Consider the following 144,179-nt stretch of genomic DNA (forward strand, 5'->3'; position numbering starts at 1 on the left):
TTCTGAACTGATTTATGTTACAAGAGTAACTTTCCCTTATAATTAATTGATTGATTACTTAGTTAATTGCTTAGTGATGTGATCACTCAGGTCTGTTATGGCATCTGGTATGGTTGATAATGAACTCTTACTAAATAGCTTGTTCCTGCTGAGGTCTCTCCTCAAAACATGGAGTTTGCTTTTGTTTGGATGTGAAACAGAAGGAGGGTTTTCCCACACTCTGCTCTGATCCTTCATTTCATAACAAAATTCACATTTTGAAATCTTTTGGTAAGTTTTACCCATGATTCAGGAGAAAATGCTATATGCATAGATTGATGCTTGAAACATTTCATGAATTGCTGGGTTCTAGTGAAAAGACATTTATTTATACAGTTTATAATTAAAAAAAATGTATGTAATTACATCTCATTAATGGTTACAGTTCATGTTTTTTAGGAATAAAGAATATATGTGTTAAGGTTATTTTCTACTAAAATTATTTGGGTTTAGTTTTGCTTTTAGCTAGAGTTTCCTTCAGAAAACATAATTATAACAAATATCTAGTTCATTAAACTTCAGTATGAATGTTTGAAGGGAATTAATCATCTCTGGCCAGGTTATTTCTTGAATATTCATTTCTGATTACCATCAAAGCAAGTCATCTTCAGACAAGAATTTGCAAAAATAATGTTTTGACTTGAGCATTTAAACTTCTATAGCAAATAAAACTTTTTTTTTTCTAGTGAATATCATCTACATTTCTAAAAATTAATATACCCAAATTGAAATATCTATCCCTTAAAAAATGATATTTTTAATTTCCATTAAAACCTGGATTGCACTCAGCTGCATTTCATTTCATAAAAGCCACCCTAATGGATTTTACTTCAGAAGCCCATCTTTTGCCCTGTGCAATGAGTTTCAATTAAGTGTCATCTTTGTCTTTATTCCATGTCTGGCCCATGATGAGATTTAAAAAAAAATAAAATAATAATCCTACTGTAACATATCCCATTTTCCAAAGACTTATTTTATGGTTAATTTTTAATGAATTATAACAAATCCCTGAACCTTGTGGAGTTTGAAGCCAGCATCAAGTTTTTCAGGGCAGGCTTTCCCTTAATATGAGATTTTCTATTCACCTTTAACTAATCTCAACCCAGGATTATAAAGCAGAAGTACATGGAAAAAGTATCTGGTGAAAAAGTAAGGAAGCCGTGCTTGAGTACCAAGCAGGTTTGTTTCATGGTTGACTAGCTCTCGTTTTCATTTATAAAATTGAATACAAACTACTTGTATCTCCTTTCTTTCTAGCTGTAACTGACCTGCATTAACCTGGCTACTCAATACCACCGGTTTTATCTTTCCAATACAATAGACATAGAAGTCCTCTATTTTTCCCCCCTTTTCTCTTCCTTCTCCTCCTATTCAGCTTCAGCACCATTTGGGAGAATGGAAAAATTAATTGATTTTCCTTAATGATGTCTCATGGAGCAGATCAGGTTAACTGTGGGCAGCAGCTGCAGTTTAATTTGTGAGCGTGCAATTGAAAATTACGCACTCCTTGGATTACTGCACCTGACCATGAGGCTGGCATGCTGCCTGCTTAAAAAACGAAACTCCCGAAAAGTCTACAGAAATTCTAGTATCTGTGTGGAGGTATAGAAGGAATATTAAATAGCAGAAAGGGGAACATAGATCCATCCATATGTGTCTGGACAAATAATGAAGTTAGTAATTTTCTTAAAGAAATCCAAGAAAGTTGCTCTCGGGAGTTACTTTGATGTCATTTGGTGGTGTCAAACCCAACCTTGCTGTTCTGGAATTTTCTCAGTAACCAGAAGGTGAAAATGAGAAAAACTAAGCAAAAAGCATAAATGATAAGCCACTCAACACTGGTTAATAATCCAAAGTGCCAGGAAAGTATCAAAGTCTTATGATTTTGAGCATTTTCAATCATATTTGTAGTTTGTTTTGTTTAAAAAAGGCAGTTTCAACCTGAGAAGAATATTGATCAGTGTTATCTTAAAATTGGCAGTGTGTGTATTAAGTTGAAGCTTGGGGTTTTGGGTTTTTTGTTTTTCTAATACTTGGCATGTTTAAACTTAAGTCATTTCACTTCCAGAATATGCTTAGTTTCTCTTAGAAAACAACAAAAAAAATATTTTAGGTGTCCCTAAAATAGAAAAAGAAAAACCAGTGTTTGGACCATTAGATTTTTCCATTTGAAATCATTAATATTTTGCAATCTGGATGAAGCTGTGGATATTTGTACTCTGAAATGTCAGCCAGAATCTTACAATTTCACATACTTGTCACCATTTTACAGGCTTCAGGTTCATATTACAAATTGGTGGTAATATTTTTCAGGTCAGCTAAGTGTTCCCTTCTCCTGTCTCCCTTTCCCAAAATCTAGCATTTTAAAGAAAATCAAGACACAAATTGGAGTTCCAGACAAATACATCACCTAGATATCACAAAGGCAGCCCTCCTGCAAACCTTGGAGCAGGCTGGGCTCCTGCATGTCCAATACAGCTCTGTAACACCACGGGCAGTGGAAACATGAGAAAAGATGCCTACAGACTGCAAAGATGATGGCTGGGTAAAGGGACATAGGGGTGAGTAATGGTCTAAATTCTGGAACAAAGACTAACCAAGAAGCTGCTTCAGAAAAGGTGGGAAAAAGTCATACTTAGCTGTTACAAGATAGTCCACCAAAGAAAAATTCCCATCTCATCTCTGGAAACTTGAAACCACCCCCAGATTCTTCATTTTCCCTGCTTTTTGTCAATTCTTTTCTTTCAATGCATTCCCTTACATGTCACAGGGAATTCCTGTGCCAGCGCTCCAACAGCACAAGTGACATGCAATGCAAGACAAACTTCCACTTGCGCTCCTAACAAATGCACAAAGCACAAATGTATGAAGCACAGCTGCACTCGTACCCTCTAAATGTTTCAAAAGGGTTTGTCTTCCAGGAAACGTGGTCATTTGTCAGCTTCCTACACTGAAAGTGCTTTAAAGCAAATAGCACTGCAAAGGACAGCCCTGCAAACTACTACTTCCAATTAGAATTATTTATTTTTTCTGCAGTCCATATGAGAGGAGTGGAGGAAGAAAACTCACCCTATTCTACATCTTTGCAACAGGAGAGAGGGGCAAGCTAATGCAGTTCACCTGTTCTGCTCTTCTGGCAGGGTAAGTTTTTCTTCTATGCTTATATCTTGCCCAAGCCAACATAAAAGGTTTCTCTGTCCAAATACTAGTTCTTTTGCTGCTCTGAGCTCAGAAAATGGAGAGAATTTATCACTTACAATTTCGTATTGTCCTGGTTCAGAGGCGAGAGATGCAGTCTCGAGCCACTGTTGACATTCCTGGCATGTATGGATAGCACAGGCAGTTTACATTTACAAGCCAGAAACATAAAGAACAACCTTTCGTAAGCATTTGCTTTTATTGTGACATCTCAGCTGTGCAGCTGTGCTGTAATCTCCATGCCAAGGAGATGAAATCATTAACTTGTTTGAATTCTTGCTTTTATCAGAGCAGAGCAGCTATCATAATGGAAGGAGTAACTTCTCGCTAGGTTAAGTGGTTTTAATTTGTTCTTAGCAGGAGTCTTTTGACTCGACTGTCAGATGGCATTTATATAATGCCGATCCTCTTCAAAGCACTTCTGCAAGACCAATTATCTCAGAACACGCTCTTGCAAACTCATTGTTGCTGCCCTTCCTTTGTAGTGAGCGAGGGACCGAGACACCAAGAGCCTGCCGGCCTGGCTGCTCGGGGCCGGGGCTTGCACCTTGCATTGTCCCAGGCTGCCACAGGAGGAGATATCACGGAAAGGCTTAGGAGGAATCACAGGGATGAGGGTCCCCTCTGCACTCAGGAAAAAAAAAGTGAATTAAATGGAAAGCTAAATCCCCAGCGTCACCCAGAGCAGCCCCTGCCCTGCTGCCCAGGCTACTGATTTAAATGGAGAAAAATACTGCATACAAGGAGGATTTTAAAGGGAGTCTCAGGTTCAGGTATTCGGGATGAAATGTAACAGTTTTCTGCTCTTACCAAGAAGTTCATCTGGTGCCAGACAAAACATCAAGTCAGGAACATAGTGGATTTTCATGGAGGAGAGAGGAATATACGGCAGTGTTAGGAGCTGTGTTTTTTAAATGTGGAAGTATTTATTTAAAAAAATAAAAAAAAATAAAAAAATAAAAAAAACTTTGAAACTAAGAAGACTGCTTTCTTACGAGAAGTTCAGATCCTGTGTGCCAAAGTCACTTCTGAACTTGCAAATGTGGTGGATTTGGTAATTTGGTAGCATCTCCTGTGTTTTCACCTTTTGGATGAGGTCTGATGCTCTCTGCCTCCTCTGTTTGTGGCCTGTTTATCTCAGGTAATTCAGCAGTGAAGACAAAACCTCAAGGGCTTCTAGAATCAAGAAAGGTGGACGAAAGCTAACCACAAACACAAACAAAACATTCAGGAGCAGGCACCTTCGTGCTGGTAAAGCTGAGAGCAGGAAGATCCGGGATTACACTAAGGTGTCTGAGGTCAGACAGGTTAGAGTAAGGTCTAAGGTTCCTAGGTTTCAGAAGGACAAGTTGCCTTCTCCCATCCAAATTTTGTTGTAGACAGGCAATTTAAAATATTTGTAACAAAAAGAAATAAGGTATAAAATAGGATTTTGTTCATCCTAAACTCCTTCTGTGATTCCAGGTGTCCGATGCGCAAGGGACTGTGATTCTAAAGCAAACAGTGACCATGGCAGTCAGTGTGATCCCTGAGGGGCTGATGTGTGTTTATATCATTCCTCTAAGGTTCCAGATCTTCTGTGTAATGAGTAAAAGAAAAATATTCCCAGAGCGGGAGAGGTGTGTGGCTGAGCGAACACTTTGCTGAGGAAAGGAGACATCTCAGAGAAGGTGATGGGAGAAAACCATTCACGAAACTTATGGAAATCTCATGAAAACATGGACCTTTGTCTCCAATAATTCTGCACAGAATGTATTCTTCCTTGCACTCAAATTGTCCTCTCTATGAACATTAACAAATAGAAATAATATCTGTCAGGAATAAAACCTGTGAATATCCTGGACACAGCATCACTCCGTTCCAACTCGTACTTGAGGGAAATCAGGGTCCACATGCTTTCCTGTGCTGTCATTACAGCTTAGACAGGGCCCCTTTGTACCAGCTGTCTCAGGTTCTGAGAGCCTCTGCCACACAGCTTCCAAACCATAACTTTCTGCATTATGTTTCCTGCAAACTGTTCCTAGCCATTCCTTGCTCAATTGTATCAAACTCGAGCAGACTGGTGTTATTTCAGAAGAGCTCACAGACAACAAATAGCAGCATTTGCTGAATACATGACTGCCAGATTCTACGTGGAAGAGTAATAAAATGCAAAGTACATAACTCAGCTCCGCATAGCTTGGTCTGGCTGCTTGCCCTTTTGCCTCTGAATGGCTTTTTGAATCCCTGCCCTGCCCAATACAAGTGAAATTATTCTAATTATACAGTTTGAAAGAGTCCCTGGTGACATGCTGGATAGTGATCGTTTCCTAGTTCACTGCAAAACAATTTCGCATATAATACAGATTACACAAAGGGTCATGAGCTCATAGAAACTCTGAAACTGTCTTTCAAAGCTTTGTATTCGCTCCGAGTCTAGGTCACTTTTGGGTATGGATTAAAGAAAGATGATGAACCTTCTGATATTTTCAAGTAAGCTTGTAGACATTTTATTCTTCTTAATTTCAGACTTGCATCCTCTAAAGAAATAGAAATAGATCGGCCCTTTTCCTTATTCCATTTTCAGATGCATGATGAATTAAGCAGGTTGTGCTTGTCAGCTCTGTTTATTAAAATGGACCAAAACCAAGCCCCAGAACCCAAACAACATTCTAACCAACGGAAGTTCAAAGTAGGATCCATTTTTTTTTATTTTATTTTTTTTTTTTACCTGTTTTCCCCTTGTAAATGACCCAAACCCAAATTTTAAGGGCATTTTCATCAGGATTTGATATATGTGTAATCACTAAGAGGACCTGCAGAACAGTCAAAGTCTATAGTTCAGAAGATAAAATACAGATATAGAGATCTGACTGTTCTTCAAGAATCTTTTATCCAGGCTATGACACAAAATCTTTGCCCAGGAGGATGGATATAATACTTTCAGTTATCACGTTCTGCCTGTGCAGGTTTCCCTTCCCAACTCAGACAATGGCAGTCTTCTGCAGAAACGTTGTCCCAGTCTGTAGGAGCAGAAGTAGTAGGAATGGTTGTTGTTTTGTCTGATCGATGGTCTCATGCTCTAAGATGTGCCGCATCCCTTAATATGTGCTTACAACTACAAATCAGTGTAATTCGGGCCATAAAATTATATGGGCAAACATGTAAAATTACTATCGTTAGTCAGATTGATCACTCATAGGATAAAATGAGGACGCATGCATGCACTTTGCATATCCTGTGTCAAACATTTTCCAAGTTGTTGTATAATATTCTGTCTTGAATGTTGAATTTTAATCAAAAACTCAAAAACAGGAAATTGTCAGCAAGGCCCACCAACAGCTTTGGGCTTTCCACCACAGAAAATCCCCCGTGCTGAATCCTTAACCTGGTGCTTTGTCTGTGATACTGTGAGGTTATGGGCTTTGATTTCAGGCTGGTCATGAGTGGCATCAAAAATATGAGGTGAGAAAGAACTACACTGAAAAGAAATGAGGTCTCCCTCTCTCCCCTTTCCCTATTCCAAGCTTGATGTATTTCCAAGAGTCAAAAACAAAAGATGTGGTCTGCTGTTGTAATGACCTCACCTGCAAAACACTACGCAGAGCCATGCCAGCACAGATTTTTCATGCACATGTAATATGCAGCTATCCAGCACTGTTTTTCATATTATTTTTTTTTCCCTCAGTAGTTTCATCAACAGAAAAATAGCCATGCACCATGCAACATCAGGATGGCAGTGGGGAAATGCAAAGAAAGAACACCTGGATGCAAATTCAGTCCTTGTGTTTTTAGGAGTCTTGTTCCAGCCTCTTCACTCCTTTATTTCTTTTACTGTTTTGTTACTGTTCTTTATTTGATTTTCGTATCCAATGTAGCAATGGAGATAGAGAAATGCAGAGATCTGTCTGACGGTAACTTTTTGCTATCTGTAGGATGCACTGCCTCCCACATTTGAAGCAAAACTTAATGCTTTGGAAAGCCAGAAGTCAAGTTAGGTAATACCTAATTTTTTTGATGTTTTTAAAAAAGAAAGAAGAAGAAGAAAAGCTGAAATAAATCAAAGGAAGGGTGCTGCTATAGAATCAAATCCCAGCCTCATTGAAAAATAAAATAAAAATCAGATAGGTCCAGGGGCTCACCTGTGGTATTTTTAATCCCAAGAGCATAGGGTTGATGTGCTTCAAACTGTCACCCAAGGTGTATGTATTACCTGTATGGATGTTTAGCAGTTCAGAAGAGTCTCGGGTGTGATCCCAGCTGAGGGGATCCTCTGCCTCATATCCCTCCCTGCTGACTGGGTGTACCAGTGGCACATCCACAGGGGCCACACAGCACTGCGGGAGCAGTGGGAGGGCAGAGGCTTGTAGGCACCACACTGTGACATGCAGCCCCCTTACACTGCCTGCTGGACATCTGCAACCACTTCTAGAAGCTGCTTTTTTCCCCCCAAATGCTCCCTTTTCCCATTTTCTTCTTCAAGAGATAACTGTAAGGAGCACATCCTTTGTGGATAGGTGGTCCCTCCTCCTGCAGACAAGCTTTTAAAACAAGATGCATGAAATACCTGTTGGACCTGAAATCATTGCCCTAGTGGCTGAAGGGTGGCCCTGGGCCAACAAGGAGCTGAATTCCCACCTGAACTCCACTGCAGATATCTTGCTTTATCTCAGACTGAGATAGAACAATCCTTCCAGCACCATGCCCAGATGCCCATCTGGGGATGTTTCATTTGGCTCTTTCTGGACGCAGGAAACTATCTCCACCACTCGTGGTCTTTCCAGATGCAGTTACAAGTGGCTTGTTTTGGTGGGAAGAGCTCAAAGTTAACCTTTCAGATCTTCTGGAGTAGAATTAAAAGCAAAAATAACTTTGGATTGCAAAATCTGTAATCACAGTGCTTACACAGACAGCTTAAATCATCTCCCTCAAGCCCTTGAATCCACCACGCTCCTGCTTACGACTGCTAGCAAACTTGCGCAGGGGACTGAGATTTTTTTTTCTAAATTAAACTTGGACTGGATGTTTTGGTGAACTTGTCTCTTTTATAATAAATATTTTCCCCTACAATTATGGAATTGTCTGTTTCGTTTCAAACTGTTTCTTCACCCCAGGATTCAGAAAGAGCGATGTTTTTTTAATGTGGAAATTTCTTGCACAGGTCCTATTGTCCTGTGAGCCAAATCCCATTTTATGTTTCTTAAAGATTTATTTATTGATACTTTTTTGGCCCACCTGATTAGTTACACAACTACATATCACAGACGGGATGTAACCACCAGTTTAAAAACCTTTTTGAAATGTGACTTGAAGCAGCCAAAGAAGCTTTATCAGTATCACACTGATTTATTTAGCACATACAATGATTTACTACAGCAATTGGGTTTTGCTTGAAAGTTTTTTTTTCTTTTTCTTTTGGTCTCTTCTGAAAAGTTGACACATCTAACCACTATTGTTTTCTATTCTAATCTTTTCAAATTTTTAGGGTTTAAATCATCTCTAATAAATAAAAACTTTCAGTAGAAACATGAGAAGGAAACTTACTTTTCTTTCCAACTACTCCTGACCATATGGCAAGTTAAAGTTTTTTTTTTCTGTTTTCTGCTTCTGTTTGTTTTGTAATTAAGAATCTTCTTGAACGAGAGAAAAAATATATATCTTGCCGATCTTGGATCCTTCCTTACTTATAGAGCCAAACTTCTTTGAACTTTCTGACAAATCCCATTAATTTTTACCCTATTACATACTAAGGTTCCAATTCTTAGCTCAGGCTGGAAGTGCTGAAATGGCAGAAGCAGTTGGCATTGCAAATCCCAGGAGATTTCCAGTAAAATTTTGGCAGCCTGGAAGGCTAAGTTCAGGATATTTTGGAAAGGTATCTAAATTAATCTTTTCATACCGGTGCCATTCATCAGTGTGGATGGACTAGCTATTAAGCTTTATCATTCAGGAAGGCATTGCCCAGAATATAAGTGTGTATGCTTTTTAACATTCCTTCATTATTGCTGGAGAGCCAGCCCCACCGTGTCAAAAGCCCCACCGTGCACTGTAGATCCTTTGAATAAAGAGATGCCCCTTTGTCTCAAAGAGCTTACTTTGTAACTGCATTTGGTATTGCAGCTCTTCCTATTTTCACAAACCCTCTATAAGTGAAGGAAGTGGGGCCAGTCCTTATTTTAAGATGGGAGGTAGAAGCTCACAAGTGTAAATGATTTGTCAAAAACAATGACAAGTCAAAAATTAAAATGCAGAGCTTTTGACTTCTCCCCTATTGCCAAAACCACCACAGCATCATTCTCTCCCCTTTGTAAGGAAAAAGCTGCTGGTTCCTGAGGGAGATTTTTAAAGGCAGATACTATTGGGATTTTCAAAAATACGCAGTTGCGTGGGAGTCTGGTACCTAGGCGTGAAGCAACTACGTGCTTTTCCAAACACGTCCTTCTGCATCTTGGAAATCTGACCTTTTTTTCCTAGGTGTAGTCCATACTGTGAACATTCTAGATCTCTCTCAGAGATCCAGTTGTGGTTTTTGCCCTATTGCTAAAATGTTTTTAATGCCAGGCAGGGATTCAACAGTTTGCCGGGAAAGACTGTTCCAAGCTCTTCAAATGCAGTTCTAGTAATTTTTCCAACTGATAAATATACTGCGGAGGACTCCCAACCCTTCCTTTTCCAGAGACATAAACAAGCTACAGACCATTCTCGGTTTGAATCACATTCTGGGTTTTGAAGTTGCAAAGTCCTGAAATCCAGCACATTATCTCATGTTAAATACACTCCTGTTCTATATGATTAATATGCTTTCTACTTAATTGAAGCGTGACACACAAAGCAAAAAATGTTAATTGAATGTTAGAGCTCATGAAAGTTGCCAGGTTCTTGGGAGATAATTTTGCTGAGGGGATAACTTATCTTTTTGAGCTTTATTTCTTTTTGGTTTTGGAAGCATTGAAGAAGTATTAGCTTAGAGAGAAAACACATTTATTTATTGGCTTTCATTTCTTGCAAATAATGGCTATTTTATTTTTCAGAAAGCATGCCTAGCTTGGCTCTTAACTATAGGTTTTGAAAAAAACTCATAAAAGAAGAAAACCTGTTCACCAAACCTCTGAACTTGAGCCTTATCCTAGATATAATCTCTGTTTGAAATGAAGTCTGACTGCTGACCTTTTCCAGCTGAGTACCCCATCACCTGCCAGATTTCTCTTCTGAAAAATTACTTTTATGTTTCCTGGTAACTTAGGCTGCATATAATTTTATAGTAGACCCTTCTGGGAAAGACTGCTCAAGATTTGTGATTTGCTTTACATGACCAATTAAGACAAGAAAACAGACAATTAGAGTAATTGTGATAGTAATGACTGTTATAAACCATTATGCATTGATTTCAGTTGTTTAGAAGTCTGGGTGGTTTTCTGGATGTACGATTTTTTTTATACACTGAGTATTGTTCAACACATACAAATGAAGCTACCACTAAGGTAGTTGTTTCTTCTGCAAGTCAATGCAATATATTTAAAATTCATTAGCACTAAAACTATGATCCCCAGTGAATAAATTTGGCAGCTCAATAGAAACAAAGTGGTGATCAGATGTCCTAGAAAGTGGCAGAGTCCCCCCAAAATGGCATTAAAGACTTTTAAGATCTCTGGTACACAACAATCACAACTCGTAATATCCATCCTCAGCTTCATTTGTGCTAAAGCTACCGACTGGCAGATGACTGCATATCAAGCACATTGATACAGTCTGTGTTTTTAAACTACATTATCCTCATCCCCGTTATGAAGAAAGGCAACTCCTTGCAATCCCCACTACACTCCTGCATAACTGTGAACAATCTGCTGTAGTCTCTAGAGAGAGATCTGTGATTCTTAGAGTGCTTCTGACTAGGGTTTTAAAAAGCATTGCATTAAAGCCCACATACATTCCTTGTATTTTGTTCAGAAACCACAGTAATAGGCTTAAACAAGAAATACACTCCTTGTTGATGCAGATTTTTTTTTTTTCCATTTTTGGCTTTTTGTGTATTCCACAGAGGAAAAGGGAACAAGAAAAAGCACAAGAACACGTACATGTTGAGTGGAGAATTTGCAGAATAGCTGAAGACCTGATCTTCCTCGTTAATTTTTATTGAGAATAAGAACATATCAAGCATTAAACAAAAGTGTATTTTGATATATGACATAGCAAATTTCTATATTTTCTCAGATTCTGATCATGAAGTCTCTGGATATGATTTCATATAAAGGTTTGATAAGAAATCCCATGCTATGGATAGAAGTTTCACAGCACTAATTTGGGCACCTCATACATGACTCCTACTTTTGGATTAATGAATGCTTTTGACTGTGTGCTTGATAACCTGCTCCACTGAACAATTTTCTGGTGTACCATGCAAGTACAGAATGTACAATACTAATTAGCTGCTTTGCCCATCTACTTAAAACATTTTGCACATGCCAGCAAATGTAAATACACAATTAGGGCATATTTAGTTAAAAGACAAAGCAAAACAAAGTACAACTATTATTAGCCAGAAAACAAAACAAAACAAAACAAAAAAAAAAAACAACACCTTCACAATCTTCATCCATATTGAGGTCTAATTAAGTTGCAAAATGTGTAAATCAGCTCAGGTGGCTAGTTAAGGTTTGGGAAACAATCCCAGATTAGAAAGTACTGTGCTAAAAATTTAGATGCTGAGGGTGACTATGGCTTGATAACTATTGTTACTATTAGCTGTTGTTTGTCTACACACTCACTATAAAAATACTCATAAGCCAAGTGTGAAAGCAATTAGCATTAGGAAGTTGTGTTAATAGGAATTAGAAAAGTGGTCACAGGAGATCATTACAGATGAACAATATTAAATGTCAATTGTATCAGATGTTTTGGGTTGTTATATGCCTTTCCTACTTAAATGTAGGAAGTGAATAAAATTCAGCTCATTATCAGCTCAGTTTAATGACTAAAACAAGATTGAGGGGAAAGAAATGGATAAGCATGTTCTCACTCTTCTTGAGCTCTTGTCAATTCCATATCCAGAAATATTGCACTTTGCAGTGCTTGAGGTTGTCCAGCATTATAAAGTGCTTAAAGAGTTAGTGCCAGAGGAGATAAAACGAAACTTTCCTCCAGGGAAGAATTTGAAACATTCCTCAGTGCGGTGAATGCAGGATTTTCAGGTTAGAGGTAATTTCCCTCAATCTGAAACACGAGGTCTTGTATCTGAGCATTGCCCTGACACAAAGTAGTGCTTTGCAACAGCCTGACAGCTTCTTTTTTTTTTTTCTTTTTTTTTTTTTTTTCTTTCAGACTTACATAGGGAACTAATTAAAAGAGAGTTGCTTAATTTCCATTGTAGGGTGATTCAGCTTGTCTAAAGGCTGACTGAAGCATCCAATTCACTGCTTTGAAAATGAGTCCTTGCATGTCCAAGGCATGCAAGGTTCATACACACAGAAACAGCAGCGTCCTGTGGCAAGATCTGGATGCAGAACTCACAGCTTTTTAATGAAAGCTGGTCAAAGATCCAGTGGGTGACGCATGGCATGGTAATCATCACTCCATCTCTCACACAGTCCAGTGCCTCCCAGAATTTGTCCACCTGGGCTTGATTCCTACCTGTTTTCTGCATAGCAAAGTGGTTTCTTTCCCACACTGTGTCAAATCTGAGGAGGTTTCAGCAAAGCGAGTGAGAGAGAAGCAATTGAGAACTAATAACTACTGCTGTCTGATAACAAACCCCGGACTGTCAGGGTTTATGCTTGTTAAATGTGTCTGCAAGCTCTAAAAAGCTAATTAAAGCTAAGCATATTCTTCTCATCTTACAGGTGCTCCATGTCTGTGGGCTATAAGATACCAAAAAACACTTCTGTTTCCCTGGCCCTTTAACACAGTGTCAAAGCGATGAACCCTAAATGAACTTTCATCTTTCTTGAGGTGTTGCTAGGTGCTAATTAGCCTTAGGGATATAGAAGAAGGGGAAAAAGTGCAGCAAGGGATTTCTGTGGAGTTTGTTTTTGTGCCCATTCTCTCGAAATCAGCCCTAAAGCCTGTCAGAGGCTGCTGTGACATTTGTTCCCGTGTTGTGCTTCTTATAGGTGTGTGCACATATTAATTTGTGTATGTATTGATGCTTCAGTGGGTATTTTAGCAAACTGGTTTTCCTCATTCTTTAGCCAGGGCTTTCTGTAACATTAACAAAGCAGAGGGGAAGCCACAGCAATGTTTGTGTTTCCCAGGTCATTGTTAGTTCGGTTCAGCTAAGGAAAACTTTCATCTCAGAGGTCTGTCTGATAACTGCTTTATTACATCTCTATAAAATGATAAAAAAAAAAAAAAAAAAAAAAAAAAAAAAAACAGAGCATATTCTACAGTCTCAGGTAAAAATGGGCAGAGCTGAAGAAAGCCACAGGTCTTAATGTTCCTCTCTCTGTTAAATTCCCAGTGTCCCCCCAGGAGGAGGAGTGTGAGGTGCCCTCGGTTCCTGACAGCCGCAGCTCTACGTGCTCGAACACTCAGGCACTTTCTAATAAAGGGCTTTGGGAAACTGGATGCGGACTTGGCCTACCCAGATACCCACTCTTTTTTTTTTTTTTTTTTTTAATGTTCCATTTACTGAGAAGGAAGGAAGTGGTGAGAAAGTCGAGTTACGTGCCCAGCCACAGAGTCCCAGAAGTTTACAGTATTCCCATATTCCCAAGGACGCTCATATTCTTGGCAGGCTGACGTTAGTGGCAGGCTCACCTAAATGCGCTTATGGCTGCTGTCAAACCCTTCATAACATGGCAGAGTACATCTTGTTTGTGGATATCCTAGCCTTTTCTTATTCAATTTCCTACTGTTAAATTACCCTGCGCACTCTTGTAACTATATAATCACAGTCAATTCCTGCATTGTTTGGGGTGATTGAATCCAAAGCTTTTGGGCTTTTTCGGGTCATGTGTGCCAGACCTCAGAGTGACCTTAACTAACAATCCCTTGTTTCTCTTCCTCTTTCATGTACTTACTTTCCAGGATCAATCTCTTTCCAAAAATAATATTAATTTTGGCCTCGTACCTTACTCTATGTCTCTCCGGTATATGTCTGAAGCAGTAAGGATAAGAACAAAGCCCTCTGTCTTTAAAACACTTCTCTTTCAGCCACAGATGGGTCCTTTATATCCACTGTACTTCTAGGGGGGAAGATGAAGTTTTTTGCAGTAACAGAACTCCTTGCCAGAGCTAGCGACTCATGCAGCATCCGTCAGGACTGTCTGTTGGACTTGTTCCCATCACATTTTAATACCCTTCAGGCATGAAGGGCAATTCACAACCAGCCAAAGCAATCCAGGATCACTAATGCACAATCGCTTTCTTCCAACTTAGAACATTTGTCCAATGCATTCTGCATTAAAAAGGTCACAGAACAAGTAAAGTGCAGAATAATGTACATTTATTGCAGTGTAAAGGGACAAAAAGGGCAGGAGAGGCTGAACCTGGAATACCGTGCTCCGTTCCAATGGCTGCAGCGAGAACCAGTAGCTGGTTGCCACTGATTGTAAGATTGCAACAAGAGTTAGATCAATGTGTTTAACAGAAGAGCACTATAATCCTTGGAAAGAAATTCCTGCCAGAGTCAGTGGATCTTTATCTCTTCAGAGCAAGCCTGGATGTCTTTCTGGATGATACACCAGGCGAAAAGCCCAGACTCCAGTGGGCTGTGAACTGGGGAAGGAGACTAAGGCAGAGAGAAAATGAGACTTCACCCTGTGTCTTAAATTTTCATGAAGCTGTGAAAAACAGACTTACTCCTTTTGAATGCACAAGCTTTTGGCCATGACAATATTTCATAGGCCATGTACCCGTGAAGACTGAAGGGCAGGTGTGTTGAGGTCACAATATTTCCTCCTGGTGAAGGGATGCAAGAGCTCCCTTGGGAAAATAGCCCTGTAATATTCCTGCAAAGCAGAAGGTGCTGCTTGGTACTTCATTCAGCAGCTATTGGAAAACCACATCTTCTTCCCTGTGCAAATTAATGGGGAAGGAGTTGGACTACAAACCCACTGAGTACTGCAGTCAGCCCCTTTCCCCCTCACTTTAAAGCTCACAGAGCTCTGGGCAGGGTCCCTGCTCCCTGGGGAGGGCAGGTCACTGTCACATCAACAGCAGTCCGGGGTGGAGAAAGCTGCTGTCATTTGTCAACATCCCCGTTTTTGTTGATTTAATAATGGGAACAGATACCTACACTGTGCTGTGATCCTGGCAGATAAATGTGGGATAGGATGGGCAGCTGAGCGAGAGCAAAAGGATGCAGAGGCTTCTGTTCCATTTGCAAATTGCAGGGCAGGGCAGGAAGGGTGAAATGGAGAAGTGCTAATGCTCCATTAGCTTATCTGATGGGTGCAATCAGGACTGTTGGGTTTGAGGGTTGTTTTTGTGTGTGTGTGTGTGTGGTTGTTTTTTCATCTTTCCTATTGACAAACACTGCTTCTCTTGCTCTTCCTCTCCTGGGGCAGAGTTAATTACATTCCCTCCTTCCTTTCCCTCTCCACCCAAGCAGGGCTCTGGCTGCTGATGCTTTGCAGGGCTTGGTGTGGGCACCTGCCCCAGTGCTTCCCACATCGTCACACATCATCTCTGCTTTGCATCCTGAGCTTTGGGGAGAAATCAGACTGTTTTCCCATCTATCCCGATTACCTCAGCAGGCCTGACCTATTTTCACTGCCTGTGGTTCTCGTCTTTCTGGGAGCAATGACACTGGTATACAGTAAAGAAAGGGCCCTATCTGAGCCAAGTACTATTTATTTAGAAGAAAGATTTTTATTTAGAAGAAAGACTGTTAAGAGAAAACAGATTTTAAGGACTGTAAATCACTCTGTATCACTCTACCTAGAGCTTACTTATCGCCCAATGCAAGATCAACTTTTTTGATTTTTTTTTTAGACTTTTGTAGAGATTGTCCTTTTTGGACAGCCCTCAACTGCCCCTGCAATCCAAGGAGGACCAGTCCTGTGATTCCTTACACCAAGCTGTGGCTCAGCAGCTGTTTCAGTGTAGCTGGGACCTTGAAATTAGGCCATACTCTTGTAATTGAGTCCTCAGCATTTGTTGAGAGATGGTTTATTGTGTCGTCCTGCCCATTCCCTTCCCATTCAGACAGGAAAGTCTTATACAATAACTTCACCTCGTGGAAAAGGTCATGCTCAGAGTTCACAAAACACTGTCTCTGTAGTCCTTTGTTTATTGCTTAGTATCCCTATGCCCATCCCATAAGCCACAAAACAGGGGAAGATATTTAAAAATAATCTCCATTTTGGCACATTCCCCATAATTTGGCAGTATTTGGGTTGAGGCTTTTGGTTTACATTTATCCGAGTGTCAGAAAAATCAGGACAAAGCTCAGCTGGAGTTTCACAGTTTTGCTGAGCTCCACAGCGAACCCCCATGCAGAATTGCCGCAGGTTTTATAGGTCTCCATCCAGCCCATAAATCAGTTGAGGTCGACTTGAAACTCAGCCCAGGTATGCCATGACACCCCAGCAGCCCCAGGACTGATCCAGACAGCTGCACAAAGGCTCACACAGCTTTTGCCTGCACTCAGTTCCTGCTCTGCCATGAGCTTTCTGCATGTCCCATCCCTTGGCCTCAAATAATCCATTGCCACCAGGCTTGCCCAGCATGCCATCAGGCAGCCCACGTGCATTTACACCAACATCCTCACATCAGCAGTGTCCCGTGGTAGCACGAGGCAGAGCTGTTATCACTCACTGCAAACCGTTCTTTCCTCTCCTCACATATTATTATTTTTTTTGAGTGTCAGATGTGGAAAAGTGGACAGGATGATCACTCAGCATGTACCTTGTCTCTGCTGCCTGCTGGAAAGTCATGGCAAAAAATGAAAAATGAGCGAGGGAAGAATTTAGAAAGTACTGAAAGGCAGTGGGGCAAATTAAGTCCAACTCCACTGTGGTTTTGCTGGTCTTGATAGAGTTGCACCAAGAGACGACTGCTCAGATGTTCCACTGATTTGTCAGCAGGCAATTGGTAATAATCTTTTAGCACTTTTACTTAACAAGTGATCATTTTTTCTTACCGCAGAACTCCTGTGGGTAGGATGAGGCATTCCCCAAAGAGCACTAATGATCTCATCCTAGCTGACCCTACGCAGAAACCTTCAGCCCAAGCATGAACACTGATCACTTACACGGCACAATTGCTAGCTGATGCTCTTTCGTCTTGCATCAGTTTACCCACAAGGGTTTCCATGGAAATTAAAATACGGTATCATACCTGCTATATCATGCCCTGATCTTCTGGTTTTCCATGGGGTGTACCACATGCTAGCCCTATAAATCCTTAAAGAACCATGGATCTATGGGGTAGTAATTACCCGGTGTCTGTGGAGTAAATCCAAAACATCTCCACCCCTGTGGAGCTGTAATTACACTACAGACAGCACAACCAGCTGACTGCAACAGGACATCTTCCCCATCCCAAGGTGTAACATAATCCTCGCACCACCCAGAGAAAACAGAGATGTGAGAGACAGAAAGAACATGTAATGTTAAAGGGAAAATCCTGGGTTCAGGTTGGAATATTTATGGTCCAGCTGTGGGATAAATTGGAGTAACCACACAGTCACATCCAATGCCTTAGTTTAATTTTCACCATGTCTCATTAAAACAGCCTCTGGTTTCAGCCACCACCCCTCAGAAATTCTATTGAATTACCTGTAGAGGAAAACTCAGCGGTGCTGAGAGCAGGCTATTTTCAGTACCAGAAGGTCTTTCCTGTGAAATGAAGTCCTCCGAGAACTGCTTTGGACAGCAAGCCTGGTCACATTCAGACCAAGACTCACGATGTATTCGTCTGTCCACCCCTATCAGTCAGATCTGCAGGTCCTGCCATTATACCAATTAATTATGTCTTCTAGTGTTTACCCACGTTGATGCCGCAGGGACTTGAAGGTTATTCAATGCATGCTTGGGGCAATATAATTTCATATCCTTCTGAAACCTCAGAAGGTACAGCGAGATCCCTGGAGCACAGAGAGCTCTGTGAAGTCCTTGTAAGAATACTGATAATTCATTTGCTTTGCTCAGAAGTTTTATTTTTTATTCCAGGCACGATTTCATGTGGGACTCTGGAATTTCTCGTAACTTTGGTACAATCATTTCTGAGAGTTACTGAGACATTTTACACATGTTTACAGCTGGAGTGTGTGGCAAAAAAAAAGGGGTTGATGGTAGATATAATTGAAATTAAGCTTGCCAACTACCACTAATTCCTCAAAGGATAATTGTGCTGATTAAAACTTCACCTGTTTGAAGTGCCTGTACCACATATGCAGGCAGTGAGTGCTGAGCTGACAGATCTTAAAAAAAACTGCAGTCGCAGCTGTGATTTTTTGAAGGCACCTCAAGCAGTCAGAGGGAGTCGCAGGCATCTGGACTGCCCCCAGCAGTAATGATCATTAGCAGTGGTCATCACCCAGACAGAGCCCCATGACCGCAGCAGGCACGAGGGAGGGGAACAGCCTGTTCTCCACAGGGATCTGTGGAGAATATAGCAAGGCACCTGCACAAATCCCAAGTGCTGCTCTCTCTGACCCACTCAGCTGCATTTACCATGGACAGGAGCTTTGTTGGATGCATCACCAAGACAAGGGAAGCAACACCAGCAAGATGATCAAACTGCATAGAATATCTGCCTTTTTCCTGTGATCCCCTCCTGCAAAATGTTTGTGTTCTCACCCTATTGCTCTCAAAGTGGTGGACGCAGACACAACCCAAATCTGCAGGAGCTCCAAAAGGTTTTGCGTGTCACTTTGTGGAAGGCTGTGTCCGCATTAAGACTACGTATTTGAAACAGCTACTCTTCCTGTTCTGTTCTTCAGCTTCTGAGTGGTGAACTGGAACAAATGTTACCGAAAGCCCATTTCCATCCTTTAATTTATAAGGACAGCTATTGGAGCTTCCAGGACTTTAATGGCAAGTAAAGTTGTTTTCTCCTTAAGAGACTGATAAAGTGAAACTTATATCTTGCAGCTGCCTTAGTCATTCTCTTGAAAGCATGCTCACCTCGCTCCTCCAGGCAGCAGGAGAGAACCAGTGCTCCCCTCCTGGCAATGCCCGCTCCTGTGCTTGGATGGGGCTCATCAGGAACAAGAGGGAACGGGGCTTCTGCTATAAAGGGGGTGGATGCCTTAGCTGCAAAGCAAATAAACTGAATCACAATAGAGGTTGCTGGAGAGAGGACTTTTTAAAACATTTTCTGTTTCTAATTTTGGTAAGGAAATAGGCAATTACTGTCTTAAAAAATTAAATGTCATGAAATTTCAAACTCCATTTGTTTCTGATAAATATCTTGCAACTTGTGACAGAGGTTGCTGGAAATCTCCCCTAATAGCAGTGCCATGTTGGCCAAGGAACGTTTGATCTGTGCTCTAGCCTTTTCTTCATGTGGGCTGGACTGGCCTATAGTCAGATAAAACATCATCTGGTTAGTTAAGGTTTTAAAAATAAATGTGAGCCTGTCGGTTTTCGCTTTATAGTAGCAATGCCCAACCTATCTGGAAGAAACTAGAAACTGGCCAGTATTAAAACACCATTTGCCAACTTAGGTGCACTTCATAGAGGGAGTCTGGAATCTTGATTTATGTGTCTTCAAGCCTTGGCCAAGGTTCAGCTCTACCTTCTACCCAAAACAGCTTGGTCGGACAGCGTGTACCCTGCTGCAGAGTGCGCGAGGCAGACCAGCAGTGTTTGTACACGTTGGCGTCTGAGTTACCTACATGCTTCACTAGGTCATAATTTCTAGTGTAAAACGTGTGCAGTAGGTGGGGTCTACATGGACACACAGATATGTGGGCGTCATATTGTCTTTAGACTTTGTTTTAGAAGGTTTATTGGACTCTAATCCAGTTTTATATGAACCTCTTACTGCACAATGTGGTCTGCACTTAGAATATTCATTTGGGTTAGGGGAATACACTCATGTTTGTTCAACAGATGAGCATCAAAGCCCACAGGCCAGGTTTTTATCTGTAGAGACTGACAATGCACTGGTCACCTCCTGAGATTTTCCAAAGGACTTTTACATCTAAATCCCATTCATTTCAATGAACTCAGTGGCTTAAAAGCAAGCATTTACTTTCAGAAATTCCACCACATCTAACTGCACCATTGGCCCAAAGCTTGTAAACAATCTCTTTTTTTTTTTTTAAGTTGAAGTCTCATCAAATGAACTTTTTAGTGCTTGCCCTGAAAGTTGTGAATTAGTCTTCACACTTTAGTGTTCAACTTCAGAGGTGCTGATACAAGACGCTTTTTTCCTATAAATTTGTAGGGCTTGAAGACTGGGCAAGGACAGATAAGTAGGTCTCTTCTGATGTGTCACGCTACTATGAACTGGAATTTCTTTATGTTTTAATAATCCTTGTTGAAAATCTCTCTGTGTGTTGCTTTTGCATTGCCCTGGTTGTATCAGAAGCAGCAGAAGCAGAGGCAAAGCCACTGTACGTGGTGGATAGAAAGCCAACTCTAGCACGGCAGCTTGGGCTTTGGCTTACGTTTGTGATGGAGCACAGCTCATCCGTCACCGCTACTACAGCCTGCCTGAGGCACTGGGAATTAATTACAAAGCCTGAGAAGAAAATTCAATAACAGAATTGAAATATTCCCATCACTTTCCCTTGAATTAGATCACCCAGATAATGTCTGCAGATCATAAAATACGATGCAAGATGAGACAATATTGCTAATTAGACGGACACTGCACCCAGTCTTCAGTCAACTCTTGTGAAGCTCCATGAAGTCATGCATGAGCAGGCTCCAAGGATGAAGGCAAAGGATCGATAAGGATGACTTTCTTTCATAGATTCACCTGTGATAAGCACATTCCAATGAGTCATTGCAGGATGAGTTGGTGCGAGAATTCACATCCATGTAGATATAATGTAGTATAGAGAGATTCAGTAAAGGCCTTTTGTTTTTTTTTTTTACAGATTCTATTTAAAAATAGAGATAAGCAATAGTAAAAAACATAAAAAAATAACACAAGCAAAACACATATTCAGTGACTGCAGATATTTACTGTCATCCCAGGATGCAGTGCTCATGAGGTAGTACTTTGGAGTACAGTGGGGAAAAAAAAAATGCACAAAATTACTTCCAGTTGGTTCTGAGGTAGGCCCTGGGTGACCAAAATCCCTGTCCCCTGAAACAAATCCAGGTCATATTAGCTGTGCCGGCTGGGTTCTGATTCAGCATGGAATTTGTTTTTCCCATCATGTGAGAGAGAAAACATCCAGTCCAAAGAGGGAGATGTCAGCTCGTACGCAAATTCGTTCATCAGAGAGAAACGATGCCACAAACACGCAAAGCAGAGAAGTGGGCTTAGCAACATGATAACTTGCTGTATTGCCTTGTGGACAGAACCGTCTTTGAAGGATTAGTAACAAACTGAAAGCTCACTGGAAATATCTCGCTTGTTTGTTTTGGCTTCCAGAGCATTTCTAAGAGTAATTACTAGCAGTTGAGAAATGGAGAGGACGAAAAATGTGGTTAGTGCACAGGGCGGTGGCTCAGGAGACCTAGGTTGATTTCTAACCTCTGCTATGGTCCAGTGTGACATGGAAAGGAGCCCCTCATCCATCTGCAGCTCAGATACCCGCTCTCCATGGTGGGGCTGAAGATGCCCCTCACTGACATGGTGCCCAGGCAGAGCCCCTGGCAGGATTCAGCCCTTCCCAGCCTGCAGATGTGAGCTTAATTCAGCCACAGCCACATCCCTGCCATAAGGGCCAGTGCTCGTAAGCCTCTCTTCATGGCGAAGCACTGCTTCAGAGGGGGCAAAATCCCCAGTCCCCATGCGCAGATGCACATCCGTTTAAGCCAGTGGATATGAATGGATTTGTTCTCCGCAGGAATGAATGTGTTTATTAAGATACATGTTGGCCGGGCAGTGACAAATCTATCCTCCCGAACCCAGTGATTAAGGTTTAATTTTATTCCGGATTACAGCCAGCTCCGTTTGCTAACCAGCCCTCATCCAAGTTTGTGCACATATTGCCTGGAAATGAACGTTACTCTCCAACTGCTTAAGCAGCTTTGGATAAGAAATGATGGTTTCAGGGAGATTAGGAGCATAAGAAAGATCTCCAGGCTCAGAGGAAGTTAAGGGAAAGTGTCACCACGAGTTCAGGAAGAAATTCTGCCACCTGTGAGGGTTTGAATCCTCCAAATCTCTTGGGAGAGTCCAATAGAGCTGATGGAAGACTGATGGATTAGTGAAGGCAATACACTTGCACATGGTGAGCATGAACCCAGCCTATATATACATATATTTACACATGTATATCTAAACTGTCAGAAGGAAAATGTATACACTTCAGAAACAGCCTCTAGAAACAGCCTCTGGGCTGAGGAGAGCTGGGGTGCGAAGGTTTGCATCTTTCTCCAGCACCCTGCTCCTGCAGAGCGCATCTCCTCTGCTGTTTTCTTCATATCCTGCCAGATAAAGGTCTTAAATAACTCCTATTTCTTGTTCATAAACATATGTTATGTTTCTAATGAAAAGCTCCATCAAGAAAGAAGCTATGCATTGCATGGCTGCAGGAAGGGAATAGCCACAGCCTGGGCAAAATTGCATCCTGTGCCTGTGCTTCTCCTCACAGCTTCATCTTCTCTCCTTCCAGTGATTTCTGGGCAGGAAGCAGAGCTCCAGCAAGTCCCTGTGATGAATTTGATGGTAGGAGGAGGCCAGTAAGCAGAGCCGGTGAATATTTCACCCTCGCTGTAACAACAGCTTTAATTTGTGAAACAGCTTGGAATAAAATTCTGGTAGTTTTTCATGGGAAAAAAAGTGGACGTAATTTCTGTGTTTCGCAAAAGGAACAGCAGCAAACTCAAATGCCTGGGCCTATCATTATCTGTGTGCCAAAGTTCTGGGTGGACATAAAAGTTAACCTAGAGAAATAACATCACAATCTTCCCTAATTAAGTAGATTCTGCTTGTTTATTGTCTTCAAGTATCTGCAGCTCTGCTCATCAATTTTTCACAATATTCCTTGGCTGTTTTCTCATGTTCAGTGTCTGCCAGTTTGATGTTTTGTTCTCTGGAGATTTCTTTCATAAATTTTTACTATTTCCTTGGAGACTTTTTATTATCTTTTTTTTTTTTTTTTTTTTTTTTTTTCAAATGACTGTATTTACTGCAATACCATGCAGTGAGAGGAGAAAGCCATGCAGTGGAAACTCCTTTAACTGAATGACATGGAAAATCCCCTCTGGCTTCCAGGCAGCTAAAGAAGGTCAAACGCAGTCAGAGCTCTAACTCTGTCAATGGATCCCGAATCCAGTATTTAACATTGATCTGCAGCTTCATAAATACCGTATTGACACCAGTGACATCAGTCCTGACATCAGAGTGATGAAATACAACCAGGACATATAAAAAGGACTTCATGCTGCCAGATTTGCTCATAGCAACTACCGGAACAAAAAGGAAAAGGAGCTTTTGTAAGTTTAATTAACAACTGGTAATACTGCTTTGGTAGAGGAGCTGTGCAGGCCTGGTGCATATTGCCAGATTGCTTGGCCAAGGGACCAAAAGTGATCTTCATCTTGGAAGGAGATTGCTGGAGATCCACCTCTCTGTTTTGTTATAGCCCAAAATGAAGCACGGGGCAATCTGAAGGCTCCCACGTAACAATGTTTGTAAGGCTCTTCACACACCTGGAAATTCAGATGTAAATCTGACTGTCCCCTGGTCAGCCTGGGGACATCCTTTCTGAATTCAGAAGCACCTAGAAGCAGCTCCATTACATCATGCAAAGACCACTGGAACATTTTGCAAAAGAACGAGTGCAAAGTGACCAAGGTGGTATTTAGGGAAATGGTTATGAGTTGACAGAAATTCAGATGGTAACTCTTTTTTTAATAAAATGAAAGGGGAAGGAAGAGAATGATTCAGATATTCCCTTGAAAATTTTACAAAACTACTTTTCACATACCTCAATTATCTCCACCTTCATTTTATATATGAGAATCTGTGCCTACAGAATGAGTCAATAAAAGCCAATAAAATGAGAACAGTATGAGACAGATCTTTGGGTTGTATAAATAAAGCATGAGTTAGGTGACATCATTGGGGCAACAGTGATTTATACCAGCTGAGGATCTGGCCCATAAACCAGGAACAACTCTTTCTGTGCAGTGATTTATGTTCTCCAGTTATTGACTGCTTAGGAATAAGCCCTCTGTTATAAACAATCTGGGAAGCGAAGAAGGCAATTGTATCTTAATGAGACCGTGGTTCAAAGCACTGCCCTGTTACACTGACCCTTCTATAGATCAGAAAGTCTCCTTGATTTAATTACAGATCCCAGACTAGACAGCTCCAAAACTCATTTATGCCCTGATTTTCTTTTTCTTTTTTCTTTTTTTTTTTGGGGGGGGTGCACTTTATGGTGATTTACAGTTCAGCCTAGAAGACTCCCTTCCCAAGCAAAAAAAAAAAAAAAAAAAAAAAAAAAGAATAAGCAGTTCTGCCTTTTAAATCTGAAGGAGCAAAAACTTCAAGGATGGATTTATGGGAATTTAAATGAGAGTCAACACACTGAACACGTGTGAAAGGTTCCCATTTGAAAGTTCACCATCCAGAATCACACACAGCTTTTAGCAGATATTACAGAATTGTTCCACTAGGGTTATCACATCTTCAAGGAGATCTATTAATTAATTGATTGATTTATTTATGCTAATCTATGGTATAAAGAAGTGGAAATAACACAGCATTCCCTGTCACATGCCCTCCATGCCCAGAGATGGCTGATGGCCACTGAATCAGCATGGAAGTTGTCTGTGTGCCATCAAAAGTCTTGATAAATATTCAATAAACAGCTACCTCCCCACCAAGCCTTTGAAAAATCTCCTCCTTAAGCTTTTCCCTCATCTCTGTGGATTCAAAGACTTTCATGTTACAGTTGCCAAAGGTCCCTGCATGATTTAAAAGCTGAAATCCCACTGCCTTTTCATGATTTACACTCAGTTTCCAGAGGCTTCTACTGAAAGGCACAATTCCCACTCACCTGGCTGCACAACTCCCTTCTGCACCTCGTCTTCCCTGATTGAGGATCTGCATTTTCCCTTTTTACTAAATCTTTCTCTGCCGGTGCCTACCCCTGGCATTTTCTGTGTCTTTCCTTTCTCTGACCAGTCCTTAATGTCACGGCCTGGCCTTGGCACACCTGCTGGTGCCTGTCTCAGCTTCAAGGGTCTCAAAAATAAGCTCCTGATGTAGAAGCAGGTCAGGGACATGAGTACATGACCTGTGCTCAGCAAGGCACTGTGCCAGGTGTCTTATTTATATGCTGCCATTAATTAGTTCATGCCATTAATTATCATGAACATTCACAACATTTTGGACAGAAAGCATACTATATATTGGCATTTTTATAAACTGTGATTATATTGTTTCTCTGTTTTCAAGTCCCTTAAGCAGAAACTTATATTCCCTCAGGAATGAAGTCTCTTGAGCAAAGTTATAGCATATATTAAGAGGGGAACTTTAACCCGTGCTGTAAACCACATATTAATATTTAATAAACCCTGCCTTCTTTCAACACAAATAAAATATTACGGCTCTCTGAGCTGAAATGTTTTTAAAGGGAACAATGATTTATATTTTTCCAAAATAAACAGTCTTCGAGTGAAGTCCTGAAATTATTTTAGAAACATTTTTGTGAATGAAATGTGTGCCTAAGAATAATTTTGTAGATTATAAGATCTGACAATACCAATAATTACACTGCTGTAAGTCAGCTTAAGTGCCCTACCTTCCTCTGAGTATCAGGACTCGCTTTTTCTCCTTAAAATCTAGGGCACTTTAATGTATTCGAGTCGAACATTTAAATCTACAGTCATAAGCTTCTCTGGAAAATAGTCTTGTATTTTTAGGACTGGAAAAGGACATGGGGAACTTGTTTCTCCCCATTAAAATAATAATCAGTGTCTCTACTAATAGGAGAGGGGAAAAAAAGAAACAGAATAATGTGACGATTGTAATGATCCCGCTCTGTCATAAAACAAGTATGTTAATGGTGAAATGCAGCCGTCGGGCTGCGGAGCCGCGCCGACATCTGGATGGCATTACAGAGCTGCAGAGATGTGCCCGGGAATGGGGACGGGGCAACTGCTGCCATCATCCTCCAGGACCACAGGACCAGTGCCACATGTGGGGCATGGACCCTTAGCCATGGGGATGCTGCTGGAGGGGCACCCACAGCTCAATCCTCAGCCAGCGGTGATGCTCTCCGCGGTGAAACAGCCCTGGTGTAAACGGGGATGTCTTTTAGGCTGCTGTAGCATGCTGCCTGGGTTTCTGAAGGGCCCTTTGTGTTGTAGGAGCCATATTCCAGAAAGGTTTCTTAGCCTTGTGTGCTGCATCGTCCCACCAGAAGAAGGACCCTTTTCTTTCTGTACATGGACTCTAACAGAAGGAGTTTTTGCTCCATATTTAAAGCTCTTTTTCTGTGTAGTAATAGTAGGAGGACCCAACCAACCAAGTACTACCGCCATGCTGTTCCAATTCCCTCCATCTGTGCTGTTTGGGAAAATGTAAAGGCAGCAGGCTAACGATAGGACTCCACAAGACACAATTTCCAGTGCAAAACACTGCTTCTGGAGAAGAAAGAATTAACCCAAAATAAATAAATGAACTATGGGGAACTATACTTTTAATGGACAAAACAGATAACCCTATGTAAGGATGGTGTCACTTCTATAGTGTGGTTAGCCAGCTGAACAAAATGAATGTATCTTATTCATTTCAAACTTAAGGTAAAGATGAAGATTTCCACAGGAAAATCATTTGTCTGTAAAAGAATTGTCAGTAAAAGAGAAGAACAAGGAGCTCTTCATGTGCTTATGCAGAAATCCGTGACACAGGGCAGCTAATTATCTTAATAAAGGGACCTGGATCCTTAGAAGGTGGTGATATTCAATCCAACGCAAGGCAGCTGTGTTGCCTAACCCAGCGGAGGTCTGGCACCTAGAGAACCATTAGCAGCACAGCTCCTGGAGGATAGAATACAAAAGGTAAACAGCTCGATGTGAAAAAGAAAAATGACACCAATAACAACATAATGAAGCCCTCCCACGTATCAAATGGCTGAAATGGCTGCAAGCAAATCCTCTGTATTATGTGGGAAAATATGATTAAAATTATGCCCGTAAGCTCCTTAAGGGGACAGATATGAAAGCTATATCTACTTCAGGGCTTCCCTGTCTCTTTGCAGTCAGATTTGCAGTTTTCTGTCATAAGGGGGGGGGTCTGGGTATCAGACCTGTCTGGCTGCCTGCAGGCAGGGTGAGCAGCCTCCCAGTCCCACACCAGCTCCGCTGCCACATTGGCACAGCCGGACAAGCCGATCCAGGCTGCTTTTTTTGTACCAAAAAGGGACAAGAATAGCACTGATGCATGCTATTGACAACGCGTCCAGGCTTTTGACTAATTGTAAATCAACATCATAAATGGGCTTTCAGACAGTAAGATTGGTTTCGGTGTTATTTCAGTAATCTGGAGTTTCTTTAAATATTAACCAAGACCTGCTCTGTAAAATCAGAGCAAGTAAAGGGAGAAAGCAGTTCTTGCAGGACATCCCTTCCCCTTGATTTTGTGCTCAGTATTATTAAGTGCTTTCCTTAGCCTAGTTTTCAGTGCTCCCAAGTGATGGGGACTCCTATCCAGGCAGCAGCTGAGCGGTCCTGTTTATTTATAAAAATCAACCAGAGCCACACAAAAGGTTATGGCCACAGGCCAAATGTCTTTGACATCATAGCCTGTCATTAATGGCATAAATCCTCCGTGATTTCATTTCCCAGTCAGCTAACCAGCATCTATCACAGATTATTTTAAAGGAAAAAATGTCTAAACATTTACCTTCAAACCCCAAACAGATCATATCATTCTATTTTGCCTTCCCGATATTAAATATATTCTCTTGGATATGGCATTTTTATTACAGGTTGCGACCAGTCATGGAGCATGTCTCAGAAAGAGATATGTATAAAGAGAAGTTTTCTTATTGTTCCCTAAGGGGTAAAAAACAAAAATGGCATTTCATTTAGCAAAACCTTTGCTAACCACAGTACTTTGCTGTTTTAATGTATTTTTGTTCCCCAGCTTGTGCACCAGATCTCTATCTGCTTATTCATTTTAAGGGAGAGAAAAATTAAAAAGGTTGCTCTCTGCGCTCTAGCTTCTTAAAGCTGAGAACAGTTTGTGTGGACAGGCCAGAAGAGTTTTACTTCAGACTTTGCCTGTCCCTTCTTTTGCATAAAATCATTGTGCTTACGTTCAAACTTTGGCAAACGTCTCAGAGCATGAAAGGACCTACTATACATATAACACCTTAGTATTTTAGTTTAAAACACTTTGGTATTTTGAGTCTTACTGACTTTGGTGTACTTGCTGATGGAAAATACACTGCTTAATAATAAGCCTTGATATTTGACCGTCATGTGCTGGTTACGTGAGATTGGACCCCAAAAGCACAACTCTTCCAAACCAGGGCTGGTGCTAAACCCCTATGGGTGACCAGGGAATTCTGCTAAGCTTATGTGCAAACTTAGAGTTTAAGTCTCACTTTTCTGCATATAAACCTGGAAACACTGAAATTCGCCCAGACTGCACCAGTTGAGAGCAAAAGAGCCCGTCAGGGCTGCCTCCAGGGGAAAACAAGAGCAATGTGCAGCACTCGCTTATCAGCTCCCATCTCCAGAGCGCCCTGCAAGGAGAGGTTAATTATAGGCAATTACAGATGAAGTCTGAGATCCAAATGAATTCAAAGGAAGAAGACTCAGGCTCAGACCAAGTGCAGCCCAGCTGTGCTGCACAAAGGGCATGTGATGCTGGGCAGGTCGCGGGTTCCCCCATGCCAGTGCATGCTCCTGGGGTTGCGTTTTTCAGCCCCCAGTGCCTGCAGGTCGCAGGGAAGGAGCCTCGCAAGGAGGGCCAGGCAGTGCCAAGGGGCCAGGGCATGCAGCAGGGCAGCTGCCACAGCCTGGAACATACATGTAGACTCTCCCAGCATGTTACAATGCAGAAAATAACAGACAAGGTCACGCAAGCAAGGCTGTCCGAGCAAATGCAGTCTCCCCACTCCCTCTGGCCACCCTGCAGTGTTCAGAAGAGAAAGGAGAGATCTGGAGTGTGAACACCACAGTGTGAACACCACATTCCCATTCAAGCCATCCCTCTTGCCTTCGTACCCCGTTAACCCTGCACCCAAAGCCCTCACCACCAGCAAAGAGGAACAAAAGGACCTCACGCATACCTTAGCAAATATAAATTAGATGTTTCCTTTTTTGAGCTGACTGGAATCTCAGGAGACACCCGCAAGCAAACGCTACCCAGACGTGCAGACAGCACGGATGTGTCAGAGCACTCATGTGAGAGCCAAAGCTAAAATACGCCTGCAAAGCACCAGTAGCTCCATTCTTATGAGTAACGCATCCCAAAGGTGCCATAACATGCACTGATGCAATGAATTCTGGGGCGCTGGAAGGAGTACAGTGAGAGGAGGAGCTGGAGTTTCTTAGGAAAGCCAGCAAGTTATTTTTCCACAATTTATCATGCTACTTTTACACTGCAAGTTAGCCTTTTCCTCCAACTGCAGAGATGAAAAGTCACATAATTCCAGAGTGGATTAAGCCAGCCAAGAAAAAGAAAAGCAGCTTTCTCTGCTCCCCAGGGCATATATTATGCCTATTTGTTAACATTTTTGATATGTGGAGGAGACGAACTTCAAGGAAGGAATGTGGACATCTCCTATCTGAAAGCAAATCTACCATGTTGGAACGGGCTGAACGCGTTTCGTTAGGAAGATGTGTTAGGGGCAGCAATATATCTGAGTGGTAACGCTTACATGTTTCAGCACAAATAATATAGTGTGGTAAATAACCATCACATGAGGGACTCTCACAGCCCTGCCGGGAATAGCAAACATCTCCCTGCTGGCAGCACAACACGACTTGTGCCCAAGCAGGGCAGGTTGGAGGTCGGCAGCACTGGATTGAAGGCAGACCCCAGCCACCAGTGGCTGCAGAAGCTCCCAAGGTTTATTTGCTCCCATGGATAGAAAGCCGAGTCTCAGTGAAGCTTCATGAGCCTTTAGAGCACATAAATGTACCTGAAAGCATGTTGAGAAGCTCCCTCTGGACAGCCATCAGCACCAACCATCTTCTGAATCTTTCCAGGGACGTGGAACTATCCATGGAAGGAGACCTGCAAGATGGGAAGTGTGTGGCATGAGGCTTTCAAGAAATACATAACCAATTATATCTCAAACGCATGCAAATGATTTACATGTGGAACAAAATCTCCAAGTCTGAAAACCCAGAAAGTGAAAGATTGCGACTATTTAATCATTTACTCTAATAGCAGCATTGTCATTAAAAAGGCGCCACAATGCGGCTCTTGCAGCAGATGAAAAGGAGGGACAATGCATGCAAATGCTACTCACATTTTCTTTTCCTGCTCTCCCAGTGGTTTAATTTATATCTGATGAGACTACACTTTTAAGAAGGAGAATGGCACATTAGTCTCACTGGTAATACCGCTTAGGATGAAAGCACTCTCATTATTTGCACTGAAAGATCCAGATTTGCTTAAACAAGAACTGTCACAACATGCTGAGGTCCAGGGATTCCTAGGGGAGTGAGTCTGACATATTTGAAGCCGATTTGCATTAATTTATGAATATTACACAGTCTGTTTGTCCAACAGTTCTGAAGATGTTTAGTCAATGCATACCTTGAGTTAATTCAATAGAAAAACTGTCAGATAATACACCGAGGGATGGGCACGGCGATTCTGGCAACCCCTCCTCGTTAGGCACCACAGATAAAGAACTGCAGAAGGCTCTCATTGTAGGAGTTTAAGAGCTATAAATATGGAAAATACTGAGACATGCCAGCTACGTGGAAATGTTGCAACTCTAAAGGTAAACGCACAACCTGTGCATCCTTGAGATCAAAGCCTGCCAAGGGGTGTCGCTGGGAGACACCTCCCAGGGTGAAAAGAGGGAGAAAAAGAAGGGGAAAAGAAAGCGAAGGGCGGAAATAAACTCCCAAGCCTGCTGGGAGAGGGCTTTGGAAAACTTGAGATAAAGTCTCCAATGCAGCTCCAGTGTTGGTTCTAATTACACTAAGTCAGGGCTTTTAATTGCTTTTAATGCCCTTGGCTTCTCTGAAGGCAGGAGCAACTGCAGCCCTGCTCTGGAGCATGTGGAGGCGAGCACAGAGGGTCAGACACCTGCAGCCTCTGCTCCTGCTGCTGCTCATGGGACAACCGTACCCACGGGATCGGGTCCTTGGGCTGACCAGGTACTAAGGGGAGAAGGGAGGCCAAGGATGCTGCGATCTGCAAGAGCACCCGTCTCCACCAGCAGGGATTCTACGATGCAAGATGCAGCTGACTCAGTGCCGTTTAATGAATGGCTTGCCTTTCTCCAGAGGTTTCTGTTACCATCACCCCAAAACCCTGCAGATAGGCGTCCTTTGGGTGGAGCTGCTGAGCTTACGAAAATGAACAGACAACATTTTTGCACTCGCTCTCTCACTTACACTCAATTACCTTTGAAATGTGGTGTTAGCATTTGAGCTGCTCCATAGCTTTGTTCGCTTTATTTTCCTTTAAAGCTTCCCTTTCTTCAGTTACCTGCTGGGCTTCTTATTAGAGGGTGGACACCTCTTGCCAAACGCCCTTGCAGAAGGAAGAAAGGAATTCCCTCCTTTTCCATCTGCAGATCACAGAGCTATCCCGAGTCGGCTGCAGACAGCCCAAGCTCTCTTGCCTAGGGTGTAAACAGAGAAAATACCAACTTTTGATCTACTGCTACCTTTCCAGCAACATGCAGTCATTGCAAGTATTAACATGGGAAAAAGGGGGGAAAAAATGATTTGCTGATCTGTCTTGAATTCTGTGTGTGTGAATGGGTTAGCATGCAAAATGCTCACACAAATACAGAGATAAGGATGGAAATGTTCTGGCTAAAGGCAGAAGCTCATCCTTCCTGGGAGCTAACAGCCACTGCACCATTCAAGAACCTCAAAAGGTTTCAAAAATAGAGCTAAAGCAGTATTATTTCCCTGGGTAATCTCTCTGCCCCAGGGTAAAATTCATCCCTGTTCATAAAGATCCTGTGCTATTTAACTATAGAAATGCACCCTTTCCTGTTTTCAGCCTATTATATACCAATTAATTTAAGCTCTGATAACGATTTGGGTGGCAGTAGTATCTTGGAGATTATTAGTCTCGAGCACCACCAGCAATCAGATTTTTTTGAAAGTGAAGGAATTTCTCAGGCAGCAAAGTCAAAGCACCCTGGTTTAGTTTGTTCTTGATTTTCCACTACGGTCAGGGTTTGCAGGCTGGAGCCAGCAGCAGCCATTTCCCTGCTCCCATCCCAGGTTTAAATATGGGCATAGCCACACAATACAATATAATTAATGAGTTAATTTGCATAGCAAATACAAGTTATGCACAGCAATACGTTTTCCCTTGCCTCCTCGGGGAGACAACGTGCTTTACGTGTCAGGAGGGAGCAGGGCTTTCCTGGAGCTCCTCACCCGAACTGCCTGGTGATGAGGATCAACCACAGCAAGGCCAAGCCCAGGTGAATGAGACCTCATACCTGCTTTTGGCCTCAGTTCCCAATTTACCCTGAAATCTGCATCATCTAGGAGCTGCAAATAGGTGGGGATCCAGCCAAGACAGGAGACTTATTCCATAGTCAGTGACTCCCTTTTGCTCAGCTTCCCAGCCTGGGTGATTTAGCAGCTATTACACATTTTAATGTATGTCATTTGTAGGAGTCTCAATGTGGATGCTATTAAAAAAATATATATATATCTGTTTCCATAATGTATGGTTAAAATCCAAGTCAGAAAGGAAGGAAGAGGCAAGAGCAGTAATTTTTAAAAAGAATAATATAAAATGCATCTATTGCTGAAGGAGGTGTTTCTGGCCCCTTCTTGTCCTGCCTACCGTAACCTACATGTATAAAAAGCACTGACTTACATATAACAACCTGTATTTGCACCCTTGGTAATGCTGTAAGTAGTGGTACTGGTTTAAAGATGACTTTAGAGGAGACTTTGGAAGGAGAAGAAGAAGAACAATATTTGCAAGACCCATCTTTCATTTTTATGTTCTTGAACTTTCCATAATTTTCCCAGCTTGCACTTGTCTGTCCTGTCCCCAGACACTGGTAAACCCGCGGAAACATTGCAGCATTCCCAGGAGAGGACAAAGCGAAGGCGGTGTGTTAGGGTAAGGTGAAATAGAGGGAACGATGTTCCCGGCTTCAGGTGGCTGTGAAGGTTACAAAATGAGGTAAACTCTTTACAAAACGAGCTCTACCCAACGCACAGGATAAATGGAAGGATTTAGCCATGGATTTCAGCTCCATCTGGAGAGCTGCCAAGAGCACGGAGCAAAATGTTGCAGGTCTTTGTGCGGCGTGGCAGCCCGTGTTAATGTGCCTGGAGGTGATATGAATAGGTCGTGCAATGCCACTGGTGTTCCCCTGGCAGCGTGTGCACCCGGTATGGCATTCCTTCCCTTTCCCCTAATAGAAAAATTACAGAACTGCTGTCAGTGGTGGCATCCAGCCATCGCTTCCCACCTCTTGGTGGCCATCGTTCCCGTGTGGGTGCTCAGCTGAATATAAAAGCACCACGAGGGAGTTCACCAAAACCTGCTCCTGCTCTCTCACCTTCAGCCTGTGTATTTAAATCTCAAACTCCGCCAAGTGACCCCACAACCATTCGGTTGGTTTTGCTCATCCTCTAATTTCAGCAGAATGCCACTGCCGTGACACTGAGGGGTGATCGGAGCCTGGCTGTGCAGCTGCGGATGTTTGGAGGATTACAGAGTGCTGGAGGGCTCCTGCTAGCTTTTGGCTTCCCCGCAAGGATGCGTGGCTTCTGTGTTTGCAGCATTAACAGTCTTTTTCTGACTTCCACTGTGACATCTGAGCTGCAAACAGGTCTAAAGATCACCACTTGGTTAAATTTAGACTGAAGTTTGCAGGTGCAGAACCTCCCTATCTGGAAGCCAGTGGGAGCTGCGCTGCCCGAGGACAGGGGAAACTGCCCAATTTTGCTCACAAAAGAGCAGATGGAGAGAGAAGCAAAAATCAGTCTGAAAAAAATGCTGATTTGTAAAATGTTCTCCCTTTTTCTATCTTACACAGACTTACAATCACAGATCGTGGGTCAGCACTGCAAGAGGGTGAGGAAGGATCGCCCTGGTGTAGCTAAAGAAATGCAAACTCTTCATGTGACTGCACTTCATGCAAAGAGCTGGGACTTACACTTTGCATGCTGAGTGTGACTCCTTGTGCTGCTGCCCTGAGCAGTGCAGAAGCCTTGGGGACCCTGTAAGGGCACTGAGACCCTGCAGCACCGACAGCTCCTTCCCTGAGCTGGTGCATGCATTACACCAGGACAAAGGAGCTAATCCTTACTGGGTGTGTGTTGAATCCCAGTGAGCACGTCTTGTCCAAAACCTTCCTGGAACACCAACCTCCACCTCCCTGGAGTTCAAACCCATGCAACAGTCTCTCCTGAAATCATGAGTTTTCCTTAAACATTTTTGAAAGAATGGACATTTCTTTAAGCATTTTTGCCCACCTGTTATAGATAGGAAACCTGCAGCCTTCAGCATGAGCTTGGCACGTCGAAGGATTCAGCAAGCACTACTTGTTTGACGAGAAGGTTGGGAAAAGAAGGAGCAGTTGGTTCATGCATCTGCCTATAACACAACTTTCTATGCTGCATCTAGCTGGTACGGGAGGGGAGAAAGTTCAGCTCTTACCCTGCTAGCTACCAAAACACGCAGTCTGTGTTTTGCTGCTATATTTATGCTGACTCCACCTGACCACCCCAGCAGCCAGCAATAGGAGAGGGTGCTAACAGTGTAGGCAGCGGGAGAGGCAGACCCAGCAGTGCCCCGAGGAGCGAGGGCTCAGAGCAGCCAGCGGCTCCCGCGGGGGTGGATTTCTGCAGGGACAGCCAGCAGATCCAGGCTGTGACAGCCAGGCGCTGTCCCTACATCCAGCCCTGCAATTATCATTATAAGCTTTTCAAGAGACCATTAGTTTTTGAAATGGGAATTTGAATTTCTAAATGGAGTCCTTCTGGCCAAGGTCAGGGCTCCATCAGCCTTCATTTCAGAGCTGTATTCGAAGGGCTTTGCAGACTGATGAAAAGTCGGACAGTTCAGCCGAGGGGTCAAAACCGCGCTGCGATGTTGCACGGCCGTCCTCAGCCTTTGTAGTGCATTTTATTCCAGTTAGATCAGCGTTTTCTAGCTGAGTCACAGTTGCGCAGCTTCAATGTCTGCCCCGGAGGCCACACACAGCAGCGGGAAAGGAGCTGCCCAGCCTGACAAATATGGGCACCGAGTCCCCATTCGGATACTCCCAGCCCCTTTCCAGCAGTGCTTCCCCGTCCCATTACACAAGAATCCAGCCCCAAAGGCTTAGGGCTCCAGATAAAGAAGGCATGTGTTAAGATTACAGTAAATGTGTTTGGACTTCAGGTCAGATGAAGAGCATCATTTCCAAATGGGGATGATCCAGGGAGATATGAAACATGGGGATTCGTGAGGATTTGAGGATGTTTCCTGCCTGATTTTTTAATCCCTTCCCAAATCTTTAAGTGCGCTTGCTTATGCTCTGCATTTTCATTTCCCCTCTCTCCCTGGCTTGTGTTTTACATAGACTTTGAGCTTGCTTTCTATTTCAGACAACTTGTAGCTAATGATCTGGAGCTCTGCAGCTTCAGGTATGACCTTAAGAAAGTCAATCAGTCTCTCTGGGATAGATTTTCCTTTGGTGCAAGCTGCCTTACACCGACCGCAGAGTCCAATGAGAATCGTGTTTGTGTTCCCATCTGGCAAATAATGATAGTATCACCTTTCCTCCTGCCTTTTGTCCAGGGAGGGAACGACCTGTCTCTTCCTAAAGTGCTTCAGACAATGGCTGTGCTCAGAGACAGGCACAAACACAGCTCTGTAATAACGTCCTGACCCCTCTCCCCACTTCATTCACATACATGCTGCATACACCAGTTCATTCTCAGTTTTTTTTATTTATTTAGAAATAATAAAATAAGACATAATATATAAAAATCTGTACAATCCACAATTTGTGCAGTACATTAGGAAGACTTTGATACAAAAAGGCTGCAAACAGGAAAATAGTAATGGACAACTGTCAGATGCCTAGATTGTTCACCTTACAATAGCTGCAGGCCAAAAGTCATTACAAAATCAGTTTCTCGTTGGCTGTGGGATGGCAACTACGCAGCACCCTTCTACTTTACAATGGTCATGAGCAGCCATAATTTAAAGACATTACAGTACTTCTCAGTTTTACCTTGTAATCCATTATGAAAAAAAAAGAAGACCTAAGGAGAACAAATCAAACATCTGGACCCTTTGTCTTTCCCAAGAAGAGCAAGTGCTAAACTAACAACACAGAAGTTTGTCGTGTCTGGGAGAGGGTATCGTTAAACACAGCCAATAATTAAGGAGTTCTACCCTTGCTACCTAAGAACAGACAGCTCGCACAGAAGAGACAGAGGAAAGAAGAGATCCCAACCTGCCTCGGAAATGTTTTTCTTCACTGTATGCAGTATGTTTCAGACAACAAGTGTCTCATTCAAGTATTTTCAGGGAAGGGCAGAAATAACATATTCCCCCCAGACCCTAGGCAAAATACAGTATAAACCTTCTGTGCGAGCCAGGTGAGCCGACTTTATCCTTGATAAAGAGGCTCACCCAAAGCCTGCAGGAGCCGGTGGGTAGAGCTCAGTCAGTTTAAAGGGTTCCTAATTAAGCATCAGCGTGGCCCCAGATCATCAGGAACAGACCAAACGCTGTCAGTCACTCTGTACTCCTTAAAAATAACATTTGAAAAAATGACCAACCCAATTTGCTGCTGGACAAGTGTGCTACAACTGCCTGTCCTGTAGTGGGCCTACCAAGGCATGTTCGGAAATACAGAAATGATGGACAAGGGGAAGGGTACCATGGCGTGCACATTGCAGGTCTCTTTCTAGCAGCTTCCCAGAGCCAGAGGCTGAGTGCAATTCTGCAATGTCAGAGTACATCGGCAAAAACAAAGGGTTATTAAAAAAAAAAAAAAGAAAAAGAAAAAGAAAAAAAAGAATGCGGCAGAGAGTGTAATGGATTACCTCGATGCGCACCCTCGACAAGACTAGCACTCGGAAAGCTGGTAAGTTTTAAAAATGCCAGTAACTAGAACATGTTTTCAAATTAAAAGTCCATGCGTAAAAAATAAATAAAGAGAAGTTCATAGCATTAGGAATCCTATAAGGCTTGCAAGTATTTGCTAAAAATCATGCTAACCGGTAGCATCTAGGTACTAGCTAGCCGAGACTGCCGAGCGGAATTTATACTTTTTGTGGCCTTTTCTGTTTCTTCTTCTCCTTGTCCTCCTTTACAGACTTCTATTTACATTTGGCTTTAAATATGAAAATACTTGATAAACTTTATAAAATGTACATTTTAAAAATATTTCTGAAAAACTGACTTGAAAAACAAAACAAAACAAAAACAAAAAAAAACAAAACCCCAAACCTCTGCACCAGAAATATTAAGGGGAGGGGATCTTTCTTTTTTTCTTTTTTTTTTTTAATTTTCTCTGAATTCCTTTTACTTTAAAGAAAAAAGCTGAAGTCCTGCATTCCCCTTTCCCCCATCTCTTATCCCTCCCTCAAACATCTCAAGTATCATCACCCAGTGGGAGCTCTGTGCACCTGGGGCACACCAACCTGGAGAAGGGGTCCCCTTTCTCCCAGCCGGCGTCCCATTTCCATCCCTTCCCCTTTGCATTTTCATGCGCTTTCCATTTCACTGAATACTCTTTGGTTTAGGTATTTTCCTTGTACAAGTATATCACAATAGCAGCACTAGCAGCACTCAGTTGTCTTCACTACTGTTGACCCAGAAACTGCAATCGAGTCGCTTTGCGTGTTCAGCTTTCCTCTCATTTACTTCCCCCCACCCCAGTAATAGCCTTGTACTTAATCGTCTGCCCTCTCTAGTAGCCAAATCTACATTTACAATGTCAAATTTCCACAGTTTCGAACCCACCCACTGCAGATACCATCTTATCAGACACCATTTCATTGCAGGCATTTCTTTCAGGCAGGGCTGGAAGGGGCCAGCGGCCTTCACAGATATCTGTTTGCAGAAGACATTAGACCTAGAACAAGCTGTTTTTTAATGGCATACAGTGATCCAATACTGTAAGAGTGGACTAGGGTTGCTGTCCCCACCGCCTCCCCTCTCCACCTGCTCCTCGGGGGAGCCACCAGTGAGCAGGCGTGACGTGCAGTTTGGTTGCATCCTTGATCTTAGAGGCACAGAGAATTTAAAGCCTTCTGGGCGAAGGAGCCAGGGCCAGAGCATCGCAGGAGGTCACAAAACCTGCTCAGAGCTCGGCCATGTCTCTCATCCACTGATCACTGATGTTGATGTTTGCGGGGAAAAGGAGGCAGGAGATGGAGCTTGCCTTGCAGCCTCATCCTCCCAAATAAACCCTCTCCAAATGAGCTGGAAAATACACTTTTTCTGACACCCTTGCCCTGCTGAAGAGAAGCATTTTCACAAAATGCCACCATTCCTGTGCCGTTCCCAAGAGCTGTGTTACAAAAGCCTTTTTTCCTCTCCATTACCCTCTCCCAAACCTCTTCCTGGGGATTTATACATGGCTCGGCTCATCTGTGCCCAAACACCCGCGCCAGAAGCGCTTTGCCCCGGCACAGCTCACCAGCTTCCCTGTCCCTGGCAGATTTTGCCTGGAAACGTGGGGGTCCCAAGTCTGCAGCACGGCAGATGGCTCAGTTTTCAGGGCGCTGAGGTCTAGCGCCAGTTTGGGAATGTGTGCACTAACACTCGACCTTCTGCTGCAGCCCGGCTCGGCGAGCGACCGGGGAGGACAGATGTTTGCCCCTTTGCCTTCCCCCAGCTGTGCTTCTCCTTACCAGCAAGGAAGGGAATTTATTCCCCCATAGAAGGGAAGAGGGGCAGGGTAGATCCCTACCTCACTTTAGATCCGAGTCTTAAGCTTTTAGAATAAGGTGCAAAATAAAGGTCGTAAAAAGAAAAACAAAAAAAAATCAAAAGAAAAAAAAAAGTGTCTGAGGTTTGAATTTTTTGTTTGTTTAAAGCAGCCTGTTTCTTTTTTTTTTTTCTTTTTTTTTTTTTTTCTTAAATAAACTCCACTGTGCAAAACTGTGCATTTTCTTTGGTATCCACTTAGGTAGTTTTAACTTAGTACTTTTGTCTATGTATATATATATTTCATTTTTCCTTTAGTCAGAGAATTAAATTCTCCCCCCAAAAATCTTAATTTTGCTGGAGGCTACTGATTGGCCTGATATTACATAATGCCCCTTATGTAATTGGAAAGAGAGAAATTGATTCTAGCTATCAAACTACTGGCCTCAAAAGGAGTTTAGACTTCCTGGCGACGTTGGCCTCTCTGTAGTGATCACGAGCTTTTCAACCCCAAAAGTTCAACACTGACTTTTTTTTTTCTTTTTAAATTACACAAGAGAAAATAAAAACTACACTGCAACAAAAATAACCATTTGTGTTCATGTAGTTAGCAGCAGCTTTTTTAAAAAATAATTATAATAATAATAATAAGGCAGATTCTTGCCTTTGTTATGCCATTAAAAACATTCTTGTTCCCTAGAGAGAAGCATTCTGGAAAAAGTTGAAAAAAAATAATAATAACCCAACCAAAGCTTGCCTGCAAGTTCAAGTTTTGTAAAAAAATATATACATAATTTATTCTACAACATATGTGCCTTCTGTTCATACTTAGACATGTTTAGTGCTTTGTGTTTAGAGTTCATTTTCTGTTGTCCCTCCTACGAGGACAGCCCTAAAACCAGCCGGGGTTTCTCAGGTCTGCTTGCCTTCACACCACTCTTCAACAGTACCGTTGTCTGAAGACTGTTCTGGGCCAACTTCTCAGGTCAACGTGCCTTTGACCGATAGATTTTTTTTATTTTTCCTTTCAACCAAAAGAGAGAGGAAGAGTTTGTCAGTCATATTTCCGACTCCCGCCGTAGCGGCCGTGGCTCTAGAGGCACCCCCGCTTGGTTGTGGTGGTCCATGTCGGGGTGGGTGTCTGTGCTCATGCTCTCAGGCACCCCAGTGTCAATCTCCTCCTCCTCTTTGCTGGTGAGGGCCACTTCGTTCTCGTAGCAAAAGGAGTTTGCGTTCGAGAGAATGTATTTCTTTTCTGCTAAGTCTCTGGCACTGCAGATGGGTGTGTTGGGCACTTCGTATGTTTTGTGGAACCTGGAGTAATCCACTTTGTAGTAGTTTTTCTCTTCAAAGAGTACGGGCTCATAGCGGTGGCCCCAGAGGATTTCGTTTGCCAGATATGAGCTACGGCACTGGGTCGTCATGGCAGTAGCTTCCACCATGCCCTCTAAAATTACTACAATTTCAAAGTCAGCATTGTCCATGTCTTGTTTGCTCAAGTCATACAAAGGACTGTCTTCATCTATTTCATGTACTATTGTAATTGGGGAGACCAGGAATATGCGGTCTATCCCGCTGTCAAACCCTACGTTGATGTCTATTTGATCCAAAGGGATGTACTCCCCTTCCGACGTGATCCTGGATTTGAGGAGCTGTGCTCGCACGTGTGCCTCCACCAAGTGGCTTTTCCTCAGGTTCCCGACGCGCCACATCAGGCACAGTTTCCCGTCTCTCATGGCCACCACGGCATTGTGGCTGAAGACTAGAGTTTCGTTTCTCTTTTTTGGCTTAGCCATCTTTGCCATGACGGCACCAATGATGAAGGCGTCAATGATGCAGCCTACTATAGACTGGAAAACCACCATGAAAACTGCAATGGGGCACTCGTCTGTGACGCACCTGAAGCCATAGCCGATCGTGGTCTGGGTCTCAATGGAGAACAGAAAGGCTGCAGTGAAGCTGCTCACTTGAGAGACACAAGGTTTGTTATTCTCTTGATTCTCCAGATCCCCATGCAACAGCGCGATCAACCAAAACACACAGCCAAAAAAAAGCCAGGAGAGGATGAAAGTCAGGCAGAAGATAACTAGCATCCACCTCCAGCGGATGTCCACACAGGTGGTGAAGATGTCTGCCAGGTATCGCTGTCCCTTCTCGCCCACGTTAATAAACTGGACGTTGCAGTGGCCGTCTTTTTTGACAAAGCGGCTCCTGCATTGCTGTCTGGTGTGTACCTTACTTTTTCCATTCCCAAAGCCGTTGGCAACGGCCATGGTTGCCAGCTTCATGCCGTCCTCCTCCGAAGACACGATGCTGTAGCGGTTGGTTCGCACGCTGCCCATCACTACTGCTGTGGACTGAGGTGCTTCTGCTTTAGAAAACAGTCTAAGTTTCTGCAAAACCCTTTGGAGAAACAGTTTTGAAAGTTCTAGAGGAACACACACACACAGAAAAACTGGGGAGAGGCCGGAGTCCCCAAAAGCCCTTGGATCAACCAAGGACGGTCTTCTGGCATGCAGAGTTAGCTTAACAAGTAACCGTCATAGAGAGGGCATGGTCTGCAAGAGAAAGAGAAATGTCGTATTAGATCCTGGAGGAAAAGGACAACGAATCAAGCCTGCAAGAATCATGTAAAACGACTCCTCTGGGTCTGCAGGAAGTTTCCTTATTCTTAACAACAGCATTTTCTGGAATGCACAGTTCTCCGAGCGCAGTTATATACTGACAGAGGTGACATCGTTACTATAGAGAAGCCACTGCTCTTCTCAGTGAAAGCACTGTGATCATGTCGCACAAGTCTCTAAGCAATATTCACTTTAAAGTCAAGCATGCAAAGAATCTATCTGCTGCTTACAACCGCGCTTTCTGTTTGTTTTGAAACAAAGAATTAGCTTTAGCCTCCATCTGTTCAAATAAAAATACTGAAGCAGCTTTTAACGATGTACAAGGTCTGTCTCCTGGACTGCTTTACCTATGGCAAACAAGGGAGTGTGCAAAAGGGAGGACAACATGTGCTGAGAAAAATAATAGAGTTGGGAAATGCAAGCATAAGTATCAGTGATTTCCTTTAAATTAGCATGAAACAGTTTGGGGAAGAGACCTTTAAAGCTCATCCAGTGCCACCCCCTGCCATTGGTAGGGACCCATGCAGCCAGCCCAGACTGGCCAAAGCCCCCCCAGCCTGGCCCTGGGCACCTTCAGGGACAGGGTACCCACAGCTTCTGCCTGGGCCAGGGCCTCATCACCCTTAGTGAAAAATAACTTCCTTATATCCCATTTAAATCTGCACTCTTGCAGTTTAAAACCATCTCCCCTTGTCCTGCCAGTACAGACCCTCTCTTTCTTATAAGTCCCCTTTATGTATTGAAGTTACATTGCATAGAACTTATGTTGTTTTTTTTTGTTCATTCGCTTGTTTGTTTTTATTAAGTGGGAGTTAACAAGGCATTGTGTGCTCTCTGCAAATGAGAGGAATAAAGGCTGCGTTAGTACCCGTAATGTCATCAACTCTTTGGGTTCTGGAAGGCTTTTACATTTATATCAGGTTTAAGCCATATGAAGCAAACTAAACCTGGTAACAGCCAACATCTGCCTCTGTGAATGCAACCAGCAGAAGGCTACGGTGGAGTAGGGCTGGCTGAGAGCCTTCGTAACACCTTTGGTGGAGAGTACCAGCACCTTCCCCTCGGGAGCAGGAGGCAGCCACTTCCAGCTCCAAAGGGCAGCGGTTCTGAGTGTCCTCTGGGTCTTAGATGCCAGCAATTAAGACTCAGCAGAGAGGCTACAAAACCTTCTTCCGGAGGGTAGAAGCTACCAGACTTGTTTCAGGGAGGTCTGGCTTAGACCCAGGCTTAGCTTTTAACAAGTGCGTCATCCATTAAGTCATGCACTGTACATCAGGAAATGTAATTGAAATGCTGCAGAGGAGAAGAGATGCATTACTGCAACTGCTCCATCCATACATGCACCCCACGGAGGAAATAAAACCAAAACCAAGTGCCGAGGAGCGTCTGCTATCTGTTGTCATGGGAGAGGAGGCTTAAACACCATTTACGTTAGTGGGGGATTAAATCATGATACTCTCCGTACGGGTCTACCTCCTTTCCCAACAGCAGCGCCCAAAGCCCGGCCGAGGTGTTCCAACAACTTGAGGGATTTCAAACAGTTTCTGGGCCCTCCCACATCCTTCCACTACATCACGAGGGCTTTAGGTCAGCAAACACTTGTTGGGAAAAGGAGCAGGTGACAAACAGAGAACAACAGCATGCTTGCAGTTGCGTGCAGGATGTTTTTCCCTGGAGGATGTCTTCAGGGTTTTCTTTTACCTTCTCTTTTTTCTCACTTCTGTTTGTTGTGCAAGAATGGGTCCAACCCCTACTTGCCGACATTAGTCATCTGTGACTTCAGCAGCAAACAAGACATTTTGGCAACTTTTGATGGGTTCATTAGTGTCCCGTTTGAGTGAAATGTAGATTTACGGGATGGTATAACTGCCCTTATGCTAATCTGACTATCTAGCCTATACTATGTCGGGAGTCACTTTTTCCCTTGCACCTTTTTAATCATGAGGTTTCTCAAAAACCACAAAGGAATTCTTTTAATGTTCACTTAAAAAAAACAAAATCTTAAAAATATTTTTAGAAACCTGAGTAGAGGGGGAAAGTGAAATTGTTTATGCATTCCACACACAAAACTCCCTGAAAAAGCATTGCATTGGTTCACGGATTGATCACTTTTCTAAACCACATCCTATAATCATAGTTGCGTTCAACTTCCACATTCAGAGTCTGCTTTGTTCCAGGCTGATGGAAATACACAACCTAGGGAACAGATTATTTTGAAGTCTTGTTTTTTTTCCCCCCCTCTGCATCGTCTCTTGGATTTTAGAGGAAAACTTGCGGTGGAGGGAAAGATAAGCTGTAAAGTCTCAAGTGTCAGAATATGTAGCTCCCCCCACAGAAGGCTTGACCCCAGGACATTTGTTTGAATTCCACAAATCACTGAAATCCTAACGGCAACTTCCTGCGGCGAGCTGGCTGAATTTAGAAGTTTGGGACCCGAATGAGGTATCGCACACCGCCATATCCCCACTCGGACCGTCTGAGCACGTTCTGCCTCCTGTACATCTGCACAGCATTTCTGCGTCCATCAGAAAAGCTTTATAGCTGCACGCTGTCGGCTCTCAGCCCCAGGAGCAGACCTGCACCTCCTGGGCTCCGAGGATCCTAAAACTCGGAGGTGCGCCCGGGGGCACGCTTTGCTAAGTTTACAGCCTGCTCCTTGAAGTTTATACAACAAAGCTCTGGCATGCTCCGCTGCTGCTGGCGGGGTGGCTGTCTTCTTTCTGCTACACAAATCGCCTCTCTTCCTCGCGAGTGCTCGGCATGGGGAGGATACGGGGAAAGGAACACGGCCAGCACTGTGCTTGGGCCCCACCAGGTCTGTGTTCACCCTGAGCTGCACAGCGAGTTTCAGCAGAGTTCACCCAAAAGAAATCCCACGAACAATGAAGTGAGCATGAAAATTTAATGGTACTTATTTTGCTAATCCACCTGCTGCTGAAAGGCAAAATGAGCCTGCTGCCCCCACACACCCCGACAGCAACGCGTTGGAGGCTGGAGGTGCTCAGCTAGCGTGGGACCAGCCCCACAAACCTCACCAGACAAACCCAGAACCCGCAAACCAACCCAACCCCGTGTGTAATTGGGCTCAACACACTGCAACCAGGCTCACACACACAGAGCTGTAAAGTCAATCATCGCTAGGTGTGTTATTATTATTATTAATTGACGCTACCGCTCCTGCTGGAAGAGGATCGGAGACCAGAGCAACGCAGCTTGTAATTACCGGCACTGGCACCAACACAGCGTTACCGGGATGGGATGGGATGGGATAGGATAGGATGGGATGGGAGAGCCACAGACTTATTCTGCTTCAAGGGGATGCTTGGAGGAGCAGAGGGAAGCAGGGCTATGCTGCTTCTGCAGCATTTCCGAGCCAACATTGGTGCGAATCCCACAACCAGAAACCCAAACCCCCACTTTCCCCTTAGCAAGCATCCCCCTCAAGATTTCCCCAGAGGAGAGACATTTACATCACGTCTAAGCACCGCGACCAACACCTCGAAGGGAATTTGGGCAGAAGGTTTAATACCGAGCAAAAACTGTGAAGTGCAAGAAGAGCGGGGGAGAGAGAGGAGCACTAATGAGCGCTCGGAGCAGTTATTCCCAGGCTGACGCCACGCAGCCCCGCAGCGTGAGCAGGGCACATGTTGCTAAGAGAGCACCGGCGCTACCTTAGCGAAGCGCCTTCCCCTGCTGTCCTCAGTAAACAGAACAAAGGAGCTGCTCGCATGAGTGAAGCCTGTTCCCACAGTCCCTGCTCGCTTGCTTCTGTGTGTGGCCACCCCAAGCACCTTCCCCCAAAGCCCTGTGGCACTTGGACATCGCTGCCCAGCACCACTCCACTTGGCAGGGCTCACGTTACACGGGGTACGAAGGAGTGAGGTGCCTTCAGGAGGATCTGTCCTTAGCCATCAGGCAGTGGGGGAAAAAATGAAATAAAATAAAATATAATGAACAGATGATGCAAGGAAATGGGTATGAAGAAACAGGAGAAAGGAAAGCACAAGTGGCGTTTGCATCTGCTATCCCGCAAAGGAGCCGGGTTCGGGATATTTCTAGCTGATGACAAAATAGCTACAAGTGAAATAGTCATCACCAGGGGGTGTACTTGATGCACCGGCTGTGAGGATGGAAAAGCAAACAAGTGTAAAGGTAAGGCTGAAGCACCGAACAAGTGCCACTGCCTGCGGGCCGGACGGGGCTGCATGGCCCCAGCACTGGACACCAGAGCCAGCGCGCACCTGCGGCAGCCCCAGCCCGGGAAGATGACAAAGCAGTCGCTCAAACCCATAAATAAATCTGCCATTTCTTATCAGTATTTTTTCCTCTAGCTGTCATGAACTACGTTGAAACAATGCAGCCTCTTCACCGGCTCCCCAGCTGCAATGTTGTTTTTTTTTTTTCTTTCTTCCTATTTCTGGCAGGATGATTGAAAATAAAGAAAATCCCCCGTTTCCATAAGGGCAATGAATGAAGTTACGGGTAGGTTTCACACCCCTCTGAAACATTTCGGACACTCCTTTCAAAACCACGCATCTGATCGCTAAAGCTTGATACTTTTGACCTTTCTCTCGTACAGGAAACAACAGGCGAGAAGAATGGGAAGGGATGGAGCAGTGCTGCTCCTGCAAGACGGAGTTGTCATGCAAACTTCCAGCCCTTCCCCCGAATAAAATATCTCGGGGGGAGCAGCTGGTGCATGGAAAGTTATGAACATAAACAGATGCTGCAAGCAGATGCTCGAGTGTTCCCAGCATACCTATCTAATTATTTTAGGCACTGAGAATAGCTCGGGTCTGGTACATGACAAACGCAGGAGTTCCCCCTCCAAGGGGTTATGCCGAACCGTGCAACAAACTCCCCAAGCAAGGAAAGCTTCGGCTCGGGAATTTCGGGGCACCCTGCATGCCCCTGGCCAGCTCCCGGTGCCTCACCCCTGCCCCCAGAAAGCAGGCTGGCATCTCGGGGGGGACCATTTGCAAGAGATGCAATAAGAAGGCTCTCCTTACCTGCCGGTGGCCTTAACAGAGGTGCTTAGAGAGTTAAAAGGGCGTAAGATCCAGCAGCTGGGGGGACGCAGCAAGCCAATCCCAAGGTGCCCGCCGGCCGCCGCCGCCGCACCGCTTTGCAACTGAGCCACTCAATGAGCCGCTGCCCCTTTTTGCGGGCTGCCATGGGATGTTTAATAGCGGCCCGGCCGTCCCCGCCCTCGGCGCTATCCCGGACCAATGGGAGGCAGGAGGCCGGGCCGTGCCGAGCCGAGCCGCGCGGGGCTGCGGGGAGAGCGGCGGAGCGGCCCCGGCCGGGGGGAGCCGCGGGGCTGGGAGCGGAGCGGGGCTGGGCGCGGGGCTGCCCCGCCGGGGGGCGCCGCGGGGCACGGAGAGCACGGGGGCGGCTCGGAGGGGAGGCGGAGGTGGGAGCGAAGAAGCTCCCGAGCGCTCATCCCCGGAGCGCTCATCCCCGGAGCGCCCGTCCCCGAAGCGCACAAGCCCCGGGGCGCCCATCCCTGGGGCGCCCATCCCCTGAGCACCCAGCCCTGGAGCGCACGAGCCCCGGGGCATCCAAACCCCGCAACGCCCCGAAGCGCCCATCCCCGGAGCACCCATCCCCGGAGCGCCCATCCCTGGTGCGCCCAAGCCCCGAAGCGCCCAAGCCCCGGAGCACCCATCCCCGGAGCACCCATCCCCGAAGCGCCCATCCCCAAGGCACCCATCCCCAGTACACCCAAGCCCGGAGCACCCAGCCCAGCCTCCCCCGAGCCCCAGGGCGCCCACTCTGCCCTGCATCCACCGGTTGAGCCCGCGGCCACCAAGCACCTGCCCACGGGTGTTTCCCCCCCATACCGGGAAGGGTTTTAATGGGCAGCTTGTGAAGGTGCCAGGGGATCTGCGTGTCTGCTCACTCCAGTTTTCTCGTCTCGGACTTGTGTCCGAGGGCCGGTGTAGGAAGAAACAATAGCAGGGAGAAAACAGTTTTGTTCCTTTCTGTAGTCACATTCCATCTTTATTTCGGGGAAGAGAAATGCTAAAATGCAGGGTACCTAATCGCAAACATCCAACCCTCGTGTGCACGAGACACAAGTCAGGCATACCGCACTACCGCTATTTTAAATTAACATCCTTCTCTTTGAAATCTAACGTCCCTTCCAAAATAAGAGCTTTGATCCCTGAACTAAGGTATTTTAGAGCAAAGCTGGAAGCAAGAAAAGTGCCTGCAGTACATGGGACCCGTCTCTTCGCTTCAGAGATCACCTGTGGCAGTGCGATCAGCAGGCTGTCTGGCCACTGGTGAAATGTGCAGAAATCAAAATGATATTTAATAGCTTGTCCTCCCCACAGTGGACGTGGCCTAAGACATCTGACAAAGAAAACAAGGATGAAATGTCTGGCTGGGAGCCCTTCAGGAACAAAAACAGCCTTGTAAGCATGCTCTGAAGTTTGCCAAACTCCAGCTCTGATGGACAGTGCAGGGGTGTTAGTTTCCGAGGCAGGTGTCCTCTGCTGCAGCGCTCTCCTGCTGCCCGCGGAAAGCCGAGTTCCTGAATGCTAACAGCTGAACTGCATCAGAGAGCCCTGTGTGCTGTGCTAGAAAAATAAGAGCGAAGGTGACTGCTGAACGCAAGGCTCGCAGACCACACAAGGTGTTAGAAGTTGGCGCGAGCACCTTAAACTGCACCCAGGGCTGCAATGGTAGCTGCTGCAATGCCCAGCAAGCAGGCGCTGGGTGGCTTCAGGGACAAGGTGGCGTGAAGCAGCAGTCAGACCTTCTCCCCAGGGGACAGCCCGGTCCCCTCTGCCAGGGAGCTTCTTACCATACCCACAAGAGGCTCTAAAGATGATGCCCTGCTTCCCACAGCAATGCCAGTGCCTGCAGTCACCAGCAGGTCGCTGAAGCTCTCCTCCTCCTCCTCACCGGTTTTGGGAGATTATAACTGACATTAGCAGTCTCTAAATACTCAATAAAAATGCTGTGCCTAAATGCTTTCTCATGGAGTAAAGGCTTGAAAAAAACAAACACTCTCAGGTTGTTGCTGAACAATTGCCGCTGTCACTGCTGTCATTTACAGTATTTGTCGAGTTCCCTATATTCTGAATGAGGAAGCACAGCGCTGGTGCAGCAACAAACACAATGACCAAATGCAGCTGCTTTTATAAGTCCCCAGTGTTGTGTGTGCAGGATATGCAAAGTTTGCACGGTGGCAAGAGGGGAAGAAAAGACATTTCTTTTGTATATTGAGCAATCTTCCATGTTGGGCAATCATATTTTTTATGAATTATTCTTGTGTGGTTCTGTTAATTTTTAATTGAAAAAATAAAAAGTCTTATAGCTCAGGTAAGTTTCTCCTGATTGATTAAACTGGAAAAAAAAATCTGCAAGAGGGAAAGACAATTATTTTTTATGTTCAGTAAGACCAAGGTCACCCATCCACAGGATTTGAAAGTCATAGGGACAAATACTACACAGTCCATGTAACCACACCAGAGGAAAAAAAAATCCCTAATTTCTCTCAACGTATGTGTGCATCCTCTGAACAGCTAAAATAGCAATGACTTGACCCACGTTGAGGTGTGTGCTCATCTGAGCGTAACTGAAACCAAGGTGCTGTGATACACTATAGCTACGAAATGCTCTGCTGACAATACATGCAGCGTGCTGGAGGGTGGGTTCAACAAATCTCTGCACAATACCCGCAAGATGTTACCGATTAAAGCCTGACCTTACAGACTCTTACTCAGCCTTTACTCATGTAAACTGACTGATAAAGGCTACTGACCTACGAGACCCAGAGAGCCCGGATCTGCCGATATGAGTAAGTCTTATTCACGGCAGAACGGACATGCAGGCCAAGCCATTTAGCATTTCACGGTGAAGAAGGCTAGAATATAAACATCATGGCTATTTTATAGCTTTCTTAAAGTTGAAGCAACTCTGCCCAGAAAGCTCTTCTTAGAATGAAATATTGATTCTAATCTATTACACAGATTATAAGAAGTGTAACAAAGCTGTCTCTCGTCTGCGTGAGCTTCAGCAAGAGAAGTACTCCCAAACTCCCCAAACAGGGAAGTTGAAGTTACAAGAAAGGTTTCTAAAAAACCCTTTCCTGTTGCAACAAGCCAGGACAAAGAGGGTGAGAGACAGCTGAAAACTTAACCCTCAAGAGTGAGTGAGGGTTTGTTTTTCTTTTCTCAATGTTTTCCCATTTGATGTAGTCTAGCTAGAGAAGTACCTTTCTGCCACCACATAGAGCCTCCTTACTGAAATATTAGACGAGCTGCAGGAGATAGTCATGGTCTGAGGAGTTTTCAAGGCAAGATCCACTATCTGCAGAAGAAACGGCATCAAGGGATTGAAAGGGCTCTGGCAAAGCAGAATATTTATGTTTCAAACTAGGGTAGGAAGTGTAAGAAAAGGAGCCATTAGCATAGTGGGGATGCTTTTTCTCATACATCTTTCAGCCTTTCACATTAGTGAAAGGAAAGGCTTTTCTCTTCATACATGTATTTTCTGTTTTCCGGCGTCATTCTCACCTTTGCCATCACAGCCACCCTCTCCCTCAGTCTTGCAGAGATCTGCAGATGACCTGCAGAAGCAAATTGGAGAGTGGTATTGCAGGCACAGATCTTGCCAGCTGGGACCCAGAGGCTCTCGCCCCTGTCTTACTGCATGTTATTAAATTGGTTTTTCTGTCTTGGCGGTGAAATGACCTAATTATCAGATTGCATTAGTCTCCATCTCTTAAAGTGGCCAAATCTGCTTTGGTTCTCAAGGATTTTATTGCCAGCTGAAAATAGCTTGATTGTATTGTATTTGCAAGGAAAACATGGTCTGGTAGAATCAAAGCAGTCGGTTTCCACAAGAAGAAATGCTGTAAATAACGTGTTGTGCTTTCTGTTGGTCTCACCATTTCCATGCATGTAAACTGGCATAAGTTAGCCTTTCTTCTCTAACCATTAAGTCAAGTGGAAAAAATTCACCAGGAAAAGGTGGTTTCCCCATTCACATCAACCCCCTGGGGTTTAGACATTAACTGGATCTTTATAGATCTAATGCTGGGATCTCCAAGGAAAAATGAAGCCACATTTGCAATAAAAGGAATGGGTGAATCCAATGGAAATTCCAGAGGGAGTCAGTTACATGTTTGATAAGACTTGAGAATGCAAATAAATATATTTTGTACCTTGCAAGCAAATAGAATATACAGATGTGCAGCCAGTGACATGGTTATACTGGATAATACTGTGCTTGTTCATAGAAGGAGTGAAATATGGCATAGGAAATTGAATTGTTTTATATCACCGAGAATAGCGGAATTCACACACCATTCACATTTTCTCTCTTTCCTTCCCAGATACAGTGTGTCCAAAATCTTTGCTGAAGATTTCAGTCTGTCTAATTCAGTCTGATTGTAAAGTCAAACCACCAACTGGTGGCTATATTTTGAAATATTAAAGTAAATGCTTTCAGTCATTGCTACTGCAGATGGTGGATGTGGGAAGCAAGGTGAAGAAATCTCGAAATAATGAATTACAAACAGTAATCCATAGCTAACAGTAACTGTATATAACCAGAAATCCAAAAGCAACCCAAGAAGTTCTGCCAAGGAAAACTTATTTCCAGCACCATATTCCATGTGGTTTGATTCACACTGAATTAAGATGCCTACTTTAAAGGATCTTTAATTTCCAGCTAAACTCTTAGACACAATAAGATATGGCTAAAAAAGGGGGGAGTGAGGGGACACAGATGACACAAGGTGTGGGGAGATCTCCCAGGTCTCAAACGACACTTACCAGTACAGGGTCAAAAACCCTAAAAATGATTAGGGAATGTAAATCTGCCATTTAATGTACACCTTGCACGTTCTTCACTTTCTGGAAGATTTGCTTTAGAAAGACATTTGTATAACCATTTAGTTATCCATTTTCACAGTTTAGGATTATGGATATTTTTTTTTTTATTATTTTGGAAATACGGTAAAGTTGAGGGACATCTAGTATAATTTGTGACATGGCAATGTTGTTTATTGTAACTCCTCCAGCCCTCAGTCAGCTATGGCAATTTTTCCTCAAAGGCAATGGGGAACATATGTTCAGATTAATGAGAATGACCTTAGAATAAGTGGTAAAACTGCCCAAGGATTTGCATATTAATAAAGCTAATATTTTCCTATTAATCTCTGTAATCATTTTCCATAGTTCCCATTCTTTGGATATCTCAAGGGAAAGGGAGTTAATGGTTAATAAAACTAGCCAGAGTGGTGAGAACATGCCCATGGAGCTGACATAGGGAACCTGACAATTCCTGGAAGGAAAAGGGTTAAGAGCCAGCAACTTACACATACAAAACTGTGTGACTACACTTTCATTCTCTTCCTTACAGCTTCAGTTGTTTAGTGTTACTGGCCTGCCAGATTTTCTAAAATCAGGATAGGCTCACGCTCAGCTGAACAGAACAGGGTAAGAATATCTTTGTATTTCTCTGGCTTGCAAATTTTTAGTGATGTGAGTACTGTATGGAAGCAGGAGGGCTATCAAGGGAGCAGGTATTCACAGGGTTTTCAATGCATACCCTGCTGTGGGATAGCACCAGTCAAGCCACGTACTCGCTCGGGAGCCCATGTCGTGCTTGGCCACCTTTCAAACGTTCACCTGCAGAGCCCTCTGAGCTCAGAGACGCAGGAACAAAACTTAAACCTCTTTCCCTGGAAGTTCTGAGTCTGATGAGTTGATCCTTGCAAATGGCTGTTAGCCAAAGTGTGAGGGTGGGGAGAGAGCTGCATGTGAAGATGTGTTTCTGGTCCGCTTCTCCGCTCCTGCAGCATCTTGCCCACCGACCCTTCTGGCACAGCAGCGGAGCGCTAAGCAAGCACAGAGGGAGCTTACTTTTAGGTGTTCTGTGCAAGACAAGCAAGGGGCAATGCTACCAACCCGTGTTTTTCCTAATTCCAGTACTGCTGTAAGAGAAGGGATGAAGTAGAGATCTGATTTGGCCTTTGTCACTGTGTGTGTGCCACTGTAGGTGGAAATGGGGGAAATTTCCAATGGGAAGAGATGGAAATTTTTCATCTTTTCTAAGCAAAATTAACACAAAGTATTTCTGCAACTGTCCTGCCAACCTATATACAAGTTGGTTCACCTAAGTGATTCAGCCTCCACTTTCTCAGGTGATGCCTGGCAGTTCCTGAAGGAAAGATGATGTGAAATAAGTGGGATTCAAGATCTAGAAGTGACTGAGATTACCTCTGTTAAAATCCTACATGGCTTCCCTGCATTGCAATATGCATATTGTATTTCTGTTGATGGTCTTTTTTTTTTTTTTTTATCTATCACTGTATTTTACTGCCAATCACTGTAGCCACTCTAGTGAAAACTGTGCGTTGATAAACTCAGAGGCACCTAGTTTGTGTTAACATTGCCCTGTGAATTAATTACTGCTCTCCTAACTTTCTTAGATTTTTTAGTCTATTATATTAGCTTAGATAAAAATGTCCTCAGTGTTTTCCACTGGTTTGTACCAGAACGTCAGAATTGGCCTGGACTGCGTGGCCACACGGTAAATGACAACATCAGAGTTTATTTTCTCTGCCGGAAAGCAAATAAACTTTGCTGAAAACAGAGAGTTAGATCATTGGCCATTGTGGAAGGAAAAATACAGAATACAGTAGAAAACAAGCTTGAATTTCCTGAGGAGCTAGCACTGTGCCTATTTACATCACATGCGGAACTCCATCTTGATGGCCGTGGTGCAGACTACTCCCTGATAGGAGACCGGGTGACTGGGCCGGCTGTTCCAAAGCATGTCACCTCCAACCGGGCACAGCAATTCCCTCTTCGGCTCCACAGCGGCACCCACAAAGGCCACACAACCTCTCACAGCCATGGTCTCGGCATCTTTTCTTCCTTGCTGGAGAGCCTGGCCGGGAGCTGCGCAGCCAGGGCAATCAGGGGAGTGGATCGCTGGCACAAAATGGCTGCCCAGCCCCACTCGTAACTCCCGCATGGCTGGGAAGGAGGTAGACGAATTAAATTAGCTGGCACCTTCCTAAATTTCCCTCAAAACTAAAATTGAACAGATGAGTAAAGCCATACCAAGCTCAGATTGTTGGTTAAGCTTCCTGATATTGTTTTTGACTGATTATTTGGACCGGGCCTTCAAGGCCCACCCACTAAAACACCTCTGTCATTTGAAAAATCTGTCGTCAGAGAGGAAATAATCTTCGGCAAGAAAATGCCACTGCTTCCTTTCTTTTCCTATCGTAATCTTGCGCTGCTTATTTGCTTTTCTGATGTCATTTTGTGCCTCCAGGCTAAATTTTGCCTTTCGCTTGTGCAGACACAGAGGGGAGGGAGGATTCCCCACCCACTTCTGGGCATCCTGAATTAAATTTTGGGCCGAACTGCATGTCCTGTGCTGCTTTGGCCCTTGGAAAGGATGGCCCCAGAAGGAGGCTCCCCCCGGTTTTGTGCTAGTAGATGTTGTGCCTGAGAAGGAATGAGCCATGCACTTCTTTGTAATCTCCCTAATACTTCAAAAGTTGGCTTTGATCCTCTAATATTATTTGAGCTAATGCCCAAACCTTATTAAGCAACCTTGTGACAGAGACTGGAGGGAAAAGGATTGTGCCATTTCTCATCAAGTATTAAAAAAATCAGTACAGAAATTCATGAAATGTCGAAGTTGCTGCAGCCCACGGTGACACCATGGCCTGCCGCTGGCATTGCAGGCCCTGGGACTCCAGAGGTTTCCTGGGCCTGTGCTTGCTCTTCCCACGGGAATGGGTGCTGCAGAGAGTAAGGGGCATAGGGGGGCCAGGCTGGCACAAGTCAGCTTGTTGGTGGCATAAAGCAATCCACAGAAACACACTGTCAGACCTCGGCTCACAAAAAGATGGTCTGATTACAGGAAGGCCGTGTTCTTTTGCTGAGTCCTGAGACAGGAACCGCCTTTATTCAGAGTAGCACTTAGATCTGTATTTTGCTTTGACCTAATCGCATGCTTAACTTCAGAGCTAACTGCCTACCGAGGCCACCGGTAAGGGCTCAGGCAGAGGGAACGCTCCGCACTCGAGTTCTGACTATCTTGGTTTGACAAAGGCCAGAGATCACATGTCGAGGCAATCAGTGGCAAAGAGTAAAGAGTGAGAGAGGCAGCCAGAGAGACAAAGAGATAAAGAGAATGAACAGAGGCTCGTCATGTCGCTTGTTACAGTACTGGAAGGTGCTTGTGCTCTCTGACAGAAAAGGTGACATAAAAACCTTTGCAAAATAGAGCAGAGCCGGGCACAACGGGATGGCTTTGTTCATCCTTGCTAATGGGATGGCTCCGGTGCTTAGGATCGAGTGCCAACAGCGCCAATCATTCCTGTGTGCTTTGTTAAAAAAAAAAAAAAAAAAATCCTCCAAATTTTCAGAAGTTAGAAATCACCCACCAGCTCAGCTCTCATTATTCACCACCCCTGGTTCTGGCCACCAGCACCGCCAGGTAAAGCCAGGGTGGGTGCACAATAAAGGTGAGCAGGTCTGAAAACATAAGTGAACACTGCAGAGAGCTGTTTGCTTTGCATTATTCACACTCTTCAAGCTCTGGCAAATTGCTTTTCCTCTGACCATACTGTAATTTTTTCAAGCTGAACTGGTTTGGATAGAGTAAATATCTGTTCTGAGTCCTCATTAGAAATTTCAATTGACTTTGAATCTTTTTGGAAGGTCCAGAGAGAAATAGAAGACTTTCAAGCATCTTTGTGCTTTTGGTGTCTGGAAGTGGCTTCTCTCACAGGAGAGAAAAGAAAAGAAGCAGATCTATTTGAGTAATTTAATCCGTATAAGGTAATTTACTACAAGGCAACACTTCAGCGCTCAGTGCTTTTTATTTTCCAGCACACAAGTATCCCTGACCTTGCTCTTTTCTAACCTCAGTTGGGTTTCGGCTAGCTCTGTAAGAAGAAGCCTCCCTAAGGAACAAATCTACAAGTCAAAGTCATGACTTCCTTTGCTCAAAAAAGGATCCAGAAGACTGGATCAGCTGTATGTATCTCCTCCCTTTATATGGTTAGGCTGTTCCAGCGCTTTCATCATCTCTGGTAAAATTAGCACTATAGTAATTACCCTGGGCCAAATACACAGCTGGTGAAAGTGCACATATTTCAGAGGGACGAAACTTGAGATGGAATTGGCAGGCGCTGTCCCACTTATTAATGCGAACGTAAGGAAAGTGATGGGAGTTGTTTCAGTCCCGCATCCACATGTGTAGACATATGCACTCAACATGCAATTCTGCTTTTACCTGCTAGAGCTTTGCACCCAACTTCCTGAGTATTGCCAATGCCAGCATTTCCAAAATCATCCCTCTGCATCTTTGGTACGGACCGTACCAAGGGAAGTCTGTGGGGCTTGGTCTTTGCACCAACAGCCATAGGTTTGCTGGAGGGTGTTGGGAGACAGCTTCTGGTGTGTAAAGCTGTGCAGGGCTTATGCCTCATGGGGGATTCAGCTAAAATGGGATGGTGACTATATTTGATGGTTTTACTTGGTACTTCTCCAAAAAGAAGGATAAAATGAGAGGAAAGGGAAAGAGGACCCAGTAAGGCATGGGTATTTGGCCCTCCAAAAGGAGTGGCTGCCAGTTCAGGAATGACGCTGTGCCATGCCCTCATAAATGAAAGAACTGACAAGGGAAAGGTGAATTTTTTGCCTGTGGAAAATGAGATCACTGAATAGAAGAGGTTTTAATCAGTATATGCAATGAGTAATGCAACAACTGCAATAAGGTTACCAGATTTTTTTTCTCTACTCACATCCCACCACAGGTCCCTCTGGAAACTGTGCTATTGAAATTGGTGGGGTCAGCTTTACTCAACATGAGTAAGGCCCTTGACCTGGGTGGGCAAGGAAGCTTCCCCCTAGAGTACATTTACCAGGGTCTTTTCTGATTTCTATTTGATGATCTGAAATGGGACCTACCCATTTATCCATAAGCCTTATTTTTCACACCCCACTTAGGGCATGCCTATCACAATGAAACACTTATCGGTCAAAATTTGAAAAATTAACAACACACCCAAAAGGCAACTCCACCCAGACAGTGTGCTGGACACCCAGTACGGACACTGCCCTGAGGCACAGCACAAAGTGGCAGTACTGGGGAGGCTTCGGGGCTGTCTCCTCTCTACTGCTGTTTTGTGCGATGGTCACATACAGGCTGTCAGCTCATTTTGGCACCTGGGCTAAGCAGGAATCGTGCCGAATGAACGTCAGACCAAAAATAGTTCCTGCCCTGTCAGGCGAGTCTGAGAGACACCCTGTGATCAAAGATGGGGAAACACAAGGAACAAATACAATGCCCAGTAGTCGCAGCGGACCAGCTGCCTGACAGTTGTGGAGCTTCCTACACACGCTGCTGCGAAGGAGGGTTTGAAGAAAGGATGTGAAGGAGAATGATGATATAGATGGTTCAGCAGATGTTTAATTGGAGCTACTCCCATGCGTGAGAGAACGCACGAAGCTGTTCAATGGAAAATGTGCGTTCAGAAGTGGACATGGCACTGAATATGAGATAATTATTAAGGCATTTCTATTTTGGAGTCCTTCTGTGTGTAGCTTTGCATAATAAACGTAGCGTTGCCTTTCTACACGCACACACGTTCCCTGGTCCAAACAAACAAGCAGCTCTTTGCTTCTTGTCACTGATACCTCTTGAAATAAGTATCTTTGGCCACAAATAGATCATTGCCCTATTTGAAAAGTTCCTAGTGGAGCGTGGCCAGTTTTGACTGGCTATATATACCTAAGCTGGCAAATCAAGCAACCTCTCAGCTTTTGCTTCTATATATAAAGAGGAATGATATAGAATAAATCAGCCGGACGGAGCACATGTCGTATCAGTTTTTGTACCAAAACCGTTTACTTTCTGAGTTGGATTTACTCTACTGAGCCTCACAGGGCAGCTTCGGGAAGCCTTAAAGTCCTGTTCCAGGCTTCCCTAGGATGGTCGGGCAGTACCAGGGGCTGGCTGACAACAGGGTAACGCCGCCTTTCCTCACACCCTTTAGGAACAGCCGGGACCCCACTGGGGACAGCACACCCGAACCGTTTCCACTCCAGCTGCCTCGGCAGCACCGAAAAGCGGCCCCCTGAGGCAGATCCCCAGGGTCAGGCCGCGGCTGAACGCCCGGACCCCGCCGAGCTTCTGCACCCCCGGCCCCCAGCCGCTGAGGCGAGGCCCCGGCGGGGGCCGGGAAGGGACCGGGGGGGGGGCCCCGGCGGTGGCTCCGTGGGCCCCCAGCAGGTGGCGCCCGAGGGCCCCGGCCGGAGCCGCGGCGGGAGCGGGGCCGGGCGGCTCCGGGCGCAGGTGGGCGCCGGGCCCTGGGCCCTGGGTGCTGGGCCGGGGGCTACGAGCCCGGAGCCGGCCGAGTAGGGGCGCAGAACCCCCCCAGAACTTCGTCCCAGAGCCTGGGCCCTGCAGCTCCTGGGCCCTTCTGGCACCCCGTTTGTGTACCGAGGGAAGCAGAGCGTGAAGCCTGTGCTGGCTGATGGGAGGCGATATGACGGCTGCCAACAAAGCCTAGCTTTCTAGGGAGCAACAGGAGGTCAAAAAGGAGTTATCCAGTTTTCCTTTTCCCCCCCGTGATGTCTGTCTGATTTCCCCTTAGTCGTCTCCTCAGCCCCTTGGACTGACCCCAATAAACAGTTTAAATTCACAAAGTTGCCCCGGTGTTGTGATTTTAGGCCCCATGAAAACGTGGACACACATTTTTCAGCCCAGCCTAACCCCTGAATGTTCATTTTTTCATTTATATTCACTTCTGCCGCGCTCCCTCTGGAACCTGGAACCAAAGGTGCTGTCAGTCGCCTCCCCACACAGGCCTCTGAGGCCAGCCACAGACACCAACTCTTCCTGTTTGCAGGTTCCCAGCTCAAAACCAGCAAAGATTTCAGAGCTAAAAAAAGCTTACAAACAATTTTTTCTTCCCACACAAGCACTGGTACCTGTTATTGCCTGAACTGCGAGTAACCGTGTAAATGTGACGCTTCTTCTTAGACGGGCAGCTGGAGTCAGACCTCCTGCACAGTGTTTGAGAAACAAGGGATAAACAAAGGGATATGTATTATGTCCCACATCTGAAAATCAGCCTCACATAAAATATGCACTAAATGATACATGATAATGATACATGATAATGGGGAAGGAAATGCCAGCTGCCTTAATGAATGGTGGTAGGCAAATCTGGAAAAATAAATTATATAATAATCTCTTATTATATTCCCTTTGACATAAACTAATCTTGACCCAGAACAATACTCTTACTCTCCAAGAGAAAATAACTGAGATGCAGCTATAATCACGATACAGGAGTCCAATGCAAACTGGTTTGCGTTTTCTCTTTGTTGTTACAATTTTGCTTCATCTGGTAAATTTTGTGGAGAAGACAAGAACAGAGTGAACTACTTCCAGCTACGGAAAGAAAAGCCAATTGCTGCCCTGGGTGGCTGGGAAGCAGCCGCTGAGCTTCCACCCAACGCGTTGCCTTGCTGCTGAAGATGCATGGAGTATATGCAGAGCTCTGGGCATGCAGGAGGGTGCTCGTACCTCACCTCAGCACCCAGCTCACCCAGCACCTTGCCTTGGGGTGGGCCAGGGGTTAGGTTGTTTTGCTGCTGTGATGACACGTGTTACTACTTTTGATGGGTTTCTGAGAGGCTTGCATGCCTTTTTTTTTTTTTTTTAAACTTTTTACCTTGCTCAGCTCTGCAATGGGGATGAATAAAAAGAAAACCAAACAAAAAATCCTTGGAATACATCCTCATCTAGAAATAGCAGATGGATGAGGAAGGTTCTTCCTCCTCCTTGCTCAAAACTGCTGTTCACCAGCATACATTAAGTGTCCCTTCTAGGCCCGCTCCTGGGCAAGGTGGGCTGGCCCTGCCCAAGTGCCAGATACAGGGGCTTTGTGCGGTGGGCTCTGCCTTGCACACCTCATTCCCGTCTCACCCAGCTGGTGCTGTCAAAGATCCATCATCAGGTGAGGAAATTGCCGGTTAGCTTGCAAGCTCGGAACCCGGCTGCCATGGGTGTGTGTACATCTGCGAGAGGGGCTTTGTGAGCTCACACCTAACAGCAAGCTGTGATGTCTTGAGCCCCCATTCATCGGAGCTCATGTTAAGAAACTGCAACAGAATGTACTTACAACTTTGTGAATTTGCTCGTGATTTGGCATCTTTTAAAGTCAAAAGGCTACTCTGTGCCTTATAAATTTTTCCATTGCCTCTTAGTGCATAAGATACGGAAACTTAAAACAGTGACTGAGTGGAAGAGAAGTAAAATGTGCTCTCACAAGGTGTGTGGCAGAGGCATGTTCTTTATTTCTGTGTCTTTATTCATAAAAATGCAATGCATGCTTTACTATATATTATAACACATAGTTTTTATACTCTGATAAATGAAATTAAAATATCAAACAGAGAAACCCAGAAAAAGCCAGACGGGTTGAGACCAGTGGTTCAAATAGTATCCTGTCTCCAGCACGGGCTGGTATCAGATGCTGCAGATAAAAGTAGAAGAAACTGTATCGTAGCCTGTTATGAATTAACATGCCCAGGAGAAAAGTTTCTTCCTGACCCTCATCAGTTAGTGGTTGACTTATATGCCAAAGCATACATTACTATACATACGCACGTATTTCTATCTATCTATACCAAGAAGCATGTGACCAAATGCTAAATCAGACTCCTGGTACTTTCACTTACAGGAAAGTCATTCCAAGGAAAGAATTTTCTTCACCGCAAGAGGCTCACACGGTACATAACTGGGAGAGGGAAAGGCAGCTGATATTCACAGCTTAATAAGGGAAACTACCTTTACGAGCAACACCTGAAATGTGTACCTTTTGAAGATACTTTGGGAATTCTGGTTACATATCTCAGTAATATCTCAGATCTCTGAGTAGCTTTACCTATGTAATTAAGCAAATACTCACACATGTGTAAGTACTTGTAAAGTGACCTAGTTATGCAGACTTCATATTAAACATTCCCTTTTTCTGAAAATCATAGGGTCGTACAAAAACGGGGTTTGAAAGTTCAAGGCAAACCTGACCATTCTGTATCACTCCTGACAGCCACCTAACAAACTCCTGAGAGGCACCAGCACCAAAATTATACACCCCACAGATCTGTCCTGTGCTTTGCCTTCTTTAAGGTAGTTTCTACTAATGTCTAACTTCAATCTCTTTGGCTTCAGTTTAAGCCCATGTCCTCCCGTCCTACCCACCAGATAAAGAGAACAGATCATTCCTCTCTCTTGATTTGCAATGTTTGAGAACTCTTTTTCCTAATTCCCTTCTGTCTTCTTTGGACTGAAAGCCCTTCAATTATTTCCCTACTTCCTTACTGATATATTTTCAGTATCTCTGGATTCATTTTTTCCATGTCTTTCCCAAAGTGCGGTGCCCAACACTGAATCAAGTACCCAGCCAAGAGCTTTCAAAGACAGAGTGTGGAAGGATGACTTCACATGTCTCAATGGCTATATTCTATTTTATACAACCTGATGGTATTTTTGCAATACCATATAAATACTGAGAACCTTACACATTTTCCCACTGAATTTCTTCCCATTTTTAGACTATTTCCCCAATGCTTGCTGGTGCTCAAATCTAGGATACAATGAGATGTTTTCTACTGCAGTTATGGACTGATGGTGGTGATGATTCAGCATATAAAATAGGCTAATTAATGAGCTTAGGAATAGCTACCTCCCCTCAGGCTTGTTAATATATTTGGTTTTATCTAAAGGGATCACATAGGATCCAGAACACAAGTGCTAGCAAAAAAAGAGAAATGCAAGATACATTAAAATAATGCAGTGATACTACTATATGCAGTAAGTTTCACAAAAGGAAAATAAAACAATCAGCATGTTGGTTTTCTTTTCATTAAATGTGATTAGCTCATAAAAACTTTGAATTAGTCAGCATGATGTGAATGACTCGTCAGACCTAATTTTAGCAGCTTAATGTTAGCCAGCATTTCAGAATACAATAAGCAGAGAGGGATGAGCAGTTCCAGGATAAGACCATCCTATTGCCTTCAGCTCCCTAACCACGCAGATTAGGATGGGATGAACTCCCCTGTGAAGACAGAGAAAAAGTTACAGCAGTCACGGAGAGCCTTGACCAGCCTTGACACTTCTTGCTGGCTGAGGTCAGGTGAGATAAATTCCATTTAAGGCAACCACAAATTCAGAGATAAATATTTTTAGGTTAGCGTGATAATTAAACATGATGCAAATTAACTGTAATCATCGGGGGGGGTGGGGGGGGAACATGATGAGATAATGACAGCGATGTGCAGAGCATGGAAATTCCATGTCATAGGCAACTTCTAAACATTGACATTTTCCCTGTTTTTCCAAATTGAGCTGACAGCTGAGTATGTAGAATTTCTCTGTAAAGGATCATTTTTACAGTCATTTCAGAAGAATAAAAATATTTCATTTTGACAAAATTATGCTGTTTGGTCTCCAGATTGATCCTTTTCCTTTTAAAGAAGCATAATAGACTAAAACGAAAAGCAAAGCTGACATTCTGAAATGAAAAGACGTTTTGATAAAAAAAAAAAAAAAAAAAAAATTGCTAAGCTCACTCTAAAAACAGGGTGATCTTTTCTCCAAGGCTTAATATGATTTTGGTGATTTTGGTTTCAAACTTGAGGTCCCATTTTGGTTTCTGAATGGTGCAGATGAGCCAGTTTGGCCAACCCTCCTAGCCATCAGAGCCACATAACAAAATCTCCACGCAGCACCAAGCCAGCTGACGCACTGCATACCTCAAACTGTGGAGGGAGTGGCATTTCTGGGAATGGCTCACGACAAGGAAATGAGAAAAGCTCACCGAGATCCCACTCACAGCCCTGGGCAGGGTGTCAGCAGGTTTCCAAAGCTACCCAGTAGCACTGGGTTCAGTTATTCTTGCCAGTTTGCTCCCTCCTGCAAAGAACAGCCCCTCAGACTCACCAATGTAACCTCAAGACAGGGGTTTCATTTGAACCGCTAGAGAGGTGCAGCTGGCACACAAGCAATCATTTGCTGTGATGGTGGGGGCATTTCAGAGCCTTCTGGAGGTATTGGGAACTGGCCTTCCAAATAAATCAGGCAGTATTAAAAAACATGACCCAGAGGGCAAGCTTCCTTGTTCTTGTTCTCTGCCTGGATCGTTTTCTATCTCTGGGCATCTCCAACATTGGTCCCTGCAGGGTAGTAAAGTTTAGACTAAGTTTGCTCAAGTACAGTAGCTGTCTAGTCAACCCAAATGTAAGCTGCTTTCTTGTGCCAGTACTAATCTGTTACTGATACCCCCGCTAACCATTGTGAAGCTCAGCACTGTGTTGTAATGTAGGCATGCTGTCAGTACGAGGTTTATAATGTAAATAGTTGTGCATATGAGTTCATTGTTGTTGGAAATGTTTTTAATTGCAGTGAAAATCTAGATTTGTGATTCCAGTGACAGTCTACTTAAGGTCACAGCTGCTTTCTGATAAGAAACCTCTCCAGAAGGCTGACAGACAGTTGTCACTGGGTCTTCTGGATCTTCACAGCTGGTGATGAGGGCAACTGCATTAAATGACTTCTGGTTTGTACTAAGGGACTTGATTTCCAGTGCTGACGTCTCTGCTTCTTTTTCCAATGTCTTCTCTGTTCGGTTCCATTCTTGCTCTTTCCGATCCAGTTGCATGGCACTGCAGTGAGGAGCATAAACTTCTGTGGTTTCTTCAAACTGTAGGCAATCCACTTTATAGTACTTTTTCTTTACATGTAAGACGTCATTAAACCTATAGCCCCAAAGAATCTCTCTGGGCACGTATGAGCTTCGGGACTGATGGGAAGTTCCCGTTGAATCACCTGTGTAGACAAACGTGACCAAGATTTCAAAGTTGTCCTTGGCCAAAGCTTTCCGGTCCAGACCATACAAGGGGCTCTCACTATCAATTTCATGTACTACCGTCACTGGTGTAACGAGTATGATCTGGTCATTCAGCAGCTTCAAGTCCTTGTACTCCATCGTCATTCTCCCTTCCTTGTCTTCCTTGTAGCGCAGCAGCTGAGCTCGCACTGAGCCCTCAACCATGTGGTTTGGTCGGAAATCACCAATGCGCCACATCAGGCAAAATTTGTCATCCCGTAAGCCCACGACAGCATAGTAGCTGAAACGAATGGTCTGAGCTCTTTTTCGCGCTGTGGCCATTTTAGCCAAGGCTGCTCCAATTATGAAGGTGTCGATAATGCAGCTCAGTACGGACTGCAGGATAACCATAAGGATCGCGACAGAGCACTCCTCCGTAACACAGCGGTAACCATACCCAATGGTCGTCTGGGTTTCCAGGGAGAACAGGAATGCTCCTGTGAAGCTACGGACGTTTGCAACACAGGGTGTTACTTCTTCGTCACTGAATAAATCTCCGTGTTGGATTGCTATCAGCCAGAAAACCAGTCCAAAGAACAGCCACGAAAGAACATAGGACAGCGAGAATATCACAAACATGTGGCGCCACTTGATGTCCACCAGTGTAGTAAATATGTCCACTACGTAGCTCTCCCATTCCCCAAAGATGTGTTTGAAGTACACATTGCAGCTGCCATCTTTGTGAAGAAATCGCTTCTGCAGTCTTTTCGTCCCCGTTTCAGGGCTGTCTTTACAAGACCCTTTGTAACTGATCTTATTTCCCTGTATGTTCACAGGCCTATAGCAACCACTCTGTTCAGTCATCTTTCTCATGTCTGCCTCGTGGCATCAGTTTACAGAACACACTTGTGGTCCCAGGGGCTATTTGTTTTCTTTGTTCATTGGGAATCTATGAAATAAAAGAAAAAGTTTATTTTTGTTTTTAATTTCGTATGCCAGAACTCTGTAAAACCAAGACTAAATATACACACTCTGTGGCCATCATGAGCAATTTTCTGAAGAGCACAGACCCTGACATTCATTACACAACATAGCTCAAAAACTTAGAAATTTAGCTAGAAAATCAACAAGCTAGAAACGTCCATATCAATCTTAAAATTTGTTACCTAGATAAAAACAGAAACCAAAAGCCTTTGTGGGGACCCCGCTGTGAGTATCTCTTCTAATACTCTGGTGAAGAAGGATTCAAATCGGTATGGGCTTTCACAAACACTCACAAGAATGGCATGAGCTCTCTTAAAGTTAGCCAAATATTTGAGGTAGTCAATTGTTCCTGTTTGTTGCATGTTTGTTTGTTTTCCTCCATTTGAAGAAGTGCCTAGGAAAACACCCTCATTTATCCATGAGACTTCAGTGGCATGGACAGACGAATTCAGTGCTAATGTGTTTTCACCAGAAAATGTATTGATCACACAGTCATTCATCATTACTTGCATTTGAGTATTGCCCAGAAAAACCTAGTCATGGAACTGAATTTTACTGAGCTAGTGCTTCAGAGACATATTTGTTCAATTTGTAGAAAAGTATTTACATTTCAAATGAAAAAGAAACCTCTCTGAGGTCCTGGAAACCCTCACAAATAATTCCTTAAAACAAAACAAAAAAAAATCAATCTGGCAGAAAGTATTTACATTTTTATTAATGAATTTGAAACAAACATGCAGTATGCTAATAAAACTTGTGGATAACACAAATTTAGGAAGCGATGTGAATTAGGAGATTCCTCTGTCAGATCAGAGAAAATAATGGGTGTATTTGCAGATTGCAACCATATGAACTTCAGCAGTATGAAGTGCTTGGCTATATGTTTAGTGACTAATAATAAGAACTTATGTTAGAAACTGAGACCTCATCAATTGAAATCCAATACAAAAGCAAAGACTTAGCTGAAGTAACCAGATACAGGATGCTTACGAATTATTTGTAGGATACAGCACAGAGAAAAGTAAATGCCTTTTCCTACAGGTCTCCAACTCATTCTACTATATCCCAACCCCTAACACAGAAAACACTGAAAAATCAGAAGTGATAGAGTATATAGCTAGAGCAATTCAAAATTTTTGCCAAAGGTCTTGCTTTTAACTAATATTTTTGAAAAAAAAAAAAAAAAAAGGCATTTTTTTGAGGAAAAGCTGTCATTATTCTCCAAAATTGTAAGCTTTCAATGGAAAAATGGCAAGTACTTTTCCCATTTTTAAGCTGGTTTCATCTGACAAAAGTTCAGATGTAGGTTTACAATGAAGCCAACATATTCATGGAAAATGAATTTACAAAAATGTTTCCCAGTGGTAGTCTTTTTTCTCAGCTCTTCATTCACTTTGCTTCGGTATAAATGACTGCACACAGTTTAAGGCAGAAGAGAGTCAGGCCCACGGAGTGTAATATATATTGGATGGACTAGATTAACAGACCTAGAACTCTTCTCCCATCCAAGGAACAATGACAAGCATGCAAAGACACTATTCCAAAAACACTTAAAAGCCAAACATAGTTTCCATTTCTTTTTTCTTTTCTTTTTTCTTTCTTTCTTTCTTTTTTTTTTTTTTTTTCAGCACAGAAATGAATGTGACATATGGTGTCGTAGCCTCAGAATGTGGCCTTCATTAAAAAACACAACATTAATGTTTCCAAAAATACTTCTTGGAATACAGTCTTTGGAAACATTCATATGACTTGCTTTACTCATAGCTTTAAACAAACACTGTAGCCTAGTCCATTGACGACTCTTGACCTAACATTTTATAAGTCATATTTAACAACAAACAAAAACTGGAAACTGTTGATTTATTTTTTTAAGAACCTCATAATGTGAGGTGTGAAAATGAAGTAAATTGTAATCAGGAGCCAATATAATCTTAAACAAAAAACATACTTAGGGTTATACTGTTTTTCTTATTAACTGATTCAAAATAGAGTTCCTTGAAAATACTCACAAACACCTTGGGACTCTAAAACAGACTAACCAGTTCACAAAAAAAAAAAAAAGGCTACTGAGTTGATTCCACCATCTGCTGTTGCCATCAGCAAATAATCATATTTTAAAAGTGGTGTTTTGCTGGCACCATCTTCAAATTTTGCTGGTGCTGGCAACAATGAGAGACTGTCACACATACAGCTATGTGGAAAAGTCCATTCTGATTTTTATGGCAGTCTGTGACACACCGGAGAGCACTTTTGCATCGGGAACTCTGACCCCACTTAGGGTGTCTCCTAAGTACAGGTTGCGGTAACATATAATCTGGTGAGTGTCTGTGATGGGGACTTGACTGGTGCAAATGAAGCTGTGCAGTTAGATGCTGGACTGGATTTTGTAAAACAGTTAAGAGTATATCTATAATAACACAGGGATGTGATGCTGAGCCTTTTAAAACAGGACCAAATAAGCTAGCCCTGGAGCTGGATGGAGTGGAACAGAATCGGTGCAAAGGAAAACTACCACATATATTGCTCTCAGGATCTGAGTTAATCTTTCTCCGTCGTGTCGAAAATTGGCTTGCTCAGAGCCATTTGGCATTACACAGTGGAGACGTGCCCCAAATGACCTAAAATCCCAAATGTGCTTGAAAGTCTTAGGAAATAGCCTCCTCAGTCACTCAAAAACATCTACAAATGTTGCCCAGTATTTTGGGTGTGCTTAAAGGTGAGCCAAATCTTAACTTTTCCAGGCTACCTCTTAAAGTCTCTTGAGTGCAATAATAATCATGCATCATAATTAATAACTCTTTTATATTGTCTAATGTTGCTCAGAACATTTAAGTTTAAAAAAACATCCTTCAATGTTTCTGAATTATGTAAGCTTGTATTACGATCAGTACTTCATTCATGGGGACACTTTTTAAAAGGCACGTGATTTTCCTACTTCAAATGAGAAGCAGTGAGGCTGTGGAGCCAGATGTTCATTGCTCACTCTACTGAGACATGCCGCCTTTCGCAGAGTCGTCTGAAGACTATTATTATTACCAAATTTTAAAGGGGAGAAGACCACAGACTTGTAACCAGACTTATGAACCTAAATCTTGGAGCTGTTTCAAAACTCTTATTTTTTCAAAATGGACAAAATATTTTACACATCCCAAGAAACCCGTATGAATCACATTAAAGGTCCTACTACCTGGTAAAGATTAACAAAGGGTATGGGGGAGGATTTAAAAACATTCTCTGCTCACTAACGCTCATGGATCAGTTGCTGCAAATGATTCTCAGATGTTGCCAGGAAGTGTTTTCACCTTCCTCTTACAATCACAAACCCTTGCCCTTTTTTTTTGTCTTGCTTTTACTTTCTGTTCTTTCTGTTCTTTTTTTTTTTTTTTTTTTTTTTTTTTTTTTTTGGTGTGTGTGTGGTTTGTTTTTTTTTCTTTCTTTTGTTTCTGGGCATGTTTATACACATCTTAAGCCTCCTCTTGCATACTATTCTGTTGTTCAGAGCAGGAAGCATGTTGAAATTTAAAGCAGTTTTGGTAACCATCTTTATAAGCTTATTTTCCCCAAAATACAAACTTATCAGAGGTAAAAACAGAGCAGTGAAACTGTATAGGATAGAATGAAGACAGAAATAGAGAAATCTTAAAAATTTCATTAGAGTAAATGCCAGAGAAGGCTCAGAAGTTCTTCTATACTTATTGGTCTCAGAGTTCAGAAAATCAGCATGTATTCTTGATTACCTGAGCCAAGGGTAGGACCGACTGTGCTGGATACTGAAATACACAACTGCTTTACAGCTCTGTGTTTGTATATACGGATCCCCCAAACTGGTATTATCACAAATATCTCACCCCAGTGAGATATGGGAGAGAAGTAAATGAATTGCTATATTTAAAAGGCCACGAAGTAGTACAGTGGCAGAACTAGGGACAAACTCAATACCTGATTACACCCCATGAGGAGCTACAACAAAGCAAACACCAGTAGAAGCAAGCCTTTGTTATATTTATCGTCTTAGTCTAGTTCCTCTTGAATAAAGCAGCTGTACCTAAAGAACTTGAACCTGATTTTCATCAACTCAGAACAGTAGTAACTTAAAAGCTTTAAGCATCCAGTTTAGACTTAGAGGTTTTTAAAGCTTTTCAGTAAATGTAATTCTCAATTTTGTCGTGAGTTCAGGGTGTAGCGTTTTATGAGGATAATCCCTATATTGCACCTTAACCTAATACCTAACGAGTTGTTGTTAAACCTGGTTTATGACTGTATTTTCCCATTATGTAAACAAGTAGGGGCAAATTTTTGTTCGGTGACAACTTCAGTCAACAGCTTGTTTGTAAAACATTAAGCAAAACAATGTGAAGATCTTGGTTCCAGAATAATTCTGTTCTGAGAATGAGATTAAATCAAAAGGAAAACAACTTGAAACCTCCAAATGAAACCGGGTACTCTCACTCTAACTCCACACACATGGACGTGGATGTCTCTCTAGCATTGGTTTAGCAATCACCTCAGTTTCCTGCTGCCTTTTGGAAATGGCCTGAAAGGTTTCCAGTTTTAGTCATTGTTGTGTAACCCTGGAAGGCTTTCAGCTCAGATGAAATGTGACAAGTAGAAACCTTTGGAGCTGCCTTGGAACTGGCTCAAGTACTTGTTCCTTTAAAACAAACAAACAAACACAAACAAATCAAAAAACAATCAAAATCCACAAAATCTAAGTAAGTCCATTGTAGGACAGCATGTAGGCCCTTCTTTCCTTCCTTCTTTCCATCCTCTTTCTCTCCCTCTCTCCCTTTCCTTCCCTCCTTCCTTTCTTCTTCCTCTCTTCTGCTTTGGAAAGGGACCTAATTTTTAATACGTAAGCCAGTTTTTCTTCAGAAATGTAATCCTCAGAGCAGGCTTTGAACGCTGTGATTCACCAGGTGTGCATCTCACGCCTACCACAGGCCTCCGCCACATCCCTGTGAGCCGTCTCCACCAGGTGTGCTTCAGGACGCGCCACTCTGCTTGGAGATCTACTGCCTGTATGGCTTGTGAGCCTGATTATCATTAGCCCATGAGATAGATTTATCTCTTGGGTGCAAGCTCTTTCACTCGCCTCCTCTGGCAGGGCAAAAAATCTCACTGAGCCCACAGTTTCAGAGAGTCTGGTACCCGTGTTCAGCTCAGGCCCAAAAGCCTGACAAGCACGACTTCGTTATAAGTCTCTTCTATATTTAATGTTCTCCAGTCAGATCCCCCAGATTACGGAAGGGTATCCCAGTGAGAGAAGGGAAAATGCAAAGTCCCCTGCATGAACACGGCACAGTCCCAGACCTAGAGCCCTGGGGGGCAGAGCTGCAGGAGGGGGGCTCCCACCGCAGCTCCCACGGTGCCAGATCAGTTTGGGCTCCTGTGCTGGCTCAACAGGAGGGGAGCACACCCCAGCTGGGAGCTTCAGGCACAAAACTTCTTTATACCCACAGTGGTGTCTATGAAGTCATTGAAGCAATGCTTCTAAGTGGCTCAAATTTCCCTTTAAAATTAAAGTTTTCTTGTTCTGATCACTTCTGATCAGATGACTGCACGCAGCAGAGGTTGTAGGGCCGCAGTTCAACCAGCCATGGGACTCTGCCACATCTCCAATAAGCAGTTTTGAGAGCATCATCATGTAAGTAACACCCTTCCTCTCCGTCATTTTGTGAATATAGGTCTTTCAACAGCAAAGATTCCAAATACAGAAATAAAACCAAACTTTGAATAGTCTAGGCTCAAAGCTTGAGAAAAAGGGTATTTCTTGGACCTCGTATTCAAAACCTCAGTGCAGAGAGAAGACCTAAAGTATCAATACAACAGTGTTTATTAAACATCTTAAAAGAGAGACATAAATAGCACAAAGCAGCAGACACTTGCACACATTTTAAAGTCATGCAATAGTGCTGTAATCTACACTGGAACAACTCACAGTAACAGATATATTGACATTTAATTCATCTAAGTGAAACCAGATCTACTTAAAAAAAAGAAAAAAAAAAGAAAGAAATTTGGCCCCATAAGTTTGAGAAGACAGACTCTGACAGTTGCTTCTTGATGAAGGCTGGTTACCAGTTTCAGAGCCACAGGACAGGTTTAAAGTGAAGGAGCCCCCTGATTACCACTCAGAGCAGCTCCCAAAATCTGTAGAAAGCTGAAAACGTCTATTTTAATTTATTCGCACTGTATGCACTGCTTGGTTTTAGCCAAGAACAAGCAGTGGAAACACTGAAATACCAGGAGAAATGGAAAGTGCTGGCAACTTGAAACTCTTGATTTCAGGCCTCACTGCCATTCTTTGTCTCAGACAATTTGGCAGGGGCGAAACCTAAAACTGCTCCCTCTCAGGACTCTCTTCCTCTTTTTAACCCTGCGCTCCCAGCAGCTCCTGCACCAGGGCAGCTGGGCACGGAGCTCTTGCCATCAGGACACCCACAGCGGTCTCCGCTATTACAGCTGTGGGTAGGTGCCCGCTGCATGCGGTGTCCCCGTGGGCACAGCGTGGGCCAGGGCTGCCTTAAGAAGCCAAGACCCCGACCACAGCAGGGAAACAGCGATTCCCGAGGCCGACCCTCAAAGGTGACCCTGGTTTGTGTGCAGGGCAGCCCACACCTGCAGGAGGATCCACCTGGGGCCACTCTCATCTGCCTGAAAATGCCTCCGGCCAGTTCTCATCCCAGCATGTACGAGCCATGTGTGCTTCAGCACTGGGCTGACAGGGAACAGCCTCTATCTGAGGTCAGGCTCCTACAGCCTCAGTTTTAAAAAACAGGGCAGCTGGGGCACATCCCAGACCTGAAAATCTACCATGTATGCAGACATGGAACAGCTGAAAAGATGTATTTTAGGTCCAGTCTGTTTCCGGTGGAATTCAGTAGCCAACCTCTCCGTAACTTCACCGTGCAGAATCCCCTGGGCTTTAATACAAGTTAGCTGCGAGGCAATTGAGTACAAGTATTAGCACTAATTACGATTTCCTCCTCCCTCCTCCCCTGACACACTGAGCCGCCACACAGTGAAGGTTAATTTCAAAAGTTCTGCATCTGTCTGCGGTGGGATTTCTCCCCACATGGAGCCTGACGGGTTACGTTCAGCACAGAAAAAACCTTCAAGGAACTTTTCCACCGTATCTCGTTGGCAGGGAACAACAGAATGGTTTGTTGCAGCTCTTAATAGACGTGATGTAATGTGTTCAGCAATAGGTAAGTGGCAGGTCACGAACAATGACAGAATCAGATTAGATAATGCCGACCACTTTCAGCTAACAGGGCCAACATGCTCAGCTTTGATATTTGCCACAGCTCAGTGCTGCTATATCTCTTCTCAAAACACCGCGGGCTATTAATTAAATATGAGTCTGGGGGCAGGCCAGAGCTGTGTTCTAAAGGGGTTCTCCCACCTGCAGGGGCTGCTGCACAGCACTGCTCTGAAACAGAAAGCTTGCTGCTTGATTTCTGTTTTCTGGGCACAGTTGTAAATCAGATACCCAGGGAAGGGTGTGACACAGGTTCAGTGTCTTTCCAGTTGTGCTCTTTACTCAAATATGTCTCTAGCAGAAAGGTGAGTAGGTACAGGGCTGTACCTCTTGTGGCACTACAGTTAGATCCTGCAGCCCTATGTACTTCAGTGCTCCCTGCTCCTCTGTACACTTATCAAAAACAACTGAGAAAAGGATATGTGGCTTTAACCAGAGAGTTACTCAAAGATCAGAGAATGCCTTATGCTGTCTGTGCAAGTTTTAATCCTGCCAATTCAAAAGGTGGAAGCTTTGTCAATGGAAAGCCTTGTGCTGGTGTCAGTGAAGTCTAGATCAGATGCCTTGCTGTGTTATTTCATATACGGGACAGAATAAAAGAGAATCCCAAGTTAGCATCACGAGTGAGCTCTGCCCAATAGATGAGAGATGTGAGTAAGAAGCATAAGGATCTCCAATTTTTTTTAAAAGTCTTTTAAAGGCTAGTAGGAAGTTCCCAAAGACATCACTTGACGCTAGTTGTTAACTTCTAATGGCTATCACATATAGAGGGGAACACTTGCAGCTTTCTTCTGAAACCAGCTCAGGGCTACTGTCTTCAGCATGAATGTCATTATAATTCTCAGAAGCAGCCTCATCCCACCTAATAAAATATCTCAAATGCCAATGAAATCACCAAAGCCTGTAACTTTTTGAAACTAAAGTATGATCTAATAGTGACCATTTTACATTAATTCACTGAGCAAACTGTGAGGACAAGGTAAAAAAATAAAAATAATGTATATGTATATATAAAAATCAAAAAAAAAAAAAAAAAAAAAAAAACATGTAAATAAAATGAATCCTATCCACACCGACTTTATAGGAAATATCATTGAAAAAATCCATTGTCTCTGTCTGTCCAATCTTTTCCCAAATCGAAGAGGTTGAAATATGTATTGGCTAAGGATCAAGTCAAACAATACACCAGATTCTTTTTAAGATAAGCATCAGAAAATTCTGTAACGGACATTAACACGTGTAGTCATATAAACCAGACAATCAAATACTGTGCCTCAACAAGTCAATTTATCAATCATTTCTAGGGCCAAGAATAACTATTTGCTTTTCTGAGCAGCTCTGTATGAATTTCCTTTCATGTGTGACTGTAGACACAGCTGAAGCACACCTCTGCTGTGTCTCAATATGATTTTTTCTCAAGTCTGGTAGAGGCTATCATGTCACTCAGTTCATAGCCTTTGACTGAAGCTGCTCAGCCAAGGCCCGTAGTCCAACGTGGCATCCCACGTTTTAGGTACTTCATCCAAACCAAGACACGCTTCCACATTTTTTCAGACTGCATTTGTCACCACTTCTTTAAAGCTTGTGAAATATACATGTAGTAAATGGTTTCAGAGATCAGAGGCCTGATCCAAACTCTACTGAAGTCAGCAGAGTGGTTCTCTTCGATGTCTCGTTTTGGATCGGATCTAGCTCTTGGGTTTCTCAGTATCACCACAGGCAGTATTCATCGTTGCTCTTCAGAATTGGCTCTGTTTGCTGGAATTACAGCAATACTTTCTAAGGAACCAGGGCATTCTTTTGATCTTCATTTTCTCTGGTTCACAGTCTTTGGCAGAATGTTGACTTTCCATATTGCTACTTAATTCCACTGGGATCTACTTGAAATTTGGGAACAGGAAGCTTCTTCCAGAGATGACTTTCAACACCTTGTAGAGCAGATGGATGAACCTTTGTATGTGCATCCTCATGAGCCCCAATCTCAGCATGGATGCAAGTGATCTGGAAAGGCAGGTTATTCTGAATTTCAATAGTCTTTTTTTTTTCTTTAACTTAAACTCAGCATGGTGTTGGCCACTCTTTTTTTCAACTGGCTTTCTCTTCCCAAGTTCAGTGCCCTAATTTACAGTATGTTGGTGTTTTGCAAGGCAGATAATTAAAATAATGTGGAAGTGGAAAACCACGTATTTGTGTATGTGGGTGCATTTGGACCGTACATTTAAGAATTTGATTTTTACCTCAGTGTGTGGGTTGCAAAACTTCATCCTAGGTCTCTTAATCTATCCCACAGCTTATTCCTGACCACCTGATTGAGATTCTGAACACAGCAAGTAGTATTTTAAGAAATACAGAGAAAGGTAGAATCTCCTTTTAAATCTTGTTTCTTCTCCCCCACCTTTAAAACATTGTTAGATAAGTTACTTATTCCTCTGAAGATGTGAACACTCATCCTGAATCAGAGCTCTGCTTCATTTATGCCAGTGTCTACTCTTTAAAGGTGGCCCACATCAAATATTTAATATAATTTTATTCATCATTTATGATTCCGTATACCAAGCTTCTTCTCTCCACCCCATCCAAAACCTTGTGTAGTAGGTAGATTTAATTCCTAATTCTAAAATTCCTTTTCAATATTTGCACTGTTTAGCTGTGACACCGAGGAGTGTCATATCACTCATATCAATATCCAATATCTTTTGGATTAATCTGTCACTTCTGTATCAATGTTTCTTAGTCCTTGTCTTTTTCATGTCTTTTCACTGTTCTGCTTCCCGAAGCTGTCTTTTGGACATCCTGTTATGTGTTCATAAGTGGTCAAGTGAAGACAGCTTTCTTCTTTCTCAGCTCTTGGCCTTGACACTGTGCATGTACTATGTATTCCAACAGGCACTGAAAGTGGCTTCAAAATTTGCCTTGCACAGTTTAAAAAGATACTTTCCAGAATGGAGAAAACCTTAAATCTTCTTGGTTTGCCATAATTTAACCAGCTTGACCCTATTTTATTATTTGATATATAAGGACTACCAAGAGTATTTTTTATGTTATTTCTTAAATATCTTCTTTCATTTTGTACATGTTTTGACCACAGTATGTCAAACCTTCACTTGACAGTCTGCTTTGCCAGTAAATTCCCAGCAACTTTGTCAATTTTCTGTCCAAACAATCGTCCTTTAAATCATAGGCAGTTTCTTCAGCTCCTGAAGGGCTTGAGAGGAATCCCAGGCCAGGCACATGGGATAAGGACAATCTAAGAGCTATGGCACTGGGTTTAAATCTAAGAAAAGTGTTCACACCTATGCTTAACTACAAGCAATAAAAGGGATGGACTTCAGCCTGCTTCAACTCTTTGTGGGACTGGAGCCAGCAAGGTGAGCCACTCACTGAAGGCTTTATGATGAACAACTGCAGGAAAGCAACAAACTGATCTCTCAGTCCCATTATAATGAATTTATTCAATCAGCAAATTTCTCATCTGTGTCAGCAGAAGTTAATACATTATTTTCTGTTCACAAAATCAAACTGTTTCCAAAGGTGTCAGTGCTTATTTAAATATATAGATACTACATATAGACACACACAAATGTTGCCTTTAACAATAAATGAATAAATGTGAGTTTAGATTTTATTTTTTTTAATCAGATTTTTGTCTTTCAGTGATTTGCATAGAGACTGACTATGTCTCCCTCAGTGCCGAAGGTCTGTGCCTCTGTGGTTGATCTTTGCATGGAAGGTTTTCACTCAGCAGTACTACTGACTGAATGAGCTACTTACGGAAGGTTCAGTTCATTTCAAGATGTTTGTAATGAACCTGTTCAGTCAGCCGTGTTTTTCCTGTTTTACTTCTCAACTGCAAACACTGTGAACAAGTGAGCAGATCTTATCAAGACGATGTTAACAAAAATACATCAAATAAAAATCTGTTACATTACAAATGTCAACACTCACACAAACACACACACAAAAAGATATCTAAACTGAAGTTGCATTGGTTTTATTGCCAAAGCAATCCCCAAGGATTGTTTTGAAAACAGCTTTTCTGTTTTACCTCATAGGTGTTATACCCCCTTGAAAATAATTTTTCTCTCATTTCCTACACATTAACTTTATAGGGCTGCAGTCACCAGAGGCACCAGCATGCCGCTGAACAATTCCTGTAAAAAACTCCCAAATTAGTTGGGAATTAGAAGAATAATTACTCAACAAAATTCAATTCAAAAGTGATACACCCAGCATAAGAGACAGATGTTTTGGCCTATATTTTCCCTGGGTCTTTTTTTTTTTTCCTCCTGTTTTCACTGATTAAGAGCATCGCTTGCTCCTGCCACAAAGCCAGAGTCACTCAAAAGATCCAGAAATCCGTAGGCTATTAACTAAACCTCAAAACACTATCAGGGCCTGACAAGCTGTGAATCATGTGAGCTTGGATTGGTGGCATTCTTCCTTAGGAACATTTTGTATAGTGCTAAGCTGTATTCACTTCATACTGAAAAGATCTTCGGGGAATTAGGTCTGTGAAAAACATAAAGTGGTGTTTCCCACAGAAAAAAGCAAGTCACACCACTTGGGTGTCTTAGTCTGGGAGCAACTGCAATGCTTATTATGCTCAGGAGAGAAAGTACAGATTAAGGAGACTAAAAAGTAACCTGAAAGGTCCTGGAAAGGAGCCAGCAGAACTGTAACAAAGGCAAAGCAACCTGAAAACAATAATGTCACAAAACATCCCGCAGGAAGAAACGAGGATGGATCTTCAGGCCATACGAATGCTAGATAGATGAAGTTATCTCCCAGCTAACTGCCAGCACAAACATCATTCACAAAGCTTGACAGCTGCAGAGCACTTAGGAGAGGAGCTTGTGTTTAAAGGCAGAAGCGGCAAGTGGGTTCCAGCAACGCTGTGACGCGTGTTGGTAATTATGACATTATGACATTGATTTGGGCTTCGACTGTTTTTCAAATCAGGACTTGAGATCTCTTTGTTCTCCTGTGTAAAACCCAGCTTTGAGGTCATTCTTCTCCTTACACACCCTTGGCTGTTTATGAACATCCTTACAAAACTCAAAGCCCATTTCCCATTGAGGAAGACAAGAAACAGGTTTTGTCATTGTCTGGCTCAATTGTTCTTTGTAACTACATAATAATTCCAAAAAGAGGAATACTTACTAGCCTTAGGTTTTATTGTTGTAAAAGCCTCATGTCAACAATGAAAGGATATGCATGGTACAGGCGTATGATTGAGGAGAATCTGCTTTTCATATTAAAGGAAAGTGAATGAGAATGACATTCATCTATTTGAAAGGGAAATTGGCAGAAGGTTCAGCGGGGTACCCATCTATAATGAATATTAAGGATCATTTCAGCTATTTGGCATCAAAATCTAGATAGCTCTAGATCTCTCTGTGTGACAGAGGTCCCATACTGACATCCCAAAGGATGCCAAGACAAGCTGTTTATGCTTTTGGCTTCAGGGTAGAAGGACAGACTTTGGCATCCTAATCTGATGTTTCCTTAAAGCTGCATCAATGTATTCTCCTTATGCATTGTTGCTCCTAGCAGTGGTTGCATTTTGTTAGTTTAAGAAAGCACTCTGGGATCTTTCAGAATAAAAGGATCATTATTGCGGAAGTTGGAAAAATGTCAGCAGAAGGGATGAAATATTGCCCCATGCCCTTGCTTTACAGAACAGGGAATCTTTTCTTCTAGTGTTGGTTTAGGACTTAATCCCGCAAGGTCCTGTCTGTCAGCAAATACAATCAGGTTTAAGAGCATGAATAACCATCCTAGAAATCACTAGAAACTATTTTGTTAGTGTGAAATTAAGGAAGTGCTGAAGTTCTCCGATAGACCAGGACCGGAGTACTCAGCACCCTGCAGAAATGAGCCTTCAGTTCTTAGAACCATTTATTGTGTCCAGAACAGCCATTCATTAGGGCTTTGTGCAGAGAGGTTGAATTTCACTCACTTGGAAGATATTCTTTCTAACCCCCTGAGAGACACAGGCTCTTCGGTTGATTTGGAAAACAAAATGATTAATTGCATTTTACAAGTTTTTCCACTAAACAGTTTTCAGTTAAAGGCTGTCACAAGCTAAAGAATTTGTAGGAATAGTGTCAATCTGATGACATAGTGGCAATAAATCCTATTGTACTGGATTACGTTTTTACCCATTAAAATGCTCTGACCTATTGTCATCCAAGTAGAACCACATTCCACTGGCTGTTCAAAAGGTTCTGATTTCACTCCCGATTGTTGCCAGGGCAACTGCACCTCCATCCAAAACTCTGCTGCACCAATCATCTAACTTGATCTGAACAGACTCAAGGAGATAAAACAACGCGCTAATTATCTGTTCCCATTGAAAAAGTCAAAATCAATTTTTTCTGAGATCTGAACTGAAACTCATAGAGGTTATTTCGGGGATATTTGTTGGGGTTTTTTGTTTGCTTGCTTGTTTCATGAGGCACCAATTGTCTCATTTCTTTGGGGAATAGCTATCTGTGTGAAAAAATGCCATGAAAAGATTAATATTCATAGTCTGTCCAAAGCAAGAGTGCACTAGAAGCCTCACCACAGATCACTCCTGGAAAGAGTTCTCACTCAGCTGTGGAAAACGAGAAGGATTTTCAGTAACAGTCAAACAGCTGGTTAATGCTTGTGAGTGGAAATAGAAATGTTTGAATTTTCCCACTGAGATTTCTGGTGGAAAACAGGCTGTGTTTTATGGCATCTACTTTTACATGCGTTAAGTTAATATATCAGTTGTCTTGCTTTGAGCATCTTTGAGTGGGAGAATGCCAGTTAGAAGACACGCATGCTCTGCCATAGCTGCTAAGGATCAGCACTTACTGGGGAATAAAATGGACTGCCTGGAGCATCTGGCCATGTCAGAAATCAGCTCAGTAATGCTAGTTTAGGTCTGATCACAGCCAGGCTACAGGCCTGCAAAGAAACAAGATTGTGCTGATACTGCAAGACAGAATCAAAGCTGTTAAACTGATGTACACTACATTCGTTTCCATTTTGAAAACAATTTGAGAATTTTAAAAAGAACAGGAGATCCTTTGTGCTCAAAGTTGCCTCACAAATGGAGACACCTTTAGTTCTTATACATGGAAAACTTCCAGCTAGTTTTACTCTGTTATCCAGATGAGTCTTCATTTCACAATCTACTGTCAGGCTCTGCCTTGGTTTTCCTTTGGAGTGCAGGAAAACTTGTCTGAAAAATCATTGTTCGCCGAACCTGCCTCTACCTCAATTCGTTTCCCAGATTGTTGATTTTTATCAAATGTCATTTCTTAGATCTTCCCAGGTTAGTAGTGACCTTCTATCCTCTATCCTGTGGACAGCAAAGAGAAACCAAAAATGTAATGCTTCCTCAGCACAATCCTTCCACAGGAAATTAAGGGCTGAATCTCTCTTTGCTGTTCCAATTCTCCAGTCCAGCATGTCACCACAAATAATATTTGAGTAGCTGAACCATATTCTTCCCTGTCTGCACTCGCAAAACAGGACTTTTAACTGCTTTAGAAACAGGAACTAGTGTTACTATCATGACTGCAAACTACAAAAAATGAAGTATCTTGTGAAAAGCAGCACAATGAGTTTTTGGGTTACAGCATTCCTTCCTGCCAGACAGAATAGACAAATAGTCTGCTTTCACAACATGGCGTGAAAAGTTGAGAATCAGATCGCACTCCTGTCCTAATTTAAAAAGCAAATAGAAAAGAAATCCAAGGTTGTTTTCTGTTTGTTTATTTGTTTGGCTTGTTTGTATTTATCATCTGGCATTTTAATTGCACAGCAAGTTACTGTAAATGGATGTTCTGTTACCAAGAATGGTTTCATGCTCATAGAGAGAATTTTGGGCAAGAAAGAGACCTAATAAAATAAAGAAGGACATGGAATCAGCCAATCTAGAGAACCATACTCGTGCCAGAGAATACAGAATGAGGTGAATTAGCAGTGTCCTGTTGAAAGGCAGAAACTTTCTCAGTGTGAAGTGTTTTCCAACTGATCTTTCCAAGGGCTATTCAGAATCCCTTCTGCCAAAAGGGTGTCTCAAAGATTTCAACCTTCTTGTCTGGTAACACCTCCTTTGCAAAAGTTTGTTTCTTTATAAACAGAGCTTCCTGAACAAATGACTGATACATCAGTCCCAGTTCTTTCTGCCTCCAGAAAGAAAGGATATAGAAATCTTGGTAAGAGCTTGAGTTGTATTTCTGATATGAGTTCCCTTCTGTTGTGGCGCTGAGTCATTATTGCTACACTAACGAAATACAGCTAATCTGCGGATTGCTTGGATATTGCCTGAATTTAGCAAGTTTGCTGCCGGTTAACTCTGACTGATCAACTGACATTTGCTAAGCTGTGCTAAACCATTTATCAGGATGTACTGGAATTTTTGCTTTTGGCAGTGTGTATCTCTAGGGAGCTTGCATGACTTAGTGGCACCAAACTTGTAGCATCAGTCCAGTCACACCCTTTCAAAAGTAACAGGAACAAGTGCACCAGAATGTTTGCCTGCTCCCGTTTCAAAAATGTCCATCAGTATTATAGAATGACTGTGTCATGTAAATGATGCAAGCCTTCTTTGCATTGATTTAAATCACCTAAACAAAAGGACACAAAAGAAAAGAAAGCAAAAGGAAGATGCAAAAGTGCTGGGAGGCCAATTAGTAAAGTCTCTGCAGATGAAAGCTAAAGAACTTTCTCCCTTTTCTTCTTTCAGTGACTAATCTCTGTTACTGTAACAGAATGTTAGGAATGTTTATCCTCACCAAAACTGAAGCATTCACTTCCTCTTCTCCATCTCCTTAAGTCTCTTCAAAAAGCACTTCCCTCTCCATTATGGCTGTGGCAGGAAAGCTTATGATATTACTACAGAAAACACTATCTGTAAAAGAATTTCTTTTATGCCCAACTAAAAGCTTGTAGTCTCACTCTGTATCACCACGAGTCAATGAGTCAGGGGTAAAAAAGAAACAGCTTGAATGTTCCCAGGAGACCAGAAGAAAGGAAAAGTGATGCAAGGCAAGGATGCTGCATTTTTTACAGCAATAGCCATGAGGACAGACCACATCACAGACCACCCGTCTCTAAGCTGGACCACCTCTGTCTTCTTTCCAGGTTCAGAGCACCGTGGTGGCTGCTTTCACAGGAGGAGAGCTTCGTTCCAAAACTACTGCACAGGAGCGAGTATTTGAGGAAGTTTAACAGCAAGGAACATGCAGAAGCTAGTATTATGTAATCAACCCCCTGGCAAGTGCGTTGCAAATGATGCAGTGAGTAACATAAGCATTGCATTGTCTTTCTCTGGCATCTTTCAATCATCTTCTATCCACTGGGTTAGTACTGCGAGGCAGGTTAGCTTCCTCAGGCACACAGTGGCAGTAGGAGCGAAAACCCTAAGTATACAGCGAGAAAAGGAAATCCTATCCACTTGTTTGCCTTCTATGTGACCTTCCCAGATCCTCAGCCTAGTTAGAAAAGCATCTCTGTTTTCAGTACAGTTTGAATTGTTTGTCCAGGGTAACAAATACAGAAATCAGGATATCTCTAAGGTGGACAACAAAATTATTCCTTTCTTACTTTTGTTTGTGGGTTCTTAAAACAAACCAGGGGTCAGTGTCTCTCATCACTCATTACACATACATATTTGTGCACAAGTTCACATTCACACAGCCACTCACACCTAAGAAAACTGAGTCCATTCCTGCAGTTCAGGCCTTTGCTGCTAGGCCCCTCTCTGCTCCAACAGTTCCGACAAGCTGGTTGCCCAGACCAGCCTCAGAAGGCAGGCTTTGGGGCAGAACGATTCTTCTGACTCACGCTCAGTTCAGCCAACATTTCTCACAGTCTGTAACCTTCAATTTCCTCTGGTATGAGCTGAAAGTGCCTCTGCTGGTCTGCCCTCCTAACTCAAGAATTCATGCGGTCAGTTTTGCTGCACCTTAGCTTTGTTCCTCTGGTAATGACACGTTGGAAAAACCCACCGTACGTGGACAGGCAGGAACAGAGGAATGTAGGAATTGCCAAACTGGATCAGCCCCACTGTCTGTCTGGTTCTGTATCCTGTCTCTACCAGTGGCTAATACCAAACGCTCCAGGAGAAGGTGTAAGAGCACTGCAATAGGCAGCTTTGCAAGAAATTCCCTCCTCAAACAAGTTCTTATCCTGATCTTCAGTAGTTAGAGGCTGGACTCAGCCCTGCAATTACAAAGCTTCCCGAGCATGTATTTGTACCAGCATTATAACTCTGCCTACTTTTAATATTCAAATGAACACAAAGTCCCCTTCTGAATTTCTGTGTGATAGAGAACTGTGTTGCCAAACAACAACTAACAAGCTGCCAGGTTACAATGCAAAACACACTTCTCGTTGAGCAAGATGAACAATTTATTCCCATGCAGGTTGTTTAGTTAGTTTAAAACTCTCTAAGGTAACAGGATTTCTATTTAAATGTACACACACGAACGCGCATAAGTCAGGAAACAGAAATGGGCTTTACCTTAATATCTGCTGAGATCTGAATCTCTGCTTCACTCCCTCCTTTCTTTTTCTCTCTCTCCCTCTCTTGCATGGCTGGACTGACAGGTTGGCAGGGCTGAGAACGACAGGTTGGGTTTGTTTTTTTAGGCGCAACTCCTCCCCCTCTCAAAGAGAGAAAAAAAATGCAAGACTGCTTGGGAAAAGTTCACAGAAAATCCCATCCTTTCAGCACATTAGAACTGACGAGACATATGCTACATTTGGGAGTCCAGCATTTTTCCTATTTTTTTCTCAGAAAGGCTCAAAGTCTACTTCGCAGCAAGTACGAAGCAACCGGAGGATTTACACCGGGATCTGATCTGCCCCCCAACCGTGTCCCTGATAACTGATCCAACAGATAATTGTAGCCTCTTTCAGGCAGCCTTGACAGCGATTTTTGTAAAAGTGGAAGGTGCTTTTACACAAGCACAAATGCCTTTGGGCCTTGCACTTTATCTGTACATCCCACGGCCTCCGTGTATAACAAAAGCCACCAGCAGATGTCTGAAGTCCTCGTTTCTCTCCCAGAGTCCTCCGCCGCTGCCAACCTGCCCGCACTTGCAGCACCAACGGGTTATTTTCAGCTCCTGCTTTACTCCGTCCTCTGACTCGGCTGCATGGAGACCGGCTGGCCTTCGGTCACCGTCACCTGAAATGCGACAGTGATGCTGCCAGGTCTCTCTGCGAGTGCTGGGGGAAATATTTAGCAGGCCACACTGGCCACACACGTACACACAAGGAGTTTTGCTTCAGGAGACTTGGGCAGAGATGTGTGTGACAGGAAAAGTCAAGTGACAAGTGACAAGAAAAGTGACAAGAAAAAGGAGCCAAGAGGTCGGTGGCAGGTGATGAAATGGCCTCTACCCTTCTGCTTTCCTGTAATCTATCAAGAGAACCGCAAGACAAGTCTCTTTTGTCCTCTAACGCTTTCCTTAAGATGGCAGTTTGGGCACAAATCTGCAATTTCCACAGCCTCTTCTCTGAGGAGTTGCTGTCTATTCCTTACCCCGCTGTCTCAAGCAAACATACAGTAGACTAATGACAGTCATCTGCATAAATTTGCATCATAGACTCCTTGAATAGAATCCATATCTCCTCTGGGTCAGATTTGCAGCTGGTTTATAACAATGAAGTCTCATAGACTTCATTTACCTGCGTCACTGCGGCTGGCATCACAGTGCTCAGTATGCTGATAAGCAACAGCTCCACGAAGCCAGAAGCATTCCAAAACTTTTGGAAAAAAAACAGACGCTTTAACTAACATTATGATGAACTAGCTTATGGGTGAAATCAATGAGTATCACACAAAGTCAGCACAGCATCATATACAAAAATGCCCAGTTCCATGTTTCACTAAGCTGCTGCAGTATTTCCTACGCTGGGAGAGTGCTGTTCCAGGGCCAGCTTCCATTCCTCCCCTCAGTCTCCTGCAGAATCCATTTGCTTTCTGCCTCTTCTATCAGGCAAGTGTTCTCAATTGTGTTCAGATCCCTGCTTAAGATTTCCAGGGAGATAACACAAATGCTAAGAAATCTTTCCGGCCAGTGGAATGGGCTAACTGAATCCAGACAGCACTGGTCATGGCCAGCACCAAAGTTCAGCGATAATGAATCAGGGCTGAACGCACCAGTGCCTGCTGAGTGCCTCTATGAGGTGAGAAACTGTTCTTAAGGTTACAGCATGGTAATGGGCTTCGTGTTTCTGCCTTAATTTCTAATACAGATGGGATGGGGATAAGAATGTACTAGTATTAGGTGCATAGCAGGCTCAACATTGCTGTATTAAAGGCAGATTAAGCAGCAGAGCTATCAAGCTGTAGCTTGCTGTGGCACTGATGCATGACAGTCCTCTCCCTTCTCAGCATTATGAGGCTGAAGATCCAGCTCCTTCCTTCTAAAGATTTGCAGCTTGGGGAATCCTTAAGGAAGCAGGGTAGATCCAAGGGGGGTTATTTTGACTGACCATTTCCTGCCCCAACACCTTGTGCCAGGAACTCGAACGTGGCCATCGAAGCACTCCTGCTTACCTCTGGTCTACCAACCCCACACAGCCCGTGGGCTTCTAGAGGAGGAGGAGAGAAGAAGAGCAGCAACGCAACAAAAGAGAATGTGCCAACATCCAGCTATAGCCTCCTGCTCAGATCCAGTCCAGCCCTGTGATGCAAGCCTGGAGGGTGATGGGTTTATGTGGAGCATTTACACAGCTTCTCTACCCCTTTTTTTATGAGGCTATGTCCACCCCAGGAGCTAAGGGTCCATACAAGCCAAGAGCTGGTTGTTCTCAGCAAGCAGAGTTGCCATTAGAGCTTCAAATCTGTCAATAAATGCACTTCAATTAACTACTGAAGTGAAGTTAGATTTCTTGTTTTTCCTGTTTAATTACCGAGTTTCAAGACAGTCTAATAATGAACCCTTAGAACTTATTACAGCATCAGAAAGGCTGCAAAATTGCAGACAACATTGGATCATTATAGTCAATTAGTTACACTCCCTTTAAAAAATAAAAGAGGAAGGAACATGTTTCATAATATAGGAATCTAATCCAAAATCTCCTGATGCCAATGACAAGATTCCCATGGCTTTCAATTGACAATGATCAATGCAACCAATACAGTAAATCTGGAATTTTCATATATTGCTACTGAAGTTAGAGTACTGTTTCCTGCTGATTTTCATTTGGGTTCTATATGCCCTGCTGCTCTGTGATGCTTTCAAAACATCTTCCTTGATGCATGCAAATAGTCCTTTGTTTTTGCAGGTTCCTTGGGTATGGCTGAGCAGATACCAATCACACTGGAGCCATCTAAGGGCTGCCAAGGAGGAAAGGGAAAAAAAATAATATTAATAATTCTAGTTCCCAGCTTTTAGCCTTGGGAAAAGTGGATCACACAAGCAGCAGTGCAGGGGTCACAGATCCATGTCCATTACCTCAAACCCCAGTAACAACATTCATAATCCAGGCTGCTTTTTTTAGACTGGGTGAGTCTGTTGCTCCAAATTTCTACCCATTCAAAGTTCAAACTCTCTTTCTACTACCTATAAACTGCAGGTGCTTAAAGTTTGATAGGAAGGTGAGAAGTTTCCAGCAAAGAAGAGCAGCAAATGGGACCGGGTATGTTATCTTCAGTGCTTGCAGACTGGTGGCCTTAGGAAAATCATTACAAAAGTTCCTGTCAATGTAGAGGGCATAGATGTGGATGTCACAGCCCCTCTAGCAACTCTGTATGTCAGTGGACATACAGACCATTGGGAGCTGGAGAAGAGCTTTAGCCCTTTCTCATGTGTTATTGCACAGGGAGAATATTTCAGTCTAGGGACTGAATAATTCACCAAGAAATCAGCTGGCCAGTGTGGAAATAATTTTAAATGAACTGAGCCCTTAGGTATTAAATTAACTGGATCTCTAGGGAAGGATGTGGATTATTGCAGCTGAATGGAGCCCTTATTTATCAGATGGAAAAGGTTAATGTCATTTCCTTTCCTTTCCTCCATGGTTTTTCTTACCACATCACCATTTATGGATAGCATGAGGTGCAGACAGTGTAAGAACATGTGCTTGATTGTTTAAATGACCAGAGCTGTTACTTTAATGGGGGGAGGGGGACAAGAAATTAAGAGTTCTTCTGGTTTCCTGGGAGGAATTACAGGGCTGGGAAACATAAAACACTGAAGAAAGGAAATGGGCTTTTGGAGCACCTGGTCTTTGATTTGACATCCAAGAGTACCTAACTGAATGAGGGAATTTTTGCATTCTCATCTACTGTGTGCACGTAACAACAGCCAGGATCAAACTAATCTAATATCCTTATTTCATACTTTATAAAGAAAGAGTACATTAAGAAATGTCATTTTTTTTTCCTCCTTAATTAAGTTTAAATACAGTTAAATTAAGTTCTACTAATAAAGAGTCTATGTTTTTTTCTAATTTGCCTCTGGAATCTCAATAGCTGTGGACCTAAAGATAAATATCAGAGCTGTTCAGCTATCTATTATGTGCTTTACTAATGATGACAACAAGGTAATTCTAATACCAGCTATGGAGACAATTTCCATGGCAGTAAGACTTAGAGAAATGAAAGCCGAGATTAAGAGAAGAAAAATCTTTTTGTCGTAAAAGACTCAAGAGACACAGGTTGATTTCCTCATCTCTAGCATTGTACAACCTTAGGCAAGCCAGTTAAGGGTATCCTCCAACCTGTTAGCATAGTAACAGAATGGACCTACAACGCCCTTTCTGGTGTTAAGGATGAGCACATCTGACCTCTTGGGAATTCAGGGATGCCAGCTCCTGGTTCCCTGTTCAAGCCCACAGAAACAGGTATGGCATTTGAGTCAGGCTTCTAAGTACAGCCCTTCTCAGTGTTTAGAGGGGCTGTATACATAGGTGTCATGCATATTTGTCTTTGCCATGCCGTGAATAATAAATGGTTTGAGTTCCTCACCACCCTCTTGTTTCCAGAGCCATCAGCAGAACATAACTCATGCTAATTCCATAAGAAGACATCAGAATACAACTCTTGGTCTCCCTGACTATGCAGAACTACAAGATGTGAAACTTGTTCCTAGCTCCCAGATCCAGACGCTTCCCTACCCCAGATTCAACTCCATGTTGGATCAAAACTCAGGCATACACCTTTCCTCTCTCTACAACCCATTATCCATCAAAGGAAATCCAGACTGAGGGGCAGAACATCTCTGTATTTGCTGGATGATTCAGAGAAAATCTTTCTGGCCCAGTTTCACATCTATGAAACTGAATCAGTAGCTGAATCAAGGTAGAATACCTTGAGAGGTATCTTAAGGACAAAAAATTAATATTTGGTGGCACTGCAATGGGGATAGCTAATTCCAGCTCTGAATGAAATGAGGAGAAAGATGCCCATTGACTTATATGGGATTTAGAATGAACTCTTATTCATTTTTCATTAGCCACCGAACAGCCATTTGAGGATAACAGTGAGTAACTATTAATACGTGTGCAGTTAGACAATCAGCATCTAAGTTATAATGGAGTAAATTAATGTATGTATCTAAGGCAACCACAATGTGACTGTTGAGTTGGCCTCATAAGGTGAGTATTTGCAGAATAAGAAAAGAAGCACATGTAAAAGCTGAGTGCACCTGGTCTGATTTTTGTCCTGCCCACAAAGGAACAGCTTTTCTGGACAACCAAGCAGCAAGATATTACAGCAAATAGTCTTTCACATAAAGCCAGACTTGACTTTGTTATAATTGCTATGTAAATATAATCCCACTCATCAATTAAAAGCTGCTCTTCTGGGCTGGAACATTATACATGTTCATTGAGATGGAATCCCTGTCAATTCAGTTTTCTAACTCAGTATTCATGTGCATTAGCCTTGGAAAAGAGAATGTGATTGCTTGAATAAATTCAGCCACTACCTTCTGCATCCCTGTATCAGTTGACACGCGTCAGTCTGACTGTAATAGGGGTTCAGAAATATGTTGCCATGGAAATCCTAAATATTCAGTTCTTGGCAGGGGAATTCAAATGGGATACCTGATAAATAGAAATAGCCCAGCCCTTTGCTGACCGCATAGCTAACGCCTAACGTCTTAAGATGTTACCGAGGATCATTATGCAATTTTTTTTCCAAAGTAGTTGAGGAAGCAAAAATCTTGATTTTCACTAACATTTGTAGATTTGCAGATCCCAGATTCCTTAGTGTGTCAGGAAATCTCTCCCAGAGTTTCCCGTTGCATAAGCACAGTCTCTCCAGTGGGGCTACATTATTTCTGAGCTGTCTGGATCCAGCCAGTTCCTCAGGCCAGAGGGTAATTGTTAATGGTCTCTGACCACTTAGGTATTGCTGCTCAGCAGTAGCCCTTGCCCTCCGGACAACCTGTGCTTTCCGTCCCTGTACACCACCCACATGGGGCCAGCCAGTGTCTGACCCCTTTTTTTTATGGTTATTGTTCTGTGTGACTGAACACTCTTAATAATTCAGCATGGGTCTTCAGCACTGCTGTTTCCTAAGCATGGCTGCAAACTTTACAACCCAAAACACAGCCCATAAATAGATTTCCCTCTCGGGCAGCATCCAGCAGCTGTTTAACAACACACAGCATCCCCCTGCAGCAGTTTAGCACAAGAAGTAATGTGTGTCATACCTAATTAAGCTGTAGGCAATTCAGGCTGGAGACCAATTCGTTGCTCTGTGTCGGTAAAGCAGCACAACAGGCTATTACCAAGGGCATCAACTACTACCGTAACATTTAAAAACATCCATAGTTCTTACTAGGTAGGAGAAAACAAGTTCTACAGAGCATGCTAAACCAAGCTTTGGGGCATGAGTAGTGTTTTTAGCAACTTTCCTTCCAGAAAGCGCTGAGGAAGGCCTTTCATTGCATCACAGAATCATTTGGGGCAGGAGCAGTGACTGTAGCAGCTCTCCTGCCCAGAGGCACTGGGGAAGGCCTTTGGGGCAGGAGTGGTGTTTTTTAGCTAAAAAAATTTTATTCTAGAAAGATCTGGGGCAGGCCTTTGGGGCAGGAGCGGTGTTTTTTAGCTAAAATCTTTTATTCTAGAAAGATCTGGGGCAGGCCTTTGAGGTAGGAGCAGTGTTTTTTAGCTAAAAACTTGCATTCTAGAAAGTGCTGGGGAAAGCTTTGGGGGCAGGAGCAGTGTTTTTAACCAACAACTTTTATTCTAGGAAGATCTGTGGCAGCCCTCCAGCCGGGAGGCACCGGGACAGGCCTTTGCCCCCGGCGGCGGCCTGAGGGCCGGGCGGGCGGGTGGGCGCTATCCCTTCAGCACCACGCGCCGCCCGCCGCCAGCGCCCCGGCACCGTTCGGGGCCTCCTGCCCCGCAGAGGAGGAGGAGGAGGAGGAGGAGGAAGAAGGGGAACCGCCGGCATGGGCTGCCCAGTGGGCGTCCTTGCTCCCCTGTGGTGCTGGAGCCTGGCCTGAGAAGCCGCACTGTGCCGGAGGCCTTGGCGCAGATCTCTGTCCTGAGGCTCAGATCTCTGTCCTGAGGCACAGATCTCCATCCTGAGGCATAAATCTCCATCCTGAGGTGCAGATCTCTGTCCTGAGGCCTGTTGCTGAGGCCAGCTCTGCCCCAGGCTGCCAGCTCACCCTGAGTGGGGTTATCTCTTTCTTCTGCGGTGGAGAGGAGACAAGGAGAGTGCCTTTCTCTGCGCTTAAGTTTCACATGATTCTATGGTGGGAACGAAATGAAACTAAGAGGATTTTGTGAATTTGAGCTGGGAGCAAAAGACAAGGTGAAAGTGTCTGAAGTTTGGAAATAAGCCACAGTCTCAAACCAGCAAATTCTTTTTCCAAATGTTGTATGACTAAGGCCTTTCATCAGCAGTAAAATCATACAGAGAACATTTTTTAGTTGTTGTTTTGTTCTTTTTTTTTTTTGAGTTAAAGATTGTCTACAAACTATTTTCAGTAAAATATTGATTGTGCTTTCTTCTCTTGTCAAAAAAATGTTTCCATACATAGAATTATCCCTGAAGAAAACCAAGCAACCATCCAATTTCTGGACCTGATCTGGTAATTTAGATAAAACTGCCATTTGGGTTAATGAAAGTTAAAACTTGATTTGTCAATGACAAATGTCTGCCTTTCTCTTGAACATTAGTAATTTCATTTTTGGCTAACTCTGTTTCAAACTCCACCACTGCAAAATAATCTGCCTACCAAATAAATAAGCTTAGCTCATCACATGCTTGATTCACTGCTTAAAGTTGGTTTTGGAGGGTGGAAATAGAGCTGTCTTTAGAACTGAGGAAATATGTGGGAATCAAGAAGCTTCCTACAACTCCCAAAATATTGGATACACGTTTTCAGGTGAGAAATTTTCCATCATAAGTGGAAAATTTTAAGCTTCCATTCAAAATCAGAACCTCACAGTATCCAGTTTTCTGTGTTATATACTTAAAACATATTCCTAGCTGGTCAGAAGAACCATTGAAAAGAAATGCTTCTGCTTCTGTTGAGAGAAAATTTCTAAACACTGGTGGAAAAGTTTACTTAAAGGACTGCATTTCTCTTCCTTCAATAGAGTTTGTGAATTATATTTGGCAACTTCCATGCCTTTGTGCTGAACAAAGCAGAGAATTGCGCAGAGCAGATTATTATTATTAATAATAATAACAACAACAATAGTAAATCTGCATCAAGAAGGACTGTGAAACATAAGTAGAAAAATATTCTTGTCAGTCAAGCCACTCACATCATGTAAACATACAAGCTAAACATTTTGTATGAAACCATCCAATCTTCCTGCAGATTATGAAGTATAATTTTGAGGATCTATAATGTATGATACTGCCGAACATGGGCTGTGACAGTGTGTAATATTCAGTAAAGTGCAGTGGCTTTCAAAAGCGTATGAAATAACCTTATCTGCAGCTCACTGTTTTGAAAGTTATTTGCGCTTCTTAATATAAGAATAATATCACGCTTTGTTGGCTTAGTGGTGGAAATTGATTTGGGTTATCAAATGAGGTATCATAAAACTCCAAGGTGCACTTACTGAATGTTCCGTATGTTTGAACCAGAAATACTATCTTCTTGACCATGTGTTATCAAGCACACTCTGTATGCTTGGCTGTGATTGCTATAAAATGTAAACAGATAGCATTCAAACTGCAGAATCTACTTGTCATTCCTTATCATCTAGTCAGTTTTCCTGCTTCCCACTGCCCCAGAGTTTTCTTAGGTGTTTCATATTTTGGCTCAAATGAGAGTGCTCCTGTATGACTTCTTAAAAGATTTTTTCTGAAAAGCTCAGAGATCCTATGCAGCTCTGACAGCACAGCAAGAACTGAATTGCCAGCAGAGGGGGAGAGTTAGAGAGACACTGTGATTTGATCCAACATCCACTGAACTCAGTGGAGGTATTTTCACTGACCGGGTCAATAAAAAGAAGGAAAAACCTTGCACTACAGAACTTTGTGTAATATTTTCTCCAATTCACATTTTCTAGATGCTATCCTACTGTCTATCTATACCATCAGTTTTCCTTGCTGTTTATATCAAAGAGTGCTCATCACTTTTTCTGTGCAGTAATAAAAAAGCTGTGGAAAATGCAAGGCCACATATGGTCTCAGGAATAATAATTAAGATGAAAAAAATCTCGATTTACCAGAATGAAAAGGCACTGAGCAGCTTTAAGCAGAGAATGCCGTATGCCAACCCCTCATGCCCCTAATAAATCTGCACTTGATGGTGCACTGTAAGTCTTTAAGCACATTGTAGAAATGGGGCAAATCCTCTTTTGGAATTTACAGACTTAAAAAAATGAAAAGCAACGTAATTCCATTTATTTTAACATCATTAGTTTCTGAAAAGGAACCCTGATCATATCTTAGAATAGCATTATTGTTATTTCTATGATTATCACTATTTTTAACACGATACTGTACTTTGCTGCTAGCCAATTGATTCTTTTGCTCTGGAGTTACACAGGAGGTGAGAAGCATGTTAAGAGCTGGAACGAAGCACAGGAATGAGCTATGGCTTTGCTTTTTTTTTCCCCAAGAATTTGTAATCTATTTATTGTCAGAATAATGTCACTGAGCCTAGATGGAGCAGTGGTGCCAGTGAAGGATATTTTTCTGTTCTTATGTCTTTTAAACAAGATGAGGTATCCCATCTTATCATTTCATATCACCAGAATGGTTTTGGAATTGTTAGCATTACATTAAAAATAAAAACAACCAAACAAAACAACCAAACAAAAACCCACAAACAGCTAAACAACACCCCTCTCCCTTTCCCAATAAAAAATAAAATAAAAATAAAGAATAAATAAATGCGTAACAGGGACCAAAACTCTAGTAGTTCTATTGGCCTAAGCAATTAATCAGGAGAAAACACTGAAAAGCTCCCCAGTTCCCTTCTGGTGTGTGTTTGCTTTCACCAACACGTAGTGTCCTCCTGGTCCTACGAGAATTCCAGTTCTCAGGGGTCCATTGGCTCCTTGGCTCCCTGTCAAGCCCTTCATCTTCAAAGCACTCCATCCCCTTTTGATGCCAGCATCTTTATTTGCATTTCGTAGCACCCAGAACAGGCTAGGCAAATAAGTTTAAAGTTCAACATATGCTTTGTAGAATTGCCAGATTGAAAAAAAAAAAAATAACAACAACATTCAGGAAATAGAGAAATCCATGAACCCTTAACAAACATTGAGCTCCTGACAAAGAAGAAGGCATACTCGTCCTCTGCTGACCTAGGTCACCTTTGAACAGACTCAAGGTTCTTTATCAACTTGCCAATTTTCCCATTCTTTTAGAGATCAGGTTTGTGTTTTGTTGTGTTTTCTTTGCGTGTTTATCTCTTGATCTTTGAGTAAATTACAAAATCTGAAATCAGCCATTGTGGAAACAGGTTCAGAGCTTCACAACTGACTTCCTGTTTATTTTATAACCGAGGTGCCAGTCTCTTTAAATTAATGCAACTCCTCATTTACGTTTTCTGTATTATTATTCAGATTTTCATAGTCACTTGGGCCTGCATTCTAACAGACTTCCAATATATACTGATTTTTTTTCCACTTTTTTTTTTTTTTTAAACTTTAATTCATTTCAGTAAACTCCAGTGGGAGTAAAGTGACAATCTAGTAGATTCCCTCATTCTGTGATTATCATCCCTGCATTATCCCTTGTGTATGGTGCCAAAGATCTTTAGGGCTAAATGAACAGCTGTATTTGGTCAAAATAGAGAATAGTAGAGTCTTACTACTTAGTTTAATAGGCTTACAAGAATCATAGATGTGTGAACTACTTCCAAACAGTTATACAATATATATATATATATATATTTTTTTTTTTTTTTGAGGAAGTATGAAGACAGAGTGTCTTCACATCGCTTCCTGATCATGCACTTTCATATTTTATAAAGTAAGTCTTTCCTCACAGATTCGTAAGTATTTACAGGCCAAATGCTTTCATTGCCCACATTCCCAAAACAGCTCAGAGATAATGTGTAGAAACTGTTTTACTCTGAGGGCAGCTTATACCATGTTGCAAACATTACTGAATGTAAACCAAAATGCAAACAGCATAGCTGCAGTGTCTGTAGAAATCTCCTTTCCAGTGGTAGTCGGTAGTTTGGGATATGCTCATCTTCACAAGGCTGCACATAAGCACAGGCAAGAGACTGAACCTGGATCTTAAGGAATATATCAGGGCTGAGATATTGTCTGCTTAGATGGAGCTTACACTTCACTTGCAGGATTTATTCATGAACTAAAATGGCATTCTGAGCTCTTGGAAACAGGAACAAATTGGGTTTTTCTTTTACTTAAATTTGTAAAATCCATTTGTATTAAAATATTGTTTCTAAAAATGTGTTATATTTATCTGATATATACGTAATATATATATAATACAACACAATAAACAGCAACTGTTTGAATGTCCTCAACTACTTGTTTTAATTGCCACTTGTTTGATCTTCAATCTAATTTCCTTTGATACATTACTGTGGATAAAGCTCAGTGGCATCATTTCCATGTAAATTTATGCCACAGCAAATAAAAGAAGAGTTGGGCAAGTGAATCCTTCTCACTGTGAACCAATTTTGAGCCACCACATAGCACACATAGATATTTAACATTATTTTAGAGCAACTATTCATTCTATTGACACAATAAACAGAACAATTGTGGGACTAGTGTCCTAGTCATTTCTGAACAGTCGAGAGAAGAGAAAATAAATCAACAAGGGTGCTGAATGCATGCAAAACAAATGGAACATCTGGTTTGTGTGAGCTCAGTGAAAGGACTGATGTAGATTCAGATCTTGATAGTGCAGTCATGCCTCTCCACAGGGAGAAGCAGACCTTTTCGGACTTGAGCAGTACAGAAAACAATTAAGAGGAAAACAATAGTTACAAAGATAAGACTAGTAGCATGAAGAGCAAAGCAATGGTAAGGAGTGTGTATGTATTTGTGAAAGCATGAATGTCTGAATGAATTCACTGTGTGTATACTCTTGTACTATGTGTACAAATACATTTTCATTTTCTGTCAAAATAGGATGAAATCAGCTGGATCTATCCAGTAATTAAGTTTTAAAATAGGCACAATAAAGCAATGCTTGTCATTGTCTGGTTGTTTTGCCCTAAAAAAAAAAAAAAAAAAAAAAGGCAAACACAGAAATGTGCAGCCGCTCTCCAGTGTATAGGTATGGAAACAATATAAAAGGTACTTTACCTTTGCTCGTGCCTCCGTGAGGAAGTTATGTCAAGGGTCCTTTGTTTCTTGTGTGCCAGCAGCCGTGCGACTGTAAAGAAAAACAGGGCTTGGGTTAATAATAAAGAAAGGTACAAGCCATAGACTCCAAAGACTCAAGTTAAACATTTACCCCAGCTTGTTCCTGTGAGCAAACTCAGAGGGTCTGCTTTGATAACTGCTGGCATCTTGAGAAAAGGCTGAGAGCCAATCTGCTGCTTGCCCCGCTACTTCCCGGTCTGCAGCTCAGACATGCACAGCAGAAAGCTAAAGTCACCTGTGCACATCTCGGTTAGGATTTCAAAAACAAGAAGCAGGAAACTCTCCCATGTCAGAAAAGCTCTTCACAATTTAAATGCTACTTCAAATATTTACACATAGGATTGGATTCTGAATTACCCACTGAAATACCACTTAGGATAAACAGATTCAAGTTCATACTTACATTCTCTTTTATTTAGTCAGACTTTTTCTCCAGAAAGTCTTTTGTTTCTATGTTAGCATGAGGCTAAGGTAAAGACTTCCAGTCTATACAAGTGCAATCTTCTTTTCTGCCTGAGACGCGGGGCAGGGAGCACTGCATGTCAGTTCCTGCTAGGCAGATACCTGGAAACAGGTGAGAGCCAGGGTGGAGCACAGCCCTTGTTCCTCAGAAGCCATGCTGCTTCAGGACCTTTCAGAAGATGGACCTGCTACTGCTTTCCACTTTTCACAACATCATGTTCAGGCTATTCATTCAGGCACCTGAAGGTGAATTTAGGCACTTAAAGATGAATTTAGGTCATCTGAATTTCTAGATACGGTTCTGGACTAGTCAAGGTCAGGAGCAGACCAGACTGCAGTCCCCCCACAGAGACCCTGTGCACTTTTGAAACTTTTATATGAATTGAACCTGGAATAGAAATCCAAAACCACAGCAAACTGTAAGGACTAAATCGAGGGATGAGTTGCTGCATGGTGGTATGAGCTCTCTCCAGCTCAATGGGGCAGTTTGGCTAACTGATGTTAACCTTGCACTAGCTGTAGCTGAGAGCACAGACTCAATGGGCAGTATATATTACAGAATGGATGACATTTTTTTTTAACACTAAGATACTTTTTCATGTGCCAAGGTGACTTTTAGCAACATTACAGGATCTTCAAAAGGTTCAGCATAATTTCAGTTCTCTCTCCCTAGCTTTCAGGGTCTTCAGTACTTATTTTTATTCAGAGCCCTGAGGGTCTACAAAAGCACCTAAGCAGGGCAGGCTCCTAAAGCTCTTTAAACACCCTTTGTGATTTGAGAGGAGCTGGCCTAGACAACAGTTTACCAGAGGCTGAGGCCAGCTTGGAAAACAAATAATATAATAATAATAATCCAACACCACTGTATTGATTTTTAACGTCTAATGTTTTCCTCTGAACTCCCAGAGATATGACACAGGGAAGTATACTCCTCCAGTCTAAAGTAGCTGCACAAACCTTTGACTGTGTGATTACAGAGATGCTTGAAGGAACTCATGACCATTCTCACCCTAACCTGTGTTTGGATACAAGAAGGCAGGCTCATTTCTTTTAACAACGGTTCTGTTCCCCAGACCTGTACTCCGGTAGCTGAGGTACTAGGTTATGACTCAGAAGAGATAAGTATAATTTCCAGCTCAACGGCTAAACAGCCATACAACTTAGGGCAAAATGCCCTTTGTCTGTCTGGTCCATTCAGACTACGGGCTCTTTGAGGTAAGACCAGCCTCTGACGGGATATTTGTACAGCAGCTAATACAATGGAAAGCCAGTCTCAGTTTGGTAGTTCTGTGATACAAATTAATAACAATAACTAGACTTGACTGCTTGACAAAAAGCAAATAGTTTGGAAAAAGCTGTCTTAAATCTTTCTATCCCACTTCCCCAGACCAAAAAAAATCTACAAATGTTATTTCTTTTGGCAGCTGAAACCTAATCCTACCTTGGTTAGCATAACAGAGAGAACAGGAAGCACTGTGAAGGAATTTTTCATTCCCTGGGACGTCTTTGATCCCCTTCCCCTCCCTTTTCCTATCAGGTAATTTTCAAATCTTGATGTTTCCAGTTAGTCTACGTATCTTCTTGTTTTGTCTACTTCAGTCAAGTGTTATTTAACTTCCATTTCATGGATGAAAAACTGGTCTGCGTTTAGACTTTGCTGTTGTGTAAGCCGGAACCTGAGAACTTCAGAATCCCAAATGGGAATACAGCTAAAATTCACAGCCCTTGCTGGTGGAAAACCTATCATTACTTTGCTTTAACACAGACAAGGTGCATTCATACATTACATAAATGCTAAACAAATCATTTAATCACTTTCTGTTGCAGCCACCACTTTTTGTCACTTAGCGTTAGTGTCTCAGTTCAACTTTCCAACATATGGAGGAAATTTTTTCTCCATTATACATCTTGATTTATGCTCATCTAAAATGTGCAAAGCTCAAAACAAATTAATGTCTGTTTAATATTTGGGGTTCTGAAGGAATGTGTTGACCCTTATTTCAGTCCCACATGGAATGCAAGACTGCATCTCATGTGGGCAAGCTTTCGACAATAAAACAAGTAATAATTAAAATATGCATGACCCTCAAAGGGCTTAATTACCACACACTGCTGAGTGCAGCCTCATGCTTGTAGCATAGACAAGTCTGTAGCACTACAAAGCAGGAGATGACAACACACGCAAGATAAAAATGAAAACAAGATCATCTTAGAGTAGATAATGTAACACCCCCTTTGCCTGCAGATGACTGTTTCTGTCACACAAGCTGGAGCTTCAGTAGCATGTGCAAAGCACACCACTTGGAACTGAAGCAGCTGCATATGTACTCTTTTTGTGTCTCGTCTCCTGCTTTGAACCAATCACTGTTTGCCCTGTCTGATGACTGTAGGATGCTGTCTTTCTTTTTAGCTTTGATTTGGTCAGATGGTCCTTCTTTTTCTGCTTAGTATCTTCTTTATTTCGGTTGCCACCAATGTCCTCTGCACCTTCAGGCCACCAGTCAGAAGTTCCTTAGAAGTCCATGGGAGTGAAGGCAATAGCCTGCTGTAGAAATTACTTTGTTCAAACAGTGCCACGACCATCTTAAGAGTTTCTCCTGGTCAAAGTGGCAGTGGTGGGGTTACCTACAGCAATGACAGAGCGTCTGTCCCCCATCAAATTGAAGATGTCATCTGCCGCCTACTTCAAAGTAGGCTCAAAAAATATCTGTGTCCTAAGAGGGATTTAGCTCTTGACTAGCAGAATATCTTACAGTCCCACAATCTCACGTATTCTACTTTGCAGTAAGAGCAATTAGTCCCATTTTATGCTGAACTGCAAAGATCACAAATGACTTCAATTAATATAATTCTACTTGACTCGAAAAAAAAAAAAAAAATCAAGTAAAATAGAGTCCAACAGGGAAATTTCAATTTTTTATTTTCACATATACAGATACTTGTTTCAGGAGACTACTATTATGATAGTCCTCAATGAAACATAATAAGATATATCCATAAATCCTTGTACCCAGTCCCATACTAAATACAGCTTCATTATATCTTCCCCACCCTGGCCTTATTATATTGAACTACTAATTATTATACATGGTTCAGATTTTCTGATAGAATGACTCACTGTAATTCTGCTTAGTAGTAATGAAGAAACATGGCTTGCTCTGGCAAATAATGCATGATAATCAACAGTGGTTTTGTCACTGATTCCTTTATTTGCAATACTATCTATAATTGGAAGCCACTGAAAGAGATACTGACTTGCTTAAATGATTATTACTGTTGACTGCAGCACTGTTAAACCTGAAAGATGACAACAGAACTGAAGTTAGACTCAAGTCTTTTGTGTCTTTTTTTTCTCTCTCCTTTTTCTTCTTTGTCCAGAGATGACCAACATCGCTTCTTCCTTCTCTTCACAGGGAAAAGTTCCAATAAAAACTACAAAAAGTGACTGGAAGGCAGAGTAAATATATAATTTCCCTACTCTTTATGACTTGAACTTGTGAAAATCCAGAAACACTTTTATTATTATTCCATGTTATAATAACCTGCACGTGGAGGTAGATTCTAGGCCATTATTGACTTCACTGGTCCTGAAACCAGGACATTGCTCAGAGCTCCGTTTACAAAATGTATATAGCACTGTTCCACACTCTTGCTCCCAGCTATTTATAACTCCCCAGTGCCTGGAGCAAACAGCTGGGGAATGAGTTAGGGTCTCAATGGCACTCTGTGGATTCAATGGCACTATGCTTTTCTTTTCCATTTTTTCCCTTTTAAAATTGAAATCTTTTCAGCATTAGCAGCATAAAACAGGCACTGAATGAGACAGTACAAAGGCAGTCGATACCAGCAGCCTGATGGAGCTTATTTGTCACTGCCTGCAAGTACAGAAGCTGTGGAGATGCATGGCCTAAATAGGAGCTCATGCCTCAAGGATCAATGTGCACTGACTATACACCAACCTTTAAGTGTGTGTAATGGGCTGTGCCTGGCCATGACCCACCTTTTTTCAGGCCCCTCTGAGGTAGTGTTTGCTAAAGGGACTTACACAGGTTGGAACGGCTCTTAGCTCCATGAGGGTGACTCCCTCATCCACCTGTGCAAGAGCCAACGACATGTTAGCTTCATTCATACTTATCTAGCAGGATGGCAAAAGAAATCACCGACTGCGACTTCCATTGATGTAATAAGAGAAGGATGGACTTATCTTGTTGTGAACAGAGGAAATTAAATGGAGATCGTCTCTATCTCTTTTTTTTTTTTTTTCATATTAAAGAGTTCATTTGCAACCATCTCAGAAACATTTGATCTCACTCTTAGGGACTTCTCCTTGTGCTTTCCAGGTTGTGAGTGAAAGGGAGGACGTCAGAAAGATGAGGTAGAAGGTTTTCAATATATTTAAGTGAAGTAACAAGTCCAGCAAATATAATCACTCAGTTCCTTTACTCTGAAGTGTTTCTTAGATAAAATGGCAGACCCTTTTGATGTACGGTACCACAGTCCTGCCAGTGGCCAGTGTTTCATGGGAGCTTGCACATACCTGCCTGTGTTTCTGGGCTTGTATTGCCCTTGACTAGGAGATATGAACTGAAATCAGGATGATCTGGAAGGGGCAGCTCTTCAACCTGCTGTGATGGGAACCCTGATAGACTAAAATAGTTAAAAATAATAATAATAATAAAACACCACAAGAAGAAATGTAATGTTCTCTGTGAAGGCTTTCTGAAAGGGACTCAGATCCCAAAGGGCTTAGTAAGCCTTGGAGTAGATTGCTGGTGGGGACAGGCTTTATAATGGGATACTTTTCCACACAGGTTACCATGTGCCTTTCGAGAATTCCCCACACCAGGCCCATTCTGCTCAGGGGCCACAAAAGGGATTCATTTATTTTGTGTTTTACACCTTGTTATTCTCTAGGTTAACAACAGACAGCCTGCACTTGCCCTTGAGTCTCACCTCCCTCACCAAGCAGGCTCCCCATCCCATCCCAAGCCCCCCAGAACTGCTTGGGCCTGCCCGAAGCCCCTCGCCCTCAAGGGCCCGGCCTGGACAATGCTGCCCGAGGTGGCTGGGAAAAGGCGGATGGGAAGGGACTGTTGCTGAGGGGGCAATGGCAGCCCAGGAAGCACACAGGGGAAAGGCAGGGGAATAGTGAAGGCAAAGAGTGTGTGAGAGAGGCAAAGCAGCCCTCAGACAGCCTGACAGGGCTTCAAAGGGAGGCCTGAGGTAGCAGCTGGGAGCCATCTGGGTGCCTCAGCCTTCCGTTAGCGACAGCGCCGCACGGTTGCCTCCAGCCCATGTTCGGGGTTCTGTAGAGTTCAGTCAGGGGCCGAAAGTGACTGACTGAGTTATGCGGAGTTCAACGTTCTTGTGGCAGGGCCTACTTGGTAGAAAAATAGAAAAATGAAGGATGGGGAAAGGCTTGTGTTGGTAGGTGGCCAGGAAAGAGCCAAACGTCTGCACTGAGACTTAGGGCACCAGTTTTAGGTCACCACGTCTCTTCAGAAACCACTTTGCTTCCATAACCTGAGACAGAAGCCATTGTGGGGAGCTCTGGCATCCAAAGGCAAAGCAAATTCCTGCTCAGATTCTGATAGATTTTCTTTGGAGTTTTTGGAAGTCAAGAAGTGAGGGGGCTCAGTGCAAACACCGTGCTGCTGGTGATTGTTTCCAGCAGCTGAACCTGGGTAGGAATGACTGACAATGCTGAAAGCCGTCAGCTTCCCGTTATTGCAACACCACAGAACATGGTGTCTTGACCACTTCCTTTTATCCCTTTTTCCTCCTTTCCTGCAGAATTTAAGAGAGCACAACTGACATAGAAAATGGAAATTGAGAAGGTCGTTGGAAAAAAAAATAAATAAATGGTGTGGCTGTACAGATAATAAGACTTAATGATTTTATTTCCAATTTCATCTTTGTGCTTTCTTATGGGAAGAGTCTATTTTGGGGTGATAGTTCTTCATTAAAAAAAAAAAAAAAAAAAAAAAGAACAATTAGTGGAATGAAACTGGAATGAAAAACTGCACTGCATTGTCAGATCCTTTTATGCAACTATTTTCGTAGCCTTAATGAGTTGTAGGCATGTTTTTTCTTGCCTGTGTGCCTTCCTGGCTTTCAAAGTGCTAGTATAGGAATTGTTATTTTGAAAAGCAATGCAATAAAATTTTATTAGACAGAACAGGCTGGTTCTGTCCTGGTTTGGACCAATTGCTGTGTAGGACGGAGGAAACGACATGCCAAGCACAATAAGGACTGAAGCACTGGAATGTGACATTGGTATTTTTCTCCAATTGATTCTTCACCTTGGAGGAAAGATTTTACTCCACAGGAAACACTTTCCTCATATTCATTGACAGCTGGGAAATAATAGAGTCGTTCATCAAACAGTTGTCGTAAAAGACAAAAATAGCTCTGAACCCCTACAGCAGCCCCTCTGCAACCCTAGGAAAGACCTCTGCTAATCCTGTCCTCTCCCCTGCCAAGCCAGGATTGTTCTCTGTGCTGCAGCTTCTGGTGCTTTGGCTAAGCTAGTTTCAAACGTTCCAAGAGATGTGGCCTCAATCACTTCTCCTTGCAGACTGTTGCAGCCTAAGAGACAGCCGTGTCAGAAAGTTTTCCCTCCTATTTAGGGCACTTGTTCCCTTGACTTCATCCCAATAATTCTAGCTATGTTTCATATACTGCACTAACCCATCCCTTTCCAATGTTGATGTTTGGTAAAACAAGAAGAACAAACACTGTTATGTTACTTTTATGAATCAGTCCTTCCAGCTCAAAATCATTGTTGGTCACTTCTGAAAGCTGTCTGATCTGTTGAAACCATTTTGGTATGACATTACCCAGAACAAAATACTCTCACGTCTTTACAAATAGTTGTGAGATACTATTTCTTTCATGAGTGTTCTTTTAACTTTTTTTTTTGTTTTTCCAATTGTTTGGCGTATATATTTGATAGAAAATACTATATATTAGCAAATTCCTTTTCTTCATGGAGTAAATGCTAGATGGAGAAAGCCTGGGGTCAGTTCCAGTCACATGTCTGTGGCTAATTCTTTTGTTCACCTGCATATAAAATGCACATTTTATTTACCTGCTGTGAAGAAGTAACTTTGAGTAACTAAATTCATTTTTATACGTACTCATAAATGCTGTTTATATAATACACCGTGATCATCAGATTTTTAGCTGTGATTGTAATACAACCCTATAAATTGACAGTTATCTCCATTTTGTTGTGGTTGTTTTTGTGTTTAAACAAGGATACAACCCAGCCCAGTAACTGCTCTGGCTGGCAGGTGGCTGGAGAACAGCACAGCACTGCGACAGTGCTACCACCCCTTCACAAGCTGGCTTTCTGCAGCAGCCCCTCTTTTGGTGCCTTTCTCTGTAGCGAATTCTGACTTCTCTATGCAAAGAGTTCAGGCACCACTCTCAGGCCAGAAAATTTCAGTAGATGAAAGTCACATTTGTCAGATATACCACGTGGAAGTATTTGTACAAGCCAGAAAAGGTTTTACATAAAGGGTACTGGGACTCTTCAAACCTCTAAGTGGGGGCTACATAATGCAAAAACCGCATTGATGAATGAACGTGCAAGATTTTCTTGCAGAAACTTGAAGAAGCTGTCTTCTAAATTTAACACAACTTTAGTCATTGTGTTTATAATGAAAGTAATTAAAAACAACACAAAACAAGATGCTGATGTTCAAAAGAGCATAGCTGTAGCATATCGTATATGGTAAACACCACTTTCACAGAAGTCATGGTTGACAAACAAGAAAAAGTCCTCATTTATTTTTTTCATGTGGACTTGAGGAGATTATTCAACTGTATTGTGGGAATAAACATGACCTGAGTTTCCTCATCAAGACTGAAATAGCTTCTGTATGTCTGAATGCATATTTCAGAGAGGTATGAGAGAGCTGAAGACTTTCTTGCCCAGGGATGTCGTTTTTGATTAAAGAGTGGATTAGGCCAAAACCACAGATCCCAAAACCTCTTAAACTTTCCCAAAATGTAACTCCTAATCTGAATTTAACATCTGTGTCTGTAATGAGCTGAACTAAAGCTTGACCTCTAACACCAATGAACTTTGGAAAAGTTCAGTTTCCCATTTGAAGTTGAACTTTCTCCCTCTTAATGACCTATTCCAGGAAATCAAGAATTTGGTACATTGATTAATCTACAAGTAATACTTCTATGTATTCTACATAGAAGATATTTGATGCCAAAATGTTATATTCAGGTACCTCCACATGATATCTATTTAGTGAACAGACATGTGGGAGACCTCATACACCTAAAAGAATTAATAGCAGTGGAAACTATTTGAAGAATCGCAGGTGAGGCATTTCATTGTGCCCAGGGGTATTTATGACCTGGTTCTAATAACGAACACGGTGTTTTCAGAAGGTCACTAACAGCATTCAAATCTGTCCCAAGAAAGGCAGCTAGCAAATAGCTGAGATGAAAGAAAAATCAATTGGAGCAACATTGTGTTACTCACACCATGGTTAAAGTATTCTGGCTGTCCAAACGGAAAAAATCAAGGCATCACAGGAGTGCTGTATCCCCAGCAGACACAAAATCTTTCTCTCAGGACAATGAGGTGTTAAGCAGTCATGGTGAGAAGATTCCCCAGACAGACTCAGGTCTTTCAAACAGTAATGTCTCTGTGACATTAAAGATGTTCAAGATGTCTCTCAGGGCACCTATTCCTGGAGCTGACATTCAAAGGATGGATGCAGGGAGAAACACCAGCCTGCTAAACATCGCTTGTCTACCTCTAGCAACCCACAGAAAACACTGCTACAGAGCCAAGGAAAATATTTGTTTTAGCAACCGAATATAAGTGAATAGATAAAATAAGTATTATGAAACAAGCCAGTATGTTCCATGTTGGCAAGTTATTTGATAAGTACAGAGATTTAAGTCTACCATATGTCAGACACCACTGAATAGAAAAACAATGCACAGTGTAGCCTCTTTGAGCTGTGAAATAACAATTCTTTGTCCCACTAATGAACTGTATAAATATCCTGAGGTAGGCAAAATGACTAACTCATTATCCATGAATCAGGGGATCACCTTACCTTCTACATCATTTGCTACTCTATATTTAAATCGTTGTTAAACTGAAGAAGTGATACCGCATCCTAGTGAACAGGGAAAATGGGAGAGGAGATTTTTCTGCAGGTAGCTCCGGATGCAGCTGGTGCTGCCTGACCGTCATCTCATACCTGTGTTAATGACACGCAGTGACTAATCCACAGCTCAGAAAAGCCCTACAATTTCCATGCCATAATTGCACAATAAGACACACCAAGCCGTGCATTTCTAGGGGATTATTACACTCCACTGAAATCTGAAGTCACTCGGCCTTTGGCCTCCCAGAACCACCCAAAGCTTTCGGTAATATCCAGGGCTCTGCTCCCTGTTGTGTCTTTCTCAGACAAATGGAAAACACGTTTTTACTTCAAACTAATCCCCATTAAACATCACTGAAATCGTGCAAACTCTTGAGCTGATTCTAATAAAAAAAAAATAATAATAAAAAAATAAAATAATTAAAAAAAAAAAAAAAAAGAACATAGAAGCAAAATAATCTTGTAGCTCAAGCACTTAGTATCATTCTGTGAAAACCACCACCGGGTAGCTGGGAGCATCAGCTTTCTCAGGGCTTTCCTGGGCCTCAGTGACAACTGGCACAGTGCACTCAAACAGAAATAAATGATCCAGGCACTTTGCAAGCAGTTTAAGTCTTAACCTATGTGGAATCAAGCTTTCCAGCCCTATGAAATTACACAACATTATGCTTTTTAGTGAAAGAGAGAGCCAATTCAGTGTAAATAACCTAATCCAAAGAAGGCCAATCCTACATTGCTCCCCCATATGCTGCTAGCTTTATATTAAACATCTTAAATGCAAAATGCGTTGTGATTTACTTTAGATAGTGAGCTAAGTGTTGCAAATTACTCTCAGCTTGGGTAGCTTGCTAGCAAAGCCTCAGTAAGCTATTCCTGCAGGATCACATGGAAAGCCCTTTCAGCTAAACAGCATTTTTCCTGGGCGACCTTCAATATCGTATTGATACTGCCTCAAGAGATGATACCTAATGGTCTGTCAAGGCTGCTATCCAGCCACGAACAACACTCGCTGGTGGAAAAAGGTGAAGCGTTTCTGTGGTACACCTTGCCAATAGGTTATTGTTCTTCAGGGAAATAAATTTCTTCCTCACCCCTACAGTGATCAGCTCACGCAGTGAACATTTTCAGATTAGTGTCTCCAGCTGTGGAGTTTGCTCACATTTGGTACATGGTGTAAAAGTCATCCTTCTAGCCAAGCATTGTTTTGAACATCACTTGTGAGGGCTGCATTTTGTTTTGGATTTTTTTTTTCGTTGTTATTTTTTGTGTGTTAGGGCTTTGCATGGAAAATTGCTTTGTGAGCTCTCTGTTATGCTCCCATTTCAGCTAATGTGTTGCTTATTTTTAATTCTCCATTCTGCACTCTGGTCTCAGTGCACTGGTTGCATCCAGCAATCATTTAAGATGTGCAAATGTCTTAACAGCCTATTCCAAAGCCCACTAAGGCTTTCTGTTTTCTTCAATTGACTTTGGGCCATAAGTAAATAACCAGGAATTTTTAATTATTTTAACCTTTGTCCTACCTTTCTGCTTTCATGCACTAAGTATTTTACTTGCATTCGTTGCCTCACATCTATATTTAAAGATACAAATTCTTCACATTAACCATCATGCCTTTAACTTTTCTCTCTTTAGCTCTTACAAAATTTGATTTATTATTTCTAACCACTTTAAATGGCTCAGAATCAGATTTGTTGTGTAAGTGAAAACGCTGCCAGCGTTCGTTGTGGTCCCCAGGTCTTTGCAGAAAACCCATTCAGAAAGTGGAAGATAAATCTCTCGGGGGGTTGTGCTATTTTTTCCCTTCATTTGCGATGTAATGCTTCCACTCAGATGCGGTCTCAGGAGGCGGACAGCACGTCCCCCTTCTTATCCAGCCTCCTTACTCAGGTTACAGCAGGACAAGGCTGTGCTTGAGGAGGGTCTGTGTTCTCCTCGCTGAGATAAGAGGCTGTAGCCCTCTCCTTTGACCCACAGCAGATGTTCTGGGAACTTTTTCTGGTGTGTCCTTTGATATTACACAATCAGGGCTCTATCTGCCCGATGCTGTGCCTATCACTTCTGTCTGCTCTGTCCGCAGCTCCTCTGCTCATGCCCTACTCTTTGGGCAGTGATTCCCAGACTTTTGCTTTCTGGGCCACCAGGTTTTCTGGTGCTCAGGGAGTAGCGATCAGAGGCAGAGGACAGAAGAATATGGAGTTGGCTTGCACTCGCCTGCCTGGTTCATCAAGGCATGCTGGTAGCTCCATCGCTCTTCAGTGGGGTACCAATTCAAACGCCAGCTTGCCTTGTCCCATATTTTGCAGCAAATCAGTGCCAAATATTTTTCAGCATCTTCATTCATCCTGTAAATAAGAAAAAGGCTAATGATCTGTCACAGTACCTTCAGACTACGCTTGATCTTCCCTGGGGCAAAGAAGAGTACTTTTGTTCTTGTAGGCAGTCTCCTTTGGGAAAAAAAAAAAAAAAAAAAAAAAAAAAAAGGTTTCCATCTCCGAAAGCTCTCTAAGGGTCAAAGTCTTTGCTTTGCAACTTTGCTTTGCAACAGGTAAATTCAGATCATACACAGTGCAGTACCCTGCAGCTACACCGAGGCCAGTTACTTGGTATTTAATGGCTTTTATTATAGACTTAGTTGGCATGAGCAGGAACAGCTAGCAAATAATAGTTAAAATTCAAACAGCCATTAAAGTCTGGTCCTGACAAGATGCAAGTACACTGTTACTAATGGACTTTCCCCCACAAGGACACATTTCTTAAAGGAAAATGTTTGAAATATTTGGCCAGTTAACCATGGAACAAAGGAGGGAGCAAATTCTAAAGTTCTTGTGAAGCTCTAGGGGCAGTATTCAGTCTGCACACATCAGCAAAATTTATCGAGAGAGGCGGCGTTATCCTTCTGAAAGTTTACTATAAATTATCTTTATTTAAACACATTTGGGCTCAAATGTACTCATTAGCTTTGTGGAGGACACTCAGAAGAAAAGCTTTCTGAAGATTCAGAAATAACATTTGACCAGCCAATTAACAAAATAAAACTTCTAGCTTTTACTGAAGCCTGGAGGAATTCGCCACTGCTTTAGTACAACTGTAATATTTTGGATTGTCTATGTTAAGAAGAGAAATCTGACTCAGAAGGATTTGGGCCTAAAAGTCCACACCTTCCAAGATAAATGCAGAGCTTCGTATGATGTGGCAAACACCATTCTGTGGATTTGGGATAAGAACTGTCAGGTTTTGCATCAATTTTAAGGAGGCTGAAGCACCAGCACTGACTATGGGTCAAGACAATCTGGTTTCAGTGCTTCATTTAGGAGCAATGAAGTTTTGAGCAAGCAGATATTTTGCATCACAACAGATTCTTGGTTTGGCCTCTGTGTTTTTCTGGGTGTATAAATTTTGGGTGTACAATCTAAACAGGGTGGATTGGCACGTGATCTCCTCCTGCTGCAGTGCAGAAGGGTTTCATTCAGAAGAATCCCTCACCTAAAATGCTGATATAAAAAACATATCCCAGAGGTGATAATATGCAGAAATTTCCATTCGACCCCCCAACCTTGCAGAAGATCTTTCCAGCTGTCGGAAAGCTTCATTGTGTTAAGTGCACAAAGTGCTGGAGGCAGTTGGACTGAAGCACGTGTTATGTACTACATCATTGCACTTTGTTCAGCTCAGATGCAAGTGGAAATAATATAAGCAGCTTCTTCTAAAATTGCAGTTACAAAAGAGAAAGAAAGAAAAAAAAAAAAAGCTAACTAAAAATAATTACACTTTATTTTGTTTCTAATTAGATGCATGTGCTAGAATCCTCTCCAGAGCTACTCTTTACATGGTATTTGCAGGCTCCCTCTACCAAACGGGCTCTTGGAGTGGCGAGTAAGAAGCTGCGAAACCTCCCAGCTCTCCCCTGCCTCTGCAGTGAATGTGCTCTCAGTGCCTGTGATTTGTAGACTGCATTTCTTTATACATTTTGTTTTGCTCTACACTGATTAATCCAGAGACACTGTGCATACACTTAACTGTTTAACAAGATGCTTGTCAAGATAGATCTAGTCCCATGGTCCAAGGCCACTTTTTTCTTCTGTACCGTGCTTGCCCATATTGCATTCATATAAGTAATGAATGATAATAAAAACATCTGGTGTGGCTTTCTGCATTTTGTTTAATGTCAGCTGAAGGAATACAGATAAAACTCAACCATGAAAGACCACACTCAGGCTTTGTTTCTCCTCCCAAGATCACTTTTAACTTCCCCATGACGAAATGTATGTTAAGAGGAGGGAGAAACCTTCATTCTCACCTATAAAAGTTGCAGCTGTTTTCCTGTTTTTATAGAAAGCAGCAGGGAGATTTACTATAAAAGAGTAAATACTCTACAGCAAAGTACTGTTCACCTTGAGGGATGATGTCAGAACCATAAATAACACTCCGGGAATACAGATATGTCCTTAAAGGCCCATTAAGAATGATGTGAAAAGGAAGTGAAGAATAGGCAAGCAAGTGTGCTGTGCACAGCATGTACATGCTAAATATCACTTTAATTTTGATTTACTCTCAAATGCAGGAATGGATGGAAACATCAACAGCATAAGGAAACATAAGAATCCTGATAAAGTTGCACATGCAAGCTTTCAGAGATAATTAGGAAACAGAATAACCAGCACTGAATGCATGCCCAGGTGGGAAGGGATGGAAAAAGAAGGCTAGTGGTCCTGTTATGTATGTTCTCTGCCCTCCTGTCCACAAATGTTTGACTTCAAAGTGATTTAGAAGCTCAAGCACAACATTCAAAGACCATTCTTGAAAACTGTAACACGTCTAATATTTATTTTCTTTTTTTTTTTTTTTTTTTTTAATATATATATAAGGGAATAAGAAATTTATAGAATGATATCTAAAGAGGTACACTAGGAAAAGCTATCAAGTAGTATGTGAGGTGCAGTTTTTATAACAGTAAACAGATGAATAGTAGTTCTGCAAAAGAATCAAACTATTCTAGTGAATTGTTCTTCCCTTTTTGTCTTCAAAACCTGTTATTTTTGAATAAACTTGATACACTTCTAAAATTAACAATTAACAGTTTAATTACTGGGAATTCTTATAGAAAAACAGTGCAAATACTTAGAGACAAAAATCAAGAAAGATAAGATACAAAGTGAGTTTCAGCAACCTGGTGATACAAAAGTCAAATATAAAATATTCTAGAAATAACAGAGAAAGAAAATAAAGAAAAAAAGAAAGAAAAAAAAAAAAAGGGGGGGGGGTAAGGAAATAATTAAATAACATTGCTCTTCTTTGGCAGTCAGTTGTGCATTCTTACACTTCCCAGTGAAGCATTTGAAAGGTTTCAGTAGCTGGTTAAAGAACTAATTGCACCCCTTTCACCCCTTTTTTATTGCCAATTTCATGTTTGATTCTCCCTGTAACCAAGTAAAGAGAAATGTGCAGAGTATCAAAAAATTATTACAGTTCAAAAAGACAAAAAAAAAAAAAAAAAAAAAGACAAAAAAAGACATGGTCTTCCAGTTAAAAATATTACTACAGTAGGAGTAATACTTTCCTGTCTATGAATATCTCCCCTGATATATTTTAGGACTGGATTCATCATTTTCCTCTGTTCGTAACCACATCTTCCTCTTCTCTCTTTTTTTTTTTTTTTTCTAGCCAATATGTGTTGAGTAAGTAGCAAAACTTCTTGCTATGACCAATTGTTTTTTTTACGTAGTGTGTTACTAAATTTCCACCCCACTCCCGTTACTCAGTCCCCTGGAGCTGCTTCCCTTTCGGTATTCCCCTCTTCCAACATCCACATCTCAACCCTAACTTTTTAACCTGCCCAAGATCATTGATAAAGATTTTAAAATCAGATTAGTTCAAAGGCTGATCTCGAGGAACATCATAGTGGACTCGAGTCTCATCTACGTAGACCTTTTGACTGAAACCCCTGCTCTCCTTCCATCGCTTGCACTGGCCTTGATCTTCTTTAGTTTAATGGGGTTTAATAAATGTCTTTGTGGCTGTTCGGATGGATTTACATCTATTATCAGAAGATGAGTAAACAGATTACCAGTTAACAAAATCAGCCATGGGAAGATGTTCACTGATTTTTATCCCCTTCTGTTGGACAATTCTCTCTGAAGCCTGTGCCTTTGGTATAACATACCAACAAAGCACGTTGCATGCTGCATGTGCATTAGTTGGGGAAGAAATAAAAGGTCCTTTTTAACTGCTTCCAAGAACAGATTCTCCAACAAGGAATAAGGAGGTGCTCACAAAATGAGACCCCTTTTTCCCCCATCTGGCAGCACCCAACTGGCTGAAGCTGCCCTGCTCCCCTCAGAGCCAGCCTGCATTGCCTGGTGCCGGCTGCTCTGCGAGAGAAAGCAGCAGGGAAGGGAGGGGTAAAAAGCTGTGTTGTGCTCCTAAAAACCAGCGACGTAGTCAGAGGAGGTAAATTCTCTGAACATGGCTTCCAAGTGGCCTCATCAGTTCATTCTTGTGGTTTTACTTGAAAACGCTTGCCATTGCACTCTGAGCGGAACAGCTGTATACCAAATGCTCCAAATGCCTCAAATTAGCAACCCAAGAGCACCCATCAGGAGAGGACGGTTCTGCTGGCACTCAAGAACGTCAGGCTTTTATGACATCTCATTCTTTGCTCTGTCCTCATTCAACCTCGCATTGTTTCCCAGGCAGGGCATATCTTCTGAATTAGAGCTAGATTCGTTATTGGGAAAATATGGAGACTCTAGTAATTGTGCTAGCTTGTGTAACCTTTGCTTAAGTTGGATCCCACTCCTTTAACACTAGCTAAGACATAGTTTTCCTCCACGGCAATGGAAAGAGAAAAGCATCAGGGCAGAAAGAAGAGGAATTTTCAGTGCTGATTTGACACTTTTTGTTATATAGGTGCTACAAACTTCTTGATGAGGGGAACGACAGGAAAATTACATCCAAAAGTTGTCTGCAATGTTAGCTCCATTGATTTTAGTACAGAATTTGGCTCTCAAGTTTCCCATGAGAGCAAAGCTTCTGGTTAAAGACAAGGGTGTTAGGATATGGATCTTTCTTTCCTTATCGTGGCCCCATGGTAACATTTTTGAGCCACAAGGACACAGTGCTCAGGTAACTGCAATGCATTTAGTGACCTGTGTTATCCAGGTAGTCAGCCAAAAGCACCAAGGCACTGCTAAATTCCAGCAGAATTTTGCCAAGTGTTGCTGTGTAAATATGTCCTTTGCATGCCGGGCAGTATCTTACTCACAGGAGTAAGGCAAAGGGAAATGCTCCCCTGTATAGGTACTGGCATCAGAAACACAGTCAGGATGGGATGCAAAGGCCTTACAGGAAAACAGATCTCAGGACGTTCACTTTGGCTTGGAGTTAGTTCTTGTGCTCTGGTTTACTACCTACTAGTCTTTAAGGGTTTGGGAGTTTTGGGTTTTGTTTTCTGCTAAACAGAAATGGAAAAATGGCCTCATCTTTTGGGAGGGGGAGCCAAATTCTTTACCAGTAAAAACTGTGTGGTTTTTTGTTTGTTTGTTTTGTTTTGTTTTTTAAATCTCATATCATTCAAAACAACAAAATGAGCTTATATTTGTAATTGACACGTTCATTGTAGAAAGTCTTTTTTTTTAAAGACTTTAACAAGCCTTTTTAAAAAAAAATAAATAAATAAAGGGGAAAAAAAAGAAAAACAAGAAACAGCACTATTATCTTGTAAGCATGCTCATTTCCAACAGATATCCCACAAGCTGGCAGTCTTTGCTCTTCTCTCACCTTCTGATGTACCCCGATGTAGTTCCTGCTGTAGCATGGGGCTCAGCAGGGAGTTCTTCTCCTGCAGAACAATTCCTGTTTCTCACAGAGAACCCTACCAGCCTCTTAAAATAACAAATAAATAAAAAAATAATAATTAAAAAAAGAAGTCATGTTAGGGAGATGCAAGTTGTGTTAGGGAGAGTTTTTTTCAATTGTAAATGAATTAGTGGTCAGCTCAAGCTGTGTATGATATGATGATTTCTCGCTAGCTTAAGAAAAAGTGCCTATATTATTACATTTAAAGAGACTCATTATGCACATATCGTTTTCTTAATCCACTCAATTTGTGATCACAATGATCTCTCATCCTTTGTTTGTATGAGACATAAGAAGTGTCCTTATTCATCACAGCGGCTCATAGGCACTAGATAATAATAGTAGCAATGGCAATTCCTGTCTCAGAGGACTGAGTTTGACAAATTGCTTTGTTTTCTAAAAGCTTCCTTTTCTCAGTTCTGAATTTTGCTGCCATAAAGGTTCTGGAACACTTATTTTATGCTTCACTTTGGGTGAGTAGGAGCTAACTTTTGTATATTCAACACTTCCAGTCTCTCTGTCTTCACTGCCAAAGGTTTTGCATCAATTCACAATAGACAAAGGCTCTGTATTAGAAAGCTCTGTAATTCAAATTTATTTTTCTGTGGGTTAACTGCAAAATCTTTGTTTGAAAAAGCAGCTCCCGAGCCCAGCTTGCTGTTCACAGCTTCTCCAGAACACAAAGCCATTGTGACCAGCTGATCTGAACATCTTAGAAATAAAGACAAGTGAATTTTGACCAGTAATTTGTGTTTTAAGTTAGTAACTTATGCCTTAGCAACACATCTTCAGAAGCACAAGGAACCTGGATATAAAGATACATTCATTTGTAATTTATTTCACTCTTTGCACAAATATTTGTACAGGCAAGTTTTCCTTGTACACGTGCTAGAGTGTTTCTTAAAGTCCTTACTTGCAACAAATATTTCCAGCTCTTCGCTCATCTGATCAGTGCTGTAGTAACCCAGTAGATAAGCTGGTGATGTAACCAAATGATCTAATGCCATTTAAACTTGAGCTGGCTGCACCTGAATATAAAAACTTGTTAGCAAGGTGAAGCATTTGTCTAATAAAGGTGATTTTTTTTTTTTTTTATAAGTGCAGCATACAGGCAGCACTTCAGCCTTTCATCAGAGAGCTTTCTAAACAAGGTGGCTTGTCATTACATGTCTCTAACCACAGAAACTATAGTAAAAAACAAGGGGGAAACTGCCTCAGTTAAAACCATGAGCCTACTGGCCAAATGGGAGAAAAAAGCCAGGTCTTATGGCATTTAGGTGCAGTGCCCTACTCATTCAGCAGAGCTGTTTCCCCCTCACCATGTCACAGTTGTGCCTACATAGATGGGTCTCCTCTTTCCTCCACTGTACAGCCTGCAAAGAGGTGATGAGATTTCAGCTGTTTAAAAATAGAAATCAGACACCTGAATGCTTTCATTCATTGCCCTAGTATTCAAATTTAAATAAGTAGCAGTCTGTGCTGTTCATACTTCAGCTTTTTGGGTTTTTGCCCTTCGCATTCCAAGTTGGGAATCTTTCCCCTGCAGGCCTGGTGATTACAAATTGCTTTTTTATATTTCATCTTTGCAGCTCTTTAGATGCAACCTCAGTGTGAGCAATTGTAAGTGAGGTTCACCAAGTGTTTGCTTGGTGCAAGAAACAGGAGTTTCAAGGAAAGCTCTCAATGATGTGAGCTGGGTAATAAAACCAGAGGAGCTTTCAAGGCTTGACAGGGCATGCAAATCACATAAAGAGGGGTGGAAGGAAACTTGAAGGTTGTCCAGGCTGTTCCCCGAAACCCCAAACCGGTTCATCCTCACTGGAGTCCTCTCTGAGGGTGGGAGGCAAGTCTGTTCTCAAATGTCTGCTGTGATTGGCATTCCACAGCCCCACAACTGAATAAATACTTTCCAGTACTTTACGGGTATTGGAAAGTTTTCCCCATGCCTTGAGGTGCAACAGGGAGCCTTCTCGTTTTGTTTCCTTGTTCTGAGATGGCTGTAACAGTACAAGCTTCGTTCCAGCCTGCTTAGAGTGCTAATAAGGGACAAGTCAGCAAAGCAAAGGAGGACAAATAATACTGGGGGAAAAAATAAATAAATAAATAAATCCCTGCTGTTAGTTGTTGTTATCAGTGTGCCAGGGGTGGAGTATTGGTTTAGTAGCTGAGTTCCCACAAGTAATCTCTGGTAGAAATAAATGTTTCACGTTTCGATGCCAGTAGGTGAACGGTGCTTCCTGGTAATCACTGGGTTTGTGTGTGAGTTTCCTCCCACTCTTGGCTCTTTCCTCAAGGTGAGGAAGGTAGATATGCATCATTTATTTGCACCCGCAGAAGCCAATACCTTGGCTGCCCTTGGACGTTCATGCATCTTCCAGCCCCGTGCCATCCCCATGGGTGAGATTTGCCCCCAGCCACCTTCCAGCCCGCTTGTGACCCCTGGCATGGCCTGCAGGGACTTGGGGGTAAGGTGACCATGGGAAGCACCATTGCGAAGGGTGGCTGGGGATTACTGTGGCTGCCTACCAGGATTTCGCATCCTGTGCCACCTTCCTGGCCCCTCTGGAAGTACGTGCTGCTCTTCCCCTCCCTTTGCCCAAATTGTGCTTTCGGAGCTCCGTTCTCAAAGGATGGGTCTCCGCTTATCCAGATCAGTGTTGACTAAGCAGGATTATAAAACCAGATTTATCCAGGCCATAATACTGCAGTTCCATGGAGCACTTCCCAGTGGCTGTGAGGTGCTTAATCTGCTAGATTAACTAGAAAGATCTATGGCTTTAAACCGCCGGTTTGCGTCACATCCCAAAAGCCGCTTTATGAACGGGTTGGGAAACATTAAAACAGCCAGTGATTAAAAAATTGCTTCTGATCATGGATTCTGCCCAAAAACTGGAGGGTGAAAAGGTTCCTGTCAGTTTACACTGAGTTTAATCCACCTTCATCCCTCCTAGTAGCCAGACGTGGGTGAGATGCGGACAGTGGTGCTTTCTGTGACCGAGTATTTCCTGGAGAGGTGGAAAGAGAAAAGGAAGCACCAGGACATGTCCCAGTAACTCAGGGGCATGCTCTTCCCTCGACGCTGCTCAGCTGACTCTGGAGCAGCCTAGCACTCCCGCTGTGCTGTGCTGAGACATACTCTTTAGAGCCAAGTATTGGGAAGAATAAATATTTAAGAGCGATGAGGCGTGCGCCAGATCAGTGAGAGCATCACTGCAGGCTCGCTGCAGAACATCTCTTCGTTTCTGCCTCTGCTAACCTGGGGGGTCCTGGTCCTCCCACCCACCCCTTTCCCCGTCTTGCTCCTTTTGCAGTGATTGCTCAGACCGCTGCAAAGGAGGTAGGTTCAGTTCGTGCTGCAAGACAAAGGCTGTGTGCAGCTGGAGGGAAAGGGCTAACAGGGCATCTCCTCTGCCACCAGCTGTCTGCACAGAACTCACGATTTTCCTGTATTAATCAGGTTGCTCACAAATGCACGTGACTGCTTGTTGCTTAGTGCCAGAGCAGCAAATGGGATCATTGGGACAGCTCTGAAATCTCTATCCTTGTAGAAGTAGCCTGCAAGTGCTTTTCCTGGTGATTATTCTCTAAAAAAGGAAACAACCGAGAGAAACATAGTTCAATAAACTTGTTTGTAGAACATTCAGTGACCGTGAATCATGCTATAAATACACCAGGCTATAGGTTGCAGGGTTTCTATACTGGATTGGTACAGTTGCTGGTAACAGACCTTGGTATCTGTGGCTTCACGATGATTGTGATAAACTGTTTTTGTTCCTTATCTCCCTTTGCTCCTTCCTTCCAGTTGCGCTAGGCTTTTACCCATAATGTTTATTCCTCACCTCATGGAAAATTTTTGACCGAGAAAAAGATCACTTCTGTTAAGAAGCCAAAAATGTCCAGCCAAAACCAACATTTTCATTGTTTGGCTGAAAATGAGAGGTTTGCCATTTTAAGCTTAAAGTTTTGGGTTTGGGGCCAAAAAATTTCTGCTTTTTGCCCAAAAAGTCTCCAGTAAAAATTCTCATTTTTTCAGAAAGACAGACACTTGTTTTAACATCAACAAGAAAAAAAAAAAAAATTAGAAAACCTGATTGCTCACCAAAAAGAGCTTAGACAAACCAGTTCTACAGAAAAGTCTTTTTAAAGTGGATATTAAATATTAAATGAAACATGTTTCAGTTTGCCTTCCTGTTACATGAACATGGCAGAGTTTAGGGTGAATGCTTGCCAAAAGGATTCATGATTGGAACAGAAATAACGCCACGTGATTCCAGTGTCTGACTACAACCAAGGAAATCCCTGTTCAGTCTTTATCCTCCGTGTGACAAATCAGTAGGGATCCATGGGGAACAGCATTGGGGAAGAAGTCTGGAGCTGTTCTGGTTGTTGAACACTTGAGCTTTTAAATCAAGCATATCGGCCCTGATTTCTGCAAACTGTGGCATGAGCTTCGGTAAGGAAGTTGTGTGCAGAATCTGCAGGACTCTGCTCACAGACAGGGATTTACTTTGCACTAGGGAATGTGATGTTGCTCATTGCCATTCCTGAAGGGACTCCTTAGCCACAACAAAGAATTAAATCCGTTAAAGCGGTTTTATTTCTGACATCATATCAAGAATGTATATAAAAAGTGAGGAGAGGAAGTCATTTGCAACTTACAGCACCATGTGTTAGTGGGCCCACAGGAAACTAAGCTGTATATCCAGGTGCACCGTTTGCTATTGACTTTCTGCATGCAGCCACTAAGCACTTTCATTTCCAAAGCTTTGCCATTTTGTGGTAGAGCTGAATAACATCTGAAGTGCTCTATGAGGGTTTTAAACTGGGGAGGTGAAGGCAGGAGCCACAAAGAAGTTTATTACTACTCTTGTCACCTTGAGGATACCTTGGTGGAGGCTCAACAAATGTCAACAGCAGTGGTTTGAGTAGTACTGGCCCGAGAAGGAATGGCAAGAAGCATGCACAATAAATAAAAAGAAATCATAGGAGCTGAGCAGACAGTAAGTGGAGATCAATAAATGCTTTGATAAACCACACTATTATTCGATAGCAGGGGTAATCTTTCCTAGTAGCTTCAAAATGGCCTTCTTGCTCCCCTGTGTTTGCAAGTGCTTTTCTTGCTTAGCTGCTGGTAATGATGACCAGTCACTGGGACTTCCATGGGACTGCTTTTTATGCAGCTTTTACCTGGTGGAAGACCACAGAAGTCACTAGGATGGAAAGGACCATGAGATGCCAAATGAACAGGCCAAACATCCCATGTCTGTACTTCTGCAATGGGGAACTCACTGATTCTTGTTTAATCCCTGTTGATGGGATGTAAAAAGTAAGGATCAAGCCACAGAGCTTGATCCCACCATGAGAGAGCTCCAGAAGGAGCACAACTCAAGTTCTACCTAGAAACCCCAGTTTCTTGATGGGAATTGGGTAGACCACAGCAAGAGCCTGAAAATGGCTTTTTTGGATGCCAAGAGATGGTCCAGTAACTGGCTAGTTTTGGACTTGATATCTTCTTTTGCTACCCATGGTTGTCGTCTTAAACTTCAGAAATACTTCAGGGAAACTTCTATCAGGAAATTATAACATGGAAAATTGGCATCTTCTAATGATTCTCATAGAGCAGTTTCCAACTAGATAGACATCCTGTGCAATAGCAAACCAAAAAATGACAAAGCATTGATTTTCTTAAGAAGAGAGACCTATATTTGTTACCCTCCACAGAAATATGGCCAGAATTGTGGTCGATGGGTTATAATTTGTGCATATTTCCACAGTATCAAACACCATGCTATTATGCTTGGCTAATACTGGAGGTGAACAGTTCATCAGAGAAGGGAATCGGTGCACATCAGCAACAGTGATACATCACCACCTTAGTGATACATGAGTAAGCTTGAGTCACTCTCAGGTAACACTATAAAATATACTGACATCAGCATTACGGGAAATTTAAAGCTTTTATGTAGGTCTTCAGGCATTTCTAGTTCCTGAGTAGAACTTGTTATGAATAATACTGATTTCATTTGAAGTTCAAGTGTTTTGGTTGGGGTTTTTAAAGATCAGCTCCGTGATTCCTGTGCTTATCATTCTGGTATTTTTTCCAAGTCATTTGTGTATGCACATTTTCACTTTGAAGAAATGTAATTACCTGGACCATATAGAAGAGTGGAAAGTAATGATAAACTCACTGGTATGACCAGTGATTTCAGTTTCAAGTACCTTTGCTAGGCACTATGGCATAGGAGAGCATCAAGATGGGATTATTCCCCCCAACCCCCGAAAAAACATGGTTTAGACATTGGTACATTTGGGGTATTTATTTTCTTTTATTCCTCTGTTTTTTCTCATGCCATGTGTTTCTCAATGAAGTAATTTTATCCTTGCATTCACGTATTAAGAAAAGAAGGGAAAAAAAAACTGTGGGTTCTGATTTGTAACAAGTTATGGTTTCCTACATAAGTTTTCCATGGAATTTGTTTAGGAAAAAATGTAGAGTGCACCAAAATGAGATAATGACGGGGTTTTGTGTTTATCAAAGCCCTTTTTCCCCCGTCATCAAACTGCTAACGTCCCGCTGTCTACTGGACGAGAGGGTGCTGCTCAAGCCAAGATGTGAAACACAGCTGATCCATTGTGAAGGTTCGCCTGCGTAGAAAACAGTGCAGAAATGGGATGTCGAGAGGATTTCGGTCCGGATCTAGCAGTGATTTCAAATAAGGAAGCTAGGTTCATGATCACACAGTCCTGAAATCACAGTAATCGATCAGATGTTGTATAGATCCCACCATACATTGGAAAAGAGCCCCATTTTGACTACCTGAACAGCTGTGGTGCAGACACCTCTAGGTCAGATGGCGTTTTGGCTTAGTGTCACTACATTGCCCGACTGAAAGGCATGTTCATATTGACTGCACTGAAATATTGGGCATCTTCTTCAACCACGAGTCTTCCTGGGACTCAGTGAAAAACACTCTTCCAATCAGTTTTGGTCACCTTAAATCACCTTAAACGTAGCACTTTAAATATTGCCAGTTTTGCCATTTTTTATGGGTTTTGTTTATTTTTTTGTCTTGAAAAAATCCTTGAAAACTCTGTGTATTTCACAGTGTGCTTCAGAGTATTTTATTCATGAGTTTAATCATAGATGTAACCAAATTGCTCTGTCCCCATGTTGGATTATTTCCATTCTTTTCTCTGTAGCCTTTCTGTCAGTTTTCAAGACCTAGACTTTTGCACAACTATGTTCTTCACACACTTTCTCTTTTAGAACCTAGTGGATTCCAGAGTCAGGAAGGACTTATTTTTTTCTTTTCTTATTTTTTCTTTTTTTTTCAATAATAATAATAATAATAATAATAATAATAATAATAATAATAATAATAATTAATAATAATAATAATAATAATAATAAAAGAGTGTTTTTTGCTTTTTCCTTCTTACTGTGAGTGAAATCCTTAAGTGGTATAAATCAGCATAATTCTCTGAGGTGGAAAGGCTCTGCTTCTACTTGTAACAGCAGAAAAAATCACCTATTGAATTTAATATTTTTCACCAATTATAATAACTTATAAGCATTTCCGATTCTCTTTTCTTTCATGGATAAAAACTGGTTTTATGTGTAAAACTCCTAGGGTGATAATAGCAGGGAGTAGTTTTACTGCTCACATATAACTTCTCCTTAGGCCAAGAAAAGCAGCCACAGTGTTTCATCTACTCCCAGAAAAAATTAAACAGGATTAAAAAAATAATAATAATTCTAATTGATGGGAACAGAAAATGCTGGGAGAAGAGAAGCTGTAGTATGTAAATTACCAACGCGAAGCTTGGAGAAATCACTCTGCCTTGTTTGTTCTCTATTTTAAATATTTTTGAACTCTCTCAAATTAAACATTCAATTAAATCATCAGATTTTCAGTCTTTTTTCCCTCTCCCTGAGGCTACATGGGACTAAAATCAAAGGGTGAAAACTAGAAGCATGAACGTTTAATCCAAGTGTTACTCTTGCTGACTTTTCAAAGCACAGCTTACAAGCTCCATGGCCGCTGGGTAGAGCAGCACCAAAGTCATTCTTGAGAATATCCTTAACCAGGAAATCTCATAATCTTTACATTAATAGTCTGCATGTGGGATATATGCATGTATTAAGCCTTTGCAGAGGAACTGTCCTGAAAATGGGTCTTTATCTAGAACCGAGAGAATGGAGGGAAGGTTTGGGTGAAAGTAAGATCAGGAAGATTCCCCCTTGGAATAGCATGCCCAGATATCTAAAGTATTTTTCAGGATTCAAGCTGTGAAAGAAATACAATTTTAAGTTTATATATTTCCCATAAAGATTGCATTAAGGAAAATGGGTTTTCAACAGCATTGCCCATTTCCATATAACATGAAAGAGTATCGTATTATATACCTTATATCCTCTCCCCACCCTTTTCCGCAGAGCTAATCATTTCATAGCAGAAAGCAATCAGGTTTTTCAGGCATAATTTGCTGTTTCAGGAGGAGTTGCCCCACAATCTCTCTAAGGACTGTGGTGAGGCTCGGTGTCCTGTCACACCCCTCCTGGCTGGTCGCTAACCCTAACCCCACATCTCCTTTACCCTGAGTGCAGTGTCATCTTGGGTGTCAGTAGGCACAGGCAAACACAATGAAGGCAGGGCTGTTTCCAGCAAGATGCTGTGTTCTGGGGCTGATCTGTTTTACTGGTGTTTCCAATGAATGCCAACAGTGTTAAGAACTAAGATCATCTGAATGCAATTACCCTCTTACTTGTTTCCTTACACTTCTCCCCGTTACAGCCAAGGCAGTTATTAAAGAGCATTATGGAAAATTGTGATGAGTTCCAGGTAAAGTGTCACCCAGCTTCAAGCTGACATTGAAGAGAGGGAGTTTTGCGTTGACTTTGGAAGATCCTGAGGCTGGGAAGGGGAAATAGTCTGCAGGAGGGAATTAAACAGCACCATAATGTCCACGGGGGATCAGGAGCTGCTTTCCAGCAGCATCTGCATTTGTATTCTTGGATGGGTGTAAAGCAATGTCAATTGTGTGATGGTACTGAAGGAATATAGGGAATATGGGAAGGGCAAAAAACGGTCACAAAAAGTAGGTGGAAACAATGCAAAATAAATTTGTTGTTGAGGTGAATATATGCAAGGCTAGCTATAATCCCTTGAAAGAGCCCAAGGAAGCAGAAATCACAATATAAACACCCACAAAATTAGACTCTTCAGTGTCAGATGTGTTGGATTTTGGGGTGAAACTTGAGCCAGTTTGGTGTCAGTCAAAGAAACCCTGTTCTCAGGTTGAAAACATGGCATGGGTACTTTGATCCTTTCCGATGGGTGCACTGTTCCTGGCAGGTGCCTCCAAAGTCTGGCAGAGGATGGGGCGTGATGCTGCATCTCTTACTGTGCCATTTTTAGTATTGAACGAAAACTGTGAAGGACCTGCAAGGTGTGAAAGTTTAGTGGCTCCCGAAAAAAACACTGGGATTTGTTGATTTTAAGGGTGTCAGGAAGTTGCCGTGGCTTACAACATTGCCTTTCCTGTGATCACCACTTCTCTTGCACATGCTGTAGGAATCTACTGAAGACCACGAGTAATCCTGTGGACATGTACAACTCCATGTCCATACATATGAGGAAGATACCATGTGTACACACAGACAGAATTTTTTTTTAGGTTCTCTGTTCAGAAGAACGTAAACTAGATGGTTTACATAAGCATACTTCTTCCTAAAAGGCTGAGCTATTTTAACAGCGCATTCCACCAAAATGAATAATATTTGGCTTTTGGATGCAGATTTTTCTGTGGTTACAACCTCTTTTGCACATCATAAAAGTCCAACCCCATCCTCTTGCTTTTCTTTCATTTAAAAAACAAAACTAAACAAAACAAAAACAACTAACCTTTAAAAACACCAAATCTGTCATATGCTTGTTTGGGTTTCAGATAGTGGGATTTGTGTGCCTATCTTCTGGGTCCGTGTGCTCGCTGAGGGATGTAAAGAAGCACATTAGCCATGGAAGCAGGGTGCCGGCAGGTGTGCTGCACAGGGCCGGGTGCCTTCCAGCTGCCTTTGCAAAGGTGCCAGTGCTGCGGCGGGGCTGGAAGTTGAGGGGCGTTACAAGGCCAAGCTCAGAACTGGAAAACCTCCAAAGCGTGCAGGTGGTCCGTGCGTGCAACAGCGAGCTGACAGGAGAGCGGAGCGCTCCTGCCTTCGCGTGGGAGAGTCACGGTTGTGTTCTGCTTCCAGAAGGGGTAAAAACAGACTCCTAAGTCCTGAATCCTCCCACGTTTTACTGCATGGATCACATTAGCAGTCTGTGGCTCCGGCTCACCTCCAGTCGTCGGCTGGCTGGTCATTAGCGCCTTCGCTCAGTTGACCAGACTCTGTTCTCAGTCGCGCCAGCGTGACTCAGAAGTTGATCCTGCAAAATTAAAAAGCAAACAAACAAGCAGTGCTGACAGAATCTGGCCCAGCATAAATAGAATTGTCCCTTGAGTTAGCAATGAAATTTTTCAGCTGGTGCAGATCTCTCCAGCTCTGTTTGCGAACCTAGAGGTATCCCTCTCTTCTCAAGCAAATGATCAGATCCAAACTGAGCAGAATTTCTTGATAGAAGGGGAAAACTATTTGTAAAAGAAATAAATGGCACTGCATCACTCCAACTGTTCAAAATTTGTTTTGCCAGAGCGACAGGAGAAAGCTGTTAAAAAAAGATTTTAATTGTAAGTCATTTCAGCTTTCCCTGGAAGAAAACAAGGAAGAAGCAAACACAATGGCTAAAGAACATGAAAAGATCCCAGAGGTTAAGCATGCTCCAAGAAAAATATGCTCTCAATGTAAAATAGTGAGCAATGGAAACATTATTTGCACTACTTTCAGTGCTGTTGTTGGTTGCGAAAGTCAGCAAAGCTTCTGTGATTTCCAAGGTCAGTTTTTCCTCGGGAAGGGGACAGGAGAAGAGAAACATCAGGCGCTGAGCCCTTCTGCCCCATTTCAGAAGAGCTCAGACAACACATATAGCCCTGCCCTCCTCCTGCCACAAAGGACACATTTGCATAGCTCATTTGCAGGGTGAAGGAGAAGACTTCAGTGGCAAATTAGATGTTGATAACATCCAGGAGACTTTTAGGGACTGCTGTGTTGTTCCACTTGTCTGAAAAAAATAAATAAATCAACATCATTTGCAAAAAAATGTTCCTTTTTTGGAAAAAAAAAAAAAAAAGTATAGTTCCAAATGAATTAACTTTCAAAACTGATCGTTAAGTATGCTTTAATAGTCTGTTGGATGGTTGTCCAAGTCCTGACAGAGCCATCATGTTGAAAGGCTGAACACTTAGTTATAACAAAGAGCCATTATTTATCATTATTTATCAGTGCTTCCTCTTGGAATGGTCAAGGAAGGGTGAAGGCAAGAGGAACAGCATTTTCCAGCACTCTGGTCCATCTCCTTCCTGCTCTCAGTCCATGCTGTGAGCTCCCAAGGATGGAGTGAGCAGGAGGAATCTGGGTGCTGTGGCGGAGCTTGGTTTTATCAGGGGTGGATAGGATATAAATACATATATAAATTTATTTATTTATTTACTTATTTATTTGAAAAGGAGACAAGAGTCCAAGCTTTGGCTGTTCACATAACTGTTAGAAGGACAGCTTATATGGAAGAAGGGAAACAAAGGTTATCGTGGTTAGCACGGAGTTTTACTTAAGCAATGTGTCAGTTCAATTAGTCTTGGAGTTATAATGTTTCAGCTGCCGGTATTTTATGTATTAAAAATAAGATCTGATTTTCCAGTTTTGAAGAAACAAATGTTCCAGCTGTTTGTTGACTGCCACCATCCCACCAAGAGAGAAGAAATAGAAAAAAACAAATACAGACTAATTCTCCCAAAATAAATTTCCACAAAGGCCATTTCTATCTCAGAACATATCAGTACAAAAATTTCAGCCACCCGAAGTGCCTGTACCGTGTGGCACCTGCCAGGTTGCTGCAGCCACATCAGTGCTCAGTATCCCAATTATCATGTGGCGAATCTGGCCTAAATCTTCCAAACTAACTCTGATTTTTCTGTGGGCTTACAGCTGTACAACCCAGACGAGAATTTAGCACAGATGCACAGATGCTCCTCGTGCCTTCCAAGTCACTGCCCGGGAACCAAGGTTTTGCTGAGCAGAGTCAGCGCGCGGCCCGAGTGCCATTTCTGACAGCGTGCGGCGAGCTCTTTCAATGCTTGGTTTACTTCCATTCAGGCTACAAACCAGAGAACCAAACCAGAAACAGAGGAGAAAAAAGAAGGAAAAAATCCTTTCTGATTTTCAACATAAAGCTAGGATTACCACCAAAGAACAATAAAAATTCTTTTATTACCAACAACAGGAAGAGCAAAGGAAAAGAAAACCACAGAAAATCTTTGTTATAATTTTTCCATAACAAATAAGGTCTTCTCTGGTCATGTTTGGCCTTTTTTTCCCCTTAAAATTGTATCTGTGTAGGAAAAAAAAATCGAGTTTAGAATAAAAACAAAACTGCAGAGGAAAAAGCATAGCACTTATTAAAGAGTTTGACATCATAACCCATCTATTAAATAACAGTATTCTTAAAGGAAAGTAATTTACAAATAAAAGGACGGAAATGAAAGGTTGTATGAGTTCCCAAGCCCATTGTTGAGTCAGTAAAGCACAGAAAACTTCCACTATCTATAGTCGCTGAAGTCATGTATTAGCAGGAACCAGTGCTGGAGGTTCCCACAGGGAGAAGATCCTCGCTCAGAGACGGGCTGCGGTGTGCCAGTTGCTTTCTTTGCTGCCCACGAGTTTTAGTGCGGGCACACTCCTCTAGCGTGGCCAAGCACCGAGCGAAAGGGGGCTCCTGGGATTTTGGGGGGGATGTGAAATCATGTCCTAGGGCTTTTTTATGTTCTCCTTGGATCTGGGGGCTGTTGTGTTTTGTTTTCTGATCTCCTTCCCCTTACAAAGCCTGGCACGCTTTCCTCCCTCTCAGTGTTTGTGTGCAGCCCCGCAGTGCGGCTCTGTCCGAAGCAGATTAGGGTTGATAACATGTGGCAGTGACTTATTACCGCCTGAGACAGCAAAGCCAAAATGGACAGATTCGACATAAAACAGTTACAGAAGTGACCTTTTTTCCCCCGTATCTGACTCTGGTCTTGATATCAAAGGCAGCCTGGTAACAAAAGATTTTGTTCCCCATTAGTCGGCGGTGAGAAGTGTCAGGCGATTTGCCCTTCTACCAAAGAGGAACAACACGTGGGTTGAGTATGAAACAAAAAAGACAGCAAAGTTTTCATCCAGTTTTAATGGTATTGAAACATGAATGGATTCCAGGTTCTTTAATCAAATTCCTAAAATTTTAAATAAATATTAAAATGCTGGAAAGAGCCTCCTTATCATGATGTACCTCTCTCACATTCCCTTATTGTTACCCTTCAGCGCCCTCCCACATCCACGTACTTCTTGCTCACCCTGGTTACAGTTTTTTGAACTAAGACCTAAACTGAGCCAAGACTGAGGAAGAGCTTTATCTTTAGGCAGCTTTGGTCATGGCAGTTCTCAGTTGTCCCTCAAGAGATAATTTGGCATTGTGTGTGCACAAAGCCCCAAAAGCCCTGAGTTATTCTGCACAGGGATCCAAAGCTTCAAGCGCTTCCAGAGTTTTGAAGTAGATGTGTTTGTGCAGCACCCAAAAAACTGCTTGAGATCAGATCCTCTTGACCACCTACATTGCCCATTACACTCCCTGCTCCAGTTAATTTGATAACCAAAGGGATCAAAAATTTTCATTTTGAATTAAACACTGATGTCTTAACCCAGAAAACATAATCAAATAAATCTAGAATAAATATAAAGACTCTGTTTCCATGTACATATTTCCAAATGTAAATACTCCTTTAATTTAGTAGAAAATGGTAAATTGAAAATTCTTTCATAGCATTGCTAGGCTTCATTTTTTGTTGTTGTTTTTCATTTTCTTATGTATTTTGTAGATTTGGAGTCCAAACATATCAGAGGGTACTAGCAATTACTTGAACTAGCTTTTAAAATAAGGCTTTTTTTTTTCTTTTTCCTTCTTGCAAGCACTGTGTCCTTTCTGACTATGTTGTGGGCTTTCTAAGGAGAGCAACATGTTTTGCTATAGTGTCAGAAGAGAAGATTAAAATTCCCATGGTGAAACTCTTCTCTGAGATACATTTATATAAAGATTAAAGGATTTCCCTGAGATGAATTCTTCAATATATTTTGGGAAGATCATGTTGATGGAATGATCATACATCTCATTTAGGCTCTGTCAAGTACTAAGAAGTTATTCTCAGACCAATGTTCATATCTACAACCAAACAATTAAAACAGAGAGGATTGAATAGCATTGGGTATTTTCCTATAAAAGTAAGGCTGAGTAAAAAAATCCAGATCTAGGGACCCTACAGAAATAGGATGCAAAATCAAGACAAAAAGCAATTTTGGTGCTGCATGGAACAGAAATGAGGTCAGGCAGGACAGGCCAGCAGGGAACACATGTGAGGACCTGAGCTGCATTAATTACCATGATTTAGGTAAGGTGCAGAACAGCTTCATGGTTGGGCATAGTACAGAAGGATATCTACTTGTTCTCCCATACAGCCTGATATAGTGTATCAAACCTAGATGTAATAAGATCATTCTTCTATTTTGCAGAAAGTGCTATAGCACAAGATACTTCCAAAACATGGAAGACCTTGATGTCAGGTCTATCCAACCATGGCCTTCCTACTGTCCATCCCTAGGTACATGAAATACGATACAAAGTCCTATAGACAGGGACAGAGATCCATTCTGAATCATTTGTTCCCCAAAGACACTTTCTTTTGAGAACAGTGGAAAGTGTCTTTTTTTTTTTTTTCCATGACCATAATTTAATTCCTTATTTCAACCAAGTTGCTACGTTCTTTCTTCTTGATAACTCACGAGTTCGAATGTAAAAAATGTATTATTACAAGAGACAATTATGGGGTTCAAAGCATTCTGAAGCATTCCATGCTCTCAGCTTCTGGTACTGATATAAGTAGAGGAATATTTGTGGGTTTTTTACTTGCATGAAGTGGAAGAGTTCCAAGAGCTGGTGGTAAAAAGCCTAATGAAAGTCTGCCTTCATCAGACACAACAAAGATCCTGCATCCTGGGAGGTTAACTGTTTATATGGACAAGATGCCCAAGCACCATAACACAACTCCCTTTCACAAACAAACCCTGACCATGTAAACTCAATCATTCCATGCTCAGTCAAAAATAACAATAGCAAAATAATAAGAAAAAAAAAAATCATGGTTTTGTTTGGCTTTATTTATTTATTTAGAAAAATGAATAAAATGTTACTTTCGAAGTTCAAGGTATGCAGCTGTCTCGTTCCCAAAGCTTGTTTGGACTGAAGATGTGTCTAGCACCTTTAGTGGTATATTTGGATGCTGACAGGCTATAGAAATAACATCTATTTTGAAATATGCACAGTTGTTGCACAAACATCTGACTGCTGTAGTGCAGGAGGTTCTTTTCTACTGAACCTTCTGTTTGTCATTTATTTTTCCATTTTATAAATACTGATTGGAAACTTCTTCTTGGAAGGAAGAAGGAAATCTTGTGGATTGTAAACACTGAGAAGAAGATGAATTGTTTAGGATGGTGAAAGGGGTATAAGGACTGAAAGCATAATGTTAAGTAAAGGAAAGTTTAGGCTGCATAACAGGATAAACTTCCAAGTGCTGAAATCTTATTAGACTGTGGAAAATTCTTCCAAAGGATGTGGGAGAAGCTCCATTATTGGAGCAGTTTGCCATTAGATTGGACAAAGGACTAAAAATATATCTTAAACCATCTTGTACTAGCAAAGGGGGTGAGCTGACAAGGCCAAGCCAATGTTCCCAATGCCACCTCCTTTGATTTCATCAATCGCAAACCAGTCCATGCCCAAAGTGCCGAAAGACTGAGAAAATCAGTGAACCAGGTGTGTCTAAAGATGAATTCACTTACCGTGTTCAACTCGTTTGGAAGGACTTTGACACCGTTACCTGCTGAAAAGGAAGCTTATGCAATGCAAGAAAGTAGAAGCTGCCAGCAGCCTCCCATCTCAGCAAGAAATAGTGATTTAATACCAGGAAAATGGAAAGTAAATATTTATACATTTGAATTGCTCTCCTATCTAGAGGGCCAAGAGTACACCGGAGCTCAGCATCTATATCCACATGGAGTGGCCTGGAAGACAACGTGAATAAAATTGGAAAGATGCATTATGTCTTCAGACCATCAGAAAGAGCGTGGAAATCAGTTTGACGGGGCTGAGGCCAAATGGAAAGGTTACGCACGAAGCCATGAAATCTGTCCTGAAAGGACTTCTTCACCACCAGTGGTGATGCCTGGGAGAGAAAGAGCAGCCAGCAGCACCGCGATGCACCGCTCATTTACACCTCTGTGTCAGCCTGTGTGAGCAGTTCTGTCCCTCCCACCTGCCATCTGCAAGGAAGACAAAGAGAAACCACGATGAGTTAAAAACAGAGAAGACATCCATTAATGCCACTTGTTGATGAGCAGAAGTATTGACATCAATGTGAGCAAAGCACTGCATTGGGAGTGCAATTACAGATTTTGCTACATTTCTGTGGCAAAATACTTTGAGTGCCTCAAGTGAGATGGTCCAACATTCAGGAGAGAATTAAGTTTTAAATATACTTGTGTTTAGGTAACAGTCTAGTAAAGTCATTGTCCATGTAGACAGCTTGCTATCTGATGGTCTAAGTTGTGAACTTGTTCTATGTAGTAATGTCAGAGGACATGGGGCAAGGAAGAAACTACAGGATTTACAACCGTTATGATTCCCCAGCAAGATTAGTCATGTTTCATATATTAATCCACTTGCTGCTTGTTTCTCTTCTCTTTATGGTTTATCTAAAGGCAAATTCATTTTTTTTTTTTTAAATCCATTCATGATGGTATTGATCTGAAGTTCCTGAAGAGATGAGAAATCTGCCGACTGACTTTGCTGGGTCTTTGGATTTTATCAAGCGGTCTAAATTTATTACAGAAACACCATATTTTTGAACTGTTATGCTCTGGGGACTCATTATGAGTCTTCAAAATTTGATCTGAATTGCTTAGCTGTGACTGGTCAGATGAATCACATGGTGGTGTTTCCAGTCCTGAGTGGATGCATGTGTAAGCACATCTGGTGCAAATATTTCCTGGTAGAAACCGAAATGTCAGTTTCTGTAAATACTTCTGTGTGTGATTCTGAAATTTTCTCTCCGCTATGTTTTTGGCCAGTAAAACTTGATAACTCAAAAGTTCTTAGAAAGCAGAGACAAAGAGATGTGAACATGGTCAAACTGACTTTATTGCAAATTCAAATTAATCTAATATCAGTTAAAGTGCGCGTTAAAACTGCAGGAGAATGGAATCATCTGTAAAGACTTGGGAAGATGCACACTTCATGAGCTAGTGCTAGAGCAGATGGAAACCTCAGGTTTGGGAAAGTTAGGGGATCAACTTGGATCATGTCACAGTTACATAAATATGCAGAAAAATATAATACATATTTAATACATGGGGACAAAACATGCTGTTTGTGATTATGTGTGTCTTTGGTATTTTCTGCTAGACATGTTACTTTAGTTGAGAAGAAATCCTACCTCAGGAATACATGAGCTAAGTTGGTCTCCTATGCACGCCTGTGAATATCAACAAAAATTATGAAAATCAGGACTGGAAAGAGCTCCTTGGTTGTTTCCTGTCTAAAATAAATCTTGTCTTTTTCCCAAGGAATTGACCGATATCAAAATTAATTTGAATCCCTGCTATTTTAGTATTATTTAAAAGTTGTTCCAGAACCTGAGTGCTTTTAGAGCCAGAAATGTGATTTCTAGGCTACTTGTGATTACTTGTAAATGATGTATTTGGCTGCCAACAGCCAGACACAGCAGTCTGGATGCAGTGACACCAGTGCAGGGAACAGTGGCCATCTCAATTCTACCAGAAATACCTTGCTTTCTGACATTGCCTCTTGCCCGGCATGTCCCAGCAGTTTGGGGTGACCCTCCTCTGTCCCCACTGACCTTAATATTTGGCTCTAGCGCCTAAAGAATAAGGGACTCCTTGCTTCCTTTCAAAGGGATGTGTTCTTAAGCGTTGCATTTAGCAAGAGATTTCGCTCCTTTACTCGCCTTGCTTCAAACCCAACTCTATGTTGTCTCATTTCTTTCTGTTTTTCATTTTTCCTTCAACTTCTTTGCTTCCTTCCTAACTTCACCCTACACCTTTCCTTAACTCTATCCCAGATCTTTTTCCTTCTCCCACTGTTATGAATCCTCAAGGGCCACAAGAATTTTCCATTTTCCTGCCCTAAACTCTTCGTATATCTCTCCCCACCTCATTACAATAAAATAATTCTTCCATTTCGCTGTCACCTCAATTTAGCTCTCTCACCCTCCACTCCCTCTTTTTCCCCTGGTTTAAAGACCGACCAGCATTTCCTGAATTGGAAAAGCCACAATAATATTTTTTCCATCGAAAATACCACAAGTACAGTATTTCCATTGAACATACCACAAGAACAGTGTTTCCATTGAACATACCACAAGGACGGTGCTTTTGAGGTATCTAAATGCTAAGATGAACTCATAATGTTCATCTTGGACTCATTAAACCAGAGCCCCTTCTCTTCTCAAAAAGAAAAAAAATTCCTCAGACAGAGAAAGAATTTTTATTCACAGTTTCAAAAAAGAAAAAAATACAATAAAAACAAGACCTAGACAGAGCCAGGACAATTTTGCACTTGCTTTGTGAGTAAAATATAAATAGGTTTTAGCAAGTTAAAAAAAAAAAAAAAATCCATTAAAAATGCTCAGAGTGGTTGAACAGCTGGAAAAGCAACTTTTTTTGATAACATTTAAAGCTGCTTAGCAGCTGGGGAAAAAATCGCCTGTAAAAACACTTAACATTTACAGCCACTCAGTGGCTGGAAAAGCAACTTGTTATAAAATTGATTTAACATTTCAGTGGCTGGAAAAGGCATACACACACATACATATAACTGCAGTGTTTTACATAGCTACTTATGGGTATTTAGACACAGATAACATTATAAATAGATAAGCTTGGCATTTCTGTTGATGCTGTGGTGGCAGAGAGTAATTTCCACTCAGAGCATTCACAACTTTATTTTATTTTCAGGGAATTTAGAATTAATCCATTTAAATTCCCATCCCTCTGAAGCTTGGCATGCTCGGACACTCAGCCATCCCACCCAGCCCCCAGGAACAGCTTAAATCATTTCAGTTATGAAGCACTTTATAAAATAATAACTGAGCAAGGAGTCCTGCATCTGATCAGCTCAGTTGAAAGACTGATTGGAGAAGAAGAGCCCAAGATGTTTTACAAATAATTTTTGGAATCAACAGCGTTAGACAGGGTTGTCTTCCTCGGCTCACCTGGATGGACAGGAGCTCTGTGCTACTTCGTACTGCAGTCCTGAGAAGGCTTGCACCTCCACAGGTAATGAGAACAGTATCTGCTTATGAAAAAGGGATGTAGAAAGCACTGTTTTAGTAAAATTAAGCATATTTGTTTCCCTGTGCCATTTTGATGGCAGGGCCTTGTGTCACCTTTCCGCAGATTTCACCTCCTTGTTACATTTCTATGTCATTTTTATTTTTGTGACAAAATTAGCCGCATGCAGCCATCATGCCGGAGAGATGCGAGACCACTGAGGCAGTTACTGCTCTCTTACAGCAAGTTTCAGCAATACAACAGTTTACGTGGTGCACGATTCGCTGGTGGGGTTGGTCCAGGCAAGCCAAGGCCCTGTAAAACCCAGAAATGCAGCCGTGCAGCAGTCCTTGCAGCAGGCAGTGGTGTCTGCAGGAGCACGTGCACCTAATTGCATCTGATTTCTAAATGAGGGCGTGCTGCTGGGCAGGACCAGAGCTCAGGCTGGGTAACCAACTGCTCCTACCCTGTATGGGAAGAGTAAATGTTGCCATAATTGGGTGTCATTTCCCAAAAACAGTCAGTCCAAAGCTTCCTATACCATCGAGAGCTGAGCCCAAAGCGCCACTTGGCTGGGTTTGGCGCCAGCTTTCGGGGCTGAGATGAGGAGCTGGATGTGTTACCTCTGCCACTTACTCCGCAGGTAATGAGGCAATGTTCTCGAAGTATCTGAGACAGAGATCTTTGAAAAGTAATTACTTTGTGGCCAACTACTTGGGAAAGTGGAAAAATAATAATTACCTATGAATATGTGAAGACATATATTCCTCAAGGACAGACGGGAATTGTTTAGTGTAGTCCGGGTGAAGGGAGGAGGTGCAAAAAGAAGATTTTAAGAAGAGGTTTCCTGCCAGGGAGAGCTATTAGGCACTGGAATTATTTCCTCAGTGAAAGCAGAGGAAGGCGATTCCTTCAGACATTTAATAATAGATTGGGCAACGAATTAGGAAATATAAAGAAGAAGCCTGTACTGGCAGGTAATTGAGCTAATCAGAACGAGAAGGACTTAAACTTTTTTTGCTGTTGTTGTTTTAAGGCTAATTTGAAGTCAGCTGCAATAGATACTTCATTAATTTACAGCCTTTCTCATTGTAGTCCAATGCCCAGGAGTAAGGCAGAACAGCTTTATATTAAAAAAATAAATAAATAAAACCTTCAAAGCAGGAACTGTGGAGAACACTAGGACGACACAGTGCCAGCAAGGCGGGATTTCATGGGCATGCATGAAATACACCAGCAAGTTCGCAAGCAGGCCACAAAAGCCAGTGTGGAAGAGAAGGGGTAGAAGGAGCCAAGGTTTGATCTGGAAAATAAAAAGTGAAAAGCAAGGATGAAGAACCAGGGGATTGGACGAGATGGGATGGGATGGGAGGGGGTCCTGGAGAGGACTCTGTCTTGGCAACAGCCATGGAAAATAAAAGTGCAGAATAAAAAACTGCTTTCAGAACAGCCCGTGATCAAATACCAGACTAGCTAATTTGTACTTCGGGGGCTAGAGGAAAGGATGCTAGCTGCAGTCTGTGCCTCTGTACCTTGCAACACATTTTGTGTTCCTGGACACACAACAAGTACTAAATCACGGGCATCCGGCTCAGACTTGAACTGGGGTGTAAAGGCTGAACGGCATCAGACTGAGTAACTAAATTTGGGGAAAGGCAGACGCTTCAGAGCACTGTGGTGTCTGGATTACCCAGAGGATGACTAAGCCAGGTACTATTTTCCCTCACTGTTCATCCTGAACAGCATGGTGGGTGCCAGGTTTTATCCTTTTATCCTTTCTCCCTGCTCTTCATTTTTAAACTAAAATTGAGAACAGGCCTTAATTATTCTGTACGGGGTTATTAACCAGTTATGTACATTGCTGGGCATGCTACCATGGTGTCAGGATGGTGAGGTCAGGAGGGGACATAGCCTGGGGCAGCCAATGGGCTCCTATAGTGGCCAACGTGTGATGCTGAGGGCATCAGTAACGGTGCTGCGCAGAGCCCCATCTCCCCCTTGCCCAGCCAAAAGTATGTGCTATGCCCTGTGTTTTCTCCTAAGAAGGGTCAAAAAGAAAGAAAGAAAGAAACAGGAGATCCTCAGATGAGGTCCTTGCCATAAATTCTGATAGAGCTGTGTAAATGGGAATGAAGTTTATTGCCTTTTCAACAACCTATTGGCATTTCAGATTATCTCTTGGTCTGATTCAGCAATCCATACCCATTATGAATAATAATTACTCCCAGCTGTAATTCCACAGGGGTTGTAAGTGCTTATCAGTATATGTAAGAGCTGCGGTATGTGTCTCAGAGGTGTCAGGGCCAGATTTTTATGTACTTGCTGACTGCAGTGGGTGGAGAGGCACAGTCTAGCATGCTTGTTCTGGTTTAATAACCATTTACTCCTGATTGATGCTATTATCATTAAGACTGAGCAATGATATCAGAATCTGGCCCTGTGTTCTATAGCCTATGTAGAGAAAAATACCTTATCCTCAGTACACATCTAACCCTACTTGTTTAAAAGCTGCTCAGAAGCCCAGGTCATTGGCTATGTGTTTGCACAGTGACCAGAGCAAGTGAGTTTTATTGCAACTGGAGCATGGGATAGCCAAAGAGCTGCAGCCCTCCTTGGAGAGCCTCTCTGGTCTCAGGACACGTTCCTCCATGTCCTTTACCAGGGCAGACACTAGAAGGGATTTGGTTAGAGAAGCTTTTGTCTTCTCATCTCTTTGAGGGAAGAGGTATGAAATATGGAAGAAAAAAGAGGGAGGAATATTACGTGGGTTAATGCTTCCTCGAGTTATCTGCAAAGATTGCAGTAAAATTAGGCCCACAGGAAAAAAAAAAAAAAAAAAAAGAGAGAGAGAGAGAGCACAAAGGAAAATCAAGCTAAATCTCTGAATTTGGATCTTTGTTCTAGGAAGAGAAAAGGCTTACTTTCTGGAAAAGTCACTAACTTCATGCTATACTGTACAACTCACAGGTTCCCTAAAATCGTATTTGAACCTTATTAGAAGCTGATATCGCCATTAGATTTAAAACATAGCTATACTAACATCCATCAGCAAGTTGACCTAGAAACTTATTTATTTAAGAACATAAGTGGTCTGAGTAAAAGACAGATTTCAGATGCCAAAAACAAAAACAAAAACAAGTACAATGGGTTTTGGATCTAGACAATGGTTGGGAACCGTATTGGCAGCCATCAAGTTAGAATATTTGATCTTCACAGCTTGACGTCAAGAATGGCTTTTAAATCTCCTGGCTGGTAAATATATTTGGCTGCTGCCTTGTTTAACATTTGAGGCGCTTATAGATATTGTGGTTACAAAGTTGATCAAACATGCAAGGCATTATTTGTAGGAAAAACATTTACCTTACTGGAGAGACTTGACATATACAGAAGGCTCAAATGATTTCCCGTCTGCTTTAATCCGTGAAGTAAAGTGGAATTTGCTTTGAGACTCAAAAAAAAGGCAGTTCTTCAGATGTATATTACTGCGTCTGGTTCGTCTTGTGAATGCCTACGTGTAAGTCCAGCACCATTTTCTTTTGTGAGATAAAACTTGCACAAGAAGTTAGAAAATTTTACATTTTAAAAAAAGCAAACAACAAAGCCAAAAGAAAATTATCTGAGATTTGATCAGTGAGTGTGAAAATCGTGGTTGTCGTTTCAGTTCTCTCATTTCTCTGTGAATCTGTGAATGGAAAAATAAAAAGAGAGGAGAAAGGGTTGGAAAGGTAGGAAAGGAGGGATGAGAAGAGTTGAAATAGAAATAAAACACAGATTTTGGATGTCTTATCTGATAAATCTATGCACATTTTTCCATTAAAATGTTTGGGGAAAAAAAGAAGGGTCATGTTCAGAGGAGGTGGTTTGGAGGTGAAAAAATGAAGGATGAGGAGGGTTGCATATAACTAAATCAAATCATACCTTCCAGTGGGACACGATGCAGAAGTCTGTGTCACTAAAAGCATTTCTGTTTCATCTAGACAACACTTCAGCTAAAGAGGAACCGATATTTTAAAATGCTTGGTGTTAGCACAGCAGCATGGGGCAGAGACTGAAAACTGCACTAGTGGTTAAGGGGAATTCCAGTGGATTAAAACAAATGAGGAAAGGGAAAAGGACTCATTCTCACCCCAAAAGTTACTGAAGCAAGAAAGAGCAATGTTATGATGGAGCAACAATCACGATGAATCTGAGTCTACGTTTGCTGTCTCTCTGGACATAAGTATCCCTCACAAGTAAGAACCACTCATGTTTCAAGAGGAAAATTTGACTTCCGTCTCTCTCCCCCCTCAATCCCCCCCCCCCCTCCCAACTACACAATTTTCCAATTCCTCTGTTCTTCAAGAGAAAAGAAAGGTTTGGCTGTACAGAGAGAGGGAGGCTGGCATGCGTGGGTTCAACTCCGAGATGACGCTGCTGTACTGAATCATAGCTGAGATAAAGATTATCTTCCCTTCCAGCTTAAAATACACAAAAGCCCTTTCCTGGAAATAGTTTATTTTGAAGTGAACCAGTGCAATTTGTGCATGGCTGCCATTACTGCAAATACAAGCTTTTAGTAAGCCACTCAGAGAGTGTTTTCGCAAGAGATTTTGGAGATCGAAGTCCAGGCGCAGGGCGAGATGTTATCGCTGCCTCTGCTGAACGGCAATCTGCACGGTGAGCTCTGCATCTGAAAAACCCAAAGAGCCGATGCCGAAGGGGAACATTAGGAGAAGTCCCAGCTGCAGGAAAAGCATCAGCTGACACTCATGCTTGCATTAGACATCAAAGAACCCAGCCAGATAAAAATCCATCAAAAAACAGGCTTCAAGAGCTCTATTTTTCCCAGTAAAACTTTCATTTCTGACTTCCAAAGATTTGAAGTTTTGTGGGAACTGCAGCCTGCTTTATTTTGAAGGTTGGTTTCCAGCAGACTGAATGCATGAACCCTACAGACTCAAAAGCAAGAAAGCAAATTAAAAGCACCAGTTTTGATGTGTTTTTATTAAAAATGATAATGTTTTGAAGTCAAACGGGGAGTTTAGGGGATTGACTCATGACTTTTGAAAACTTCAGAAAGGTAACACAAACTATCCAGTAAGGGACCAGAATATTACTGAATGAGCTGAATAAGTAATGAGTGGCACTGAAGTTGCAAAGGTCTTGCATACCAAGAGCTGCTGCCGAGAAAAATTATGAACAATTTTGAATAACAGATCAATTTGAGAATCTGACAATTTGTAGACAACTGTTCAACAAAAAAAAGTTCCAAAAACCAAGTCCAAAGTCTCAGGATCAGCAAGGAATATGTACAAAATTCTCTTTCATGTTATTATTGGACTGGGCCAGACGTCCAGACACATCGAGTTAGTCAAGCTCGCTGTCAGCGACACCATAAATTCACAAGGAATTTCAGTGCTATCTCAGAGGGGCAATATTGGCTGAAGGTGTTTCCATTTCAGAACCTCGTCCCATGGCAGATTGGTATTTCTTTGCCCAGTTTTGCCTAGTGTTGAGCTTCCTGAATGGCTTTAGCCTCACAAATCTTTATTGGCTGCATATTCCCCTCCCAGCCACTCCAGCTCTGCGTTATTGCAGCCCAGTTCCTGCCGGTCAGACTTAACACCAGCCTGCTGTCAGTGGATGCTACCGGGCTATTTATAAACCCTCTGCTACATACAGGTATTTATGGCACTGACTAGGGTCAGGAAGAACAAAAATAAAATTAAAAAAAGAGGAGGAAAAAAAAAAGTTTGCTCCCTTTTTATTAGTCATGTTCACAGCCAACCATATGGCCACAAACTGGAAGCCGCCAGCTCAGACAACTGGAACAACATCGCTCTCCGAATCCTGCAAAAGCCATTATATTATGTTATATTATGTTATGTTATATTATAGTATAGTATATTATATATTTGTACATATATATATATATATATGTATATATATACATTTTAAGGAAAGGTTGCCAGATATTTAATAAGTGATGTTTCCTGCCTGAGACCCCTGTGTCACTCCTGTACCTGGCCCCATAATAACAGCAGCCCCTTTGCCTTACTGCCACTCGTGGCTCCCGAGGAGGGGCAGCAGCCCAGCAGCTACTTCACTCCCGTTGGGCTCCTACCCAGAAAGATACGTTTCTTTGCTGAAATAAATCACCTTAATGAAGAAACAGACACAGTCTTGAGTGAAACAGGAAGAACTTACAGCTGTGCGTGCAAGTGCTAATGAAGGCGATGGAGTCCCCAAAGTCCCCCATGGACCACACAATGTGTTTTGGAGATGACTTCATGCAGTCTTTTGCTCCATTTGCTGTTGTTGTTTGCTTGTTTGTTTGTTTTTCCTGCTGTGCACAGTCCTTGCAGGCAATTTGGGGGAAAAAATAGAATGTTTTCTCTTGGATTTGCATTGACAACAGCTTTAGGCACCCTCACAAAAGGTATTGTGCAAAATCAACAGGAGCTCAGATGTTTCAAGCAGAATATCCTGCATCACATATCAAGCCGCCAGTCTCCTGAGGATACCTCCAAAGCTTTTACATCCTCCAATGGAGCGTAACACAGCAACGCCCAGCAAGCACTGATGAAGCATGTTTAGCTTTGTAGACATCCTAGCTCAAGTCCCAAAGGGCTGAGTCGGTGCCATTCTAGCCAGCCAGTTCCTCTTAGCGTGTCTCACTAGCTCAGCTGTACCAGGATGCTGATACACACATACAGGTACCAGGACTGCACTTGTCAGCCTTGCTCCTGGGTCTCTTTTGAACCAAGATGTCCCTGGGCAGTCCTGCACTCGAGGGCTGCCACTGACTTTGCCTCTCGTGGTGGCTTTCACAAGGTCACTCCCATTCCTTTTGTATCAGTTTCCCTATCTGTAAGATAAGGGCTCCTACCACCTACCTACCTCAGCGGCTGGTGTGGAGGTTTAATTAATAATCCGCAGCCTCTGTGGGAGTAACAAAGAGGCGGAAGGATGGGGGGAGGGAGAAGCAGGGTAACAGTGGTAGGAAACACATGGTCACCGAGCAGAGCCGCGCGCAGAAATTCCCATAAGGGAACAATGCTGCACCATCTGGGAGGCTGTGTAGGTGACCTCAGGGCTTCGCCTCTCCAATTTCTGCGAGTCCATTGTTCTATTGTATCCTTTGCAGAGAGTTCAAGGGGATAAACAGAGTTTTACAACCAAGCTAAGTCTCCAGGATGGCTTTCTTCCTCTCTAGCTTTATTTGAGCAAAGAAATCGAGTGTCGATGTACTCCACACCTGTCAAGGCACAGATAAGGCTGGGAGAGCATGTGGTTTTGTGGAGGTTTGCAGAGTCTGTCCCGAGGTCCTGGGCATCATTCAAGGCTGAAGGCACCTCTGGAGCTGCTCAGCTGGTGGGAAGGATCCAAGGAGCTGCTGTGGTCCTTCCCCATGCAATCCTTCCCCATGCAACCCTGCATGTTCTGCATGAACTGCATGTTCTAAAGCAGGCATAGAAATTAATATTAAATTAGAGACATGCATTATGAGCTTCAACTCCTTAGGTTCCCTAAACTGTGCAGCAAAGTAGGCGCTTCAAGAGGTGACTTAGAGTATGTAAATTAAAAGCCTGGCATGAGCAGGTGCAAGTGCCATAAGAAACCTCTGCACAGCTCAGCTGACACTTGCAGTGACACTTTCCCTGCTACACCCAGGCTTTCACAGCACATAAAATGACCTTTCTTCTCCTTTCTGATCAAGCATAATTAGCACACCTTTCTGTAAATGTGTCCCAGGTCAGCTGTGCTGCAGGGACAGTTTTTCTGCTGGGATGCCCGAGGTCTCATCCCAGTCTGCAGCTGTATGAGGTCCCTTTGCCTTCCCCACAGCCAGTGCTTGCAGAAACCCTCCCATGAATATCTCCATGTTGCTGAAAAGAGGTGGCAGATTGGCAGATCTGAAATTTTGAGGGGAAAAAAAAATAATAATAAAATAAAATGATAATAATAATTCCAGTTGTTACCATACAATCAGGCTGCCTTGGCATGAGGAGATGTGCTGCGCTCCCCCGGGCCTATTTGATTTCAGCGTGAAAGTATGCCCCGCTTAAATTAGAAGACACACCTATTGTTATTCAAAGTTCCTTAAATATGCTTAAGCCTTTAATCACCTTGCAGTCTGTTAGTTTAGTACCTCAATTTCTGCTGCCTTTTTGGAACTGTAGAGACTTAAAGCACCACAGGAACGTGGTGCAGAGAAGTTCTTTGCAGCCAGGGCAGGAGCAGCCCAACGCCTCTCCCCTGGAAGCCCCTGTGGTGGGAGGTCTGAGCACGAAGCAGCAGAAGGGGAAGATGTGCGTGGAGGAAAGAGGTCACCAGAGCCACTGGAAGCAGAGATGGCAAGGGCTTGAACCCAGAGCCACAGGGCTCAATGGGCTTGTGTTAAATGTGGTCCTTAACCATTTGGCAACTGAGAAAGTTAACATGGGGTGGGGTGAGAAAATACAGGTGTGGAAAGAATGGTGTCTCCAAAAAGAGAGGCAGCAGAGGAGACAAGAGCACGAAGGGAGTGCATTTGGCATAGCAGGAGGGCAGAAGGGGGGCCTGGGGTGAGGATGCGAGTGGAAGGGGAAAATGGGAGCTCAGCGGCACGGCTTTGCTCAAGCCTTACTAAGCAAGGGTTCTGCCAGCCAAAACAGCGGCAAGTCTGAAATTGGTTAGGGATTGTTTATTTATTCATACCACGGGACGTAAACTAATATAGTTAAATTCTCCTGGGAAAATAAAGCTGACTTTTTTCTTTTTTCTTTTTTTTTTGGGGGGGGGAGGGGGCATAATTTGAAGAATATATGCATCCTTCTTTCCTCTGTTTCATGAATTTTAAAAGGTTTCATAGCACTCAGAAAGATTTCCTGCTGAATCCTCTGCAGGCATGAGCAGCAGGCGGCTTGTGGAAGAGCAAGGGGTCAGCGTGGTCAGCATCCAGACACCTCCCTACGACACCTCCCAGTTTGCCTTCAGTAGCTATTCTTTGAGGCCAAACTGTGGTGTTTAAAGATTTGCTGGGCCGTAGATGTGACTGATATTCATATGAATTTAATCCCCCTGTGCAGGAGGCTCTACACTCCCGGGTGAGTCGCGATGTGTTTTCAGTAGGAGTTAATTGGGGAAGGAGTATTTACTTTTAGCTCGGGTTTTGCTTCCTTGGCTTCAGTTTGGAAGCATTGAAGGTTTCACCTTCCCAATGTAAAAATAAAACAAAAACAACAAGATCCTAAATTGCTCGCTTAGAATAATGTGAATAGAGCTTTATATAATATACAAGTATTTCAGGAGAAAAAACAGAACCTGCAGCTGGAAAACAAGGTCTGCAGGGCTGCGGAGGATAACCGCCCCGCGGGGCCGGGCATTCCTCCGGCGCTGCATTCCCAAGGAAAAGAAAAAGTAAAAAAGAGTCTTAATTGACCGAAGGCCTGATTGTCTTTTCAGACACCCTTCTTGATGTGGTTGGAGATCGGAACCCTTTTGGAAAGCAACCTGACATTTCATAGCTTAGATATTTCCTCCATTGCTTTCGACTTTCAGGCCTCAATTATTTCCACCAGGAGAGCGTTTGCCAAGCTGATGAAATTGGAAACAGAGTGGATGTTATAAAATACAGGTAGCTCGGGCGGCTGTGCGTGAGGCTGCCTCGTGTGTTTTTTTCATCTGCCTTCTCCCGACGCCCCGCGAGGGCAGCAGCACGAGAGCCGGGCGTGCGCGCGGGCGGGCATCCGCCTGCACACGTGGGGCCAGGTATTGATTTCAGCTTGGTTTGTAATCTGGAAAATTTCTTATAGTTTTTGCAGGGATTAATTATTCTTCCCGGTTGTGGAAGGAAAGAAGGGAAACCATTCCTGTCCCTCAACAGGTTTTGATGGAAATTGTATCCCTGTGCCAAATGATCACTGAAAACATTTTTAAAGAACATTTATGGGGAAAATGTTGCAATTCTCTGGCTTTTTGTGCCCTGCTTAACTGTTTTGTGGGGATGGAAACCTGTAAACTTTCAATTTACTGCAGCCATCCTGTTTTACAGCTTAGAAAAACACCTCCAGAAGTGCTCTCTTTCAGGGGCTTTGCTATAATACCTGGGCAAGACAACTGCACTAACACAACCAGAGCTGCTGGTGCTCAGCACACCCAAAAATTTGGCCTGAATGGTGATGCTTGAATACAATGGCCTCTAAATTGATAGTCTCAGGGGCTCCTTCTGGGCTGGCTGAGGAATTAATTGTCTGGACACAAGGAAAACCATACAAATCCTCCGTGCTAGCCCTCCAAACAGGAGGCAACGTAGGACTCACTTGGCAGGGCAGCAGCACATCCCTGTTGTCCCCATCCCACAGCCCCGTGTCAGTGCCTTGCCAAACTGGTCCTACAAAGTGGTCTTAACCAAATTAAAGGCTTGGCTCTAAACACATTGGAGCTGATTTTCAAAAAGTCAACTGCATTGCACAGGTCCCACCAGGAGCCCATGGGCTGGAGGTGCCCAGGGGCTGAGGCTCCTGCTCCTGCACAACGCTGCATGCCCCATCCCAAATTGTCACCTGTGGTGCTAAGATGCAATTTAGCATCACAGATAACAGATTTTTTCAGACCTGGAGGAACAATTACTGGTCTGAAGGTGCTACAGAGGAGCAATTTCTGTCCTGTCTTCTGGCAGGCACCAAAGGAGTGAGGAGCAGTGTCTCTGCCAGCACTTGAAGCTTGAGGATGTTTCTGTAGGAAGTACCAGTGGTAAAACATCCTTTGTGGCATGTAAATAATTTTTCCCTATTCAGTATGGTCCAACATAAAAAAGGGAGATGTGTAAACATCTCAGACATGTCCTTGCTTGTCTCTTACTCCCAAGCCGTGGAGCAGAAAGCTGCATTTGGGAGCCAGCACGTACTGTAACTTCCTTCTGATCTGTGATCCAGCACAAATACAAAACCAAATCATATTTCCACATAATCAATCCATGTTCTTAGAGAGGAAAAGAGTCCTTAACAGCTGACTGGGAGACCTTGGAGGATAACAGCGATCTTGAAATGCACAGGTGTGCCAAAATACTTCACCAACAGCGTGTGAGAAAGTATTCACATTGTTCCCAAACCATGGGAAAAACATATCCTGTTCCCATCTCTGAAATGTGCCATTTATAAGTCTATATTCTGCTCAGTGCAGGAACGTGCGTTGTCTCCTTGTGGCCATCCCTGCTTCAGGGGCTGGTGATAAACTTTCGCTAGCTTCCGTGCATTGTGCTTTGCTAAAACAAGCCGGAGCAGCCGTGCTGGTGGCCTTGCCCGCACCTGCTCAGGCAGGGAATTAACCCAGCCAAACCGTGCCGACTTCAGCACCATGCTCCTGCCTTTCAGCTCCTTTCTATCAGGAAAAATATTAGAGGAAGAGGATTTTGGGATGCTGTTGAATTCTTCTCGCTCTCTGCTTCCCACTTGCGTGCTTTGCTGCGTGGTGTTTCCTCCAGCAGCTCTGAGCGGCCAAAGAGTTATAAAATAAATGAAGATCACTCAATGATGAGAGAGGGAAATGAGAAAGACCAGAATAAACTCTGATGATAGGAAACTTGGATGTTGTGGTCGCATTTAAATGAGCAACATAATAAGGGAAACAGAGAAGTGACTGCAGAGAAGAATGACAGATGCTTATTGCTTAATCGTAGTGAAATGCTTTTAGATTTTTGGCTAACATGAGAGTGTATCTACAATTTCCACTTGAAGAACTTGGGAGATATAAGAAGCTTTCCTTTTAATCAAGAAAAGTTCCATGCAATTTTTTCATTAAAAGTACCTTTAAATATAACAACAACTGAGAAGCAAAACATGTTTTTGCTTTCAGATTTTCTGTTAAAAATCTCTTAATTCTGACATTTCAACCACACCATGGGTTCAGCAGCCGATGGCCATCTCTCCTTCCTCTGTGTCAGAGACAGAAGAACTGCAGTTCCACTTCTGAGTCATTCCTAAGTGCCCAGAACTTTTCTGATAGTCCAAGATTTGCCATTTTGAATAAGAATAACCTGCTTAGAGCAAAGAAATTTAACGTGGCATTTGAATAAGAATGTACAGGTTACCCCCAACATGTCCTCTTCCTCATTTAAAGGAGTTTTATGACTTCGGCTCAAATCATTGACAGCTTCCAGCTCCCAGATTTTCCATAAAGGAAGAGAGGATACACTAGAAAGGAAAAAATAAAAATAAAAAAATAATTTTCAGGATCTAGCTCACAAATTGCTGATGTGGCATCCATGCATCAGCAGCCCACCCAGCAGTGGTGCAGACAGACCCAGCCCAGAATCGGAGCCAGCGCAGGAGGACGTTGCAGGCGCTGCGCTGTGTCATGGCCTCAGCAGGGTTTTGATCTACTG

The 144,179-nt window shown here is 42.5% G+C and overlaps 2 protein-coding genes and 3 long non-coding RNA genes across 9 annotated transcripts in view; 1 reads left to right on the top strand and 4 right to left on the bottom strand.

Moving 5' to 3' along the window:
* Positions 1–114: 114 nt before the first annotated feature.
* On the top strand, positions 115–6,663 carry LOC119713149 (uncharacterized). Of its 2 annotated transcripts, none has more exons than XR_005260090.2 (3): positions 115–270; positions 3,076–3,180; positions 4,702–6,663. It is a non-coding gene; the product is annotated as an uncharacterized lncRNA (long non-coding RNA). The 2 variants fall into 2 exon arrangements; XR_005260091.2 differs by having other exon boundaries at positions 4,803–6,663.
* Positions 6,664–21,187: 14,524 nt separating this feature from the next.
* LOC119713150 (uncharacterized) lies at positions 21,188–35,034 on the bottom strand. The gene is made up of 4 exons (XR_005260092.2): positions 34,905–35,034; positions 31,843–32,062; positions 30,398–30,492; positions 21,188–26,885 (listed from the first exon to the last, which is right to left on the bottom strand). It is a non-coding gene; the product is annotated as an uncharacterized lncRNA (long non-coding RNA).
* A 1,311-nt stretch (positions 35,035–36,345) lies between these two features.
* KCNJ2 (potassium inwardly rectifying channel subfamily J member 2) lies at positions 36,346–94,841 on the bottom strand. Of its 3 annotated transcripts, XM_072025914.1 has the most exons (3): positions 94,784–94,841; positions 82,572–82,667; positions 36,346–41,861 (listed from the first exon to the last, which is right to left on the bottom strand). In XM_072025914.1, the coding sequence occupies exon 3, from the start codon at positions 41,643–41,645 to the stop codon at positions 40,362–40,364; it is 1,284 nt and encodes a 427-aa protein (XP_071882015.1). In that variant the 5' UTR covers positions 41,646–41,861; positions 82,572–82,667; positions 94,784–94,841; the 3' UTR covers positions 36,346–40,361. The 3 variants fall into 3 exon arrangements, with proteins under 3 accessions (XP_071882015.1, XP_071882016.1, XP_038021219.1); XM_072025915.1 differs by lacking the exons at positions 82,572–82,667; positions 94,784–94,841 and adding an exon at positions 58,913–58,979; XM_038165291.2 differs by lacking the exons at positions 82,572–82,667; positions 94,784–94,841 and adding an exon at positions 46,937–47,121.
* Positions 60,265–94,953, bottom strand: KCNJ16 (potassium inwardly rectifying channel subfamily J member 16). 2 transcript variants are annotated; one of them, XM_038165288.2, is made up of 3 exons: positions 94,935–94,953; positions 94,784–94,853; positions 60,265–64,771 (listed from the first exon to the last, which is right to left on the bottom strand). In XM_038165288.2, the coding sequence occupies exon 3, from the start codon at positions 64,693–64,695 to the stop codon at positions 63,406–63,408; it is 1,290 nt and encodes a 429-aa protein (XP_038021216.1). In that variant the 5' UTR covers positions 64,696–64,771; positions 94,784–94,853; positions 94,935–94,953; the 3' UTR covers positions 60,265–63,405. The 2 variants fall into 2 exon arrangements, with proteins under 2 accessions (XP_038021216.1, XP_038021218.1); XM_038165290.2 differs by lacking the exon at positions 94,935–94,953 and adding an exon at positions 82,572–82,667 and having other exon boundaries at positions 94,784–94,802.
* A 48,882-nt stretch (positions 94,954–143,835) lies between these two features.
* Positions 143,836–144,179, bottom strand: part of LOC139999114 (uncharacterized) — a 14,753-nt gene continuing 14,409 nt past the window's right edge. Inside the window, exon 2 of the long non-coding RNA XR_011804196.1 lies at positions 143,836–143,988. This is a non-coding gene — a long non-coding RNA (uncharacterized lncRNA). The remainder of the gene's footprint in view (positions 143,989–144,179) is intronic.

Source organism: Anas platyrhynchos, chromosome 19, assembly GCF_047663525.1.
Source record: "Anas platyrhynchos isolate ZD024472 breed Pekin duck chromosome 19, IASCAAS_PekinDuck_T2T, whole genome shotgun sequence".
Lineage (NCBI taxonomy): Eukaryota > Metazoa > Chordata > Aves > Anseriformes > Anatidae > Anas > Anas platyrhynchos.

Bases quoted from the DNA above. Each gene is read 5' to 3' on its own strand.
- KCNJ2 (XM_072025914.1), bottom strand. From the start codon at position 41,645: ATGGGCAGCGTGCGAACCAACCGCTACAGCATCGTGTCTTCGGAGGAG.
- KCNJ16 (XM_038165288.2), bottom strand. From the start codon at position 64,695: ATGAGAAAGATGACTGAACAGAGTGGTTGCTATAGGCCTGTGAACATA.